Source organism: Hyaena hyaena, unplaced genomic scaffold (assembly GCF_003009895.1).
Source record: "Hyaena hyaena isolate Hyena2069 unplaced genomic scaffold, ASM300989v1 scaffold_315, whole genome shotgun sequence".
Lineage (NCBI taxonomy): Eukaryota > Metazoa > Chordata > Mammalia > Carnivora > Hyaenidae > Hyaena > Hyaena hyaena.
The window spans coordinates 1,209,546-1,353,724 of NW_024080948.1; the positions used below are offsets into that span (position 1 = coordinate 1,209,546).

General features: G+C 43.3%; 2 protein-coding genes and 1 long non-coding RNA gene across 7 annotated transcripts in view; 2 read left to right on the plus strand and 1 right to left on the minus strand.

Annotated features, from left to right (window-relative positions):
- Window positions 1-16,126, plus strand: part of EIF2S2 (eukaryotic translation initiation factor 2 subunit beta) — an 18,591-nt gene extending 2,465 nt beyond the window's left edge. Inside the window, exons 2-9 of the mRNA XM_039248707.1 lie at window positions 3,500-3,677; window positions 5,086-5,189; window positions 9,306-9,441; window positions 10,242-10,342; window positions 10,956-11,104; window positions 12,856-12,912; window positions 15,045-15,130; window positions 15,648-16,126. Of these exons, the coding sequence (XP_039104638.1) occupies window positions 3,500-3,677; window positions 5,086-5,189; window positions 9,306-9,441; window positions 10,242-10,342; window positions 10,956-11,104; window positions 12,856-12,912; window positions 15,045-15,130; window positions 15,648-15,823 (987 nt within the window). The 3' untranslated portion in view covers window positions 15,824-16,126. The remainder of the gene's footprint in view (window positions 1-3,499; window positions 3,678-5,085; window positions 5,190-9,305; window positions 9,442-10,241; window positions 10,343-10,955; window positions 11,105-12,855; window positions 12,913-15,044; window positions 15,131-15,647) is intronic.
- Window positions 16,127-26,276: 10,150 nt separating this feature from the next.
- On the minus strand, window positions 26,277-105,738 carry RALY (RALY heterogeneous nuclear ribonucleoprotein). Of its 5 annotated transcripts, none has more exons than XM_039248709.1 (10): window positions 105,545-105,738; window positions 104,055-104,154; window positions 34,598-34,862; window positions 32,704-32,776; window positions 32,463-32,510; window positions 30,240-30,406; window positions 29,440-29,553; window positions 29,048-29,232; window positions 27,813-27,861; window positions 26,277-26,616 (listed from the first exon to the last, which is right to left on the minus strand). In XM_039248709.1, the coding sequence occupies exons 3-9, from the start codon at window positions 34,851-34,853 to the stop codon at window positions 27,817-27,819; spliced, it is 888 nt and encodes a 295-aa protein (XP_039104640.1). In that variant the 5' UTR covers window positions 34,854-34,862; window positions 104,055-104,154; window positions 105,545-105,738; the 3' UTR covers window positions 26,277-26,616; window positions 27,813-27,816. The 5 variants fall into 5 exon arrangements, with proteins under 5 accessions (XP_039104640.1, XP_039104641.1, XP_039104639.1 ...); XM_039248710.1 differs by lacking the exon at window positions 105,545-105,738 and adding an exon at window positions 104,790-104,965; XM_039248708.1 differs by lacking the exon at window positions 104,055-104,154.
- Window positions 105,739-106,101: 363 nt separating this feature from the next.
- Window positions 106,102-110,557, plus strand: LOC120242780. Its single transcript, XR_005531165.1, has 3 exons — window positions 106,102-106,206; window positions 106,880-107,046; window positions 110,479-110,557. It is a non-coding gene; the product is annotated as an uncharacterized LOC120242780 (long non-coding RNA).
- Window positions 110,558-144,179: the final 33,622 nt, after the last annotated feature.

Genomic DNA, 144,179 nt, shown 5'->3' on the forward strand with positions numbered 1-144,179 from the left:
AATTATGGGGTGCTACCTAGTAAGGAAAAATTCCCTAATCAGGCATTTGTTAAAGACCTTTTTTAAAAAAAGTGCTGTCAGTAGCTAAGGTTACTTATTAGTAGGTCCCATTCACAGGTATCATAAACATTGGGTTTTCACACAACATGGATGTTTTACAAAAGGAGCTTTAAACTAAAAAAAATAAGATTTCTGACTAAAAATGGATGTGTGGTACAAGATTTACAAAACAGAAGAATACAAAATAAAATTTTTTTTAGGATCCTGTTACCCAGACATGACAATGCTTAGCATTTGTTCTCACCTTGTTTCTCTAGGTTCTTTGGTAACTAACACTTGCCTCCTGCGGGTGGTGTGGTCATAAAGGTAGCTTCTTGGGTAAATTCTGTTGCATGAGAGTAGGTTATTTCTTTCATAAAGCATTTTAGGCTGTCTTCAGGGTATTTTTTACTGGTATCCCTTTTCCTCACCTCCAGCCCAACCCAGTACAACCCAGGAAGTTGCAAGTGGGAAACTTTTTGAAAGCTTTGTTGTGGGCCTTAAAAACAAAAACAAAACAAAACACTCAAGAGATCCTGTGGTTTTCCATAAGTGCATTATCAGCAACTGCTGCTCAAAGCCAAGCAAGTCTCATAAAACATTTTGAATGCAATAATTTGTAAGTCAGACATGAAAATCTTAAAGAAAAAGAAAACGAAGACTTTTTTTTTTTTTTTTTTTTACTCAGGACTGACCTGGCTTTATATTTATATTATTTTTACTCAGGATTGACCTGAGTACTCCTGCTCTGGGCACTGCTGTGGGATCCCTAGTTTCCTTATTTTTAAAATCGACTTTGCTAGGTGGTGGGAGGCAATGAGTATGTGTCTTAAATATCCAGAGAGAGATGTTAATTATTTTGAGGGAGATATTTATTACTTTTTTTCTTAAATATCCAGAGAGAGATGTTAATTATTTTGAGAGATTTATTACATTTTTTTCCTAATGTTCTTTAATTTATTTTTGAGAGACAGAGACAGCATGAGCAGGAGAGGGACAGAAAGAGAGGGAGACACAGAATCCGAAGACAGGCTCTACGCTCTGAGCTAGCTATCAGCACAGAACCCAATGCGGGGCTCGAACCCACAAACTGAGATCATGACCTGAGCCAAAGCCAGGACGCTTAACCGACTGAGCCACCCAAGCACCCCTGTTTATTGCTTTTTAGAAGGCTACAACCAAACTGTTCCCCTGTAGACTTTAAGTACAAATGTTTATCATAGGATAAGATGACAACTGTAAGGCAGTACTCATTTGAGAATCCCTCAAATTTTCCATATATTTTGCTGAATAATAAAGGCTTAATTAATATTCCAGAGAACCTGATACTTGAAAAAAATGCAATAAATTGTAAGCCCTGCCAGACATCCAAATTTTTAGTGCCTAGAGTGCTGTCCTTTTGCCAAATCTCCATATTTCAGGAATGAGGATAAACTAGATAACCTCCCTGGAATAGACTGCAACACTCCATGTAAGGTGACCCAAGGCCAGGTGGATCAGCAGTGGAGAACTTCCTCCTGTACTATCATCATCATCTTTTTTTTTTTTTTTTAAATTTAATCAGCAATGTCCTTCAGACTGCATTTCAGAATTATTCATTTGCTATACTATTAAATCTTTGTGAAAATAAAAGAGGAAGTCTTTGAAATGAGGCTGTTATCAATTTCCAGAATGTCTTGATCCTTCTCTGTTGGGTGAAGACAGTGACTACCCTACTTTATTAAAGACCCTAGTTTAGTTTCAATGTAGCTCAGTTTCTCTAATGTACTTGGGTATGTTAGAATCCGTTTTTGGAATTTTGAGTTTCATGATGTCTTAGAAATTTGTTCACCCTTGATGAAATTTGAGGGATAGGAATCAAGAGACAGCATGATTTGTGAACCATGAAGCATTATATAAATTCTAATAATTGCTAACATTTATTGAGTACTTTTGTGTCAGGCACTGTGCCAAGTGTTTTTAATATATATGAACTTATATTTACATAAATTTGTGAGGTTTGGTTTTGCTTCTGCTACTGATCTCCATTTTATAACTGAAGCATGGAGAGGCCAAGAACTTACCTGGAATAACACAAGTAAGATTGAGAGTCAATATTTTCATTCAATCAGTTGGACTCCAGACCTGTGTGTTTGTTTGTTTGTTTGTTTGTTTAGGGGGGTGGGGAAGAGACAGAAAAAGCAGGCTCCACACTGTCAGCACAGAGCCTGATGCAGGGCTCATATCCACAAACAGTGAGATCATGACCTGAGCCCAAAATCAAGAGTCAGACATGCAACTGGCTGAGCCACCCAGGCACCCCCACACCTATACTTTTAAATACTTCACTGTTTCAGTGGTTCATTGGGCAAAATGCTAAATTTAAGCATGGTAGAATTTGGACAAAGATGTAAGTAACTTAGAGAAAAAATATTTGGGATTTGAATTCAATTCTACTTCAGAGACCTTTTTCCTCTCTACCAGGCATCTGCCCTATATGTTCTTAAACTTTTGGGGCTGAAATAATGATCTGTGTTTTTTTTTATTTTTATTTTTTTCCCAAGTGATCTGTGTACGCAAATAGTCTAACACCAGTTATAAATTAGTTTTTCACTTATTCTCTAGTGGACATTAGATTTAAAATAACCTAAGAAAACTTTCAGTGTTTTAGAAACAATGTTCTAGAAACAAAAAGGAAAGTAAAAGGTCGTATGGAAGTTTCTCTTACTCAGAGATTAGCTATAGGAAAGGTTGCTGATGAGTTTCATAAAGGTTCATCTGAACTTGGAGGGGGAAAGAATTTTTTTTTTTATTTAGATCAAGTCTAGTATAGCAACCCCAGGTTACCAGCGTTAAATAAAACATGTATAACCTGCCTAGGCATTCGTTTTCTCCTCTAAAAAATGGGGGGCATAGTATAGGTTATTTCTATGGTCCCTTCTCTAAGTTCCATGATGCATTTGTAGTCTCCAGTTTGCTCATGATTTTAAAAGTGAAGTTGCTGGGGGCGCCTGGGTGACTCGGTCGGTTGAGCATCTGACTTCGGCTCAGGTCATGATCTTGAGGTTCGTGTGTTCAAGCCCCGCGTCGGGCTCTGTGCTGACAGCTAGCTCAGAGCCTGGATCCTGCTTCAGATTCTGTGTCTCCCTCGCTCTCTGACCCTCCCCTGCTCGTGCTCACTCGCGCGCTCTCTCTCTCTCTCTCAAATAAAAACATTTAAAAAAAAAAAGTGAAGTTGCTGTATCTTGTGACAGTTTACATATTTAAAGGCACATGCACATGTTTCAAAATCCCACCTCCACCCCTATTTAATAATAAAGGTTGAATGGAGTGTGGGTGTGTGTAAAATCCTTTTTGGTACTTTAATGCACTGCATACTGTTTAACTTTTAAGCGTATACCCTTTAAGAGTACAACATGTTTGGAATGTGAGTATTATTAAACAATCACTTCCTTTTTCTTTCTTACTGTCCTTTAAACAGATGATTTTTGATCCTACTATGAGCAAGAAGAAAAAGAAGAAGAAGAAGCCTTTTATGTTAGATGAGGAAGGGGATGCCCAGACAGAAGAAACTCAGCCCTCAGAAACAAAAGAAATAGAACCAGAGCCAACTGAGGACAAAGATGTAGAAGCCGATGAAGAGGACAGTAGGAAAAAAGGTAAGTGGTAGATATGAGAGAGTCACTGTTGTGCTGTGAGAACTGGTTCTCTTCCATGAATGTTTTGGATTTTGTACATACAGTGACCTCTCAGCCTGATAAGGTTGTTCCAGTGAAGTTGAGGCTATCAACAGACCATGTCCACTGGATCTTGCCAGATTTCTGATAAACTTGTTCCAGAGAAATTCTTACTGAATCCACAAGTTGCAGAGATGACAAAACCCCATCATTCCAGGCCTGGTTTTACCAGTCTAACCTGTCAGGTCTCTTTTCCAATTTTAATTGTGGTTGTATTTGAGTATAGGCAGAAAGATACAGGGCCACATAGGTAGTTTTGTGTCTTAGCAAGTCTGAAAATGTATAGAAGATATTAAAATTACATCCTAAAATGTTTGGATTCAGATATCAACACTAGTTATTCCCTCTTGTGTACTAACATAGACACTATTTGACTACTAGAAATAAATGATTCTGTAAACATAATTGACATCTGCTGAACAAAAGACACTGCTGGCGATGGGGAGAACTGACATTTATTGAGCACCTTCTATGTGCTAAGTAAGCATCTTGTACGTGTTTAAAACAAACTTGAAAAGTAAATAATTCTTGTAACAAGACAAAACGAATTCATTCATAGCTCCATGGAAAACTTGGTAGTAGAGGAATCCTAAAATAGTCCTAGTCTGGGGCACCTGGGTGGCTCAGTTGGTTGAGCGTCCAACTTCAGCTCAGGTCATGATCTCATGGTTCGTGGGTTCAAGTCCTGGATCAGGCTGTGCTGACAGCTCACAGCCTGGAGCCTGCTTCAGCTTCTGTGTCTCCTTCTCTCTCTGCTCCTTCCCTGCTCACATTCTGTCTCTCTGTCTCTCTCAAAAATAAGTAAACATTTAAAAAAATCTTTTTAATAATAAAATTTAAAATAAAGTATTCCTAGTGTACAAGAGGGCAGGGCAAATGGAAAACTGATTGAATAAACCCATTATTACTCACTAATAATGGATAAAGTTTACTAAGAAGTGGAAGTAATTAGTTAGTCTGGCTGGCACCAGGGTTTAAGATAAGGGAGATGAGAGGGTAGGCAGAAATAGAGAAAACTAGAGAGCCTTGGAAATTGTGTTAGAACCCTGACTTTGTCTTGGGAACAGTGAGGTATGATATGGTCAGATTACTAAATAAATGTTCCCAACATGGCCCCCTAACCAGGTTTTTCCTATAAAACTTTGACTTGACATGCCATTGTTTTTTTCAGAACCATTATCTTTTTGGTTGTAGAGAGACCACTGTACTAATTGATACTCGATCTCTATTCTGATAACTTGACTAATTAATATCTAAAATGTTGGTTTAACTCTTGATACTGTGTCTTCTGGTAGTTATTAATAATTTTTAATCTCAATTGTCTTTTTAGATGCTTCTGATGATTTAGATGATTTGAACTTCTTTAATCAGAAGAAAAAGAAGAAAAAAACAAAAAAGATATTTGATATTGATGAAGCTGAAGAAGGTGTAAAGGTAGTATTGCTTTCTTATTGAAGGTAAAATTTGACCTCTCGAAAGGTTGCTAAATGACTGATTTTTCCCTCTCCTTGTCTTGTCTCTTAACTAGCTTTGCTTTGGTTAGTAAGTACTTGATCACTTTTGAGGTCATTTTCTTGGGATTTGGTCTGATTAGGTGTCTTAAAGGGATTATGACTTAAAGGAATATAAATTTAGGTTTTAAACATTGTATTGTGTGCCATCAAGATGATTACAAAATGCCCCTTGTCCTTAACCACACTGCAATTAGCTGAGGAGAGCTATTTCTATAAGAGAGAAATCCTGTGGAGCATATATTCCTATAGTTTTTTCAGTTAAACTTGTGGTAGCATGTTGAAGATACACAAACTTACATGTGTGCCTCTGAGCAGCAAAAAATGAACCCCAGCTTGAGATGGTTGGTGGCTGATCATCTGTGGCCTATAGGAGAACAGGAGCACTGCGGCTCCTTTTGTAGGGTTCTCTGATCTTGCAGGGACATGAGGCCCTATGATTGACTTGTTACTGGATCAGTTTCCAATGTAAATACCTGAGAACTCTTGGAATAAGAATAGATAATTGTGTGGGTAGGTAGGTAAATAAGAGGGTGGATCAGGAAGGAGATAAAAGTCTATTATTCCTTTACCTAGAGCTACTATTTTATTTATTCCTCCCTCCCTCCCTCCCTCCCTGAGAGAGAGAGAGAGAGAGAGAGAGAGAGAGAGAATCTTAGGTAAGCTCCACACGCTGCATTGAGCCCAGTGCAGGGCTCTGTCTCACATCTCTTGAGATCATGACCTGAGCCGAGAGAGAGAGAGTCTTAGGTAAGCTCCACACGCTGCATGGAGCCCAGTGCAGGGCTCTGTCTCACATCTCTTGAGATCATGACCTGAGCCAAAATCAAGAAGCACCCGTGGAGCTACTGTTTTAAAGACTCTGTCCAGGAATCTTGAGCAGAGCCCACACATCTATTTAAAAAAAAATTCAGGATAATAGCAATTTTATGTATATACAAGTGAGAAGGAGCAAGCATGAGAACACAAATGCACATGTACTAAATGTCCCATTTTATGCCTTCTACCCCAATTTTTCTTTGGTTTGCTCGAACTGAAGTAAATAAGGTATATCCCACATGTAACAGGAAATGTGTACAGTAATTCATTTAGTTTTAGAAACAGTGTTGTAATTTTGATAACTTGGTTAATTCACCAGATATGTATTGGTAATTACAATGAGTCAGGCTAATTCCTAGAGTACTGAAATGAATAAGATATTCTTCTGTTTTCAGAGATTATTTTAGTTCAGGGATAATTGAGAGTCCTTTAGAGCAAGGTGATTTTACCTGGATTCATCTTACTTTCTTCCTGTCTGGAGATTCTCTTCTCTACCTACTGTTGTAAGGAAATTGAGAAAGAAGGGTTCAGATTATACTGAATGAATGAGGTTTTAATTTCCTGAGTATCAAGGTGACATCAGAGATGTGCTGCAGAAGGTCTTGATTAACAAGGTTTTTGGGGGGGCATTTCCTCTAGTAGCTTTTGTCCTGAAGAGTTGCTTGTGAGCTCTATTCTTACTAAGTGCTTGAATACGTTTTTCTCTGCTATTGACAAGTCATAAACATAAAAGCTTGTTAAAAGTGTCCTCATCAGCCCATCAAACACTAAAGTGTTTTTAAGATATTGCGTTTTTTTAGACCATCACATGGCTTTTTAAAAATCTTGAGAAACACTGCCATTTTCTGTGTTTCACTGGGTCTTAGCCTCAGTTTGGAAGTAGATCTTACTGGGATGAAATAAATAATAGTATAGGACTAGAAATTGGCTATTGTTTGTTAGTTTATGTTAGCATATCTTAAGTTTCTCATTTATTGACTGTCAACTCAGACTAAGTTAATATCTGCTGTCTTGTTTATGTGTTATCCAGCTAATACACATGGGCTAACTTGGTCTTTGATGGCCAAATGTGGCATTGAAAAAAACTACACAGCTGGATTTGGAATCTCAAGGCTGAGCTTCATTTACTTCCAGCTCTTCCAGCTTTTCTGTGAAGATTTATGAAATTATAGTGGCTAATGTCAGTAATTCAGGATGCAGGCACAATAGATGATGATAGGTAATACAGCATACTTCAGGGTAGGAAGCAGGATAAGCTGGTGAAAGGATGGAGGAGATTAGAAGGCTGGAGACTGAGACTGGCCCTTTCTGATTTCCTGGGGTATGTATGACTCATTTCTAGTGACGTATTTACATCCATGACTATAGCAGCCAATCTTGGGATCAGACTTTACCATGTCTTCATCCACTCATCAGGGGACCCTAATTCTCTGGGTTCTGTCTTTTCTCTCTTTCCTGATGTCATCTATTGAAATGATGCCAAAAGACCTCTTCACGGTTTGGTGCCAGGCTGATTATGGTATAATAAAAAATAAATATTTGGTCTTTGTCCCCAGTTCCTGGCACACAGTTCCTAAAACCCTTGTCATTTCTGCAGTGACAAAAGTCTTTTGAGATGACTAGTGACTAGGAGCTCATGGATGCTTCAGGGTGGGGGCTCATCGTCAGAAAGATGAAGCCATGATTAAAGGATTGGAAATTTCACACACACATACTCCTCCAGGAAAAAGGGGCTGGAGATGATGAGTCAGTCACCAGTGGACAATGATTTAATTAATCCTGCCTATATAATAAAACCTCCATAAAAACCCTTCAGCAATGGAGGTTGGAGAGCTTTAGAGTTAGTGGACACATGGGGCTGTTGGAAGAATGGTATAACCAGGTAAGTTCTGCACCTGCCTGCCTCCCCCCTTTTCTTACTCTGTGCATCTTTTCCATTTGACTGTTACTGAATTGTATCCTTTATAATAAACTGGTAATGGTTATGTGAAGTGCTTTTCCAGATTCTGTGAGTCATTCTAGCAGATTATTAAATGGGGTGGAGGCGTGTTCTAAATTTGTAGTCTTGTCCAAGTGTGGGTAAAACATTGGGGACCCTATCCTTGCATTGGCCTCTGAAATAAGGACAGTCTTGGACTGAGCCATTAAACCTATGGAGTCTATCACTGAGCCTGTACAGTGTCAGAATTGAATTGAATCATTGGCCACCTAGTTAATGTCAGAGAGTTGGAGAATTACTGTGGAAAACACCACGTGCTTGGTGTCAGGAGGAAAAAACCCTCCCAGTGATTGCATCAAAATACTTAGAAACTCCTGAATACTCCTGTTCCTGCTAAAGATTGTTAATCAGAAGATTTAGGAGCCTTTTAAAGATTCCCAGGTGTTTATGACAGTGACCTGGTTTGGAAATATGGGCAATAATTATAAGATCTCCAGGCTGATGGATAAAGGAAAAAGTCCCACAAAAGTGTCTTAAAGACACTGGCTGGGGGGCGCCTGGGTGGCTTAGTCGGTTAAGCGTCTGACTTTCGCTCAGGTCATGATCTCGCGGTTCGTGGGTTCAAGCCCCGCGTCGGGCTCTTTGCTGACTGCCAGCTCGGAGCCTGGAGCCTGTTTCAGTCTGTGGTTCCCTCTCTCTCTGACCCTCCCCTGCTCATGCTGTCTCTCTCTCTCTCTCTCTCTCTCTCCTAGAAAGAAATAAAAAATATAAAAACAAAAAAACAAAAAAAAAGACACTGGCTGGTTCAGTGAGAAAAACATGTGACTCTTAAACTCGGGGTCGTGAATTCAGGCCCCACATGGGCATGGAGTCTGCTTTTAAAAAAGTGTATTAAAGAATTTCCAGTTTAAATGACAAAGACTGTCTGACCTAGTTTGGTCTACCTGTGAGGACATTTCTTACCTATCACTTCAGTTGTGAATATTTTATTTTTGTTTCCCTCCAAAATGATATCAGCCCATGTCATTTAAAAAATAGTCCTAGGGGTGCCTGGGTGACTCGGTTGGGCGTCTGACTTTGGCTTAGGTCATGATCTCACAGTTCCTGGGTTGGAGCCCTGCGTCAGGCTCTGTACTGACAGCTCAGAGCCAGGAGCCTGTTTTAGATTCTTTGTCTGCCTCTCCCCTGCTCACACACTGTTCTGTCTCACTCTCAAAAATAAAGATTAAAAAAAAAATAGTCCTAGTATCAAAATACTGAAACTCTTATTCAATTTCTTAGGACCTTAAGATTGAAAGTGATATCCAAGAAGCAGCTGAACCAGAGGATGACCTTGATATTATGCTTGGCAATAAAAAGAAGAAAAAGAAGAATGTTAAGTTCCCAGAGGAGGATGAAATACTAGAGAAAGACGAAGGTAATATTGGGGCTCAGTAGCTCATTTCTAGGATACTCAAGACTTTAACTTAGTCTCTTGGTCCTTTCTTATTATTTCCTGCTCCTTATTTCCACTGCCTGATAATGGAAGCTAAAAGGAAAGAGTATCAGACTCTTAAATATGGAGAACAAACAGAGGGTTGCTGAGGGCTAAATGGGTAAGGGGCATTAAGGAATCTACTCCTGAAATCATTGTTGCACTGTATGCTAACTTGAATGTAAATTTAAAAATAAATTTATAAAAAGGAAAGAATATCTAACTTGATAAAGACAGATTTCATGGGGGAAGAATTTGGCAGTTACATTGGAAGCCTGCTGATTAAGGCTGTGGGGAAAATCACTGTAACTGATTTTAAATAATATTTAAAGATTTTTTTTTGGTTAAAAGTGCTGTTTTATTCTAAGTACTAAAGTTCTTTAGAGAACTTTAGGATAGTCAGCAGATGGGTTTTTATGGATGTGGATGTTTCTTAAGTGCTTTAGAACAGCTGGACTTCTTTCTTCTCATTATCCATTATTTTCTCATTTGTTAAATCAAGAAATAATTTGGTATGCCTCTTATCACAAATGCCTAATTAGAGAGGTCTCTATTAAGAGTTTTTATGAAAAGTTGTAACATCCCTGTCTTTAAGAAATGACAGGTTGTTTATAATCCTTAATGCTTTTATGCTTTATGTGGGAGGGAAGACACATGTCTTTGAAGCTTTCATTTCTCTAGATCTGCCCCCCCTCACTTTGTTCCTGCCTACCCCTCATTCTTACAGTCTTTGTTATCTATAGCTTTAGAAGATGAAGATAGCAAAAAAGATGATGGTATCTCCTTCAGTAACCAGACAGGCCCTGCTTGGGCAGGCTCAGAAAGAGACTACACATATGAGGAGGTAAGACAAATTCTGTTAAGAAAAAGAGCTAAGTGTTACTAGAACTCAAAGAAGAGCAAGATATTTATACTTAATTGGCAGGGCCATTGAAGAACAGATAGTGAAACAGATCCAGAGAGGTCATGCAAAGAGTGCAGTGTTGGCCTGATGCCCTCATATGGGGCAGCCTACCCAGAGTTCTGCAGTCATTATGGTATTCATTGTTGCATCTGAATCCATGAACTTCTGACGTCATGGAGGCCCCTTAGAATTGTGGGAGCAGTAGAGGAAGGAATTTGGGCCCAGAGTAAGTCTGGAATTTGCTTGTTTCAGCTTTCCTGAATCTTACTTTTCCGTGTATTGTACACTCTCCCATAAAAACTGCAGAATTATTAGGGTCTCATTTGTTCATTTAACTTTGAACAGGCTGTCACTGAGCATCCGTAATGGAGAAACAGGTCCTGGTTAAGGATTGAGTCTTGCTCTCATGGCACTGCCAGAACATGTAGTGATATGTGTGTGTTTAGTAAAAAGTGATGTTTGCTTTGCTTGAAGTAAAACAGTGACTCAAGTGGGAGCTTTATATTCCTGCTATTTGTAAGAATGTACCTGAATACCAATTGTTTCTCTATAGCTACTGAATCGAGTGTTCAACATTATGAGGGAAAAGAATCCAGATATGGTTGCTGGAGAGAAAAGGAAATTTGTCATGAAACCTCCACAGGTTGTCCGAGTAGGAACAAAGAAAACTTCTTTTGTCAACTTTACAGATATCTGTAAACTGTAAGTTGGTTAATGGAGTCTCCACTCCAAATAACAGAGTCTCAGAGGAGTTTATGTTAAATGTCTTTATTGTGCACTTTGTTGCAGGTAGAATGTTGGGTTAGTTTGAGGGAGGTCACAGTTCAAGTCTGTTCTCTTCATAGGTATTTCTATTCATAGGTCTCAGGGTTTGTTTTATTAGGCATCCAGAGGTGAGAGACCCATGAGTGTGGATCCTAACTATATAGTGAAAAGGGAGGAGGCTGAATGTTGTCCTTAGACAGGAGCCTGGGGAGCCCAGGGAGGTGGAAAGGCTTATCAGGCTGGGGTGGGCCTGCCAAACAAGTACAAGGGTGAGCTCCAGGAAAGCAGTTGAATTTGGTGTGCCTCTTCTTGGATGGTCATTGTCAAGACACAGTGAGATTTCAGCTTTCTTAATTACCATCACATTCTCTGTATCACCCTCAGGTCACTATCTGGGTTTTTCACTTCCGACAGCTCCCCTGCATTTCTACTGACCGGCTTCTTAGGGCAACTGACCGTATCTGTCTACTCTTTGTTATTCAGTTTCATAAATGATACATGCTTATTGTGGATAAAAGGCAAAAACAAGGATGAACAGAAAAGAGAATAATCTCTAAAAATTTACCACCCAGAGATAATCACTGGTTTTCATTATATGTATTACTTTAAAGATTTTGGACATTTTTGGTGATGACAACAGTAGTATAGAAAACATAGACATGCAAGAAAATGAAAAATCATCTGTAATATATTTTGAAACATTTGCTTCAGATCTTTTTCTTCTTTAAAGAGTGTTTTACAGTTAAAATTATAGACATCATAAAGAGATAGGTAATCATAGTTTAATACTGTTTTATTTAGTTTTGTGCATGTAGTTATTTTAAAATAAATTGGTGTCATACTGGTTTTTAACCTATTTTTCTCTTAGCATATTACAGAACATTTACCCACGTGATTAAACCGTTTTCACAAATGTTTTTAGTAGCTACACAACATACTCTAATAGCTCTTAGGTGGATACAGTTTCTTCCATGTTTCATGATCAGCAGCAAAGCTTCAGGAAACATCCTGATACATGTATCTTGACAATAACTGAGAATAGAGCCTTAGGGCAAAAGTTCTCAAAATGGAGTTGCTGAGTTAAAAGGAATGGATATTTTTATGGCAAACATTGGCAAACTGCTTTCCAATAAGCTTGTACAAATTTGTACTCCCACTAGCAATGTGGGAGCTTACTTATTTTATTTTCGCCAATCCTCACTACACTTTGGGAAAAAATAACCTTAAAATCGCAATAGTAGTACTTGTTGGGAACATGTTCAAACAGTCCCAAGTGAAGAGAATTAAAAAGTGAAAATATTGAATGGCATTGCTCTGTACTTGCTTTTTTCCTATGTGTACTTTTTGTTGTCATATAGATAGAATGGATGTACCATTAACTTATTTAACTGCTCTCCAGTTGGTGAATATTTAAGCTGTTACCAATTTTTCTGTTGTCGTGCTACCATGTCTACCATTTCTAGACATTTATTCATATATCTGTATTTATAAATAACATATTGCTTTGTGGGCTTTAAGATGTAAATAAATGGTATTCTATATATCTTTATTTCAAGATTTGATGAACCATGCACTAAAATTCACTGAATAATTGGGTAATCAGATTAAAACAGTGAACAGGATGGTGTTTTAGACATTTCATCATTTCGTTCCACAGATAAGGTTTATGTGTTCTGTTTTCTTTTTAGATTACATCGTCAGCCCAAACATCTCCTTGCATTTTTATTGGCTGAATTGGGTACAAGGTAAGAAACTATATTCACATTTATATAGTTATATATAGTAGTACTGGATGTTTTAGAGGAACTTTTCACTTGAAAAGGATACAACACAACACCCTTAGAAAGAACATTCACCTGACTAATCAGAGAAATTTTTAGGCCAGTGAGGGAGGGAAATCATTTTTGAGAGCTTGGCTGGTCAGGAATAGAGAAGAGAATTATCAGTGGCTCATCTATACAGGCCTGTTAGTATCTTGTCATTAACTGGAATTCTTAGGTCTTTTTATGGAACAAATATTAGATTTCAGAGGAAACCCATTTTCTTAGGTCAGAATTTATTTTCTAAATTGTTAATATGCTATTGAAGAAAAAGAGCTTATAAGTTGATGAGTGGCACAGGAGAAACCCTAAAACAGAGATCCATAATTAGTTATTTCCGTGTCTTCAAGGCTTATCTGTTGAAGGCACCAAGCCAGCTTCTCTCCATTCAGGGAGACCAGAATCCCTTGGAGCCCATCCCAATGAGTATGACTATAAATACTAGGAGTCCCTTAAAGATAACTGATGTAGACTTAAGAGCAGCATGATAATAGTGACTCACCCATGCTGATTACCTACTGTATGTCAGGCACTGTGCCAAGCACGGTACTGTCTCAGTCTTTACAGCACTCCTATGAACTGTAAGTAGAAGGTAATACTATACAGATTTGGAAACCATTTCATTGAAGTTGTAGTTGGTCACATAGCTAGTTAACGTCATAGTCAAGATGGCAGACTCAGTTCTGCCTATCTCTGGAGTTTGAGTTCTTAAAAGGCTTACAGAGATAACTAAGGTGTTCTGCTCTCTTCCTCCTTAAAACTCTTCTTAAAACTCAGTTTGATGGAATTGGCTACATTTGCTCTGAGGATAAGGAGTGGTTTACTTGACTACTGGTAGATAGGTAGGCTCTACTGCAGAAGAATTGTGTTTTAAGTGTAAATTTGTTATAAACATGCAATAAAAACTAGCAGTGGTTTTCCTACCTCTCTGAATAATTTAGTTTTTGTAGAAGTGGGGTATTGTAACAAGTTGTGACCAGTGAACTTATGGTCAGTGGGCTAAATATTATGGGGTTGTTGAGAAAATTCAGTGTCTTTTGACAGTGAATGGAAAAAATGTCTTACATCAAGCAGTGGAATCACCGTAGCCTGGAGATTAAGGGTTACTTACAGTCCATGGAAGATGATAATAAACTCTTATAGTTAAAGGAGAATCACAGGAGGGGTTCTTAAAAAGTCACTTTTATAATGAGATACAAAACATATAAATTTAATGCTACCTGGCTGAATTCTGTTGTTTCACTTTGTTCAAAATTACAAATCACAAATGATAGTGTCTAGCCCAGAGCTTTACCATTAAGTTCTTGTCAGCAGCTTTTCAAAAAGTTCATCTTAAAGAACCAGGGACAATATGTGGCCTGTGATTTCACCTTTATTGGTAACAGCTTTATAGAGATATAGTTCACACATTTAATGTACAAATGGCTTTTAATATGGTGACATAGTTGAACAGGCCTTACCATGACCCATTTTAGAATATTTTCAACTATATGACGATTTCAAAATATTTAGTGCTTAGAATTTTTAGACACAACTCCCTTCCTATTTTAATATATATAGACCCCCTCACTGCCTTGTACATGGCTTACTCACAGAATCAACTTGTTTTATTAGACTTAAAAGTCATTAGAGACTTAATTGGTTGAAGTTGGACTTAATGTTGGGAAATATGGGTAGTCCATCAGGCACCAACTGCTTTAAAAACAAATTTTGGAAACCAGGTGGTATCGGACTGCTCCTATGCCAGTGAACATATTTCATTATTATTTTTAAAATGTTTTTTATTTCTGATAAAGAGACAGTGTGAGCGGGAAGGGTCAGAGAGGGAGATACAGAATCCGAAGCAGGCTCCAGGCTCTGAGCTAGCCGGCAACACAGAGCCCAACATGAGACTCGAACCTATGAACTGTGAGATCATGACCTGAGCTGAAGTCGGACGCTTAACCAGCTGAGCCACCCAGGCGCCCCCACTGAATGTATTTTAAATTAAGTGTATAAAGGTCCTGAAATTTGGTTACTTACAGGAAACAATAATGGAGGTATTTGTTTTCTCATAGTGGTTCTATAGATGGAAATAATCAACTTGTAATCAAAGGAAGATTTCAACAGAAACAGATAGAAAATGTTTTGAGAAGATATATCAGTAAGTGCATAGTTTAATTACATTATCTCACTCTGAAATGTTCCGATCAGGCTGCAGTATTTTGGGGATGAGGGAAAATGACAATGATGGGAAGGTGGGACAGTGAGGGGACTCTGGGCATCTGCATAGTGGGAGAAGGGTTTGGATTTCTTCTTAAGGCCCAGTAGATTAAGGCTACTGTTGGCTATAGGCTGAAAGCCAAGACAGAGAAATCTGTTTGCATTCAGGCCTAGCCTGCCTTTATCATCTTCCTAATGAATTAAAATTGGCAGGTCTGTTCCCACCCAAGTTAGTTCTGAGTGGCTCTCCTGTAGACAGAACCAGGCATCTGGCAAGCATCCCTGCCTCCTTGGACATTTGGAGTCTTTTACCCCATGATTTTAGTACCTGAACCTTCTTTTTACCCCTAGAATGTCTAAGTTAAGCTAAAGCTCTCCTTAGTCTGGGTACTGTCTCGACTTACGGAGTTCTGTGTAGAATATGTTTCAGAGAAATAATTATGTTGCTTTTTCTGCAGAGGAATACGTCACCTGTCACACATGCCGATCACCGGACACAATCCTGCAAAAGGATACCCGACTCTATTTCTTACAGTGCGAAACTTGTCATTCTCGATGCTCTGTTGCCAGCATCAAGACCGGCTTCCAGGCTGTCACAGGCAAGCGAGCACAGCTCCGTGCCAAAGCTAACTAATTGGCTAACCACCACTGATTTTCAGAGTGTGTTGTGGAGATTTGGCTGGACAGGTTTATCATCAGAGTGGATATACCATTGTATTAAATACAAGATAGAAAAGCTGCCAAGTTCTTTGGCTTGTGGCTGGTTGGTCTGAAATCTTTGCAAGATGCCGATGCTCAAGCTGTTGATCTACTCATTGCCTACTTTAACAACTGTCAGAAAAACGTGATGGGGTAAGGCGGTGCTTTTTTAAAATCGTTCATAGACTTATGTAAAATGCAAGATAAATTAAAGTTATTATAACAGTGATTCTTCCAATTTGGTTTGTCCTTCAGTTTTCTATAAAAATTGTGCTTAATGAATTTAGCAGAAATAGTTTGTGCCTCGGCTCTGGCGAGGGCTCTATAGTCTCATCCTGTGAAACTGGAGATTGGCAGTTGCTTCAGCTGGGCAGCCATTTTTCTTCTCAACGTCTCTGGAGACAAAGCTTCACATGAGAGGGTGGCTGGAGCATGAGCTCTGGAAGGACAGCCTGTTTTCAGTGTCAGGGAATGATTACACAGATTTGAATTCTTTTCATTATGTGAGGGTTATAGTCACTACCTCACTGCCAAGTCCTCCCACTGTTAACCATATGAGGGAATGAAAGGTGCTAGGTACCCTCCCCCTCAGAATTTCCTTTCTTATTGACCCCTAAGAAAAATCTTAGAAACTTGGCTTGTAAGTATCTCTTATAACTGGCACGTGGAGAAAAACCCTAGTTGGGAATCTACTGGTTAGGAAGCACTGTGGCATGTACTGTACAGAGAACTTGCGTTCAAACTATGATCCTAGGGAAAGCTTTTCTTTTTCCTCCCTAACTTGTGTTCTGGGTTTGAAAAAGGCCCACTACAAATGCTTTTTCTATTTTCTATATTAACAGTAGCTTTTCATTGTGACTGTGAGAAACCAAGAGGTGATGCTACCTACCTGTGTGGTGCTTTTGGTGCCTCCAGTTCTGCCTTCTAAGCATTTGGGCAAGTGGTTATTTATTTCTCCATTCTACACAGGGTGAAAGATCACTTCATTTGTCTGCTGTGATCTGCCTTGCACATAAGACAATAAGGGCATATTGCTGCTCCTCATGCTCTTGTTGCCAGACTCCTAAGTGGCCCCAGGAGCACTCAGCCCTGCATGTCTTAACCACGTTGTTTTTAATCACTGTGACCTTTAAAGTACAGGCCAAATGTTCTAAAACATCTTGGCCATGAAGTGGTGATGGGAGGAAAGTAGGTCCCAGGGAAACCACACACTGGCTGAGCTGCCACCACTGCCCTGATGAACTTAACTGTTTATGATGCCATCTTACGTATTTTGTATCTATGCCCACATAGTTCCCAATGTCAGATGTTACTGCGTGAATAAAGCAAGGATGAGTGCCTCATGTGTAATGAGCGCTCCACTGCTTTTGTATGTATGTATATGTTTCATTCATTTACTTTAGTGGGATCCCTTAGGGAAGATAGGATTTTACAATTTTACCTGTGGGACACAGTTATATTTGCAGTTTCAACCCAATTTTAACTTCATTCTCAAAACAGTTTCAGGATTGATACTACCCTTCTAAGACTGTTGAATTAAAGTGGGATTAACTCCGTATTAACGCATTCAAAAATCTGGGCTGCCCTAAGTTACCATTCACAGTAGTATCAACTTCATCTCTCCCCCCTACCTCACACTAACCAGCTCAGGGGCAAGGAACCTTCTGTAGGGGGACAAAGCAAAAGGCAACTGAGGAGTTTTGATTGTGAGAGGGGAACCAGACCACAATCTCCAAAGTGAGTCTAATTATGCAATAAAAAGGGGTTCCGTTGGTGGTTAAAATTTGAGAGTAGATTAACGGGTTCCATGATTATCTAAGGAAAGTCTTTAGTATGCTGATAGGCATTTTCATTAACTACATAAATGTGCAGTTATATCTTTAGTCTTCAGAAAAACTTTTCTGACTCCATCTTGGCTCACTCCCACCTGCCCACTACATGTAAAAATACGGTTTCTCCTCCCAACCCACCATAATGTAGGCATTGAGAACAAGGGTTTTTGTTCACTCACGCACCCCTCCCCCAAGTACTCAGAACAAGTAGTAGGTGTTCCAATACTTGAATGAATTTGCTAAAAGCATAGAATATGCAGACTTTTATAGCCCCCTCCCCCCAAACATCTTGCAATGTAAGTGTTCTGCAGAAAAAACTGCTGGGCTCACCATCTAGAAAGTAATGTTGCACAACAGCATGTGAGGCCCAGTCTGACCTGGTTTCCCCCACCCCAATCCTTTGTGCTAGCAACTCTAGGGTTTCACATTTGAACAGAACATTAAGATTTTGCAATGTGTTTTTAAAAGTTGGGCTTTGTAGCACGTGGTATAGTTTTTAGTTGAAAAGATGGATTTATAATTAAAAACTTAATCCCTATAATCCTACCAATGTAGAACCTTTTAGTATCAACATTTTTCCAAGTTAGTACAGTCTTCATAATTTTTTAAAACTGCAAAGTTTTAAAATGTTCTACCATAGTTTATTAAATCAGTGCTCAAATGATGGGTGTTTGTTGATTCTTAGTAATAGTAGGAGTCTGGGCTCTGACCAGTCTGGAGGGACAGTCCTCTGCCACTGATTATATCCTATATTCTCATCTATAAAGTATGGAAATGCCTACCTCAAAGATGGTGAGACAATACATGCAAAGTGCTTAACCGTGGAACTGTTTTCCTTCTGTTGAATACTTCTCTTAAGATTGAATTTCTAGAGTCAATGGGCAGACTTAGGGTAGCCAAGTGTACAAATCCTGAGAACTGTGGGTATTGATTCTATTTTTACAGTGATGGTGAGTTTACAGGGTTCCTATTATAGACGGCTCTCGGGATGGTTGCCTGCCTCACAGTGATACTGATAATAAATCCTTGGCCATAGGGGTATCAAACTCTCAACACTGTGCAACAGAGGCATAGTCCGTGCAGCTTTGTCACATTAATGGTGCTTCTGAAAATAAAGAACCAAACACCTAATGGGTCCCCTGTGTCTGTCGTCGCTCCTGTCCTTTCAAACCTTCCCTGATTAACAAAATATTCCCAAACTCTTCTGACCACTGCCCCTTGATTTAAGCTTGGCTTCTGTTTTATTAATACAACACTGGAAGCCACTGGAAGCCCAGCTGTTATAAAGGGTAAGTACTGATGGATATTCAACCTTTTTTAAAAGTAGGCTCCATGTCCCAATATGTGACTTGAACTCATCACATGCTCTATTGACTGAGCCAGCCAGGCACCCCTGTTCTTTTAATTTACTAACCAAATATTCTTAAATAACTCTAAGCTATTCCTAAATACTCTTAAATAATCCTTTATGTAAGTGGCTAGCACTACCAAAGTCCCAACTTTGTACCAGTCCCTGTTCCAGTGCTTTCTTAATCAGCACAGTGACCCTTTGAGGAAGGTATACCATTCTCCCCATTTTATAGATGAGGAACAGAGACTCAGAATAAAAAAAAAATTGCCCAAGAGACACATAGCTGTTAAGTGGGGAGCTAGGTTGCAGTCCCAGGCATTCAGGCTCCAGAGCCTGTGCTCTGCCTCTGCAGTACTGCCTCTCTACTGCAATGTCCTATTTTCAAAAGTCTTTCCCTGAATGCCTGCAGCAGAGGCAGTCCCTGGCCCTCCAGGAGCTTATAGTTTAATGACAATGACAGGTTGAGGTAACCAGCTGTAAATATAGTCTGGTAAGAAAGGTGACAGAAGTAGCATCTGTAAGTAAATACAGTCTGGTGATAGAAGAAAGGTGATAGAAGTAGGGACGGCCAGAGCTAACTCAGGCCAGGAAGGTGTATAAGCTACAAATAATGAGCCAGATGGAGAAGACAAAGAACATACCAGGTAGAGGCAGCTGTAGCTGTAAAGACAAAGAACCCAGACAGTTCTTTCCACAATTAGTTCTATGTGCCTTGACAACAGGGGTCAGATAGGGAGTTGGAAGACATGGAGTTAGAAAGGAAAGGGGCCTGGAATTTACCTACTGGGCAATGAATAACTAACTGATGGTGTAAAGGAGATAGATGTGGGAGGTAAGCACCAGGGAGACTAGTTGGGAGGTGATTTCTACAAAGTCCAAGAAAGAGATAAAGGGCCTAACCTAAGGTAATGGGATATAATAGGTTAGAGCCAAGACATACCATGGAAAAATTAACATGACTTGATGACTAGAGAGAAGATGCTAACATGGGTGACAGGTGGACAATGGTGCCATTCCCCAAGATGAGGACTCCTGGAGTAAAAGACTGGTGGCTGGGCAGAGCTTGACTGTGGTGCCCTTGGGGAACACTAAGTTAGAGATGGAGATAGGGAGGCATTACTGTGGAATCTGAAGCCATTGGTTTGGTTAGCCAGGAAGCTGTATAGAAAAATTGAAGAGGGTAGAGAGGTACTGGCATAAGAGGAAGAATCCGCAAAATACAGAGGAGGAGAAAGCCAGAAGAGACTGTCATCACCAAGAATCAGAAGAGGAATTTCAGAGGTTGTGACAGAGGCATGTGGGAAGGACTGCCCAGGTTTGTATCTTGCCTCCCCCTCTTCCAAGGGGACATGATACTGGGCAAACTGGTCAACCAAAGATCGTGATTTCCCAAACCTGTAACCATGGGATGAGGATCTCCAACTTGGGGATTATTGTGAGAGTGAAGATAACGTAATCCATTTTACTCCCAAGAACTAGAGTGTCCCAGAAATGCAAATGTATACACATTTATATGTTATATCCCTCCTTCTATAGTCCAATGTTGGGTGGGGGGTAAGGGGCATATAATCAAGAACACGAAGGTAGGGGCTCAGTGACTCCTGATCTCAGGGTTGTAGGTTCAACCCCCAAGTTGGGTGTGGAAATTACTTTAAAAAATAAATAGGGGCGCCTGGGTGGCTCAGTTAAGTGATTGGCTTGAGTTCAAGCTCTGTGATGGGCTCTGTGCTGACAGCTCAGAGCCTAGAGCCTGCTTCAGATTCTGTGTCTCCCTCTCTCTGCTCCTCCCCTGCTCATGCTCTCTCTCAAAAACATTCTAAACATTTTTTTAAAATAAATAAACTAGAAAAAACCCCTGCAAAGGTAGACGCTGGACTGAATTGTCTGCATATGCTCCATAGTTATTTGACTAAGTTACACATCCCATTTTAAAACCATTATGGGGAAGAATGAATGAGACAGTCTCTGGCCTTAAGACAGCTCTCTGTGTGGTCAGGGAGCTGAATGCTGGGGTGGGCAGGGGGTAGAGGAGAAACGGCAGGTAGGTTTTAGAGATAAAAGGGACCTTATAGTTCGAAGGCACTAGGGTGTAGGCAAGAAATGGGGTCCATGTCAGAAAGTGGGAATGGGTGACCCTGTCAATTTTTGTTCTGTGCACCTGGAAAAGCCAAACCCGTGTATTTGCCCAAACAAGCCCTGGCTGCTGCACCTTTGTAGAAGGACAGCCTGATCATCTGGGTTCCCTCAGGAGGTAGACTGAGGCAGGGATTCAGGGAGGGGTATGTGTGCTACAGGGGCCCACTCACCAGTCAGAGGAGGCAGGTGTCATGTCCATCCATTCATACGTGCAGGAGGGCCAGCTGGGATTGCCCCACAGGCTTAGTGACCAGGTGGACACACTGCTCTTGACTGCAGTAACTCTTAGATGTAGGGGAAAAAGCCTCCTTGTTATTATCTTCCGTTGTCTCCTTTTCGTAATCTAATAGCCTATTAACTTTCTTTTTCTAAGCTATCTGAAATACATTTTGGAAAAGGGTGACTATAAAAATAACTAGAAAAAAGGAAAGAAAATTATGCTGTGTTGTTTTTTTAAGAGAAAAATCATGTAAATCTGGATTAGGCAATAAGTGAACTCATTAGGTATGGTCATAATACCAGTGTGCTCTTGTCCACTTTTCAGCGGAGGAAGATGAAGCTCAGGTTAACTGGCATGTCTAAGGTCACACAGCAAATAACCTGGATTGAAACTCAATTCAATACAGTCTGTATTCTTAACCCAGTCCCCCAAAAGTAGAGCAAACTACTTACCCTTTTTGAGCCTCAGTTTATCTTCTGCTTATCTACTGATACATAACAAATCAACACTTAGTAGCTTAAAGTGACAAACACTGGTTATGATCCCTCATGGTGCTAGACTTTGACAGGGCTCAGCTAGGCAGTTCTGTCTTGGTTCTCAGTCATTGGCTAGGCTGGCGTCATCCTGAATGCTTCCTCACTCATGTCCGACAGCTGATACTGGTTATCAGCTGGAACATGGGGCTGTCAGGCCTCTCCATGTGGCCTGGGCTTCATCAGAAAATGGTGGCTGGGTCTCAAGACACAGAAGTGAAAACTACTAGTTCCTAACACAACTGTGAGACTGGCCTAGCATCACCTGAGCAAACAGAGTCCAGATAGGACAGAGATACCAGCTATCACTGAGGCTAAGTTTTAGAACCTCCACATCTATAAAATCTATAAAATGCATATAACTGCACAATGAAGACCTGTTGTTTTTGTTATGCCAAACTTGCCTTCATCTAGCAACAGAACTCTTATTTTCCTTTTGGGGATTCTTCCCTCTTCCCGTCCATACTCACAGGCTCTGTGGCCACGCTCTGCCACCACTTAGAACCTGAGAATGATGCCAAAAGAGGAGACCAAGCTGAAGAACAGAGAAATATTCGTGATGACAACTCAAACCCCTGCATCCACAGGGTGTGCAGAACTGTATTTGGAACTTTAGATTGGTGGAACCAGAAACTTCCCCCTGCTTAAGCACATTTGAGTCCAGTTTATATAACTCGTAACTAAAAGTTCATACTGCATCCACCTAAAATGTGGTTATAGAGATTAAATAAATGTAAAATGTACCTTTTACACACATATTCAGGAAGTTATTTTATTTATTATGGAATAATTTTATTACGAAGAATGTGGCCATGGCTGTAGGGATTTTTATTTGCCCAAAGTTAATGAATGGCCCAACTGGAATTCAAACCCAGGATGCCTAGATCAGAATCTTGCCCAGCTTTACGCTCCATATTTCTGTGGCCTTGTCAGATAGATGGTCCACTGTAGAGTATATATAATGTCCTTATAGGATAAGAGATGACCTGGCCAGGCTTGGCTAATACTGAATGGACACTCACGTTCCAAATCCTCAAAAAGCATTTCAACAGCTGCTACTAAAACATTCTGAATCATCACATGAAACGAGGCCTAAGAGGGATTAGAACCAAATTGTGGCCATATTTTGACGCTCCTCAAATTAAGAATTTGGACTAAGCCATGTGACTTGCTTTGACCAAAAAACCTGGCAAACATGACACGAGCAAGAACTTCAAGAACACTTGCACCCTGACGCTTACCTGGTCTGCCTGTGAGATTCTGAGAACATGTGGCCCACTTGCCCTGCTGCCCAGCCAACCCCTTAACAAGTAGGTGAGGTTATCTGGGATCCACGCCCCCCCCCCCCCCCCCCCCAATCTGGCAGTTCACTTCAGCCATATCAGAGCCCAGCTGAGTGCAGCCCAAATTGCCAACCTACTGAATCAGAAGGTAATAAATGTTTATTAAAGGTACTACCTTTTGGGCTTGTTCTACAAGTGAACTGATGATAAAAGGCGCATTTACTATCCCTGATCTAGGCCAACCCCTCACACAGATGAGGAAACAGAGACCTAGCAAGGAGTAAGACTTGCCTGGCATCACAAACCTTGCTGGCAGCAGTACAGGGAGGAAAGCCATGGCTTACAATCCAGTAAATCCACTGATTGTGTTAATTCCTTTAAGACAGCTGCCAGGATCACAAATGAGGCTTCAGATCTTCAAAACATCTAGGAAATTGTAGCCTTTTGGGCAGAATCTGGTATCCTATGTCTTCATCATCTCCTTTTGGTTTTCAGAGGTTGAACAGATAAATGAAAACTGAGGAGCAAAGGAATGGGAAAGGATTTTCCTGCTCCAGACACAGGGAGGGTGGGCAGGTGTATACAACATGGTTTTGTGGATGTGAATCTCCCACTCAAACTTTCCCAGGGGCTAAGTAGTTCAGGGCCTTTTGTGTGGTGCCAGGATGGAAATCTTGCTCTGTCCAGGATGTTCTGGTGCCAGGGTGATTAGGCAGGACCTCTGGGTAGGGCAGATGCTTCCTGCCCTGGAAGGGAGGTCTTCCCTCCTCTTCTGCCTAGCATATTACAGAAGCTCATGGCCCCTCCTGTTCTACCTGACCCCAAACACTGAAAAGTGCGTGCTTCAGTCCCTATTGAGCAGGGCCCTGTAGAGTCTGAGAATGTTATTACAGCACAATGGGCACAGAGCACTAGGCTCTGGAGACACAGGAACATAGTGTCAGCCCTCAATGTTAAGCCCACCAAGGTCTAAAACCCCTCCTTTGGATTTGGCCCAAGTTCCAGTCTAGGACAGTATACAAGGTAAGGACATAAAAACCTGCCCAGGTATGCAAGTGGGTTTGCTAGAACTGGGCTCTGACCTTCTGGGCAGCAAGGATACATTGTGACTTCAGGAACTGCAGGGGTAATGTCCCACTGCGGGTGATTTTGGGAGGGATGGGACAATCCCTGTGGACCCAGCCCTTTCTTCTGGACACCTTCTTTACCTATTCAGGCTGAAGCCTTTTGTTACAAGTAAGCTGGGCCAGAACCCAGCCCAGTTCCAAGGGGCTATTTTTCATCCCAGGTCTGAATCTCTCAGACATAAGGCCTCAGCCTCTACCCTCTCTCCCCCTGCTGCCCAGGGTCCCTGAGAGGCACACATATGGGGACTGTGATCCCACTTGTGGAGGTAAAGCTCCAAAAAGGCAGAAACTTTGCTCCACATCACCCTATGAGGCAATGGCTAAGCAAGGATGGGGGCATTTGCCTCAGGTGTGGGTCCAGGACTCGGGCTGCCTCAAGGGCTGGTTAATCAGGCCCCTGGCACAGCTTGGGAATGCAGAGCCACACTAGGGCTTTAGACTGCTAGCCAGACAATGACAGGCAGGAAGGGAAGCCCAGGGAAGGAGACACAAGACAAAAGCACCCCTGGGTGATTCCATACCCAGGGTAGCCTAGCTTGTGCAGTCTCAAGCCCAGCCTCTAGCCTCCACCAAAACCGGGGGCCAAAGCCTGGGGGAAGTTTGATGGAGGCTGTTGTAGAACTGTTGGTCTGAAATAAGATTTTCAATAAGAATTCCAGCAGGCCTGAGACTTTGCAGAACATGTAAAGATGAAGAGCCCAAACCCCTTTCTGATGATGGGACCAAATTCCCTGCGTTGGGGAAGGCTGTCTAGAAGAGAGAATGAACAATTTTTGAAGAGCAGTAAGCTGGTAAGAAAGACTTCTCAGAGGTGCCCACACTGGAACAGCAGCTTAATAATGAGTGGGTATTTCTCAGAAGGGGAAAGGAGCAAGAAGAGTACGTGCCAGACTAGGAGCAAAGCACATTTCTCGGTGTCTGCCCACCAAAGCCCTACGCCAGGGACACCAGACTAACCACACCTTTGTCACCAGGTTCACAGGACTGGGTAGGGTACTTATGTATAACCTATGAGTGACTCAAAAAGATCTGCTGTGGCAGGTGATCCTCTCCTTGGAATCTGAACACAGAGAAATTGGTCAACTTGTGGGGTGAAGTTAGGACAAAAGTGGAAATTTGAAGGAACACTGCCAGTTGTCAGGGAACAGAGCAAAACATCTAGACAGGCGGCCCAGGATAGGTACAGGGAGGCCACAGGTATCCTGATGCCAACTTCCTACTGCTTGAGGTTAACTGGAATTGGGCTCTATTACTTGCTGCCTATGAGACTGAAAGACTTGTGTGGGGCAGGTGACAAAAGACGGAAGAGGCCAGGGTATACAGGATCGTGTACAGGAGTTGGGAGTTTTGTCCCAGTGGTGAGCAGTCAGGTAAGGGTTTTACAGGAAGGGACAGGACTCAGAAAAAGCACCATGGTGGCTAGTGGGAAATGAGGCAGGGAGAAGACTGGGAAGCTGGTGAGAGGACAGAGCCCAAGTGAAAAAAATGTAGCATCCTAAAGTAGGACAGCCAAGAGAGGACAAGGCGGTTCCAGAATCATCTTAGAGCTGGGAAAGACCAGACTAAACAAGAAGCTGAGATCTGAACCTACCACTGACTAACCAAGTAGGTCACAACTGCTTGCACTTTAGCCACCAAAATATTCTCTTGGGCACTGGGATATCTGACCATCCCCCAACAGCCCTCCTGGCCATTTCTATTCCCATTTTAGCTGTGGAAACTGAGGCCTAGACAGCCTAGCAGTATGCACCCGAGACAATGCTCCCTAGTCGGGAGAAATGAAGGAGGAGAAAGAACAGGGGAGGCAGACCAGACCAGACCAGACTCTTGGCATTAAGCAGACCAGGCCAGACTCTGGGTGGCCAGGAGGACTAGGGTACCTTAAGAAAATACAAACCATCCCATCTCAGAGCAAGTTGGGATCCAATCTCTTTATTGTTAGGGTGCCCTCCCCGTGACCCTCCCCTCTCCAAACCTATAGAAAAACCCCAAGCCTGGGAGTGTCCTGGAAGGGGAGGTAGAGTGTGGGGAAACCTCTGTCCTCTGGCCTGGGCAGTGCCAACAAGGAGGGTATGTGGGGAGGGGAGGCCGATAACTGCACCTGCAGATGATGTGGCAGTGGCTGGGACGTGTGGGGGAGGAGGTGCCTGCTCTCCTGGGACCCGCTGGGGGTGGTATCCAGGGGTGGGTGCCCAGCATGAGGCCTGATACAGTGTACGCCCTTCTCCTGCCGCTGGCCGTCGCTCCTGTCAGGCGGAGAGAGAGAGAGACAAAGCAAAGACTGAGGCTCAAAGGAAGAGCCCCTGGGACCCTTGATTATTACGACTGGGAAGACAAAAGGGCAGAGTGGTGTTTACTATTTACAGACAGAGATGTGCCTGCACTCTGGCTCTGGCCTCCTTATTTTCTGGCCGTGCAATCTTGGGTGAGTCTTTCCCCCTCCCTGAGCCTCCATTTCCTCACTTAAGCCCTGTACCTCATCTGAGAATTGGCTTCACAAGGTAAAACTTAGCCTCCTTGGTAAAACCAACCATGAAGCTCCAAGAGGATGGACCGATATACAGAATCTCCTAAACTGTTTGGGAAGCTCTTGCTGGTGGGGCATCTCACAGAATGAATGTGTCATGTGTAAAGACACCTCTGCAGTCAAGGCCTTCCTCCACCCAAGCCTGTCTTACCCTGAACACAGCCCACAAAGAAATGGGGCAGAGCAGGGTGGTGGGCACTGGCCAGAGAGTAGGCTAGGAGGCCATACACCACTGGATTCAAATCTAGGCTCCACCAATTACCACTTTGGGATCTAGTGAGATATAGGCTACCTCCCTGCCCCCTTCAGTGCCTCAGTTCCCACGTTACACTGATACAATCACAACCCTATGGGGTTGGGACAGTTCCTGGCACACAGGGCATTTCCTCCCGGCAGGATCAAGTCCCAGCCCCTAAGCCTGTCACAGCCATCACTCGGATAATGAACTGTTCCCTCTACCTTACCAGGCAGAGCCAGGACTACAGCCACAGGAGGCTCCTGACCCATCTCCCACATATCAAGGACCATCAGAACCCTGTGCTTTGCTAAAGCGGTTCCCTCAGATGCCTCTCCTTCAATCCTGAACAGGCTCAGCTAAATATCAACTCTTCCACAATACCCCTTTGGACCCCCTGCCTCTCCAGCCCATCATCCTGCTCGCACTGAGTGGTAATGGTTTGTGTCTTCCTCCACCAGACTCTGAGTGCACTGAGGGAACCCATGCGGCCGGGCTGGTCTGGCTAGCTCGTCCACGGCTCCTACTCCCACAGCCTACCAAGTTCCTGCCACAGAGGAACATGGCAGAATGGCTGCGGATTGAGGGGCCGTCCTTGCTGGGTACAGCGAGACCCTACCAGGTCTGCTTCACGGCATGCCTGCCGCCGCTCTTCACCCCGTCCACTGGGAGCCCCATACCTGCTTACTGCAAGGCCCCATCCTCCGCGTCTGTGTCCTGGCTGTGCTCCTGATAGGGAGGGGGCAACAAGAGACCACACATCACTCACTACCAACTCAGACTCATGCTATGGGGCCCACAGCACTTCGTGAGACCAAACTCTGAAAAAAGAATGATTACAGGACCAGTTTCAACACAGCTGGCTTGGGTTCCTGACAGGATGGTCTGAGGCCGTCCCCCCAGAAGAGAAACAGGACCAGTTAAGGGCATTCTAGGTGTGGGAGGGGAGCACATTTCTGAGTAGAAGGACCTTCTCAGACTGCAGCAGGCTGAATGCCCAGTGGACTGGTGAGCTCCCGATCCTTGGGACACCTAAGCTTTCATTAGGGCCTTTATGGAGACTACTATGCCTGAGAGAATAATTGGGTCAAAAAAGGAGAGACGAACTAGGGGCATGAGGAGGATCTCTGAACTGTAGTGGCCATGGGCCCATGTGTCCTCGTGCCAGAACCCAATACTGACGAAAAGGAGAAAGTTCCAGACCTGGTGAAGAAGTCTCAGCTCTAATTCTGGCTCACTCCTTATCAGTTAATAAGGCCCTGAGCAAGTTACTCTAATCCTCAGTCTCAGTCTCCTCACTGGGTAAAACGTGGGAATAGTAATAACTTTGCACAGTGCAACACTGTTAAGGTTAAATAAAGTTAGAAACTACAGGGCCTGGTGCTCAGAGTGTCTGTTAGGTAAATGAGTAGTAAGCACACCCAGTTATCATACAGACTCAGAGTCTGGTCTATCTTCCTACTTCACATAAGCTCCTTGCCAATGACTTCCCAGCCTCACTCTGACGGGTTCCAATAACAAAGAATTCCCTCTATGCCTCTCTCATGAGACAGCCTGCTTCGTGCTTAGGCAGTAATGGCTTTTAGAAAATCCGCTGGTAGAGTGGCTACCCAACCTCCCTGAGACTTCCCCAGGCAATCCTAGTCCTGCCTGCCCCCTGAAACTTTGCAGACTGTGCACCTTTAGGCCCCTGACTCTTCCCTTGTCCAACCTGTATGGAAACCAAGTCTAGAATAGGCCCTGGACTCCAGAGAAGTCTGCCTCAGTCCTCAGTGGGACTTCTGACTGGCAGGTGAAACAGGCAAGCCTTCTTCACAGGAAGAGGAAGGAGGAAGCTCACAGTGACACTCACCAGCTCAGAGGTCCCCCTTCCCGTGCTCCCCTCCTGCGCACCCCTCCCCAGCTGTGCCCTCACCAGCTCTTCCTCGCTGTGTGTCAGCAGCCCCTCCTCATCACCGTCGTCTCGAGCCTGTGCTTCTCCCTGGGGTGTGCCTGCCTCAGAAGCCGTGTCCTCTTGGGGGGCTGGTGGCCGGCTGCCGCCACCACTACTGCCCCCGCCACTGCCACCGCCACTGCTGCTGTCACCCTTCTTCTTGCCATCTTGAGGGGAAAGGGGTGGGAAGAGGGGAAAAGAACTCAGCCTGGGGCAGTTGCCCAAGGCAGTATCTTAGCGGCAGCTAGGCCTCGGCATGGTTGGATCCATGTGGCATTGGAGGCCAAAGCCCCTCTATGCCCTGTGTGCTGTCCTCCCCGCACTCTGCCCTTGCCCCTGGTACCCAAGCTGGGCAAGGACCCATGGAAGCTGACCTGGGTTGGCCTTCTGTTCCTCGGCAATCTGCTCCAAGCGGCCCAGCAGAGCATCGATGTTGGACTTGATCTGCGTCAGCTCTGTCTTGATGGTCTGCAGCTCACTGCTCTTTACTGGGAGCACAGGGAGTACAGGCTGTCACCCAGATGCTGGGAGCTTGACACTAACATTAAGACTCTCCTTAGCCCCATTCTGTCAACCAGGAAGGCAGGCCAGCGGGAGGAATGTCCTCATCCATGGCTCTTCGGCCAGCAAAAAGGCTGGAGCTGCCCGCGGCTTCTCCCTGAGACTTTTGAGGCCCGGCCTATAGTAACCAGATCTTTTCCTGTGACCTCTCAACAATGAAAGGGACTGGAGATGGAGGAGAATGCAGATGTGGTGTGCACTTGAGCGATCATACATGTTTTTCCGGTGCCTAGATTTCAAGGTGTGTGGATGTGGGTGTTTTACCATCGGCTTTCCTGGGTACCTGGCTGCAGCGTTGTGGACACCAGAGTGAATGTGAAGCAGTGGGCCTGTGCAAACTGGTCCTTACTACAGAAAAGATGATGACACCTTCTCCTCACTGGGCTCCATGTCACCACACTGGACATTTCTGTGCCCAAACCAAGCCCCTCTTCCTCAAAGGTCAGCCTTTTCCTCTTAGAAATGCAATAAAAATACTCACTTGGTTTTGCTAGAGCTGCAGAACTGTGGGAGATTTGTTCCTTCATCTATTTCCCAATGTAATAATATGCGATTCTATTATTTTGCTATCGAGAAAAAACAAAGAATCTAGGAAGAAGATACAGTCACTCACACTTGATCTTGGCTGAGCTGGTGGTAATGGCTGTGGAGCGGGCAAAGAGCTTGACAGGGATGGTGGTTTTGACACGCCGGACCAAGGGCACTGTGACCCGGGGTCGCTTCACAGGGACTGCCCTGGGCACTGGCACAGGTGACAGGCGGCCCCGATAGTCGAAGAGCCTGTAGGGGCAAATGGGCCAGAGGCTGCAGCATGGCCTGTGGCCACCAGAAGGCACTGCAACTCTAGACCAACAAGTGCTGGTGAAGGGCTGGGCAGTCTGCACTACACCCTCTGCGGAGGGTGAAGAGGAAGGGCTTCCAGCACCTTAAAAACTGCTGGGACACTCATTACATCCACCTTTCCTACCAGTCAGGTCAGGTGAGGGCAGGTGAGGTGGCAAGTGGCAATGGTTTCGGCCCCGGTTTAAAAAAAAAAAAAAAAAAGAAGCAAACAGAGACCAGTCCCAGAAAGGAGCCTGGAGCCTTCCCCAGGTCCCTCTAACACCCAGGCTTGCTGGCTTCTGCTCAGTCAACTGCCACCCCAACCTCTGGTCAGAGTTTGCAAATATCCCTAAAGCAAAATTCCAGTTGGGAACAAAAAGATGTAGGAATGGAGAATCCCCTAAGCCTGCCTGAGCTTCAGTCTTCCTATCTGCTCAGTAAGGATGATGACTCCCTCAAATTCTGTGCCAGGCCCTGCCCCCACCCCATCCTACCCCAAGGCTACTGTGAGAGCGAGGCATGAGAAAACTTGGTTATAAAAGCACACATGTTAAAAGCTGTCATGGTGAAAGGCCAGGGTACTGAGACTCTCAAACCAGGAGCCTATGACCTCAGAGGCATGAGGCTGGAGTCCCAAACACCTGTCCTCATTCTGGGCCCTCTTAATCACCCCCTCCCTCTTATTCCACCTTAGAGATGGAGGGGGGAGATACTACAGAGTATCAAGGCTGGACAACCAATCAGACCCCTGGGCTCCCAGACTATATACTGTCCCCAGTGTCATCACCCCGCCCTCTCCAAGAGGGCTTCTTTTCCTGCTCATCAGGCAGAAGCTCAGTAGGCTGAGTAAGGGTATCTCACACCACATCTGCTATTACCTTTCCACAGGGACACACAGCCTCAGGGCTACACTATGGGATCACTTTGCTGACAGCCAGGAAACGTGCCATCACTGGCCAATGCAATGCCCCATGGCTTGGCATTCCTTTGTTCAGGGACCCCCTGCCCAGGGTGGTGATGGCTGGAGATGGAGAGTCTCTGGGAATGGATCTAGTCCCAGACCCTGCATTTCTGCCCCTAAGGGGAGGGGGCGGCTCTGGCCTTGGTCAGAATCACTAACCACAGAATCCCAGAGCTGGAGGAGCCCTGAGGGATCACCTGGTGCAAGCCCATTTTACAGATTAGGAGGGGATTGGCCCAAAGTCACACAATCCATTCAGTGGCAGAGCTGAGATTAGCACCTAGTCTTCTGAATGAATCTCAGGCCAGGGCATATTCCACTACACTGTCTCCTGAAACCATTCAGTGGTAAGAAAACCAAGCCTCAGGGAGGTTCTCTTCTTCCTGGACAGACTGAGGCAGGCAGAACAGGAAGGACGAAGGAAGGAAGAAGTCTGGAACAGTCCCCATCATGATTTTCACTCAGGAATGTGGCTAGTGCCATGGAATGGAGCCCACAGACCAAGGCTGGAGTCTGGGAAGGCTTGAGGGTGAAGGGATGGGCCACATAGCCGACCAAGGACTCATTTAAACCTCCAAAGGACTGCTGGCCTCCTGGCTATAAATGAAAGGCCAAGAGGCTCTCAATGAACTTTTGAGGCTCCTTCCACCTGGCTGAGCACCTCAAATAGGTAAGGAGACTGAACAGCAGGAGCATGAATGCTCAAACTCCCTGTAGCTACTCTAGTAACCTGTAGTAATCTGTAATCCAACTTGCTATGGTTATATATCCCTTGCTATCCAGTCCCACTGAGTTTCAACCTAGGTTTAGGAAGAGGAAGGGCAGTCAGAGTGGGAGACAGTATGGGGTGGAGAAGCTCTGATCTGGCCACCTGCAGAACTAGACCCTAGTTGCAGCTCTGCCACCAACTTGTGGAACAGCCTTAGGCAGAAGCCCGTCCACAACTCTGGACTCCGGTTCCCACCTGGAGGACGGAGTGGGCTACACCAGCAATCTCTCAGGACCCTTCCAGCTTGGCTGTTTCATGCCTGGGCACGCCCCTCCCCTGCTCACCTGTCGTAGAAGTCGTCCCGGTAGTAATCATAGTCAAAGCTGTAGCCACTGAGGAAACAAAGGGGAGAGGGCCAGGGCTTAGGGACAGCCACTCAGCCCACTCTCCATAGGCCCTCATCTCCAAACACCTCCCCAAATTCTAGGCGTGGCACACTGTCACCAACCAATGTTCACTCCCTCTGTGGAAAGAGGGACCAATCCCACCCAGATGGAGAGAAAGAGAAGAGACAGAGCGCCCCACCTGTATATGGCGGATGCTGCTCTCTTTAGTCCCTTGGGTCTGTTGGGCTTGGGCTCTCCAGCCATGTTGATATCTGTGTGGAGAAAGGCACAGTCAGATGCTGGCAACACAGCAGGAAATCCAAACACTTATCACCTTCATGTACAGGAGGAGCAATTTCTATAGGTTTGTGAGGGACAATGGACTCTCCTAATTAGCACCAACAGAGGTCTTCACACATTAGACTCCTACCCACACATCACAAGAGATATGCCTATTTACAAATGCATGTACATTCAGATGTATGCATGCCCGCACACGTCACACACAAACATACCATGAACATCACATATATATGCATTCTCAAGCACATTCCTGTAACTAAGTACTTCAGATACATATCTTCACACACTTGTTCATATATCCAGATAATCAAGTCACACACAAAAATAATATATGTACTCAAGTACACTGAGACTTGGGTCCAATGTCATGTACATAACTGCTCATCTACAAGTGAGCCACATTCAAGCAAATGTTCTACTGAACATCTTTCTAACTAGAATGATGCTTAGCATACGACAGGATCTCAGTATCTGACAAGTATGCATATCTGCTTATACACATTAGTATATTCTGACACATACACTTTATATATTATATATAGTAATGATGTGTCCACATATTCTCCATATGTTTAGTAACATCCACATATCACACATTCAGGAATACATCTATTGATATCCTTTCTTGAACATACATATACACAGAAGTAGGTGCACTGTACACACTCCAAAGTAGACTACATGGCCACATCATATATATATATAACACCAAGGCCAAAGGCACCTGCTTCACCTTGTGCTCATAGCCCCTCCTCCTGGCTCTCATAAATTATGAGTTCCAACCTGGGGGCACCTAGGTGGCTCAGGTGGTTAAGCGTCTGACTCTTAATTATGGCTCAGATCATGAGCTCATCTCACAGTTCATGAGTTCAAGCCCCATGTTGGACTCTGTGCTGACAGTGTGGAGCCTATTTGGGATTCTCTCTCTCCCTCTCTCTCTGTCCCTCTAGAGAGCTCACCTGCTCTCTCAAAATAAATAAACTTAAGTGGGGGGCAGTTCTAACTTAAGACATCTGTAGCCTAATGTTATAAGCTATGCTAGTCCACTGTTCAGTTTCTCTTAGGAATCTGCATTTTAACCGGAACCATAAAGTTTGTCATTAGAGTCACTATGAAGGCAAAGACATGACAGAACCATTTTTTCAAAAAAATTTTTGAATGTTTTATTTCTGAGAGACAGAGTGAGCAGGGGAGGGTCAGAGAGAAAGGGAAACACAGAATCTGAAGCAGGCTCCAGGCTCTGAGCTAGCTGTCAGCACAGAGCCCGACACAGGGCTTGAACCCACAAGCTGTGAGATCACGACCTGAGCCAAAGTCGGACTCTTAACTGACTGAGCCACCCAGATGCCCCATGACAGAACCTTTTTTTTTTTTCCAAATTTATTTCTAAGAGAGAGAGACAGAGACAGAGACACCGTGAGCAGAGGGGGGGTCAGAGAGGGAGATACAGAATCTGAAACAGGCTCCAGGCTCTGAGCTAGCCATCAGCACAGAGCCCAACGTGAGGCTCAAACCCAAGAATCATGAGATCATGACGTGAACCGAAGTTAGATGCTTAACTGACTGAGTCACCGAGGCACCCTAATTTTTGAGGAGCTTCTAAAATTCACCCTTGCGTATAACTACTTAATTCATACCTTAAACGTAATTTACAACTATTTAGTTATAACATTTCAGATAAGGATAGTAGAGTGAGAGAAACAGAAAAAGGTCTAAGAGGGGAGCTAAAAAGTGAAGGCCAGCACCTGCTCAGGAGAATACCAGGAGCAGGGCCAATGAGAGATGCTTACCCAGTGTCTGCCCGGCCAGCACACGCCCATTCTCTCCCAGCACAGCTGCGCGGGCATGACGCTCGTTGGCATACTGGACAAAGGCATAACCTTTGTGCACAGAACAGCCGGCTACACGGCCATACTTGGAGAAGATGGTCTCCACATCTGACTTTTTCACCACAGCTGTGTTGAGGTTTCCGATGAAGACTCGAGAATTGATAGACTTGGGGTCGTTCTTGTTGGTTACGTTGCTTGTCTGGATCTTCAAGGACATGATGGCCACCTGAAGAGAGAGAGCAACTGTGAGGCTGCGTCCTCCAGTTGGGCTCAAGGTCTACCCATGGCCCAAATCCTAACTAAACTGGATTGCTCTGTGCCCTGCTACATACACACAACCCTACCCTACAGCATTCAGCCTCTCAGCCTCCCCTTTTTACATCTCACCAGGATGCTGGCCTCATTTAGTACTGACATGATAAGCAGAACCAGGACGTTTCATAAGGGAGAAAATGCACATTTAGAGGTCACAATGCTAGTGAGTGGCAGGGCTGGGATTTGAACCCTGGTCTGCTGGACTCTAAACCCATTCTTTCTTAATGCTTATCTCAAATGTTACATCATGCAGGATCTAAATTTGAAGACCTTCCATAGTTTTTCTTCTGTTCTTTCAATGTAGAACCATGGTGAAGAAGTCACATGGTAACTGCAGGTAATACCTGCTCTAGAATAGTATCACATTATGAAAATTACTCAGTCTGATCCAGACACTGACCTAGTTATGGCTATCTTTATTGGCATCAGCCATTTTTAAAAAGGTAGGCTAAATAAGCCTCACTGAGCACTCATGGCAGGCTAGGGTGGCATGCCACTACGGATTATTACTATTGTTCGTATTTTACAGAAAGAGACTCCAATGAGTTCTCTACTTGCCAGGAATAGGCCAGGTGGTCCCACAGCCCTTTTTTTTCCATCTTTATCACTCTCCTTTCCAGAGCTAAAGCCAATTTAAATACTACAGTTAAGTCAGCATATTACCCATTTTTATACTAACTCATTCAAATTTTATTGTTTGCTTAGAGATAATATTGTACCTACTTTTTGCTCTCTAAATTCTGGCAATGTCTTTTACCCCAAGGAACCTCACCAATCTCTCCTACCCCTGACCCTGGACATGCTACATTAGAGCACAGGCTCCAGAAGGAAAGGAAAAGGAGGCTTGATGTCAGTAAGAAAAATCTACCAGTAAGTACTGGCATTTGTACTTACTGCCCCAGACTTCTGCTCATTGGCATGGGTTTGTACAACTCCCTTTTGGAACCCTCATATCTCAATACCCCATTGTAGAGCTATTACAGAAGGTGCTGAAGACCCTAAGCGGAAAGGAAAGGAGAAAGGAGAAAGGAGAAAGGAGAAAGGAGAAAGGAGAAAGGAGAAAGGAAAGGAAAAAGAAAAAAACCTCTCATCAGCCTAGGCTAACTGTAAACACCTGCCTATGAACCTAGTATTTTGGGGTAGAAGGAGCTTCTTTTCAGGGAATTAGAGCAGAGCTGAGTATAGGCAGGGAAAGCCTTATCTTTTGTTCTATAAGAGATCCTTTTCTCTTCGCTCCTCCCAGCCTGGAAGCTGGCATGTTCTGACCAGCAGATGGCACTCACTGCAAGGAAACCATAGGCTAGACATGAGAATAAGTAATTCCGAGGAAGAACCTATTCCTACCTAGTGTAGGCTTGCAGTAGCTTGATGGATATACTGGGGTCAAGTGTGTACCATCCTAGATAAAGGACAGGGGCTAAGAGAGCACGGGTATTGATGAAGGAGCTACTGCCGCCTTTGGAAAGGGCCTGGAAAGGACAGACTCTTTTATTACTGTTTACTTTTACATCCAATCATCATTTATTAAGCAGTGAGGAACATAAAAGATATTATCCATGAAAACACAACATACTGTTCATGTGCAGCACAAAATGCTCAATGTATGTGGGTTCCCTTTGCCCCCCGCCCCCATTCCTCACATTCCTGTCTGATAATCCCTTGCCTACCTGGATGACAAGCCATTCAAAAGTTAATTCTTTATCCGTGGATATAACAAGAAGTTTGTGGGGCTCCTCCATGGGCATCGGAAAACTCTCCAGGTTGGTTCAGCTCAGAGCCATGAAGTTTTGGCTCAGGGAGAAGCCATCTACTGTGGCAAAAGGGAACCAACCACTGACCTGGGGGTGTAGACCAAGACAGAAAGAGAAGGGGGGCGATGGTTCAGACCTGTTGATGACTACTCTCTCTGCCACTGACCTGGCAGGGACATGACAGGTGCCGGGCTCCCTCAGACCTCTGGCAGGAGCCTCTGATACCAACCACTGAGCGGGAAGCATTTGCTGAGCACCTATGTTTAGTTCTACAACAGGACCAGCACTCACTCCTTGGCTGGTGAGTGAAGTTCGTCAGGTTTGGCCATACTTAGTCTTATCTCTTCTCACCTGGGGTTTGGGACAATTGTACATAAAAAGGTCTTTTGCAAACAGTGAAACTCTTTATAGGACCTAATAATTACCCTCTGACTAGTTGAACTCCTCTGTTCTAACAACACTGCCCAATATTGGTGAAACCCATTCTAGATGAGGGTGAAGGTCAGACTGGAGCACATTCTGAACAATGCCAAGAAAGGGCTGCCAAAAGCTGTTTCACACAAAGATTACTAAAGAGACCGGGGACATTTATGCTTGTGGCCATGGTGGGTGAGGAACCTGCAGGGCCATGAAGAAATGTCCACCTGAAGCATGCTCCAGGCACCAACTCCTATACTCCCCCCCTCCCCTCCGCCACCTAATCAGTCCTCAATCCACTTTCAAGGCCTGTACACTCTCCCAAGGGCAGGCTGTGTTGCTACTATGCATATTCCCTAAGCCCAAAGGGATAGCTAACTATGGGAATGTGCAAAAGCTTTAGTGTCTAAACACATGTTTATGAGGCTCCTCAAAGTGAGAGATCAAGTTGGGCTTAAGAAATGAAAAGCATGCCCAAACTACCTCTTCCAGAACTGCTAGGTTCAGGTACAGAATCCCAAAGAGTCAAGAATTCTAAATTCAGACATGGTCTTCCAGGTTGTTATGAACCTAACAATTCGTTAGCTTCACTCATAACCTCCCAATATTAGACATACGGCACGTAAGTCTCCACCTGCACTCTTGTCCTGCCCTGCAAATGGTAAAGGCAGGCCTGATGAAGGCTGGGGCACAGTCAGTTCCCAATAAACATTAGGGAGGAAGCAATAGTAATAATGTCCCAGGAGGTGTTGAGAAGGGCTAGTGTAGCCCTACCTGGGGGGGGGGGCGGGGGCACACAGGTACCTCATTAAAACACTAGAGTATCTGACCCAAACACCCCCCCTGCCCCCTGCAGACCAACCATCCCCAAGTCAGTCCTCCCCTAAATTCTTTTTTGGTTCTTCCAGGCTTCCCCCTAGCTTAGAGTATGAGCCTTAGTAAATACTGACATCCTATTCAGCAGAAGCTGCTTGATTTGATAAGCTATTTCCCCCAGCCAAGCTCTCCCTCACAGATTAGCTGTGTAATTGAGAGCAAGGTGTCTGCAGCCCCCAAGAGGCCCCATGCTTACCAATGAGTCAAGGAGAAGTGGGTAGAGGGATGATTCTTGGTGGTGGGAAAAGGAAGAAAGAACCAGACTTCTTCCCAGAGACGTATGCAAATGTCAGATTAGCGGGGACTTCAGTGAACATGGGGTTTATACACCCTCACCCTGAGGAACAGAGGGGAATGGACTTGGCCACAATGCCCCAGCCCATGAGTGGCAGGGCCAAGAACCCTACGAGTCCTCCAAGTTCTTATATTCCATCTTTCCATAGGGCTGGTGAGAGACTACCCCTCAGGACAGTGAGAGGCTGGGAGGGAGCAGTCCAGAGATGTTATCTGAGGAAAACTGGGGACTGGCTCCCAAGTAAGTGTCTTGACCTGGACCTTTACCTGCTGGAGAAACAACTGCTAAATAAAAGCCAGGCCCATAAGCTAATTAAAACCCACCAGAGACATAGGCTTTGAAATGCAATTTACAGCTCAAAAGGATGGGCTCACTTCCCCAGGCAAGTAAGAACAGAGGAAATTTGGCAAAAACAAATCACTTTTCCCAGCTGAAACATTTCAGATGGAAGCTATGTTTTAGAAGCCACGAGCCAAGCTTGAACATGTGGTAAAGTGACAGGGCTTTGTTAAGGTAGAAAAACCCTAAAACGTATGACCACCCCTGAATTCTGGGTAAATGAGACCCCCCAGAGAACCATCAAGATAGAAAGAGCTCTGATTCTACATGTGCCACTTTATTTAATCCTCACAACAGCCCTGTGAAGAGGTATTTTAAGTAGGGGATGAAGACTCAGGCCAGGTTATTGGTTAATAGAGAAAGTCGGGACTGGAACCCAGGTCTGTTTGACTCCAAAAGCCTATTCAAAGAGATGCCTTGGTTACTGATTGCCAAGGTAAGATGGTGTCGCCCTGACCAATGATCCCCTCTCCTTGCTCCTCACCTATTCCCTTTCTCCTCATGTTTGCAAAGGATTTTAATGAACAAAACCAGTTTATGTCCTTGACCCTGATGTTGTTAGTCCCATTTTTATAGATGAAAAGCTGAGGCTCAGCAAAAGTAAGTGGCTTACTGAAGGTCATCCAGCTAGTAAAGGGAGCAGCTAGGGGGCTTGAATCCAGGCTTCTCCATACCACTGTTTCAGCAACTGTCCCAAGGCTCTGACTCTGCCATGTTAGCCCTCATAATCTTGGCTATCAGGACCAAATTTAGTCTCTGCCTAACCTCTGAGGCACTCAGCCATTAGAATGCCCAATGCCTTAACTGTAAATCCTACCTGGCACTGGATCTCTTCTTGAAGCACTAATTTCAAAAGAGGAGCTGCTGCTCTTGGTCCTGATGACTCCCAGTGCCACTTAGAGCCTCTGCCAAGGCCAGCCCTGCTGGACATCTCTGGCCTCATTCTCCAAAGTGCAGATGAGGGTCACACCAGCCTGTGGCCAGACCTTTGCCCTTAGGTAACACTGGGGATGTGAGAATGATTTTGAAGAAAAATAGCTATCAGTAACAGTGAGGCTATTTCTGGAGAAAGTCAAGCAATTAGACTGATCAGTGCCCAGGGCCTCCTTGGTCCAGAGGCTCCTGGTTAACAGGCGGCCAAGGATGACAGAACATCTATTAATCTCATTAAACTCACCAGGCCCCAGCTCATTAGCATTGCCCAAATGATCATTACTGGCCAGACAGGACTAATTTCCGAAGGAATGCTCTTTAGTTCCTGACAATTCCCACTCCCATGAGAAACCCCAGTTCCCAGGATATGAATACTGAGGGCTCCTTGAATGTGTGAGAGTATAAGGAGTACAGGCGACAGGTTCAGGAGGCTTGGCCCTGGCTTTGTTGTTCTTAGTCATGTTACCTGCAGCAAGTCATCTATTGTTCCTGAGCCTTATCATCCTTATTCTGAAAACAGAAATAATCTTTGTCCTGATTACCTTTCAGATCTGATATAAAATCAAATAGGCTAATCAGTGTGAAAATGCTGTTGCATCTGTAACATACTATAAAAGGATAGAGAATTATAGCTATTATTACCCAACTCCTATCCCCTTCACTCATTCAACAAACATTTCTTAAGCATTCCCCTCTGTGCAGGCACTATGGAGATCCTGGGGAAGGATGCTCAAGGGTCTTGTCTTCTACTAGCTTTTCAACAAAGCCCTCTCTCCAGGAACCTGTTTCTTAACTGTTTCCTAATAACAAAGGAAAGAATGCACTTGAAATCGTAGAAACTGCACAGGCCCTGGAGTCAGACAGGAATGGGTTCCAATTCCAGCCCTTTATAATTCACGAGATGTAAACTTGAACATGTTCCTTAAAGTCACTAAACCTCAGATTCCTCAAATGCAAAATGGGAATTATACCAGATTCCAGGATTATTAGGATTAAAGTGTACAGAGTGCCTAGTATAATGGCTGAGACCAGGGGGTATTTACATAAGAAACTCAAAAATGCCCTAGGCCCTATGCAAACAGATGAATCTAGACCAGTAGTCTAGATCACCCACATTCCAGCCCTATGTTCTTTACCTTTGTCATCTCCCAGTGTTCCATACTCTGCCAGAGAATAAGCAAGTCAGGGGTAGAGGACCTACGCATACTCTCTCCCTTGTCCCAATGTCTGGAACCAAATTAGAAATTTCATAAAGGAGCTTCCCACCCATGCCTATCAAATCACTACTATAAGGGTCTGGGAAAGGAAAGAACACTAGCTGGGAGGGGTTTAGGGTTTAGGCCTTGCTGAGCCAGTGACTCACTCCTCAGCTATACCATGAGGTCTCTATTCCTAAACTGTAACATTGGTAACAGCATCTGATAGGCCCTGAGGGGAGACCCAAAAGCAGAGGCAGGGCTGGGGCCTCAGTCACCTTTCCCCACAGTGTTATCTGGGTATCTGGTACCCTAACTCTACCCCTGACTGTGGCCTTAGGCTAAGGCTTAGCATCTGTGACAAGCAGCCCTTATAGCTACAGGGGAGAAAGGCAACAAGGAGTGGGTAGGTATAACCCTGGCCCTACAATCCCCAATACTAAGTTACAGTCAGGAATCTAAAATTAATTGTCAACCTCTTTATTATTTTTGCCCAAGCAGTCCTCCAAACACTTACCTATGCATTCAATAATAATTTTAGCTATCCAAATACTCATTCATAAGTGAATAAGACCAACTCATTCACCCAGGAATTGATCTCAAAGTACTCCCAGTCCATCAGGGGACAGGCACCATGACCATAAAGCACATGTGCCCTGGGCTGAAGTTCGCTGCCCAAACAAAGTAGTCTGGGATATCAGAGAATGGGAAGGAGCATCACAGAAGTCTCCACAACAAGAAGTATGTTTAAGGCTAAATATGGGGAGAGGCTCTGCCTGGCAGGAGAAATTGTGCTAACAATGTACAAAACATGCCACTTTTTCCTCTTTGCTCCCCCTTTAAGTATATGCAGGGCTGGAAATAAATGTCTCAAATAGGAGAATTTCTTCAGTGCTGCCTCTTCTTCCCTTGACAGCAGCATACCAATTCTTATCTTGGGGGAGAACAAAACAGAAACACACAACTTAATATGCAGCAGATTTATACCAGGCACTGTGTTGGAAACTTTACAGGCATAATCGCTCATAATCTTGACTACAACCCAGTGAGATTAAGTTATCATCTCCACTCTTCAGATGAAGAAACTAAGGCTCAGAGAACTTAAATAATTTGTCCACAGTTACATTTTACGTGGCATGATTAGGATAAAAAGACCCTAATCTTACCCGGTTCTAAAGCCGTGCTCTTCCTACTCCATTAGATTGCTCCCACTGACTTCCCCCCTTCCCACAGAAGCTTTGCTGCTGATGTGCCACGTGACGTTGTGTTCTGGAATATGTGACCACAAAGGGCCCCTTCAGGGCTAACCATGATAATCATTACCAACACTTCCTGAGCACTTACTATTGCACTCAGTATTCTGCTATAGGGTAGGGGATGGTATACATTCTGCTCATTTCACAGATAAGGAGACTAAGGGCTGAAGCTTAGTCTTAGACTAGCCAGGAAATGGCAGAGCTGCAATCAATCAGTCTGAGACCAGAGCTGCGGTGCTCTTAACCTTGGCCCAAAATGGCTTCATGCCAGGTGTGCCCTGTACCAGCCAGGAGGTCAGCTTCTAACACTCTTTGGTCCTTTGAGCATGAATGCATGGGGTCTTACTAAGGGCATACTCTCAAGTCCAAGAGCCAATAAGCACTTGCTGAAAGCCCGGGGCATGGTCCCCCTCCCACTTCCTACACCTTAAGGGGCTGGCTCCTCACCGTGATAATGTGGCAAGATTAGTCACTGCTTGCTGTTGGTTGATTAGAGCTATTCTTTTCTGTAAATGAAGTTTAAAAGTCATCAAAGGGTCTGTCAGCTGTGACTTATGAGCCTCATTCCCGCAAGGAAGTCAGGCAGTGACAAATGCCCCTCTCATTCTACCATCCATTAAAAATCGGAAGGTGCCATGTTCCAATTACTGGAGACCCCGATGGAGCTCATGGAAAACCCTGTTCCAGGCTGTGGCCATTATTCAGACCTGGCAGGCTGCCAGCAGGGTAGGGCCCCATTGGGTAAGAATGGAGTAAGAGCAGGTTTCTGACTTTGTGAGCCAGCTCTTACTATCCCTTGTGTTAACTCTGGCGGGTTTATCCTAGACACATTTCATAAACGAGTCAAAACATGGACACCATGTGGGCTGTCTCAAAGTACTCAGGACCAAGACTGCCTAGGCAAACAAACATGAGGAAACAGAGTCATGCTGCCACGTGGAGAAGGTGGGGAATCGGATGCTCAGAAGGGAGAGACGATGTCGTACATAAGATGTTCAAAGAAAGTACAAACTGAGAGGACCCTTACAGATCATCTAGTGTCATCACTGCCTCCGTACTCAATATTCATTACATGCCACGCCCTGTCCAGCTAAATGTGGAGGAACCAGATGAATAAAACATAATCCCTGCTACTGAAGGTAGATGAGGTGCTTAAGGTCTAAAGATGTGACTTGCTGAAGGTCACAAAAATATACCAGGGTCAGTGATAGAATGAGAAAGCAGGTCTCTAGATATCTTGTGAAACAGAAAAAGTGGAGTGACAGGGAGCCCTCCTATGTGTCAGGCTCTTCAGGCAGAACATGCCATACTGGTTAGAGTGCCAGCTCCTGGGGTGCCTGGCTATCTCAGTCTGGAGGAACATACAACTTTTGATCCTGGGGTCGTGAGTTCGAGTCCTTTGTGGGGTATAGAGATTACTTAAGTACCTTTTTTTTTTTTTTTTAAACTTAAAAAAAAAGAAAGAAAAGAATGACAGCTCCTATTCAAATTCCACTTGCACAGTACTACAGTCTGACTTCTGTTAAGTCCCTCAAATTATCCAAGTCTCAGAAAAATGGGGATTCAGAGTTGTGGTGAAGATTAAATTAGAGAATACAAGTGACAACACACAAAGGCAGGCACATATTAAGTATCCCAAAATATTATTTATCATCAAGTAATTCCTGAAACAAGTCTTTGAGGTAGGTATTATCAATCTCATTTTACAGACAAGAAGATTGAAGTTTTTTCACTGTCACACTAAGTAAGCTGGTACTTCTCAAAACTCTGTGGTGAAGAACTACTTTTTTGTTTTGCTTTTTAAACTTCCAATCAATCCATTACAAATACATTTGTCTAATACAATAAAAATGCCAAATTATTAGTTTCTGGGCACTTACTCTCCATTTCTAGACTTCTCACGACCCTGCAATAGTTGTGGACTGACATCCACTAGCAGGCTACCCTCAAAGCGACTCTCACTCGCCCCTGTCAACCTCCATGGAAACTAAAGCAAAGAAAGAAAAGTTTATTTCATTTCTTTCAAGTCCTTTAGCCCAATTCTTTTAGACTTCAGTATTAGACCAATTTACAAAAACTATCTTAACCTTTTTGCTTTCATCAAGAAAGAGAACGGGGTAAGCAGGCCAAGAGTAAGTTCAAGGGCTTGCCACCAAATACTTCAGGTGATTTATCTTGGTCATCTACTCTAGGTCATGTTATATCCTTCAAGGGAAAATAATCTAGGCTGTCTGGAACTGCAACAGTCTTCCTGAGGCCTGGGGATCTAAGAGGAGGGTATATTCCTGAAGAGCCTGGTACTTCTGGACCCTTTGTCCCTAGACACTAGAAGACATTAAGAAACTAGGCAGGAAGGGGAGGCATGTTGTAACTTTCAGTCTTGTATCATGGCTGCTTACACAGTAGTCTTCCCTCAACTAGGAGTATTTTAAAAGAAAGATTGACAAATTCATTCCCAAGTTCCACAATATATCGAAGAGTTGACTAGCTGAAGCAGACTATACACAATAGTATACCTTGAATCTTCCATGTCCATGGCCAAATTATCATCACTGTACAAAACTTTGTTCTAACTGAGCCTATGTGCTTAGACTATCTTTTGGCACAACCGAAAGTAGAGTGGGTCATATGATACGGTATAGAGATGAAAATAACCTGCTGCTGTGAAGAGGGGCCTGTCCTCAAGCAGGAGCCGAAGCCTGCATGTTTATTCCCACATAAGAGGCCATGTAATCTGATCAGGAGAGGAAACTTCTGAAGCCAAAATACCTCCACTCTACCACTGAACTAGCTGTGTGACATGATCTTTGGGTAGTGTCTTAAGTTCTTTATGCTTCAGTTAGCTCACCTGTAAAATAGGGACAAGCAATATATTTCTGTGGGGCTCCTAGAGGATAAAATTTAATTTATGTGTTTACAACAGTATCTGGTACATTACAAAATTAGCCACTGCTGCCACTATTGTTACTGTGGAAACGTAAGTACTTTTCCTTGTAAGTATCAAAGGGAAAGTGGTGAATTCTGTGACAATGTCACTCAGAACTGAACTTTGATGAAGGAAGGATTACTATCACTGTGGATGCAAAAGTCTCTTCAAACATGTCACAAAAATTCCAGTATTTGGAAACGTGTCTTGAACATAAAAGGAATCATAGGAGTAGGGACTCATTAAGTGTTGAATGAATAAATGAGTATCTACAGTAAAGCAGCCCCCACCCCCAAGAAAATACAACTGGAGAAGGGCATCAGGAAAAGGTCCCTCCCTAAGTAAAGGTTCCAAAAGGCCTCTTTGTATCTTAAAGACCCAGAATGCAGGTTGGGCTCCTCTTCTGGGCAACAGGGCCCCAGGGGCTGATCCTGTAAGAAACCTCTACTTGCTCACTGTTCTGTGTCTCCAATATAACCTGCACATTATGTGGCTATTCTATTCTGAATAAGGCTGCAGAAAGGTGGGCAATGGTAGTGCACATAGCCCCATTTTCCAGTCTATCTTAGAAGAAGTAAGGGAGGAGCACCTGGGTGGCTCAGTCAGTTAAGTATCTCTCTTCAACTCAGGTCATGATCTCACTGTTTGGGAGTTTGAGCCCCACATTGGGCTCTCAGCTGTCAGCGAGGAGCCACTTCAGAACCTCTGTCTCCCTCTCTCTGCCCACCCCCTCCCCCAATTCACATGTGCTCTCTCTCCCTCTCAAAAAATAAGCATTTTTTAAAAAAAGGGATTCTGAGGAAAACAGAAAGGGAGGCCTAACCCTTCCCAAGCCAGGCCTTGCCCTAAGTTAAAATAGCAATACGGGATTGCTAGCTTTGGATTTCTGCTTGCCTGTGGAGCTCTAGGTCCTGAATCCCACCTCTACTAGTTGTGTGAACTTGGGAAGGCAATTTATTTCTCTGAGGTTCAAGGTTTCTCATCTGTAAAATGGGATAAAAATCCCTGTTCTGCCCAATGGCAATGCAGGTTGTTATGAAGGTCAAAGGAGATAACATATGGGAAAGTACTCTTTTACAGGAGATATGCTTCATAAATATGGACAGGAATATTGCCTGGATGGACTGCTGCTGCAGGTCTTCCTAGACAGAGGTACCTGGGCAGGAAGCCAGTCGGCTGGAAGCAGGGGGTGGATGGTGCACAAATTGGCACTGCTGCCAAGCACTGTGCCCCCCTCAGGTGCAAGGGCAGTTGATTAAAATCCTTTCACGTGCAATCAATATTTTGCTCATTACAACAATCTTTCTCCTTGAAAATATTGAATGCCATCCCTCACAGCCCCTCAAAAGCTTGATCTTGCAGACAGCATATGCATTGGCATATATATTTTTTTCTAATTTCCCACATTCAGAAAAGGGAAGAAAGCTGACCTCTCTCCAGGGTGCTGATCTAAATGTAAGAGCTCACTCTAAGCAAGATCCCACAGTGCCATGTGTTTGGCCCAAAAGGACCACTAAGAAGGATGTCAGTCATAGTCACTCTACCCTTGTCCCTCTGATAACAAATTAACTCCACCAACATTACTAAGCATCTACCTTAAGAGATAAAGCAACTGCGTCCCTGCCACCTCCTGTTTAAAAATCTTCAGTGGCTTCGAACCACCAAAAATCAAGTTCAACTCCTTTAATGTGGCTTAGAAGCCCCTTCATGAGTTAAGGCTATCAAATCTATATACAAAAATACTCTAGGGGTTATTGAGTCATACTCACATTACAGATAAGTAAACTCAAGTTCAGACAGGCAAACTCAATTGCCCATGGTCACACAGTAATCAAGTCAACATGAACTGGGTTCTTCTAATGGCCTGGGGATCAGACTCCAAAATACAGACTAAAGTTTGGAACCACCTTTTCTTGGACAAAGCTATATGAGACAGGTGTGGGGAGAGGGCATCAAATGGCTAAGGCAAACCCTTCCTTTCAGGTAGCTGCTTAGACACTGTCCCTTGTTGGAGGCTGCCAATCTGACCTCTTCCACCCTCACAGCTACAGCATCATTAATAAACTTGGCATATGACCAAAATATTCATTTGCATGTAATATGGAACACATTTGCATACCTAAGCTCAAGAGGCACTGATGCCACAAGCATCAAATAAAAGCCAACCAATGAACCACAACAGTTGGGGGGCGAGGGGGAGGGAAACCCCCAAGGCAACAAGCATACCAATACCTAATGAACTTCTAAACTAGTTAATTCAACTGATCATGACAGAAGCAGCTTTATGGTCTTTCCCCTAGTCATCATCTCAGAAAGAATTAACTAACCCTTTCTGGTTCCCTTTCCCCTCAAAAATGAAACACTACACTAAACAAGTTTCTACACTATAATAGCTGTTATTTCCCCAGAACTCTGAGGTCTCAACTGTGGGAGCAGGAGCATGTGCTATGGAACAGAGAGACCAGGATTTAAATCCAGGATCAACCACTTACTTACTAGCCACGTAACCTTGAACAAGTCATCAACTTCCTGAACCAGTGTTCTCTACTAGGCATATACGTCTCCCACATACTGAAACATCCATCCCCTCATTGACATAGTGAGCCAAGGTCTGATCTGGCCTCCTAAAACTTTTAGAATGTAGCCCTGCCTCTCCATTCTTACTGTCACTCTTCAAATTCATCCTCCATGCAGTTACTTGAATACTATCACCATATCACTCCTTTGCTTAAAACTGAAATTTAAGTTTTGCTTTATTATTTCAAAATTCTTAGCCAATAATTTGGGTATTTAGTGTTTATTTTTTGAAATTATCTTAAGAAATCATCTAAACCCCTACTCCTCTCTAGGATGGAACTACTGTCAGTATCTTGGTATATATCATTTGTTCCAGTTTTTCCTTTTGCATTATATTTGGGTTACATTGTTAAATCATTCATCCAATTCTGTAACCTAATTTTTTCAATTAACATTTATAACATATATATGTTATAACATATTTGTCCTTATTGTTGCAGTTTTCAATAAGCCCCATTTTTTGTAACTACTGTTTTTAATAACTGATAGTTTTCCCAAGTGACTTTATCATAGTTTATAGTGGTTGTAGCCAAGTGATCATTTATGCTTTTCCCAATTTCTCATGATTATAAATAACATCTACAGTAAAGTTTATTCTATACATTTGATTATTTCCTGAGGACAGATTCCCAGAAGTGGAATTATTATGTCAAAATGTATAAACATTTTTGTGTCTCTTAAGATACACTAATTTCTTTCTAAAAATGCTGTACCTACCAATTTACCCGATCACCAATGAATGCCACTTTCATGGCAACCTCACCAGAATCACGTATTATCATGGGGCAGAGTGAGGGGGAAAGGGGGAATCAATTAGGAGAAAAAAGGCAAATCTTCATTGATTTTTTTTCATGTGTATGTGAAATTAATAGTGTCCTGTGTTTATTAGTTTTTCCGGCTACAGAGGTTTTTTTAATGTTTTATTTATTCCTGAGAGAGAGAGAGAGAGAGAGAGGCAGCGTGAACAGGGGAGAGTCAGAGAGAGGGAGACACAGAATCCGAAACAGGCTCCAGGCTCTGAGCTAGCTGTCAGCACAGAGCCTGATGCGGGGCTCGAACCCACCAACCGTGAGTGAGATCATGACTGGAGCCGAAGTCGGACACTCAACCGACTGAGCCACCCAGGCGCCCCCCATCTACAGAGTTTTGAATGCCACAAAGAAGTTATTATAGGCTCCTAGGCAGAGGAATAATATGCTGACAATATCATGTACCTACTCATTTAAAAATCATTTATTGAGCACCTATTACTGTCAGACACTGTACAAAATATGAACAAGCCCTGGAGGAATTCACAGTCCAGTGGTGATCTCAGAAAAACCAGAACTTATATTTCATCTTGATAAGGGCTATGACAGGAAGAACTCAAAAGCATGTCACTAACCAAAAGGACAGGAGAGAAGAGAAAGGAGGAAGTCTGAAAGGAGTCATCAATAAATCCTGATCTTGTCCAGAGGGATGAAATGATGTTAAGCCCAAACACAAATGAGAGAGAGAACATTTTGGAAAGAAGGAAGAGCATGAGCAAGGCTGTGGAAGCTTAAAGAAGCTTTACTTCTCATTCTTTAAAGTCTCTGAGGTAAGAAACTGTGGTTTGGCTGGAGTACAAGGAAAGCAGAGGACCTGGCAGAGGCCAGATCAGAAAGGGCCTTGTAAGCCACAGAAGAGCCTGACTTCATGGAACCCATGACCCTCTCCTATGTCACAGGCAGGACAGTGCTCAGTAAGGAGGCATTCCTAAGTCCCTATAGCTCTTTAGAGTCTAAACCCCACAAGTCAACCTCTGATCATCCCATCTCTGTGGACTCCTTTTTGTCTTATGTGTTAGTCTTCTCTCACCAAGCACCATAAAACTTTTGGGGCATTTTTCATGTCACCTCACATATTATTAGGTACAAAGTGCTCGTGGACCAATTAATTAGAGGTACCTCATGCAATAATACACACAACTCACAATGCCCTTGCTGCCCTGTCACAGCCTCTGCCAATCCCAGCAGATGCTCAGTCACTGCCTCTCTTGGCAGATGTCCTGCCTCAGAAAGCTACCTCCCCCATCTTGCTCATTCTGCCAAATAAAAAATATGCTTGGGTACAAGAAGCTATAAAGTAAGTGATAACTAAGGAGCATATCAGGTGGCCAGGGGGAAACCTGAGGGACATAAATCTTTCCCCAGGGTCCACTCCTCAAGTCAAGGACTCCCTCAGCTCTACTGGCAGTTTTGGAATACCACCACCCCCCTCATAAAAATAAAATGAGTTTTTCCAATTCAGCATGTTAAAAGTCTCCTTTGAGTAGCTGCTAACCTTCTCTACAGAATTACCTACTTTCTACATTAATAACAGTGGCTGGCTTTAATGATGACAAGGATATTAATAGGATGATTATTTCATCATTTAATATAACAGTAAGTGATTCCTACCCTGCTAGTTGTGGTATGAGGCATGGGCAGGCAGTGGGGTCTGATGTGCTGCCTAACATCCATCTGAGGAGACTGTATTAAAATAATGTTTCTGTGCCACCTCCTTTCCTACACTGGCTGTGAATTCCTGATGGCAGGAACAAATCTTTCAGCATCCCCTGTGCCTTTCAGGATAGGCCCTGGCCAAGAGTGGGAACTCAGACATACTTGCTAAACTGAACACACACCACTGCCCCTGCGACCTCCACCATCCATTCCTCTTAAAGAAGCAGGCTGTACAGACAACAGCCAGAGAAGACTTGAGAGAGACGGAAAAGAGGCATCTTTGCAAGGGCTTAATCCACCCAGCCTTTAGGAAAGTCTGTTTTAGAACATAATACATGATTGTCAGGGCTTATTATGTGATAAATGAGGTGCTAAGTATTTCACTTCTCATTCTTTAAAGTCTTTGAGGTAAGAATTGTATCAAGATCATGACAGCCTTTTCTGAGGTCCTTTTAGGAGAATGATTCTGGCATCAGACAACCTGGGTTCAAATCCCAGCTCTGCCATATACCATTGGCTATATGATCCTTGGTAAATGACTTAACCTCTCTGAGACTTAGTTTTCTTATTTGTCAAATGGGAATAACACTGCATTATCTTCCCCATGAGGTTGATGGGAGAATTCAATGAGATAATGTACCATCAACTTAAGCATTCAGGAATTTTCTAAATGAAAAATCTATTACTAGTGATCCCATTGTTCCAAATATCACACTCTCATCATTAAGTAAGATTAAGAGAGAGTTTGCTTCTTCAGTAAAGCAGAACCAGAGCCTATTTGATTTGGTGATGGAGGCTAGGGCAAGAAGGAGTTATCATGAGCATAAATCCACTCATGTGATGCCCCTGAGGAAAACACTTCAGAAAAGCCCTGGTTTCTCATCCCCCAGGCAGATGCAGTCACTCCCTCTTCTGGAACCCGATATCCTCCACAGGCCTCTGCTACAGCAACATTTGCTGCACTTGTTTTCACCACACCTGTCTCTTTCCAGTGTACTCTGAACTCCTTGAAGGCAGAGATTCTTTCATTAATCTTTGTAATCCCAGGCTCCCAGGCTCTGGCACTGCCTTGACAATCAGTAGATAGATGTTCAGTGAATTTCTGTTAATGAACAGGTGAAAGAATCCTAGGTGGATGCTGTTTCAGTAAATGGTTTCCCAACGTTCCTGACATGGCTCCTCAAAAGTTGTACAACTCCTGTACAGTTGGTGTTCATGAGATGAGGCCAAGTTCCTTACCCATCATTATGGCAAAAAGAACAGAGAAGACAGTGATGGGAGAGAAAACAAAGGAGGGACAGGGCAACAAGCTGGGGACCACTGGTGTCTTTGTTCAGTAGACAAAGGGAGCAGAGGCTCAAAAGAGAGATTGAGGGGTGCCTGGCTGGCTCAGTCAGTAAAACATCCAATTCTTAATCCTGAGGTCACAAGTTCGAGCCCTATGTTGGATGTAGAAATTAATTTTTTTTTAAATTGACAGAGAAAAAGGCTGAAACTAAAGCCCAGAGACTGCTGAATCTGGGCTTTCTGTGGGGAAAGATGTACGAGGTCGTCACCAAGCAAAGGCTACCATCCTGGTCAGTAATCAACATAGCAAGGGAGACCCTGAAGTATCTGGTGACCCTCAGTAAGCCCAACCACTGGACCCCACCATGCTGGTTTGCTGGAAAGAACACTGGTCAAAGAGTTTGAAAACGTGAAGATTATTCCTAAGAATGTACAAATTTTTCATCTAGTATTTCTTAAGGATCTACTATATGTCAGGCTGGAACTAGGCACCTGCAATACAACCATAAATATATCACTAATTTGCTATCTAGACCTTGAACAAGTCACTATTCCTTCTCTGAGCCTTAGTGCCCTCATATACAGATGGAAAATAATGTCACTGGACTGTTTTGAGGATCAGATGTGGTCTGAAAAATCTACTGTACAACTCTGCAAATGCAAAGGTGATACACTTACTAGATCTGAACTAGAAGACTTAGCAAAATGCAAAGATGGCTGCTATTAAATGTCAAGAACAACTCCTTCTACCAGAGGCTAGATAGAAAACCAGCAGCACATTTTTTTAAGTAGGCTTCACACCCAGCACAGAGCCCAATGCAGGGCCTGAACTCAGGACCCTGAGATCATGACCTGAGCTGGTATCAAAAGTCGAACAGACCCTTAACCAACTGAGCCACCCTGGTGCCCACCCACCAGCAGCATATTTCTACCCACTGAATTCTGTGGTGGAAATGGCAATGGAGGAACAGAAATTTGACACATTCTCTTCTAACCTCTCTTAGGATCTTCCCCATAGTTACTGGTGTCAGAGTGTTCACCATTAAGAACTGCACTGTAAGCCCCTTGGATGAGTCCCTGGATGCAAAGGAAACTTCTTAAACCAAAAACAGACTTAAAACTTTTTGGGTTAGAGGCACTTTTCCAAACACTGAGCTAATTACCCAATCCCGGGTCCTTCCACTGCTTAGAAACATTTGGTGTCCATTTAGCCTGTTGTTTCCTAATCTTTCTGTTTACTGGGATAAACACATCAAAAGTGAAAACTTTACGCTCTAACAATACTGATTAGTGGTTTGCAGAATCCTCCATAATTTCATCATTTGTTGGCTAGAAGAAGAATGGTAGAGTGCAAATAGTGTGGCCCAAATGGAAGTCAGGCATCTTGAACTTCAGACTTGATTCCACTGTGGACTGGCTCTGTAAACTTGGGTTATAGACCTCTATTTCCTACGTCATCCAGAAAATAGAGGAACTGGATCAGCTCAGTGTTGTATGAACTCTTCCATGGATGACCAGTGTTTCTCAAGATGTTAATGAGAGTTCCTCACAAAAGGGGCTCCAAGGTCAAATACAAACAGGAAATTTGGCATATTCCACCTCCCCATAACACATCACTCCACCCAGAGTCACATGCACGCTATGGCTCTGACAAGTCAGCAGGAAAGAAATATTCTTCACATTATTCAGTCTGACTTTTCCCAGTTTATTAACATCTCTTCTGAGGAAGACACACCAGAACACACCTCTGGGGTCCCTTTCACATCCAGCCCACTGTAGTTTGTATCAGAAGTACTTAGCCGGTGTGCCCCAGCACCCTTGCTCCCCACTAATTCAAGTCTCTTAAACTAATGAGGCACTTAAACAATACTCTGGTTAACAGAAAATTACTACTTGTAGCTCATTTTATTGTAATGAGTACTAATTTTCAAAGACTCAGAATATAAGAATTTAAAAATACTTGAGATGGAAAACCTGCACCTACTGAGCATCTAATACTTGTTCTATACCATTTTTTTATTCATTAAACCATTTAATCCTTAGAGAACCATGAGAGGTAAATGTTGTTATCCTCCTGTTACAGAGAAAGAAACTGAGGCTTGGAGAGGTTACATAACTTGCCCAGTTATACAACCACCAAATGGTGAGCACCAGACTTCAAACCCAGGACTACTTGTCTCTTGGGTCGTGATTTTGTTTAGGGCTCTGCCACCATGACTATCAGATAGTCGCTAACCTTCCCTGGTCACAACTGTCAAGTGGGAATTATAATCCTTGCACTGCTCCCCTCACAGAGTTTCTCTAAGACTCAAAGGCAGTGATGTGCTTAAAGAGCTCTGTGATATATAAACCTATGAATATGAGTGGCATTTGAAACATTATGAACAAATGTTGATATTTCCTTCCATGATTTATATGGTGCCTGAGGTTATTACTGACTTCCCAACATGGAAGTCAACTTCCTTATCCCAGTTACTCCCCACCCCAGAAAATCCTTAAAATTTTTTGGTTAAGATTTTGGATAAATAAGAAACATGTTAACTTCTCAGTATTGATTACTACTCAGTCTCTTTGTCATACTAAGTCACACTAAGCAGCCAATCTGCTTAAGGAGTCCTTAACAGGACTCTGACTCCCATTAGAGTGAGTCGGAGCCTGGTAGGAATCCTATAGCTAGAGGAAATGTCAGAATGGCTGTGGGACGAGGCTCCTTAACCTCATTTTGGGACATCCCTGGGAAATAAGTGAAAAGGGTCATTTGGGACAGCAAGGCCTAAAGCATCTGTATGAAATACATCCAGGAGAGCAACAAGTATGGGTGGGTATGGGGGTTGGGTGACAGGAGATGGGAGCTTCACTTTGGCGGCCAGCTTCACTTTGTTCTGGGACAGAAAAATACCTTGGCAGGGGCCTACACACAGAAACAGGACTATATGGGTGTAGGGCTCTCAACTCATCTTCTGTCGCTGTGTGGGATCACACCCTCATAATCCACACTGCTATGGCCATCTGCTCCGTCCAGCTTCTGGGAGACTAAGGCCAAAAACAACAGCAAAGCATTCTTGGAACCAGGCCCTGGCTGGGGACAGAGAAGAAAATAACAAAAGGTCCCTGCTCTTAAAGAAAGAGCTGCACCATGATGGTCTGAGCCTAACCAGAAGGTCTCTTGTATGGCAAAGTCTCTGGTTCACAGAGTATATTCAAGAATTGTGTAACCTGAACAGACTCAAAGGAGCCTACGTTCTATAATTTAAGAGTACCTGTTTGGTATCATAAGCCCTCCATTCCAGGGGCACCAGGGTGGCTCAGTCGGTTAACCATCCGACTTCAGCTCAGGTCATGATCTCGCAATTCATGGGTTTGAGCCCCATGTCGGGCTCTGTGTTGACAGAGCCTGAAGCCTGCTTTGGATTCTGTGTGTGTGTCTCTCTCTGCCCCTCCTTCACTTGCACTCTGTCTCTCTCTCTCTCAAGAAGTTAAAATAAACATTAAAAAAACATTTTTTTTTAAATGAAGAAGCCTTGATTTCCAGTCCTTAGTCTGGCATAAATAATTCAGTGAACTCTGGGCAAATTACTTAATTTCTCTGAACCTCAGTTTCCCCATCTGTACAGCAGGCTCTGTCTGTCTACCCCCATAAGGTGGTCTACGTAGCTAATTAGATAATGGTTGAGACAGCACTTTACGTGGCACGAGATGGAACAGCCATAAGTGAAGGAACACTGGGACATACAGTCTTAAAAATTCAGAGCCTAGGGGCACCTGGTAGCTCAACTGGTTAAGTGTCCAACTTTGGCTCAGATCATGATCTCGCAGTACATGGGTCTCGACCCCATGATGGCCTCTGTGCTGACAGCTCTGGGCTGGGAGCCTGCTTCGGATTTTGTGTCTCCCTCTCTCTGTCTCTCAAAAATAATAAACATTAAAAAATTTTTTTTTAATTCAGAGCCCAGTCTGGGAAGACTGAAATTAAGCTCCCTTTCTTCCTCCCTAGCCAACTTAGGTCTGCCTTTCTCACACTGGAGATGTCTTTGTATTTCTAGTGATGGGAGAAGGAAATGGGCCACACAAGCAAGGGACAGGAAGGCTGTCATCTTTATACTTTCAAAAGTCTATTTGGATCTACTGTATTTGGATTTATAATCCTAGCTTTTGTTAAACAAAAACTGTGAAACCATGAACAAGCCTCAATCTTTCTGTTTTAGTTTCCTCATCTGTAAATAGGGGGGAGTTTCCTAAGTGATGACATTGTAGCTGAGATTAATTAATTAATGATGGGGAAATGTTCATAAACCACAAAACGCCACACAAATACCAGTTATTACAAAGCTGTCTTCCCATCAGCTCATGAGCTAACACAGAACAGTGCTTATCACCACTTGACAGGTAAGATAATCAAAGCCCAGTGAAAATACTGACAGTACCATACAACTCCACTGTGACTTCCTCCAGCAAAGGTAATTATTCCTTTGATTTATTATAGGAATTGTTTGTTGGTTTGTTTGCCTCATTAAACTGACGTATCTCAGAGGAAGGGGACTACATACATCTTAAGCATTTTTGTACCTCAATGCCCAGCATGGCACACCTAAAGAAATGCAGGTGTAGGGGCGCCTGGGTGGCTTAGTCGGTTAAGCATCCGACTTTCGCTTGGGTCATGATCTTGTGGTTCGTGGGTTCGAGCCCCGCGTCGGGCTCTGTGCTGACTGCCAGCTCAGAGCCTGGAGCCTGTTTCATTCTGTGACTCCCTCTCTCTCTAATCCTCCCCTGCTCACGCTGTCTCTCTCTCTTTCTTAGAAATAAATAAAAAACATTTAAAAAAAAAAAAAAAAAAAGAAATGCAGGTGTAGACCTAAATGACTAACACTGGTAGCAGGAACACATCTAGAACCTAGGACTGACCCCTCCAAAGAAGAAGTGGCCTGAACCTCATAGATTTGACTCGTCTTAACTTCTCTCTTCCTCAAGTCCTCCACTCCAGCAGGACTCAATTTCCTGTTCCTGTAAAGTCTTTGGGCCTTTGTACATGCTTGTCTGCCAACTTTAAACACTCTTCATCTGCTTCTTTGCCTAGCTAATTCCTATTCACCCCTCAGATTTGGAGGCCTTTCTAATCTAATACTAGGGTTAGGTATTAGTCCTCCCATGACTGTTTTTTCTTTATCACAGAATCCTGGCACACAGATATGTCACAAGTGTCGGCTGAAGGTTGAACAAATGAAAAAATGGATCTAGAGGGGCACCTGGGTGGCTTAGTCAGTTAAGCATCCGACTTTCGCTTGGGTCATGATCTCACGGTTCGTGGGTTCGAGCCCCACGTCGGGCTCTGTGCTGACTGCCAGCTCAGAGCCTGGAGCCTGTTTCGGAGTCTGTGACTCCTTCTCTCTCTGACCCTCTCCTGCTCACGCTGTCTCTCTCTCTCTCTCTCTCTCCTAGAAATAAATAAAAAACATTAAAGAAATTTAAAAAAAAAAAAAAAAAGAAAAGAAAAAAGAAAAAATGGATCTAGAAATCCAAAAGTGATTGATGCCGGGAGAGGTTCCTGGCCTGGAAGTCAAGAGGCCTGGCAGACTCTAATTCTAGCTCTACAACTATGGTGCTCAGTGATCTTGGGCAAACACCAGCCGTTCTTTGAATGATCCATAAATGAGCGACTGTCTATGAATAACTCTAGAAGGTCCTTTCGGCACAAACAGTACACAAGTCTTAAACTCATGCTAAGTCCTAGGGAGGAGGAACTTCAGAGGCCAACTGTGTGTTCCATAATATGGGAAGCTCAATATCCCTACTCCACAAGCAGACTCTTCTGTCAGCAGCTCCCAACCCGTTGGTTTACTTAATTCCTCCTGATGAATTGCCAAGAATAAATCGTAGGTGAGCAGCAGAGCATTTTAATGAGTCCAAAGCCTAATGAATCTTTTCCTTCCTGTGTCAATTAGAATTTCAAAGCTAGCATCCCCAAGGACCAATTTATTGGGAACAGAGAGAAGCCTTTTGTTCATCAGCTGCTGCCTGAGCTACCTGCCCTGGCCGTCTATGTCTGCTATGTAACAATCCTGCTTACTCAGATATACCACCTGGAGCGAAAGACTAGCCTCAGAGGCTCCCACTTGCCCAATATTTCTGGGGCTGAAAACTGAGGAGGGAATGGAGGGATCCAGGGCATGTGCGGGGGGGGAGTGGGGGTGGAGACTGTCAGAGAATCAGAGCAGCCCTGACTTTAATGCCACCTTCTAAAGATACTAGTCTTCACAAAGCTAATCACAACTGAGCAACTTGCCATTCACTCAACTAAGTATCAGGTATTGTGAGACACTTATTTACCTAAGGCATTCTGAATCCTCACAACAAACTTCAAAATGGTATCAACAGCACTGTTTTACAGACAGGAGGCTCTGAGAGGTCAAGTAAGAATTACACACACAAAAAAAAAACACAATTAGTAACTGGTAGACAGGAATCTGAACTCAATCTATGTGACTGCAGAGACTGGACTCTTTCTATCACACCACAGTAGCCTTCTCCAGGGGCTGACACAAGGTCAGCGGCTGATGTCATGAATGGCAGAAATAGTCTATGGGCAGCCACAGCCATGTTGGGACACTTGCCAACATACTGTCTTTTGCCCAGGCACAAGCAAGGGTGGCTATACATTGCTGCTCCTCTTATTCAATAGAGTTGGCAATCCCCTCATCCTCAGAACACAATCCAAGCAGAGTCACCATCACACTACCCTGAGGCTCCTACCCTAGATATCTTTTGATTTATTTGATTTGAGAGGAGTTGCCAATCCCTGATCTAATGACTCCCAGCCACCCAGTTCTGTGCCTCCCTGTCCTGTGCTCTTCAAATCACACAGAGCCAGCCCATTACTGATGTTCAGTCATTAACAGAATAACATTTCCCAATGGGAGCAGGTAAGCATGTCAGGTTTCCAAATTGTTATGGGATGAAATTTTAGGGCTCTGGTGGGAAAAACATTTAAGAGTGAGGTCAAGAGTCTTGTCCAAGTTTACATAGCTAGAAAATAGCAACACTAGAACACAGGGATGCACTGAATCCTAACCTGACATCTATCACATTAAAAAAACAAAAACAGGGTGTTGGGGGGGGGACAGAAAAAATTAAATGAATGCTTTGAAAATTTTTTTAGCTTTGAGAGAACTATAGATTTGCATGCTGTAACTATTTTTTAAAAGCACTTAGCACAATGCCTGGCACACAGAAAACCCCTAAGTGGTAGCTATTAGATAAACAAAAAAAAGGGAGGGCATCCAGGATGGACCAGAGAGGAAGAAGTGTCTCTTTATAAAATGCTTGAGGTCTACATTGAGGTAATACTATAAATAATCTTTCCAATGACTCCATTAAGCAGGTATTAAGATCTCCATTTCACAGATAAGAAAACTGCTCTCAGGGCGCCTGGGTGGCTTAGTCAGTTAAGCATCCAACTCTAGGTCTTGGCTCAGGTTCGTGATCTTGCGGTTCGGGAGTTCAAGACCCATGTCGAGCTCTGCAAAGACAGCATGGAGCCTGCTTGGACTCTCTCTCCCTCTTTCTCTGCCCCTCTCCTACTTGTATTCTTTCTCTCTCTCAAAATAAATAAATATTTTAAAAAAAAGAAAGAAAATTGCTCTCAAGGGTCAAGTAACTTGTCCAAGATTACTTTGTCCCAGTATGTGCCAAAGCTGGGATTCAAATCCAGATACATCCAACTCCAAACCCTGTTCTTTCCACATTGCTTCTCTGAAGGTAAGACTGAGGCTGGACTTGAAAGACAAGCCTGAATATAGACTAGAGGATAAGGGCAGGCTGCTTGTTCAAATGTGAGGATATCATGAACACGGGTGCAGAATTTAGCAACATCCTGTCTTTGCAAAGACACTGGCCAGAATAAAACAGTAAAATCACAGGGCAAAGACCAAATAAAAAACTAAGGTAAGAGCACACGGCAGAGAGCCATTACATGCTAGCTGCTCGTCAACTGCGTGAGTCACAACTTGATTCCCTTTTGTTGGGCACTAAAAAAGGGAGGTAGCCTGCAGAAAATAAAAAGCCAGAGACTCGGTGGCAAAGGAAATCAAGTTCTGCCACTCACTAGATAGGTGGCTTTGGGCAAATCACTTGTCCTCTCTGGGTTTCTAATATCAGGGGGTTGAAATAAAAAGATGTCCAAAGAATGTCCAAGAACCTCTCTAGCTCTGACTTTCCAGGAATCACTATTATCAGATCATATGTGCAAAGGTGGGTCTGGGAAATGCTAATTCTGTGATATAGAAAAGTAGCCTGAAATGAAACACCACAATGGTGTGACAGGAGCACAGAGAACAGGAAGAGAGAAAGAGAGCTGAGTGAGGGAGAGGAGAAGGAAGGGATTAAATGAGATTCAAGTTAATCTTGGGTCAAAGCCAAAAGACAACAGGGAGGCAAAGGAAGGGAAGTTGAACCAGGATGGCACCAATCCTGGCCGTGCGGATAACTTGCGGTATGGCCCTGGCTATTTATTAGTCAGCCTCATTTTCTCATGGGCCAACTGGATCTCAGGGCCCTATATATTCTGGCCTCAGCTGTTCCCTCACCAATCTCATCTCCTGCTTTTTTCCCTCCAGGGTGCTGCTCTATCTAGCCACACTGTCTGCCTTCTAGTTTTTCTACAAACGTGTTCTTGCCTTGGTAACTTTTCACTTCCTCTTCTATCAGCTGAAAATTATCTTCTTCCTCAGAAAAGGCTTCCCCAGCCATTTTTTAACCCTTTACTTCTGCTTATCTTTCTTCAGAATACATACAAAATGATAGAATAACTAATGATTTACTCATTTTCTGCCTCCCTCACTGCAAGTTCCACAAAGGTAGTCTGTTTTATTCACTACCATATCCCACCTCCAAGAGTATTATCAGGCATTTGCTGAAAACCAAGTACAGATTTGAGACCTATTAGAACAATCTTATTCCTAAATCTCTTACACGTATATCTGCTCTCCTGCCAGGTCCCTGAGGGAGGCGTATCAAACTTGAGATGTACAGGCTCTCTCTCTCTTCCTTCCGTGCATTTCAGAGCTACTGTTATAAGTAGAGGTTTACTGCTTGAAATAGTCCCCTCATTCAACTCTGAAAATGATTAAGTACACTCTTTACCAGGGATTTAGTGTTCCATATTAAAGATGGAAACCTGGCCTCTTGCTTTGTGCTTGGATCTTTGGGCCACACACCTGGGTCCTAAAGAAGTTGGTTTGAGGCAGGCAGAGAAAAAGGCACTGAAGGCATGGAGGATATTCCCATTATACTAAAGCCACTAAATGCCCCTTCCTGGGTACTCCTGAATACTCTACCCTCCGGGAGGCCAGAGAGGCAGTATGGTACTCAGAGAAGATTGATATGGGATCTGTGAGGTTATGAGGATCTGAGTTCAAACCCCAGCTCTTTCAGAGACTAGATATATGACCTCAAGCAAATTCATTTACTTCTTTGAGCCTCAGCTTTTCCCTCTAGAGCTATTAATAATTTAATGAATTACAAAGATTAAAGGAAATAATAAATTTAAAGTAACTATCACAGGATCTGGCACATAGTAGACACAATAAATGCTACCTCCATCAAGAAGAAAAGGGTAAACAGCAAAAAACAACTGAACATGATTCACATGACAGGTAGGGAGGACTTGGGGACAAACCCCAGCCAGCAGCAGATCAGAGCTGCTGATCAGAGTTGCTCAGAATGGGAATGGGCTGATTTGGAGAGTCTGATGTGCTATTCTAAGAGCATCTGGATCTTGTAGCAGCCAAAGCAAATCAAAGAGAAGTGCTTATAGAGCGCTTGTTTCTAAAACAAGTGCAGGCTGTTATTGACACACGCCACAGGGGAATTGAGAAGGCTGTTGGCGAATATGTTAAGAAAGCTGACATGCTTTCAGCTCTAATCTCTGCTACTACACACACATCTCATCTCTGCTACTACAACTGACCTTGGCTCTAGAGAGAAGAAAACTGGACAGAGATACAAAAGACCTAGGTTCTGGCCTGAGTTCAACCCTGAGCAGGTGACTTAATCTCTTTCCTCAATTTTTTCCTTCCTCCTCCAAATAATGGTAATTCTCTATCTGCCTCCTACTTTATTATCGCTCTATCTCATCATTTTCAGATGATGATACCATAGCTCAGAAAGATCAAGCAAGTACTAGAAGGAATTTGAATTCAAAGTCTGCTGTCAAAGCTGCATTATCTCCCAATGTTAAACGAGGGGTTGAACCAGGTGGACCAAAGCATTCCTCAGCTTGAAAATTTATGATTGCCAGTGGCCTGAAATTGTGGTTTCAAAAGCATTCTAAATACTCTAGGGCTAGACAAAGCCTGGCTTGTTAAGCCTTCGCATATAAATGAAATCCTCAACACCAAGGATATCCAAAAGAAAGTGAGCAGTGAAATTTTAGAAAGACCTAAAGAGGTCCTTGGAGAATACATCACCTAATTCATTTTATAGATACGGATAGGAAGGCTGCAGAAAGAGAAACAGCTTGACTGGGAACACCCAGAAAGAGGTAAGGAGAACAAATTGGGTCCTATGTCTCACAGTCTCTCTCTCATACTTGGTATCTACTCAGTCTCCAACCTTCTGAGCCATTCTGATCCACTCTTTGATATTTCTTTTCCAAATGCTGGGTGACATGCAGGTCCCTGCCCCTGCAGCTGGCTCTCAGACACTTCCAACACCTGCTCATTGTAGATAATGGCTCTTTCATTTTAACTGTCCTTGCTGCAGCCTTGAGCAGGACTGAAACTGAGGCTTCTTTGACCCCACCTGACTTTGTTTCCTCTTGACTCTGATGCCTTTGAACCACAGACCAACTTTCTGTCTCACTCCTTCTTTTCAGAACACATGAAACTGAGGCTCAGACATATTAAATGCTTTTCCAAGGCTGAGTTAGTAAAACAGTTAAGAACCTGGGTCGCAATATTAACCTTCTATTATAAACTGACACTAAACACACGGTATTGTAATTTATTCCAATCACTAGTGTCTGAACACCTATCCAAACCAGGCAATTTTTTTCATCATCTCCTATTAGCATCTCAAATAACCATATGGGCATTTTTGTACCCATTTTGCAGATGAGGAAACTACAGCTCAGAGGTACACAGGCAAGGTGTAATTAAACTTCCAAAGACCAGTTATACTGCAGGTAACTTTGGTCTCTTGCCCTATGCACTTAGTGCAGTAACTCTTGACAGATTATCCTAATGGGGCAGGGGGAGGCTCGGAGGCTGGGGAAGAGTAGAAATTCAGACAATACAAAATGACAGATAATTCAAAAGAAGCAATTTATGCTTTTTTAGGATAGTTTAATTATTTTTCTGTGTTTGTCCCATTAAATCCTAAGTCCCCTCACTTTCTGTCCTACTCATCTCAGCGTTCTAGCACCAGAGCTGCTGATAGACCTTGGTTTCCTGATCCACTGTTTCCTAGTTCCACAGCTTAGATTATTGAGGTCTTGGACTTATTCTTAGGCTCAGGACCTTGCCTCTCTGCCACAGCCAACATCCTTAGAACTGCCCTCTAGCTGATCTGACCTAAAAGGACCTATCAGTCCCTCTTCTGTCTGGTCTGGTGCTCCAGTGGGACAGAAAGACACTCTGGTTTTTATGAAAACTGGAGAAGGAAGGAGGGAGACACGGGGCCCAATATAGCCCCAAGCCCTTTACATACTATTCCTTCCCCCCAAGTGAGCTGGACCTTACTGCTTTCCTGTGACAGCAACCCTCAAGAAAGCCGGCTGTTTCTAGAACCAAAGTAATAAAATATGGGCAAAATTCCTGGGTGGAGAAAGAACAGGACAGCTGCTTCTTATATGAGCTGCTCTGACAGCCTCCCTCAGATCTTCTCCACAGAATTCTCTAGGAGCCATCTGATGATCACCCTGGAAGACAAGGAACCTTCCACCTTACTAAGCCAAAAGCCCACTTTGTCAGACATTCATCCCACACTTTGAAGGACAATAATGTATGGCTATCGCCCATGGACCTTCTGTCCCTGGTCCCTATCACCATAATTATAAACATTAATAGTCTCATATTTTGCACAGTATCTAACAGTTTTATACAGCACTTACTTGACATGTGTCGTACATAGTTTGATGGGTAGAAGCTGTTATTCCTTGTTCACAGATTTGGGAACTAAAGGCCACAAATAAGTAACCAACAAGCCCAGGTATTCCTCAGAGCTCTTCCACCTCAATGTTACCTAAGAGATCTACATTTAAGACATATTCTTTAATAGAATTAAATTTCTGCTTAGAATCTCAGTCATTATCAGGGATTCTGCAAGGTCTCAAAAGGGATCTTGAAGCCCCTAAAATCTGTGAAGTGGGCAGCTATCTCCTCCAGCTTGTATCAGGCAAAATCTCCTCAGAAGCCTGGGGAGCTCTGGCTTTCCATGTGTCACCTGACTTGCTGCTGCACCACCCTGATATCCTACCTGATATCCTGAACCTCAGGCCTCACCCAAATCCTGACCTGAGACAGGCAGGATCAAGGCTGTCCAGCACTATGGGTCTAGCCCTGCCCTCTCCCAGCTCGTAAAACATACAATGCAGACAACTTGTCTACTCTACTTTTTCTGAGTTAGGCCCTCTGTGAAGCTCCAGATACTTCTGCAGAGACTACCACATCAGGAGCACACTGACAGCCCACACATCAGTCAAGCCTGAAAACGATTCATATAGACTGCAAAGTGCCTTTAAAAGACAACCTAAGTCAGGGGTGCCTGGGTGTCTCAGTTGGTTAAGCATCCAATTATTGGTTTTGGCTCTGGTCATGATCACACAGTTCATGGGTTCAAGCCCTAAATCAGGCTCCATGCTGACAGTGCAAAGCCTGCTTGGGACTTCTCTCTCTGCTTCTCCTCTACTCGCATGTGCTTGTTAGTGTGCTTTCTCAAAATAAATAAACTTAAAAAATTTTGTTTTAAATAACTTAAGTCTTAAGAACTAGAAAAAGAAAAACAAACTAGCCCCTAAGAAAGCTCGTTAGGAAGTAATAAAGAGTATAGGAAGAAATCAATGGAATAGAAAAACAATGCAGCCAAAAGTTGGTTCTTTGAAAAGATTGGCAAACCTTTAACAAGACTGACCAAGAAGAGTAAAGATACAAATTGCCAAAACCAGAAATTTAAAAAGGGTTATCACTACTGATCTTACAGAAGTTAAAAGAATTATAAAGGAATACTATGAACAATTTTAAACCAAGAAATTAGTCAATTTAGAAGAAATAAAAACATTCCAACAAAGGCACAAATTATCAAAAGTGACTCAGAAACAGAAAATCTGGATCAGCCTACAAGAAAAAAAAAACCCACAAACAAAAATTCAAATAGTAATTAAAAATCTTCCAACAGAGAAAAGCCCAGGCCCACATTGGCCTCCCTGGCAAAGTCTTTAACATATTCAAAAAGGAAATAATCCTTACTCTTCACAAACTCTTCCAAAGAACTGACAAGGAAGAAACACTCTCCAATCTCCCACTCAATCTATTAGACCAGGATTAATAGGTTACAAAAACAAAAGACATCATAAGGAAAAAAATAAAATAACAATACCCCTCATGAATATAGATGTAAAAATCTTCAATAAAATAGCAATGCAGGGGCACCAGGGTGGCTCAGTCAGTGAAGCGTCCAACCTCGGCTCAGATTATGATCTCACAGTTCATTAACTTGAGCCCCCCATGAATCTCTATGCTGACAGTGCAAAGCCAGCTTGGTATTCTCCTCTCCTCTCACTCTCTCCTCCCACACAGCACTCCCCCCCACCCGGCTTGCTCTCTCTCAAAATAAATAAACTTTAAAAAACACCACAATACAGGGGCGCCTGGGTGGCTTAGTCGGTTAAGCGTCCGACTTTCGCTTGGGTCATGATCTCGCAGTTCGTGGGTTCGAGCCCCGCGTCGGGCTCTGTGCTGACTGCCAGCTCAGAGCCTGGAGCCTGTTTCAGCCTGTGACTCCCTCTCTCTCTGACCCTCCCCAGCTCACGCTGTCTCTCTCTCCCCTAAAAATAAAAATAAAAACATTTAAAAAAAACCAAAAAAACACCACAATACAAATCCAACACCATTTAAATAGGATCATACACTCTGAGGATGAGGAAAAAAATAAAATAATAAAATAAATTAAAAAAGGATCATACACTCTGACCAAGTGGGATTTACTCTGGAATACAAGGTTAGTTTGACAGCCAAAAATCAATTAATGTCATGTGAAAGAACAAAAAACACACAATCTGTAAAATCCAACATCCATCCATAGTAAAAAAATCCCTCAATTAGGAATAGAAGGAAGCTTACTCAGCCTGATGAAAGTCACCTACAAAAAATTCTACACCTAATACCACACTTAATAGTGAAAGACTGAACAACTTCTCTAAAATTGGGAACAAGGCATGAGTGTCTGCTCTCACCAATCTATTCAACATTGTGCTGGAGGTCTTAACTGGAGCAATCAGGTTTTTAACTGAATGTCAGATTATATCTTTCCTCTACTCAAAACACTCCAATGTCTTCCTATTTCACTCAGAATAAAGCCCTACATGATCTGGGTCCCTGTCTACCCTTAGGACTTCTCCATACTCCACTCTCCCTCTTGCTCACTTTATCTCTAGTCAGTAGGTTCCCTTTTGCTCCTCAAACATAGTAAGCATGCTCCCTGTTTTAGGGTCTCTGAACTTGGTGACCTCTATGCCTGGAATGTTATTCCCCAAGATACTACACATAGCTAGCACTACTACAGTTCCTCCATATTTCTGCACAGATTTTATTTTCTGAGATAGGCCTTTTTTCACCGCAAAGTCCTTCTCTGTTCCCTTATCCTATTTGTCTTCATACATATTCATTTGTTTATCTATTTTCCTCCACTAAAATGTAAACTACAAGAGAGAAAACTATTTTCTTCACTGCTATATTTTAAAACTGTGCCTGCCACATGGTTGACACTCAATACTCACTGAATGAAGAATATCTTTAAAAATAAAGCTTTAGATAGGAAAGTGAATTAAAAGGGGAGCAGGAGGAAACCACTGGCTCAAGAGCCTGAGAGAAACCAGGGTTTTAGGTCACAGAGGAAGACCCAATATAGAATAGAAAAAAATTTGGTTGTCTGGAGCTGGGTTCTTCTGGGTTCTAAGCTTAGCTCTTCCAATCACTGTCTGTCTCTAGGCCTCAGTAATTTCTAAAATGAGAATATCACCACCTACCTCCCAAGCTGCTATGAAAATGAAATCAACTTATGTAGAGGATTCAGTATAGCATCTGATAATATAAGTAGACATTATAATTTAACATTTTTTGATATCCCTAGCCTTCAAGAGGACCTAGAACTACCTTAAACATTACCTGGCTCCACTTCACTGAAGTACATAGATGTCTGTAGGACTGCTGCCCCTAAACTAAATGGCCTCCATACTCATTTTAACTTCTCTTTCTTATCATTCTTATTTCATCCTTCCCTTACTGTTAGCTTTCAGCTCTCTCCTCTAGCCGTTAATATAGCAGCTCCTCTCCCCTTTTTGATATGCTGCTTTGAATCTTATGGGAGTTTAGAAACCAGATTACTAAGCCTGTTACAGTAACACGTAGGAATAAATTAGTGCCGTACAAGGCTTAAGGATGACAATGCTTTTTTTTTTTTTAGTTGAAACTTGTTTTTATCAGAAACTTGGGTATATTAGATAAATAAGCTAGACACTTTATCACATGGAATCATTCATAGTTTGAAACAATCAATAATGGAATTCTTTACAGGGCAGTTGGTATAATTACAGTAAGGTCCAAGCTTAGCACCCAGGCCATGGGAAAGCCAGAAGCTACAGAGCTTAAGTTAACCAGACAAAAAGAGGTGGCAGCAAGAGCCTGGAGATTTAAGAGTAGGAGGAAAGGTTAGCTAATAGGGATTCCAAGAGCATCAGGCTGGGGACAGACCTCTCTGTGCACTCTCCAGCAAACAGACCAAAGAACAAAATGTCCATTGTTACACAATGTGAAGAGAGTGGCTTAAATCACTGACCATGGGCAAGAGAGAGACGGTGGGAAAAACTGGATGATCATAGCCTCTGATAAGATTATGAGGCTCTAGCATAAGTTCCTTTTTCACTAGTAGTTGGAGGGTGAGAGGTAGGGATAGACAAAGATCTTAGGGCCAAACTAGGAATAGCCCTCCTCTTCTAAGAGGACAGTAGGAAACAAGGCAACATCTAAGTGGAATTAGTCAGTGAGTGCAGACACATGCTGGGCATGGGCTCTTGAAAAGTGCTTTAATATCAGTGCTAGCAGTGGCCTTGGAGCCAGGCTGTGTGAGTGCATTTAAACCTGCACTCTGTAGCCCCCATGCTGCAAATTATGCTGCCGATGCTGCCTGGCTTTGTCTCTGTGCCTTGGAATCCCTTCCTTTGTGGAAAGATTGAACTTCGGATAGAACCTGCAGGAGAAGGAAAGGAAAGGAAGGGTATGGGAGAAGATTTACAGCACAAATCTCCAAAGGAAAACCTTCTCTTTTCTCTTTGGGGAATGGGGTGGCAAAAAGGTCAGGGACTGAGGTGCCAGAAATACTTATAGTGCTTTATTCTTTCATTTCAGTCATGCTGCTTTACAATTTACAAAGCTTTCCAACTTGCATTTCTCATTTGATTCTCTATGACATCCTGCAGGGTTGGTGTACACACAAGAGACATATGGGGGTGTGAAGAAGCATTCCAATTTTACAAATAGGGATGTAGAGATTGTCTAAGGGCAAGTGTTGAGACAGAAGAGATAAAAACCCAGGTTTCTCCCAACTCTAACCCGCTCTTCAGGTCCCTATCTGTGCTGGCCCAAGTGTCTACAGTTATATGTTACAGGTGGACCCTGGGCCTCTAAATGCATGAAGATTCTTTCCAACTTTTACTCTCCTGGCCCCCTCACTAGAAATGCCATTGCCTCAGAAGGAACCTCCATTTCCTGCCTTCTGTGCTGGGCCCCTCAAATAACTGGATCTCCTTCTTGAATCTCTAAGGAGGTCTGTCTTTTTTAACTTTTTAAGGGAAATCAGGATTCCAGGGTGATTAACAGCCCAAGAAAAGTCTGCCAAGTCAGGGAGAACAATGGTGTTTACAATGTGACTGATCAGGTTCTAACATCAGCTTTATGGATTCCCAAATGTGATCCCCAGGCAATTTATTTCAGCTTCAGAGCTTCAATTCCCTCTTCCATAAATTTTGTCTAGATTAAATGAGACCCATAACACAACTGGTTCTTAATGTGTTAATATCCCTTCCTGTCTCACCATCTTTGGTTTTCCCTTTAAGTTTCCCCTGATTTCCCCTTCACACAGCCCTCTTTCATTCCATCCTCACTACTTATATATAATCATATTTTCTAGGACTGATAAAACTAGTTTCAGAAGCTGACCTATGGGCTTGTTAGGCCACAGTCAAGATTGAATTCAGGAATGTTTCTAAGGGCCATAACATCATGTTAAGAGAGTTTATAGGAGAATGAATTATCTGCCAGGTCCAGGATAACCCCTAACACAAAGCAGCTGGCAGAAGTCAAAAAGAATTGAGCCTGCTTTGCCTTATTCATGCTACATGATCTCAAGCCATCTCATGGCAATTCCAAGAGAGCCAAGTTCAATTGTCCTCCCAGTACAGGAAGCTGCCTATGCCAATATCTCAGACATGGAGTAGGAGAGTAATCAATCGCCTATAAGTTACCTGTACTAAAGTAAAAATAAGCCCCAAATCAGTTACCCTGTATCTTGGCCCAAGTTTGCCCATAGTTTGCCCAAGACCCTCACTCACCAGCCCGCAATTTCTTCTTTTGGGTTACAGGGTCAGCACCAGCTGCCTTTGGGAATAGAGCTCAGCTAAAAAATAGAGAAGTCAGTCAAGGTCCTGCTCAGAACAGGCATGAACTTAGGTCAATGAAGGGATTCCAAGTTCCTGCTCTCACAAATCTTGCATCTTTGCAAAAGATAGGTTGATAATACATTATTTTAGGTCATGCTAAGTGCTATAAGGAAAAATAAAGCAGAGTAAGGGAGGAAAAAAATGACAAGGAGTGAGAAACCTTCAAAGGGTGACCACCAAAAAGACCTGAATGAAGTGAGGGAGTAAGATCTGTAAGATCTGAAGGAAGACTGTTTCAGAGAGGAAGAATAGCAAGTGCAAAGACCCCTGCAGCAATAATAGGCAAGAACATGCTTGTTATGCTTAAAGGAACAAGAAAGTCAATATAGCTAGAATGTAGTGATGGAAAGAATGAGATATTAAATATATATGGAGGAGTTAATTATGTTCCCTATTTTATATATGAGAAAACTGCGACACAGAGGTTAAGTGACTTGCCCAAGGCCAAATAAATCAGTGGCAGAACTGGGAATGGAGGGGTGCCTAGCTGGTTCAGTCAGTAGAGCATGCAACTCTTGATCTCAGGGTTGTGAGCTCAAGCCCCACACTGGGAGTATAATAGAGATTACATAATAAAATCTTTAAAAAAACATATAGGAACACCTGGGTAGTTCAGTCAGTTAAGCATCCAACTCTTGATTTTGGGTCAGGTCATGGTCTCATGGTTTGGTTCAGGAGATCAAGCCCTGAGTCAGGCTCTACACCGACAGTGTGGAGCCTCCTTGGGATTTTTCTTTCTCCTTCTTTCTGACCTTCCCCAGCTTATGCTCAAATAAATAAATAAATAAATAAATAAATAAAATCTTAAAAAAAAAAAAAAAGAACTTAAGTGAATTCGGGTCATCTGGACAACTCTGTCTCCATCTTGGGCCAGGTTACTCCAGGCTTAGATAACCTGGATCCCAGCTGGGACAAACTTTCAAGCACTCTAAAACTGGTTTCAGATTTCTCTACTCATCCCCTCCTCTGATGGGCGAAGAGAAAGAGTATTATTTACCTGGAATGTGGAATAGAGAGAATTCTAGGGTTATGGAGAACAGCAGCACATGCCAAGCACTGTTGTAAATCCTCAGGTCATGATCTCACAGTTTGTGGGTCCAAGCCTCATGTCAGGCTCCTCACTGACAGTGGACAGCCTGCTTGGGACTCTTTCTCTTTCTGCCCTTCTTCCACTCACTCTCTCTTTCAAAATAAATAAACACTAAAAAAGAAAAAAAAGAAGGAGGTAGAGCTGAGACTTGAACTCAGAAAGTCCAACCTCTCTCTGGGGCTTGCCCTGCCCTCTTAACCACATTATACCAACTTCTCAAAAACAGAAGAAAAAGACTGGAAACATACTCTAGTCCTAGCTAATATGGCTCAGAGTCCCCATTTACACCCAGCCTGAAATCCTCTCCATTAACTTGGGAGTCTAGACTTCTTACTGAAAACCAGCTAAAGGACTATCCTTTAGCCAGGTCGTTCCAGACACCTCTCTAATCTCTAGCTACTGTGATCACAAAGCTATGATGACAACCACAACAGCCATGCCATTTAATAGTCGCTAACATTTAATGCACACTTTAAATACAGCAGATACCAGGCTAAGCATCTTACACGCACTATCTTGTTTCAGACACGGAGAAACAGTTGCTCCAAGACATGGGTAGAGGGATCTCTGGGGGGCTCCAGACCTGGAAACAAAGCAGGAAATACATGGAACCAAAGGATCTCTATAAGCCTGGGTCAAAGGACAAAGGCAGAGGCACTGGGAGATGGGCAGTAAGGGGAATAAACTAATAGCACCTCCAATTCAACTGTCGATAAACTGAACTCATCTCCTAGTTCCCAGCTTCCACAGTTCGGCAAATGATACAACCCTTCTTCCAAGTACTGAGACTCCAAATATTAATGCTCTCCAACCTCTCCTTTCTTCATGCTCCATCCCCACAACTGCCAAGTCCTCATAGTTTTTTTGTTGTTATTCTAAGAGCTCTACATCTAAACTGTTCTTTATTCCCTACTGTGTCAACCTCCTCTTGGTTCAGGATGTCATTATCTTTTGCTCACACTGCTGGGATATTTCTTAAAATTTATTGACATTACAAAGACTGTTACAATAGCCTCTTCCCCGGTCTCTCTTTCACTAGTCACAGTCCCTGCTCTAACCACAGGCCCACACTGCCAGACTAATGTTCCCAGTGCCACTCTCCTGGTCAAAAAAAGTTAAGAAAAAAAAAGGAGGAAAAAAATATAGCTCCCAATCACCTCAGCTTTGCTCTCTAGGTATGCCTTCATCTGGTCATCATCTGTCTTCCCTCTATTATGGGCTTTCCAGCTCCTATCCTTTTGTCCATGCTGTCACCTCACCTGGAATGTCAGTCTGCATTTGTACATATTCATATCCTTCTGAATCTTTAAGGCCTAGCAAATCTATGAAGTTATCCTTAACCCTTTCTCACCACTCTGTTATATTCTCAACTCATCTCTAACTGTGACTACACCTGGCTCTGGCCTCATCATCAAGTAAGGCCTCAAAACGAACTCCTATGTTCCTTCTTCCTTGTAAAGATTCCTGGTGGTTCCAGAGAATGAAAACCTAGTCCATTAAGATTTCTGTTCTCATTCCTCCTACTCTTACCTTACTCTGGATCTATCACCTAACAAAGGATCAGAGCCTCAAGATTTCTAAAATATGGAGATACAATCCCCATTCCTGATTACAGGACAGGGATTTTGTGAGAATCAATGGGGTAACAGAAGGGGAGTGGAAGAAGGGTTAGGATGGGAGACTTCGGGCCAGGTCTTCAATAGCTTTTTGCACTGCAAAACACTGGGAGTGTATTTATAGAAGACTTCTTAATCAATCAATCAATCAAAAAGTACTTCCTGGGCCTGGTTGGTCATGGTCATAGCTCTAAGTAAGGGTTATAGAAGACACAGAGATGGATGAGAACATTTTTTTTTTAAACGTTTTTATTTATTTCTGAGACAGAGAGAGACATCGTGAGCAGGGGAGGGTTAGAGAGAGGGGGAGGCACAGAATCCAAAACAGGCTCCAGGCTCTGAGCTGGCTGTCAGCACAGAGCCCGATGCAGGGCTTGAACCCATGAACCGTGAGATCATGACCTGAGCCGAAGTCAGATGCTTAACCAACTGAGCCACCCAGGAGCCCTGAGAACAGTTCTTATCCTTAGGCTCCTTACATCCTTAGGCTCCTGTTATCCTCTGTGAACTTCCTGTAAAGGACTACTAATAATATTAGGCAGGATTCAACAGTTCAAAGAGTGTTCCATGTGTTATAAAAATGGAGAAAGAAATTAGGCTGGCAGGAGATGGCCTTAGACGTTTCACAGGAGCAAGGACTTAAGCCAGGCCTTGATACAGAATGACAGAAAGACACATGCTACTACTATGAACCAGGCACTGAGCTAGATGTTGTGCAGTTAACCCTTATAATACCCTGTGAAGAGGTGGTGGCAGGTCCATTTTATATCCAAGGTAACCGAACATGAGCAAGGCTAAGTGTGCCATTCAAGGTCAAACAGCTAGTAAGTAGCTGAGCTAGGATTTGAATCCAGGTCTGCTTTACTTTACTCCAAATCCTATGTATGTTTACTTACTTCATGGTCTGAAATACCAAATAAACTCTAAAGTTCTTCCTACTTTAAAATTCAATGATTTGAATGAGGAAGTAAGGGAGGAGGTTTACTGCTGCTAAGTCTTATTTGTAAGACTGTAATTTTTTGGCAGGTTTAGGGTCTTATTAACTGAAATAGACCAAGCATCTGACACAGAGCCTGGCGGGTTATACTTAGAAGTCACTGTATATGAGCAAATAAATGAATAAGCATCTGTCCCATCAACCGTTGTTCTGAGGTTTAGAAGTAATGTCCAAAATTTCAAGCTCCACGTTACAACTTGTAGCCCCAGTGTCTATATTACCACCTATCTACTAATTTGTTGTCTGAAGGTACCCTTTTCCCATTCTTGTTTTCAGGAGTTAAAGGACAGGTGAGGAAAGAAAAGTGAAGCTGGCTGGTAAGAGAAAAGGGAGGGAGAAGAAAGGGGTGAAAGGAGAGAAGGAAGAAGACAAAAAGGAAGGTAATGTCTGGGCCATGACTGAAATGTCTGAGGCCTAGACTTTGGGAAAGGTTTCTGGTGCCAAAACCAAGGGGTTTTTTTTTGTTTTTGTTTTTAAGAGCAGCAGTAGGAATTCCTCTTTATAAATTTCAAATTGCTTGTCCAAAACCCCAGACTAAATCTATCAGCAGGAGGCAAAATGAAACTCCTCAGGGCTCCCATCCTCAGTTCTTGCCACTATCTTGCTCCTACCCAACCCTCACCTGGCTTAGGCTAAAGCCTGCAGAGGTCAGAACACATAGGTTCTTCTGATATTCCTCTGCTCCTTCTACAAGGGTTATTCAAGGCTAGTAAGCCCTGGGAATCTAACCTTCCTATGGATGAGGAGACACTGCAGCCTCTGGATGCTTACCCACAGCAACTCGTCATGAAAGCTTTGTAGAACCCTAAAGGGAAAGTGTTTCTCCCTTTCTGCTTGTGTTCCTCAAAGGTGTGTGAAAGAACTGGGGTGAATATGTGGATGGAGGCAAGGTCTCTTCAGAACTCATTTGATCCTGGGTCCTAATAAAGCTTAACCTTCCTTAGGTCTGATCTGCAAATTGTACATACCACCTCTCCTTCCTACTAAGTTTATTTTTAGTAGAGAAAGTCAAAAAACCTAACAGCTAGTTCCAGCTCTACCTCTAATTCACTGTGTGACTCTGGACAAGTCATTTCACCTTCTTGGAGCTTAGTTTCCATATTTGTAATGAGGGAGACAGCATCTGCTCTTTTGAAGGATCTTCCGAGGGATCAGAAAGATTGGCAAGAACAGTTTAACCGTAAATTTACTTGGTTTTATGTGAATGGTAAAGAAGGAATGAGGGGATGGTCTCTTAGGAAGAAAAGAGGGCTGTACTACCCTTTGGTTGAAGGGATCTGCTGAGTGGAACAATTAGGAAGAACTGTAGCAAACAGGGTCATTGTCTATACCTCCATCAAAAGAGGCACCAACCAAGACTAAGAAAAGCTGGGGCGCCTGGGAGGCTCAGCCAGTTAGGCGTCCAACTTCAACTCAGGTCATGATCTCACAGTTAATGAGTTCGAGCCCCACATCAGGCTCTGTGCTGACAGCCTCTTAGAGCCTGCTTCAGATTCTGTGTCTCCCTCTCTCTCTGCTCCTCCCCTGCTTGCACTGTCTCTCAAAAATGAATAAACGTTTAAAAAATATATTTTAAAAAAGACTAAGAAAAGCCCATACACGCAAATCCCCATAGGTCCAAGTAGAGAGAAAATAAGAACCACCTAGAAGTCACATATTACTCAGGAAAAGTAACAGTAGTAATGATCAATAATGATCAGTGATGAAGAGCTCAGGCTCTAGAATCAGACGGCTGGGTGTCAATCCTAGCTCTATTACTAGCTTTGTGACCTGAGGCAAGGTACTGATCTTCTGTGCCTCAGTTTCCTACATTTGTTAAAAATAATTCCTGCTTCATAAATGTGTTATTGGGAGAAATAAGTGAGAGCATGGTAAAGCCCACAGCTCAGAGCCTGGCAAAAAACTGACTCAAGGACAGGTGTTATTATTCCACTTACATACCACAAAAGGATGAATCAGAAGCAATAAAAAGACCGAGAAAAAAATGTACATTTGCCATTACCTATTATATATGTATCATGTCCTATGCCCAAAACCTTAATTATTTTCATTTATTCCTAATAACTTTTGAGGTTAGTAGAATTACCCCTATCTTAAAGGAGGAAACTGATCCTCAGAGAAATAACTTGTCTAATACCACACAGCTAGAAAACAGAACTTACTGAAACCAAGGTCTGACTCCAAAGACTGTGTTCTTCCTACCATATACCTTGCACTTTCTCGTGCTCAAAAATAAGGAGCCCCCCACCCGTCCCAACATAGGTACCAACAATAAAGTTTTAGGAAATGGACCAAATTCTCCCCATTTTGTACTTGATGAAGCAACTACTGGTTTTGGATGCCTGGAAAAGATAGGCAGGGGTGGAATGCAAGCATACCATCACGTTCCAGACTTGGCAGGATTTGGCTTACCAGGACTTCCCATAGGGCTCTTAGCCAGTTGTTTAAGGGAGAAGAGAGGGACAATATCCAAACTGGATACCACACCCTAAAGGACAAGATGTTCTAAGACTGTATCAAACAGTCAAGAAGCCATGACAGGTCCAGCCTGGGCTGAACTCAAACACCTGATCAAAACACCTAATAATGGAGTACCTGCCTGGCTCAGTCAGTAGAGCACACAACTCTTTTGATTTCAGGGTTAAGTTTGAGCCCCAAGTATACAGATTACTTAAAATAAAACCTTAAAGGGGGCCTGGGTGGCTCAGTTGGTTTAGAGTCCAACTTCAGCTCAGATCATGATCTCACAGTTCATGAGTTCGAGTCCCACATCCTGCTCTGGGCTAACAGCTCAGAGCCTGGGGCCTGCTTCAGATTCTGTGTCTCCCTCTCTCTCTCTCTCAAAAATAAACATCAAAAAAATAGTTTTTTAATAAATAAAAATCTTTAAAAATGACTAAAACACCTAATACCAGGAGGGAATACAATGCTACGAACACCTTTGCAAGACTCAGCATGTACTATGTCCTGGATATGCAATATTGTCTCTATTTCTGGGAGGTACTTTATAATGGCACAGATGACTACAAGTTGGTCTGAGGAGAAGCACTCCTTCCCTTGGGTCAGGCCATTATTTTAAATAAAGAATAGAGAGCACATTCTACAGGAGTACACAGAAACCAGGAACTACACCTGGCAACTAGAGGAAAGGAGCCAGGAAGTGAATTAAGAGAAAAGTAGGGAAAGAACTGAGTCCTGGACAAAGACTTTTAGGAGGATGGCGAACCAAGCAAAAGACCTGAAACAAGAAAAGGGAATGCCTCGAGTGGCTAAGGAAAGATTGTGACAGAAGAAATCATCTCCTACATTTGTAAAACAAACAAAAATTTTTAAATAGCATGTTTCTATCAAAACTTTAATGTTTAGAGAAGAGCAATCTCCAGGGCCTACAGGAAGACTGACTGAAAGAGGTATTGCTGAAGTGATATTTTCCTCTGGAGAAGGGAAGGCAAACAGAAGCTGGGTTCTCTAGGCCTCTAGGGTAGCAACCAAGGCAAGAATGAGCAGCCGCAGGAAATCGTCATAGCATAACAGCTCCAAGCTCAATCAGACAGGGCTCACCTGCAGGTGGCCTCAGACCCACTTCTGCTATGATCAGCACTTGAGGGTGCACAACTGCCCACATCCAATGGAGAATGTTAAGACCAGCCACTGAACAAACAGCCTTTGTCCCGGGAGCCATGCTTACCAATCTATTTGTTACTTCTGTTCCAACTGCCCCTCTAATCTCTTGCCCTCAAAACTCTAACTGCCCCAAATGAGAAAGAATGAAATCTGGCCATGTGTAGCAACATGGATGGACCTTGAGGGTGTTATGCTGAGCGAAATAAGTCAGACAGAGAAGGACAAATACCATATGTTTGCACGTATAGGAGGATTAGGAGGAACTTAACGGAGGACCATGGGGGAGAAGAAGGGGGGAAATAGTGGGGGAGAGGGAGAGAGGCAAAACATGAGAGACTCTTGAATGCTGAGAACAAACTGAGGACTGATGGGTGTGGGGGGGAGGGGGGAGATGGACATGGAGGAGGGCACTTGTGGGGATGAGCACTGGGTGTTATATGGAAACCAAGTTGACAATAAACTATTTGTAAATAAATAAATAAATAAAAATAAAATAGCAAAAAACAAAACAAAACTCTAACTGCCCCAATCTTTGTGAGCCTGCTTTTCCTAGCCTTGAAGAAACTCCATGGTCCTGAAATTCTAGACTCTTCTCACTCACAAGAATACCTGACCTTGACTCTTGTGACTGACTCTACTGTGTAGCTGCCTATGCCCAGGCATAATAAACCAACTGGCTGTGATTTGCCATAGGGGCTAAAAAGATGACTCACAACATAATAAAAATGCAGCCAGGTCACAAAATAGCTCAGTAAAACCCTCCTCTACTCCCCAACAAAGATAGGTTGTCAGGATGCCCAGCATATCACAAAAGGTCCTCGAGGGCAGCTGGTTTCTTACTGACAGGTGACATTAGGGCTCTTGAGCCTAACCCATGTCCGTGTATGCGAACATTATTTATGCCATAAATAGATGAAACTCAATCCAGGCAGTCTCTAGGCTGCCTGGAGGAATGTCCAGAGAATACAACAGATGTACAAGACAATCAATCTTGCCTCTGCATTTTCTGAACAGCTAACAGCCCTTCTCCTTCTTCAGCTGGAACTGTCTCCAGTTTCCCCCTCCTCCTTCCCTAGAAGAACCAACACCACAGGAATCATCAAGGGAGGCACAAGTAATTACTGTTTTCTTTTCTCCATGCTAATGAGACAGTTGGATGGTTCCCCTTCCCCTTCCTGAGTTGGAAGGGAAAATCTAAGGCTTTATAATCTGTAACCCACACACCAAAGCTTGGGCCAGACAGAGCTCTGCAACTGAACTGTATAGAAGATGGCTTTCTGTCCCTGATGAGATCAGAGCTGGAAGACACCCCACCATTTTAGAAAGGGCAGTAAGACCAGAGTGGCAAGAGAATCTGTCCAAAGTCACAGAAGGAAGTCAGAGGCAGGGCCAAATTCCTACTTACTCCTTTCTTCTTCCTACAGTACAAAATGACTTTGGAGGTGTCCTCAATGTGGAACTAGGAACTGCAAGTTTCAAATTCACATACTGGTTTTGAATAGGTATTTAAAAAGCAATGTTCTGTAGAGATGGCCTCAGCCCAAGAATCTCAGTTCTGGGGTAGAAAGCCAGGATCCAAGAGACTGCCGATTTTACCACCAAATTAAAATGACAAGTAGATGGGGGCGCCTGGGTGGCTCTGTCAGTTGAGCGTCCGACTTCAGATCAGGTCATGATCTCACAGTTCATGGGTCTGTGCCCGTCAGGCTCTATGTTGACACCGCAGAGCCTGGAGCCTGCTTCAGATTCTGTGTCTTTCCCTCTCTCCCTCAAGCCCCTCCCCTGCTTGTGCTCGGTCTCTCTCAAAAATAAATGAACATTAAAAAAAATTTTTTTTTAAATCACAAGTAGATGGTCACCAAAAAAAGAACCTGTGCCATTTTATTATTTTTATTTTTTTATAGTTATTTATTTTTGAGAGGCAGAATGAGACAGAATGCGAACAGAGGAGGGGCAGAGAGAAGAGACACAGAATCGGAAGTAGGCTCCAGACTCCGAGCAAACATTCAGCACAGAGCCCAATGCGGGACTCAAACCCACAAACCATGAGATCATGACCTGAACCAAAGTCGGACACTTCACCGACCGAGCCATACAGGCACCCCGAATCTGTGCCATTTTAGCTGGTATTCAGTTCAGTTACGTGAAGACTATAGATATCAAGGGTGAAATCCAAAGTTAGCCTTAAAAAAGAACTTCAGATCTGGTGGCTGGCTAAAGGAGGTGCTGAGGACACTAGGCCTAAACCTCAGTTTGCTAGGGGTGCCTGAGTGCCTCAGTCGGTTAAGTGCCTGACTCGACCTCAGCTTAAGTCATGATCTCATGGCTTATAATGGGCTCTGCACTGATGGTGTGGAGCCTGCTTGGGATTCTGTTCTCCTTCTCTCTGCTCCTCCCCCACTTGTTCTCTCTCAAAATAAACATTTTTAAAAAGTTAAAAAAAAAAAAAAGCCCTCAGTCTGCTAGTCCAGTCCCCATATGTCACAGATGAAGAATCTGAATCTAGAACTACTGAGAGCTTCAGAGGAGAGGATCCAAGGTGAAGCAGCAGGACTGAAGGATAGTACAGCCTAGAGCTAGCAATGGCCTGGTCTGTGGGAAAAGGAGGCAGTATTTGCAAAGGCTGTACTGAAAAGAAAATGGCTCAAGTTTTTAAGCTGTAATAATGTTAGAATCTAATAAGGCTTACTTACTTTATTAGTCTGAAGACCAGCTCCTGTCAGCCTCTAAAATCTCTTCCCTTCCCTCTCAGTGTCTATCCTACTCTATCTTTTCAGGTGGGATTCAGCAACTCCAATCCAGTCCTCGAACGAATTCTGACTCCAGGCAGGAAATATTTAAATCGGTCTTAGCTGCAATCTCCATCCCCTACCCACAGGGCCTGACATCAGTGTCGTCCCCCCCATTCTTCTATCAGAGATGACTGTGGGCTCTCTGTGGTATTCCAGGATACTGCCAGTGCTGATCACCAGACTTCACCCTCTAGAGGTTACAAAATTATGTGCTCTATACTATAAAAAGGCCCAAGTCCATGTGATAACCCCTGGCCTAGTCACCTGCCAAAAATTCAGGTCCTTCTAGGACTAAAACCCAGCTCTGAATCCAAGGCCAAGCCTCCCCATCAGTGCCCATTCTCTGGAGATTACCTACAAATAAATCTGGACTTGTACTCGAGTTTGCCCTTCCCACTAGGGAAGGCAGCATGGTACATGCAGACCTACCAGGGTTTGAGCCCAGGCTCTGCCACCTAAACTAGGTATCCTTAGACACAGTTACTTTTAACCACTCTCGAGTATCCTTAGAGCTCTGATCAATATTTACTTGTTTACGTCCTCTACCACTCCCACTTACTTGGGAACGTAGAATATTTGTTTCCCTGTATCCTCAATGAGTCAGTCATGTTTACTGAATGATTCTCTAAAACTAAGTTTCCATGTCTGTAAAATAGGAATATCACCTATCTCAAAGTTGTGAGATTTTAAATCGGGGGATGGGGGGAAGGAAAACGTCTATAAACTGCCTGGATCAACACTTTCCTCTACTGTATCATGGACACCCAGAGCCAAATGTTTGCCTGTACTGAACTAGCCTGTCCATCCTAGAGACACCATGTCTTCCTTGCTGAACCTCTAGGATCACATGGACCTGACCTCCAGGGCCTGTTCATGCCAGTTATTAGACTGAGTGACAGTTCCTGGAACCTGCCAATAAAAACAGCTAGAGATAAGACTACTCTCCTCACAGTCAAAGGCTGTGAATTTTAAGCAAATGAGGTGTGGGAATATACTAAAATTCTAGATTGAAAGAAGGGAGGGAAAGTGGGAGGTAGGGGAAGGCAGTGCTCTGAAGTTAGGGTCTTAGGGGAAGAAATCTAAAATTCCCAAGGGTGGCTCAAGTCATTTGTAGTGAAGCCTACTGAAGGACCAGAGACATCAAACAAACTGGCTGAAGTCACAGAGTAAGCTAAAGGGAAATGTGTTTGGACCACCACTGTGGTCTCCCTATCTAGTGTTTTTTTCTATCCTATAGAGCAGACGCACAATGTTCTAGGAAAAGAGGAGTACGGACAGGGGATTCAGTGTAGTGGCAGGGAGAAACTCATAAGGGATGTCAAATGGTACTTAGGCAGTTTATGGCTGGGAGAAGTGACTGAGAAATAAACTCAGCCTTTAGGTTTAGAGAGGCCTAAAACACTCTTGATGCTGAAGGGTAGAAGTTCAATCTGGCTAGAACAGTGTCATGAGTTAAGGAAGAATAGTACACAGTGTCCTCAAAGACTCATGAGCCCCTCTCCCACAACAGCAGCTGCTGTTTTGATCTGGGTGATCAAAACCCTCTGCCCACAGATCCCCAACCTTTCAACTTAAACTAGGTTTCAGATTTGAGGATACCTATTCTTTCCATTAGATGGCGCTCATACTTACAAACTGGACATGAAGTACAGAGAAGTGGCAAGAGCCCTGCACCATGTGGAGAATCTGAGTCTTTTCTTTGTTCTATTCACCATAATCACTTGAACTTCTGAGAAGTTAAGTGATTTGTCCAAGGTCACAAAACTAGTAAGGGCAAATCAAGACTTGTTGGCATCTCAAATTCTTTTGACTTTGGTGACTGTCAGCAAATTTGACCTTCATAAAGTTTTTAAAGAAAGGCAAGGCTCTGTGAAATCATTCAGAGTTGTTCCTTCTGAGAAGTCTCATTTGATAATTCCAATCTGTTTCAGGTCTAGTCCTGACATTTATCTTCTTACAGAACTTTCATAATTACCTTCTAATTCATAAGTCAGCAAACTTATAGGGCCAGATATTAAGTATTTTAGGTTTTGTGGGCTACAGCAGTTTCTGTAGTGTTCAACTTTGCCACTGTCGTATAAAAACAATTCTACAGGAACAAATAAGTGTGTCTATAGCCCAGTACAATTTTATGAAAAGATGCAGCAGACTGGATTCAGCCCCAGGCCACAGTTTGCTGATACCTATTCTAACTAATCTACTGTCTCCAATCACCCTCGTGCCCAATCCGTCTATACACCCATAAGACAAGCCCTGCACCCTCATGGATCCCCTCTGCCCACATGATAAAGTTTAAACTCTACCCCACCCTCTACCATAGCTTTCCCCTGCACAGTATAGTCCAATCACAGCAAACTGTCACCTGGCAACTTCCAACCTTTTCTCCCTGACATCTGCAATGCCCTCCATTCCTTTGCCAATATACCTATTCAGGGACAAGTTCAAATGTCAAAACCTGTGAAAAGTCTTTGTTTGCCTTACGTACCAATCATCTATATGGCTGTCCCTCACCCACCACTGCCTCCCCCACTTCCCTACAATTGTCAGCTTCTCGGGGGCAAGCATTATGTCACATTCACCTCTGTATCCCTTGCAGTACCTCACATAGCACTCAGTGTCCACTGACTGAACAGGCTTCTACGCTGAAAGGAGGTCAGTAGAACACAGGGACCTTTGTTTCTAACAGAATCATGAGATGACTCACAGCATCAAAGCCTTCAGTCTACTTCAAGATATCCCATATCTCCCTCCCCATTGTGTGCCCTGGAACTGACCGGGTAACTAATTAAGACCAAGCATTTCAGGGGCGCCTGTGTGGCTCGGTTGGTTAAGTGTCCAACTTCAGCTTAGGTCATGATCTCACAGTCCTTGGGTTCAAGCCCCGCGTCGGGCTCTGTGCTGACAGCTCGGAGCTTGGAGCCTGCTTCAGATTCTGTGTCTCCCTCTCTCTGCCCCTCCCCAGCTAGTGCTCTCTTCTCTCTCTCTCTCAAAAATAAAATAAAAACATTAAAAAAATTAAAAAAAAAAAAAAAAGACCAAGCATTTTACTAGGTTCTAGCCTATGTGAGATGTGTGAAGAGAAGAGATCTTACTTACAGAACTCCCTGTCCCTGACCTCAAACTGTATCCTCAATACCAGCCATAAACTGATCCAGACCCATACTTAGCCCTACATCAGTAGACAGCCTTCTAATAAGCACAGTTCTCTGGTCTCTGAAGACAGGGGATTTCACGAGGGAGAGGGTCACAGCATGCAGTCCAACCTCAACTAAAGAGGAAACTCAAAGGTATGTGCTAAGAATCATCAGGAGTATCACCTCTGAATACAAAGATGTCTACCTAAATTAAAGGTCCTGGGCAAGCCTACAGCTTTCCTAGCTTGGGGAAGCTGTGAGGACAAAGACTAAATTGCTGATGGGAAAAAAACAAACAAACACTCAAAAGAATGTTTCTCCTAAGCCCAGAACAAAGCAACATTCCATCTGGGTAAGTGAGCTTGTCACAGGCATGGGGTACTTAGCATATCTGCCATTCCAGGATTAAGGCTGTCAAGTTTTAATTAGGGTAATTAGAGTTAAAAATGTAATTTCATTTCAGGGATATTTTGAACAGATTCCATTAATTTCTTTTTTTAAAGAACACAGAAAGGAGGGGCAGGCTGAGTGGAGCAGAGGATTCTGCCATGGGAGAAGCAAAGACATGTGTCTAGCCAGATGAGCTTTCAAACCACTGCCTAGAAGCCCCAGCACCTCTGTAGGCTTGGCTCAGAAGACAGAGGGCTGCTGCTCTTAAGCTTCCTCCATTTCCTCCCCTAAAGTTCCAGTCAGCACCTGCTAATAAATCTACCTCCTCCTTCCTGCCTGCTGCTCCTGTGTTACTGTCATTCAATAGCTAAATTAACAGCCCCAAGTTTGGCAAGGGGCAAGAGCTAAGGGCTGTCAACCTGATTTGCTACATGTTAGGGACTGCATTAATGTCCAGCCCTTTGTCAGGAGTTCCTGGTCACATTTTTATGCTTTTCTTTGTGCTAATTCCCTAGTATGGAGTGGCCCTCTTTGCTCTGCCTGCCTCAACTCTTCCTCTTCCTTCAAAGTTATCTTCCCCAGAAAAGCCCATCTTCATGCCTCTGCAATCCCAGAATCCCTTGCACACACCTCCATTAAGGCATACACAAAATACTATGGTTTCTTTGACTCTGATGCTAGATTATGAGGTCTTTCAGGGCAGAGACTGGGTCTTCGTTTGGGAATCCTCAGCATTAGCACAAGCCCTGAGACACTGGAAATACTCAACAAATTGAATGACCACACTGGTAGCTGAACATGTTAAGCCCTCAGGTTCTAGAACACCTAGAAATATCCAGTCATGAGTCCCTACCCCCTCCTTGCACACAGCCAGTTCAGAAACCCGACTCTGCACTCCATGCAGGAGGAAGTCCTCCCATTGATCCCAAATGATGATTGATCTTTCCCATTAGAGTCTGCTCATTCCTTAGGGACCTTGGAAAGAAAATGAGAAAGCAAAAGAAAGCAGAGCATCTCCCCCCATCCTCCTCATCAATGATTTTAAAGAATTTCCTCCAGTCTTTGAAGGGCTCCAGGGAGAAGGCCTGAGCTCCAGTTTAATCTATAGAAAGGTAAGGGATGGCTCCAGTAGAAGACAGTTCATCAGCTTGGAATCAGTGTTGCAAATGCTCAGGAATGTAATGTAGTTCAATAAAGAACATGCTATGTAACACAGGGCAGTCGAGTCATTTCACTGCTCTTGAGCTTCAGTTTCCCTTTTTAACCAATGTAGGCTATTAGGAGAAATAAACACATAAAGGAGCTTTAAACCAGTATTGAACACTTAGTATTCAATAAGTGATTTTTCCATCTGAGGAGGGCACCTGTCCTATGTACCTAGCATCATACTGTAAGTTGACAGAAGTGAGGAAAACATATCAAAGGGGGATACAAGTTAACCACTTCCCAGTTTGCTCAGGGCAGCCCTGTCCACTGGTCCCAGGGGAAGAGGGCTATTATCAGCAGAACTGTAGTGTTGACAAGTGTAACCAAAGCCACTTCATGGTAATCAGATTCTCCCTAGCTAGGAGCACTGCTCAAGCCTTCTCCCAGGCTCCCCAGGCCTGGCTGCAGGCCCATATTGATCCATTTCTAATTAGGACCTGTGTCAGTGCTTCTGACAGAAGGTCAGGGCCTAGGCTGCCTCTGCTGGCCTCTGGCCAAAGCCTGAAATGATCTTGCCCAGGGTAGACTCAGAGAACCAACTCTTTTGTGGTAGAAAAGGATCCCAGACTGAACTCATCATAAAGCAGCATAAAATTTTAGAGCTGAAAGGGTTCTTTATGAGCATGAGCTTTGTTTATATTACAAGTGAGAAAGCTGAGGTCCAGAAAAGATAATTTGTCGATGGTGGTAAAAAAGACAATGCAGATTTTACTTCTATTTCTTTCCTCTTGATAACTGCCTCCCAACCTGGCTACACAACAGAAGCGCTCCAGAAACTTGTTATTATATAATTTTCTAGGCCCTACCCCAGAGAACCTGATTTAGAACATAGGCTGTGGCTCTCTTTTACCAGATATATGATCATCTTCCAACAGAAGTGAACCCTGAAATCACAGGACCAGTTTGCACCTAGGTTCAAATGCACCTTGGGTCATTACAGTGCCTTTTAGAAGAAACCAGCTATCTGAAGTCTGATCCAGACTTCCCCATTCAAAACATAACAAGGTTATTCAAGGGGCCTCACAAGGGTCTGTCATAAATATTTCAGACTTCCTAATGGTCCATTAGTTTGGCAAACTAGTCTGAAAGTAAAATGTCTCTTATGAAGATTAGAAATACTTAAGAGATGTAGGCAATCATGAGCAATGGTGTGGTATGGAGTGTGTGAGACCCAAGGTATAGGGAGATGTGTCTGTGACCAGGGGAAGACCTGTGTGGATATGTAAAGGAGTAGACAGTGTGGTGTCTGTGAGACAGGCTTGCAGATACCTTTGCAACACATACTATTCTGAGCAGTGTTAGAAAACAGTAGAACGAGGGTACAGGAGGATAAATGTGTGGGTACATGGCAGGAGGGGGAGTATATAATTTGAAGGTGTTTAAGGGAGATAGTACGGATGTGTATGGAAGACAAGCAATGTGTGCACCTCTGTAACTCAATTTTGTGTCTATGTGTTGCAAAGCATATGAACTTGTAGGGACAGGAAGGAGTGTGTATAGCCTAGACACTCGTATGCATGAGAAAACAGATCCCTGAGCGTATCTGACTCATCCAGCCCTAGCTTTGCCTGTAGGCTAATACTACTCAAGGGCAACACTGTCTGCAGAAATTTCTCATTAAAATTGACATTATGACAAATACTAAAAAAAAAGAAAAATGATAACGACACCCCCAGCATCATGGGAGGTTAAAAAAAAGTCAACGCCAATAAAACACAACAGACACATAAGAAGTAATTATCCCACAATTACTTCTTCACAAGGAGGTGTTTATTTGGAGTTAAATATTGTATAGCTGATTCACATTTCAACCCAAAGGACTGCATTTCCTGGGTAACTTGGGGAAGAGGGCAAGAAAGAAGAAAGGTAGAGAAAGATCAACAATAAAGTTAAAGAAAAGGGGGGCGGGGGGCTGGAGAAATGGGAAGATAAAAGAAAGGGAAAGGGTTGAGGGGGGAAAAAGTCAAGTAGGTTACAAGAGCTAGGGAGGGGGCACCTAGGTGATTAAGTGGATTGAGCACCCAACTTCAGCTCAGGTCATGATCTCACAGCTCGTGAGTTTCAGCCACACAACAGGCTCACTGCTGTCAGCGTGGAGCCTGCTTTGGGTCCTCTGTCCCCCTCTCTCAAAAATAAACATTAAAAAAAAAAAAAGGACATTAAAAAAAGAGATAAGGAGAAGAGAAGGAAAGAAGAAAACAAAGAAGAAAAAAGGTAGGAAAGACAGGAGAGAGAATTTCCTTTAGGCTGGCCTAGAAACTTAGCACACACTCTAACAGGAACTCTGGCTAAGGGGATGGGCACAGTAGGTGGTGAGGCCTGACCTCTGTATTTCCTCACTGCTTTTACTCCAAACATTTCCTCCATCTGAAATGTTCTTCCCACCATCTTTGCCAAGTTGAGTTTCTTCTGAATCTTCAAGGATATATTCAAATGCTACCAGTTTTTAGAAACTTCCAAGATTTCTCCCAATTAGAAGTTAGCTCTCAAGAACTCCCATGGAGGGGTGCCTGGGTGGCTCAGTTCGTTAAGCATCTGACTTCGGCTCAGGTCATGATCTCACGGTTCATGGGTTTGAGCCCCACATCAGGCTCTGTGCTGACAGCCAGCTCAGAGCCTGGAGCCTGTTTCAGATTCTGTGTCTCCCTCTCTCTCTGACCCTCCCCTGCTCATGCTGTTTCTATTTCTCTCAGAAATTAAAAAAAAAAAATTTTTTTTTAAATTTTTAAAGGGGGGGTGCCTGGGTGGTTCAGTCAGTTAAGTGTCTAACTTTTGATTTCAGCTCAGGTCATGACCTCATAGGTTTGTGAGTTCAAGCCCCACATCAGGCTCCCACACTGACAGTGCAAAGCCTGCTTGGGATTCTGTCCCTCTCCCTCTCTCTCCCCTCCTCCCCCAGTTGATCTCTCTAGGAAATAAACTTAAAATAAAAATCTTTAAAAAAAAAAAAATCCCATAAAGTTCCAGAGCACGGTCACATTTTACCTGTAGTGTTTAATATTCAACTTTATACCATGGGTATCAGTACACATACATTTCTGTTACTCATTCTGCAAGTGCTATTTGTCCCAGGCCTGTTACAGAGACACAGAGGAAACAGAGTTAAGTAGTACACTGTCCCCTGGCCCATAAGATCTCAATTTCATGAATGAGAGGAGATTTGAGTGTGATACAACAGCAGAGTACAACCACAGAAGTAGAAGCAAAGTGCAAAGAAGACCAAAATTAATTCTGCTTATGGAGTGATCAGGGAAAGCTTCACTGAGAAAATGGCATTTGAAATGCTTTGAAAAAATGAACAGAAGCTTATCTGGTAAAGGGGGCAGGGAGCTGAGAGCTTTCTACTCAGAGGAACACTCAAATAACAAAGTCATTTTGAACTGAGCAGGAACACAGGGAAACAGTGGGTGTTACCATGCTGCAGACAGAAGGCAGCAAAGTGAGGTGGCACCAGGCTGTATGAGCCTCGCAGCCAAGCCCAGAGTTGAGATTTTATCCTTTCCAACCTGGGATGAGGTGGATAAGACGGTGCAGTTCAAAAATGTCTAATCTCCTTTACTTAGTTGCCCTACTTGAGAGCCAGTCCCCTCAAACACCCTGGAAACAGGTCCAATCCCAGACTCTGCCTACTGCAGAGGATTACAAGAATTTTCCCATGGAGGAGAAGGCAACAGTGAGAGAGATATAAAGAATAAAAGAGTGGGGATGGGGAGTAGGAAAAGGTAGGTGATGCTCAAGGAGGAAGGAGCTGGAGGGGAGGAAACAAAAGAGGCAGGAAAGCATAAGGAGGGACAAATCTATCTTGGCACTGAGGCTCCTTGTTGCTGAGTTGTCCTCTACATCTTTCTATGTAGAAAAAATAAGGTCAATCTGATGCTACTGACAGAAATAGTCCCTTTGTGCTAAGATGAGACTGAGCATATTACTAACTGCCACCTCAACTCTCCCTTTTCTCACGATGATAGGGTTATGCCAAAAAATGGAGTTTGCCTAGCTCTACCAACAATCCCAAAGTATGCCAAAACACCTTGTCTCGCGCCCTAAGAGCATGTGAGGCAGGAGCGCCCAACAAAGATCTGGAGTTTGAAGTGGGGACTGCCCAGGACCTATGGCTGCTGCTTAGGTTCTTAGAGAAAAGCTCTGCTTCCTTCCTTCCCTGGACCTGAGTTTAAACTGCAAAACAAGGGGAGTAAAGGTGAAGCTGTCTTAAGGGCTGAGATAGCCTATGAGTTTATAGAAGCTACTTCCCACAGAGGATCATATTTAAAATATTTTTTAATGTTTATTTATTTTTGAGAGACAGAACGCAAGTGGGGGAGGGCAGAGAGAGAGAGAGATACAGAATCTTAAGTAAACTCCAGGCTCTGTGCTGTTTGCACAGAGCCCAACATAGGGCTTGAATTCACCAGACCATGAGATCATGACCTGAACTGAAGTCAGATGCTCAACCCACAGAGCTACCCAGATGCGCCCAGATGCCCCAGATATTTAATGTGGGAATGTTCCTAACCTATCAAGTTGTAACTTCATTCTTTCCACTCCAAACCATGGCCAGTTTGAAGCCAAGAAGCCAAACTCAGAATGACAACTGTCCCTGACACCATGATCTACTTGACTCTGTCCAAAGTCTAGTTCCCACCCAGACCTGTTTATCTACTAGGTCACAAACAAATGCTCAAGCCAGAGATGTGTTTTGTTTTACCCACACCAATTTGTTTAAAAACCACTAAATTAACTGCTAACATTCCAGATCAGATCTCATGCTTTTAAAAAATTAGTTTTCTAGGGGCTCAGTTGGTTAAGCATTCAATTCTGGACTTCAGCTCAGGTCATGATCTCATGGTTGTGAGATCTTGCAAGACTGAGCCCCAGTAGTGCAGAGCCTACTCGGGATTCACTCTTCCCCGCTCTCTGCCCCTCCCCGCCACTTGCCCTCATGCTCTGTCTTAAAATGAATAAACTTTAAAAAATATATCTATCTAATGGGGCAACTGGGTGGCTCAGTTGTTTAAGCATCCAACTTTGGCTCAGGTCATGATCTCACAGTTTGTGAGTTTGAGCCCTGCATCAAGCTCTGTGCTGACAGCTTGGAGCCTGAAGCCTGCTTCAAATTCTATGTCTCCCTCTCTCTCTCACTGACCCTCCCCAGCTTGCCCTCTGTCTCTCTAAAAAAAAAAAAAAATATATATATATATATATATATACACGCACATTATACACACACACACACACACACACGTATATATAGAATTAGTTTTCTAGCTTTTCAAAAAAAGAGTTCATTCACAACTCTAAACCCTCTGAGGTAAAGGTCAAAGGGCCTACTGTAATTTATTTGATGCCTTCTCAAGTTATCTAGAAGAAATTCAGACTAACATGATTTAACGTTAAGAGTAAACTTTTCAATTAATAGTTATGATATTTAAACTAATCCAACTCTAGAAAATCAGAGTACACTGACACCTCAGAAAGGTATGTTTTTTCCTATGATTTCACAGATCATCCAATACTCAAGCGATGTGTTTCAAGATGAGAAATTTCAACATAATTTATCCACTCAGAAAGTACTTATGTCCTGCGGTAAGCACTGGGAAAATAGTAATTAACAAGGCAGACATGGTTCCTGCCTTTGTGGAGCTCATGGTCCAGTGAGATATAATGGCAAAAATCCATACAGAATAGAGAACACGAAGAAACACTAAGCTAAGGATGTCAAATAGGGACTGGTCTATAAAAGGAAAACATTTAATTAGGCTTTTGCTGCTGAAAAGTCCTTTCCAGCTCAAAATTCTACTAACATTAAAAGAACTTAGCCCAATATCCTTTTTGAGTTCCAAACATTTATTAGCTTCCTCCCTTTATCTGGGATATCACAATCAGTTGTCACAGAAATTGCCATGATGTGCCACATACTAGATGATGATCTTACATTACAAAAAGCCAAAGCGAACAGGCAGCAAGAAGTCACTTACTCAGAAAAAGTCACCTACTTCCAACACACAGGAGCTGCTGCTCATTGCAGCTTGGTGGGACAAAAACCGGGGACTAACTCCTAAATAAAACAGTTTTGTATTAGATGTCATGGTTTCTTTCACAAGGCATCAGGACCCTCTTCCCCTCTAGCTTGTAAGTGTTAGAGACTGCAAAAAAAATGCTAATTTTACAAGGACAAGTTTCACTGAGCCGTGACTTTGTTGTCCTGGTGAAGACCTAAGACAAGCAAAGAGACAAACTTACTAGCCAACAGGGACACCAAAAGTTTCTAATAAAATGAAAATAGTTCATCTAGTCCCAGCAGACTAAGAGCACCGTAACTGGGCAAAGTCCCTTCAATATTAAAGAGTTCCATCTAGAGTGGGGTTGGCCCAAAAGGACCAAGCAGTAAGTATAGGTAACCAAGTGTTTCAGAGAAAAAAGTACTAGTTTGATGATAAATGGCAACTGGCACTAGGCTTGGGGATTACAGAGACAGTAGGAAATGGTGAGGGCTTTGACAAACTTGAGAACAAATAAGCTCCGAATAAAGAAGCCAGCCAATGAGGAAACACTATGTGAGATGGACAGAAATGAAGGTGATTCTTTAAACACAAGCATTTTACCGAACTGGGCTGGTGTTCAAAGATCAAAGCCATATCCCTTTGCCTCAAAGACCAAAAAAAAGCCAAGCTACAAGCTTCTTAAACAGGCAATGCACAAGGAATCACAATACAGGGAGTCCCTGGTAGAGGGCTCAGGGACTGAAGCCATCTAAAGAACAGCTGAAGTCTATTCCGACTTCTGTGAAAAGGAAAATTGTTCCAGTCCCTGCTACTTCATCAAAAAACCCTCCTCCCTCTTCAGGAGAAATCAGTTACCCTCATAGCCCACTTGCCAGGACCAATGATCTCAAATAAGATATCTCCACTGAAAGGTAGCCCCAATCTCCCCAGACTAGGGTCCAACTCAAAACAATACAGAAAAACACTGCAGGTCAAGTCAAACAAAATATGTATGCAGGCCAGACTCAACCCAAGGGGCTGCCAGTTTGCAAACCCTGATCTAAAGGTAAGATCCTCTGAATACTTCTGAACAGAAAGGATTCAGGAGTCTGGTAAGGACTCCTAAATTTGTCAATGGAACTGCTTTTCCAAGGAGCTATCCAGAGTTCTGGACCACTGGGCTCCTGAGCTTTAGAACCCAGGATTCCAGGGGCACCTGGGCGGTTCAGTTAGGCGTCCAACTCTTGGCTCAGGTCATGATCTCATGGTTCATGAGTTCAAGCCCTACATCAGGATCTACGCTGAGAGTGTAGGGCCTGCTTGGGATTCTCTCTCTCTGCCCTCCCCCACTTGCACGCTCATGCTCCCTCAAAATAAATAAAAATGAACTTAAATAAATAGAACCCATGATTCCACAGCCTTCTTTGGTTTACTCCACTTTCAAAAAAAATTTTTTTAACAAAGATTTAAAGATATTAGGTACTTATTACATACAAGGCACTCTAGGGATACAAATGCCCTGAGGCTTACTACTCTGGACTTTGGACTTTACTACATGTAGTTTTATGTTGGCCTGGACCCCAGTCCTGACTGTCTGCCACCCAAATCACTATAGACCCAAGCCACTGTTCTACATGACTTCAATTCTATATACTGCATATTTTTTAATAGTTTTTTGTTTTTTATTTTTGAAACAGAGAGAGACAGAGCATGAGTGGGGGAGGGGCAGAAACAGGCTCCAAGCTCTGAGCTGCCTGCACAGAACCCAATGCGGGGCTTGAACCCACAAACTGCAAGATCATGACCTGAGCCAAAGCTGGACGCTCAACCAACTGAGCCACCCAGGTGCCCCTATACTGCATCCATTTTAATGGATTGGCTAGCCAGTAAAATTAAAGTTCAGCAGCTTGGTTCCCCTTAAAGAGGTATCTTTAAAACTTTTATCCCTAAACTTCATAACTAAAAGTTCCTTTTCTTTGCAAAAGAGCACAACTGCTCCATCATAGTCAGATGTCCTTGGAGTGAACAGTTCAATGATAAATGCATGGTCTCCCCTGAATCAAGATGGCATTCCCATGCTTTATTCCATAATTTTTCTATCATCTCCAGATTCCCTCAGCATTTCCATAAAAGCAATAACACTTTTGCCAAACAAAAGGAAAAAAAGACCAGCTGCCCTTGAAATAGTAACTCAATCCAAGGACGGAAGGTTTATTGCTGGAAAAACTTTGTTTCTTCTTATTTACCAAGCCCCTCAAATTAGATTTATGAGCAGGGGAGTACATATAAAAAATGGTTTTTAGAAAAAGGCGCCTGGCAGCAGGGAGGACGAGTATGGCATGAAAGAGGACAAGACAGAAAGGCTAGTTAGGAAGGTCCTAGAGTCCCATCATGTCCAAAACAGGCTCCGTGACTGAAACAGGGTATGGTCCTAAAGTCCCTGGCTGACTACCTGCTCACTGAAGACCTATTCATCTGAGTATCACTCACAACATCTAGTACCATGCCATCACATGGTAGGCACTCAAATGGTAATAGACACATAAGCTACTACTCCTATAAAATTTATCAGTGTACATATCAAAGAAACTTAAGGCCCAGAGAATTTAAAATGATTTGCCCAAGCTTGGAGAATGGATGAGTGGAAAAAAGCAAAGAACAAAGGCTTTGAAGGCAAGAAGGTCTGTGTTTAAATCCAAGGTTGCTGGGAAGCCCTAGGCAAGTCACTCAACCTTTCTTAGTCGGTTTTCTGATCTGCAAAACAAGAATACCTATTTTTTTTTGTAGAGTCGCCATGAGGATTAAGACATATTTGCCCCTGAGATATAACCACCAATTTATAGGAAGTTCAGAACATGGAAAACTCTACAAGGAAAACAATCTAGTTACTTCAACAAATAAAAGTAACAACAACAAAAACCACACAGAAGTGAACTTACAAATTAAGAGACTTAGGGAGCACCTGAGTGGCTCAGTCAGTTGAATGACAGACTCTTGATTTCAGCTCAGGTCATGATCTCATGGTTGGTGGGATGGAACCTTATATCAGGCTCTGGGCTGACAGTGTGCAGCCTGCTTGGGATTCTCTCTCCTTCCCTCTCTCTCTCTCTGTCCCTCTCCAGCTTGCTCACACACACTCTCAAAACAAATAAATAAACTTAAAAAAAAAAAAAAGAGAGGGAGACTTAAAAGATGTAACAACCAATTAAAATATGTGGATCTTATCCTAAGTTAAACTGTAAAAATAAGACTGTGACATTTATGAGGTAACTGGTAATTTGAACATAATCTTGATTGTGATATTAAGGAATTGTTAAATCTTATAAGATATGAAAATGGCACTGTAGTTGTGCTTTGTATTTTGTTTTGTTTTTTAAGTAAACTCTACCCCCAACATGGAGCTGGAATTCACAATCCTGAGATCAAGTCACGTGCCCTACCAACTGAGCCAATCGGGTACACTGTGGTTTTATTCTTTAAAGTCATCCTTTAGAAATATGTTGTGAAATATTTATGATAGCTGAGGTTTTCTTCAAAGCACACAATGAGAAGTAGGCAGGGGTATAAACGAAATATGACTGACCATGAATTGAAGCTGAGTGATAGGTACATCAGGCTTCATTAATCTATTCTATTTTGTAAATAGTTAAATTTTTCCATATTAAGAATAAATTGGTTACTGGGGCGCCTGGGTGGCTCAGTCAATTAAGCGTCCGACTTCGGCTCAGGTCATGATCTCGCGGTTCGAGGGTTCGAGCCCCGTGTCGGGCTCTGTGCTGATAGCTCAGAGCCTGGAGCTTGCTTCTGATTCTGTATCTCCCTCTCTCTCTGACCCTCCCCTGCTCGCTCACTCTCTCTCTCTCTCTCAGAAATAAATAAAAATTTAAAAAAACAATATGGTCTTTGCTAATAAATAAATAAATTGGTTAGGTTTAAATCCTGGCAACTTCATTTACTGGCAGTGTGGCGATATATTTCTTAACCTCCTGGTGTCTCAGTTTCCTATCGATATAATGAGGACCAACAGAACTTACTTCTTAAGTCTGAAAGGAGAATAAATGATTTTCATATATAGACAGACTTATACATGATATACAAAATTTACATATGTAAATGATACATAAATTTACGCATATAGGTCTTATAGGATTTATGAAGATTTCTATACATACACAAAAAGCTTAGCATATAGTAACTTTAAATAAACATCAGCTCCATTAGTATGAACACAAGGTACCAAGCATGGTATCTCAACACAGTGGGCACCCGATACATGGCAGCAACAATTAATAGGAAACACAGAGTTAGGTTTAGAACCTAGATCAGATTTTTAATCAAGTACTCAACTAGTCTCCTTGACAGAAGGCCTAAATACCCTCTGGTATATGTCCCCAGTGGCAGCTCTAACATCTCCAGGCTCTCCTGACAAATACCCCAGAGCCTGACACAGGATCAAGACCTAACTAATGTTTAACATGGAAGTGCTGCTCTCTGAGAGCAGGCAGGGCCACCTCATTTCCCCCAACCAGGTAATTTACGGTACATTTTCTAATATTTGCTGACAGAACAAAGAGGAAAGGCTCTAAGAAATGATCAATGTTCACACCAGCCTTCAAAGTGATTTGGTAAAACTACAGAAAATAAACACCCAGCTAGGGTCCACCCAGCAGGATAAAAGCTGACAAAGAAATGGCAATTTTTCCCTGGGCAAATATACAAGTAATAGATGAGCTCTGAGAGACTAAGCTCTTTAGATTTTGGTATTCCCCTCTCACCACCTCCCCCCTAAGAAAAGACAAACTCTCTTTTGACATACTTCAGGTATGACTGTTTGCTGGATTAATTTATTTCCAGAAATGATGTAATTATAGGCAAAGAGGTCATTCTCATCCTATCCAGTTTAAACACAAATTGGCTTGGGAACAGACCTTTTCCACCTGCTCCAGAAGGCTATGAGAAGGCATCACCACCCACCCCTTAAAGTATGGACACATCCTCCCCTCTCAGCTCATTAGCAGGAATAGGGATGCCATTCAATTTAGTCATTCATGTGTTTCTGTTCAAGTTGTTCCTATCATACACAATGTCCTCTCTCCATCTCTACAGCCTAAAAATTCCTCTGTGACCAAACTTTCTGGGAAAATGGGGTAGGGGAAGGGAGAGGGGCAAAGCAACTGAGAAGAGATTTCAGGGTATCTAGCAGATAGAGTCCAGACACAGAAATACTGGTGTTTCATAATTTATTAAGCACAACCAGCCAGAATGTTAGAAACTGAAGTGGTCCAAAAAAAAAAAAAAAAAAAAAAAAGAAAGAAACGAAACTGAAGTGGTCTCAGATAATATATGGTCACTATCTTTATCCTACAAAGTCCAGTGAAATACTCAATCCACCTTAAATGTTCCCTGGGCACCACACACCCAGAAATGAAGCAATCTCTCCCTTCTCTGAAATCCCAATCTTATCTCTTCATAGTACTGCTATCTGAGAGTTCATACTATGGTTTATAAAGCACAATTCTGTAACTACACACCAACCAGCAGGACTTAAAATGAAAAAGATAGAGAATGCTTCTGGACGTGGAACAACAGAAATCTCTCCTATACTACTAAGAGTGTAGTGTGGTATGCCTTTGAAAACTGGTAATAATTACTAACACTGAACACACACCTACCCTATGACTTGAGGCTAGAGAACACTAACTGCTCTCCCTTAACAGGTTTTCCAGGACTTTTGCCTCATCAATGCCCCCCTGTCTAAGTAAATGCTTCTATCATTCTTTCTCCAGCCCTAGAGGCTGATTTAGACCACTCTTCCTGATCACTCCAGCCCAAAGAGATCTCTCCTTCTATGGAGGGCACTGCCATTTACCCATTAACTCTGACAAATAGCTCATGTATTCTTCACATTTTATATATATCTCCACATATAAATTGCATCATCTGATTTTATAAGGTACTATTTTTACTTTTAATAAAATTATCTAACTTGCATTAGACATTATTGTGAGGAAGTTAAGATACAGAATATTAACCCCATTTTATACCTGGCCAAAATAGTGCCAAAAAACATGAGTAGACCTTAGTCGTCCAAATCAAGCTATCTACACCAAATTGCCTTATTGTCAGATACATACCTTATCTCCCTAAAGAGACCATAGGTTCCCTTTAGTCAAGAATATGCTATACATACATGTTTACATCCCTCACAGCACCAAGAAGGTATTCAATGGGCTCCATACAGTCTGGATGACTGATTTCAGTATTATCTCCAACCTTCGAGGACAAGCACAGGCCTATTTCCTCTTCTTCTAGACCTCACAGGCAATGCTAAATTGTTGGAACACAACACAACATCCAAAAAACGTTTCTTTTTTGAGTGTAGGAACAAGAAAAGAGGAAGAGCCCTTAGAGATCAGGGTAAGTTCAACGTTCCCTCCATTTCCTTAGGGCTCCGTGCTGCAAAGTGTTCAAAGAAGACTGGAAGAGAGTGGTGGTGGGCTTCAAAAACCACAATTTAATCACAATTAATAAGTCACAAATTGAGCAAATGGCAGAAACCACACCTCAAATAATTCACTTGCAAGCAAAATAAAGAAGTTTTTTATTTGAAAACTGAGTATAATAAAACTTAAAATAACTTAATATGAAACTTCATTTTCTTCCTTCCTAAATAAGAAGCTAGACAATCTCAAATATTTCTGGAAGCCGGCCAGAGAACTGATGTGAGGAGAATGGGGAAAGCACTAGACAAATGTCTGGACACCCAAACCTGAAGGACAATGCTGTCCCCTACCCTAACGTTCTTGACTTCACATACTGCGTGTGGGATACCTCAGCAATAGAGGATAAAGGGGGGCAAAAAGAAATGTAAACAGTGGAGGTCAGACACTCAAAAAGGTCTCCTTGCCTAGTGACACATCCATCAATTTTGTTATTTCTAGTCTGAATCCTCAACCCAAATATTTGGGCCAGGGCAGCAGGAGTAAGCAACAGCTAGGACCTACTGTACTTCTCTCAAAACTGAAAGTAGTTTGAGGGCAAGAATCAGGTCTTGCTTCGTTTTCATGTTCTCCATAAAGAGAACACATAGCAGGTACTCCAAATTCCTGGAAAAGAATGGTTGAACTTTGGGATGAAAAGCAGTTACATATGCATAATCATGCTATCACATCTAGGTAGCCTACTCAGTATGATAGCTCTACCAAGACCCTAATTTTAGCAATAGTTCATTTTAATTTATGTGAAAACCAACTTAGAGTGAGTCTTTAAGGCCTGAAGAAAAGTTATTCTTGTGTTCAACTGATTCTCATTCAGGCATAGCTATTATTACTATATTGACAACACCATTCCTCAGTGCCAGCTTACAGCTATCTGGAAGAACAAAGTCCCAATGGTTCGTGTAAGGAGGCAACATTTGACTTCTTAGTATAGGATGATCCTGCTTCCAGAAAGGAAACCCAGACCTAGAGAAATAATGAGTTACGGAAATGATTCTTTTAAATCTACTGCTGAGCGCTTTCACTAGCACAAAGAATTAAAAGGAAACTAGACAAACAGATAAACAGACAACATGCACAGTAACTTTAACTAGGTTTAGTAAAATCCTTAATAAAACAAACAGGAGAAGGCTAAATACCAGATAAATGCCTCTGGAATGAAGAAAACCTGGCCAATAATATTAACCTTATAAACCTGGCCTTCTAAAAGAGAATGCAATCATTTCACCCTAACAAACAAACGGAATCATTCAGTCTACAGATGGCATTTCAAGGGCCAGGTAACCTCAATAGAGGCATCTACCACATAGAGCAAAAGCTCTAAGGAAATGCAAATTTCTGGTAGAGTGTTTTTCCAGTCTAGTACTGTTTGGGAATCTTATATAGAGTTTTTATTTTTCTCTTTATTCTATGATTTTAAACAGTCTGCCAAACATTTAAATATATAGTCCTTAGACTCCAAGTTTGTCCATGGGACAACAGCTCCAAGTTTATAATGAAGCTCAGCAGACAATCTGATAAATTCATCTCAAGAGCAATTTTTCAGCAATCTGTCCATTCTAAAACGCAATATCCATCTATTTATATACTGAAGGTACCCGTGAACCCAGAATTTAACCCTCTGGCATATTCTCAATGCTCTAATAAAACCCTTTCTCCTTCAAGAGAGGAATTCTTAAGTCACTTCCATAAAACCAGAAATTCATACTATTAAGAGTTAAAATATCATCCAAGATTATCTAGTCCAACCCCCTAGTTTTAGACAGGAAGACAGATCCCAGAGAATATCAGGTAATTACAATTTACATGACTTTGGCAAGCATCAAAAGCTTGACTTCTATTTCCCCCAGTGGAGCAACACTGGGCATGTCGGAATAGCCAGATGTGCACTTCAGGTCAGTGGAGCACTTCAAATACATATTCTGAGCCTCAGAAACTCTTTAAGTATTCAGGGCAACCGAGTGGCTCAGTCAGCTGAGCATTCAACTCTTGGTTTTAGCTTAGGTCATGATCTTGCAGTTCATGGGTTCAAGCCCTGCATTGAGTTCTGCTGCTTGGGACTCTCTCTTTCTGTCCCCTCCGCAGTCACGTGTTCTCTGTCTCTCAAAGATAAATGAATAAACATGGAGGGACACAGGGAGGGGAGAGAAACTCTTAAGTATTCAACCGCAATCTCCCAACCCCTAACCCTGTATGGAGTGCAGTGGACAGCCTGAATGACCTTTTGGAGATACAGAACCTAGTGATATATTCCATACTTTCTCCCCTCCTCCAATGAGATATAGCCATTTATTCACAGGAAGGCCATTATGAAGAGAGAGAAAGATACTAAAACTAAAAAAGGGAGGGAGTTATAGAAATGGAAAAGATAACTAATGATATTTGGACAGATGCCTATCTCTAGTCATTCATTTAAGCAGGGAAGAGAAGGTGACTAGAGAAGAACCTCAAAATCAATTTTCGTCCCAGCTCCTGAACCCTTTGGGCCTTTACAGAATTTCAGGGAGCTCTTAAGATTATTTTACCACTGGGGCGCCTGGGTGGCTTAGTCGGTTAAGCGTCCGACTTTCACTTAGGTCATGATCTCGCGGTTCGTGGGTTCGAGCCCCGCGTTGGGCTCTGTGCTGACTGCCAGCTCAGAGCCTGGAGCCTGTTTCAGAGTCTGTGACTCCCTCTCTCTGACCCTCCCCTGCTCACACTGTCTCTCTCTCTCCTAGAAATAAAGCATTAAAAAAATTTAAAAAAAAAAAAAAATTATTTTACCATGAAATGGTGCCAGAAAAGGGGCTTGGCCAAACCCACAAACCGAAATAACAGCAGGGACCAGACTAAATGATCTTAAGGCTCATGAGTAGGTTCCCAGTTTATCCCACTGTCCCCTCTAATCCTGAGTCTATGAGCAGTACCTCATCTCAGGTCTGAAACTTTCCTTACAGTACCTAATGGGCAGTTAAGTCAGCAGGTTAACATCACTGCTGTCATCTTCCCGGCTCAAGTTGTACATTTTATACATGAAGCTAAAACTGAAAAAAGAAAAAAAAAACAACCTAGGTTTTTATAGACATTCATATGAAAACCCCCCTTACCACCCCCCCCCCAACCACTGCGTAAGAATGGGGAGGAGAGAAAGGAAGAAAGAAAATACCTCTCCAAGAGATATATTGTCTAAATCACCATCTAGAATCATAATAAAACTCCTCCTTGGTCCCTCCCCATCTGGTCCCACCCTGACCTGCCCCGCCCTACTCTCCACCCTGTGCCTCCACCTCTGTTAGCTAACCTACTGAGATCTGCTGCCTTTCTGGATGCAAGCTCCTGTTTTTACTCAACTTTGTTTTCCCAGTGCCTAGCAGGTAGTAAACACAAGTGACTTAGAAAGGCCACAGGAGCACATGGAGAGAGCAATATCAAAGGACAATGTCTAAAGAGAATGTAAGCTGTTCTTGGCTTAACATAAGCAATCGTCAGGACTACACAGGGCCTGCATGTCTGGGATCTACTATTTCCTCCTTTTTTAAACTAGTATTGGGGCACCCAGGTGGCTCAGTTGGTCAAGCATCTGACTCTTGATCTCTGCTCAGGTAACGATCTCATGGTTTATGAGTTCAGGCCCTGAGTCTGGCTCCACGCGAAGAGCACTAAGGCTGCTTGGGATTCTCTCCCCCTTTCTATCTGCCTCTCCCCTCTCACTCAAAATATTTTTTTAAGGGGGGGGAGGGGAAGAAACTAGTGTTTACATCACCCAGTTTAGTCAGGAATAGTTACCAGATATGTTGTGTAATGCCTCTAATGCCTCTCGCTCACCCATACCCCCACCCCCTGACCCTCCCCATGGAGAACCAGGATCAGTAACTAGAAAGTAAATGAAAGCAGATATAAGAAGACCCTGTATGAGAAACCCACGACTCTCTTGTGTCCTCACCTCAATAATCAGCATCTTCACCTATACAACTGCACTAGGTAAAAATCTAGAAGTCATCCCTGATTTCTTGCTACTCTCAACACCAATAATCTTTGATTGTGTCTCACTGCTCAATTCCTTCTACATACATACTCTCTCTCTTCACTGGAAACATCATCATTTCCTACCTATATAACCACAATAAGTCTCTTCCTAACTGGTCATTTTTGCCTATGGTACTCTAGCCCTCCAATCCACTCCCCAAACAGGTAGCCTTCTAAAATGCCCATAGGAGCATCACTTTGATATGAAGTTAAAATTCCTCAACCTGGGCAACAAACCTCTTTCAATGACTTGGTTTCTGCTCTACCTACCTTACCAGTCTCCTCTCATCTCAGGCCACATTCCCCCGTCTTTTGTTTTATGATCCATTCAAGAATCTTGAGAAATCTGGGGCGCCTGGGTGGCTTAGTCAGTTAAGCGTCCGACTTTCACTTAGGTCATGATCTCGCGGTTCGTGGGTTCAAGCCCCGCGTCGGGCTCTGTGCTGACTGCCAGCTCAGAGCCTGGAGCCTGTTTCAGTCTGTGACTCCCTCTCTCTCTGACCCTCCCCTGCTCACGCTGTCGCTGTCTCTCTCTCTCTCTCTCTCCTAGAAATAAATAAAACATTAAAAAAAAAAAGAATCTTGAGAAATCTGAGAGATGTAGTTAACCTCTTTGGGTCTGTTCCTCACCTACAGAATGGGAACAATAGTATATACTTCTCAGGGTGGTTATAAGAAGAAAAGAGTAAACATGTTAAATACTTGAGAGTAGTACGTGATAAATACAGTAAATGGCCAAAAACCTTACCTATTACCACCACCATCTCTAGACTTGCTATTCCTTCGGCCTAGTCTTATCTTTGTCTCCTCCTCAACTCTCCAAATCTCTTTTCCTCCTGCCTTATGTCTGTTTTTATTGAGATCTAGGCTTAGCCAACCTCTCTGAAGAAGCCTCCAAGGCTGGGTTCGTAACCATTTCTCTATGCTCTCATAGTGCTTACCCCGATTCACATACTTCTCACATGGCCTGTTTCCTTGCCTGCCTTCCCCACGACACTATATAGACCCCAATCCCCAAGCTTAGGACTGTGCATGTCATATGCTTACTAATTTCCCTGTAAATGGAAAACTTTCAAATAATGAAATGTCCAATGAAACCGTATCTCAACAGGTAGCCAAAATGGGACTTTAAAGTTTCTCAACTACAAGATCCTACCAATAAACAATTCAACACATTCTGACATTATCACATTCAGGGGTTTGGACTTAACACATAGGCAATGCTAAGCCATCAGATCTTTAAGGAAAGTGCAATATGCCCCGATCTGTTTGTTGCCCTATTACTCATCTCTGGAATACTTGCCACTCCCACCCTCTGTAGGTATCAGGACAAAATTCCATCTATCCTTCACAAAAACCACATTCCACCACCCCACCACCTCCTGAACACATAGAAAGGGAAAAAGTCAAACCAAAGGGAATTCTGAAAGTCTAAATGCATTTAACTTCATCTTAACCACCTGCAAACAATGAGTATCCATAAACACCCTCTAGGAACCCCAAACTAATCCCACTTGTGTGATTTTATAGAAAGAGGGCATAGAAAGAACATTTCATGAAGGTAATCCATTTAATCATCCTCTAAGTAGTTTTGATCCGAGCTGTCATAGCATTGCTATTCTTGATCACTGCGGCCTGATATGCCCAAACACTGGACAGTCAGAAAGGCAGGTGCAAACAAGACAAGGGTGGAGAGTCCTCTGGGTTCTATTTCAAGGGTAAAAGGTCACTTTGGAAGATACAGAAGGGGTGAGCACAGATCTCCAAAACGGGCTTCAGTGATAAGGAACTTCAATCCACAAAGGAGAGGAAAGGGGGGCAAGGAGCTTAACCAAAGGTATAACCAGGCCTCTGTTCCTGCTCTGGGAATGCATACCATACCCTACAGCAGATCAGGGCTAATCATTTTGCATTTACAAAGCACCCTGAGGTCAAGGGAGGTGCAAAGAGTGCCAGCTTTGCCAGTCACAAAAGGACAAAATATGTATAATCCTACTTATATAAGGTACCCAGAGTAGTCAAATTCAGAGACAGAAAATAGAATGGTGGTTGCCAGCGGCTGGCGGGAGAAAGGAATAGGGAGTTCGTGTTTAATGGGTACAGAGTTTCAGTTGGAGAAGGCAAAAAAGTTTAGGTAAGGATAGTGGTGATGGCTGCAAAACAGTGTGAATGCACTTAATGCCGGAGAACTGTCCATACAAAAGTGGTTAAAATGGTAAATTTTAGGTTACATATATTCTTACAAAAACAAACAAAAACACCCACACCGGCTTTAAAGTTATACTGTCTGCAGTTATCAATTACATGATCCTGATCAAGTCCTACAACCTCTCTAAGCCTATTTCTTCCTCCGTAAATCAGGGATAATACCTAATTCATACAGTTGCTCTGAGGAATGAGATACCCCACAGAAAGTCCTCAGCCCAGGAACTGGTATATGGTAAGTACTTAATATTAGCTATTATTTCTACTACTGCAATAGACTTTCAACGTCATTTCTCACAGTTCCCACACAAGCCTGTTGAGTTTACAGAAAAGTAAACAGGTTCACAGGGCCACAATAAGTGGCTCAATTTATGACGCCACATCAAATCCTCTGCCCATGAAAGGTGTCCTGCCTTTACAACTTGTTAATTTGGTGATCTAAGAAAGGCAGATTCCCCAAGGCAGACTGCTGTGTCTCCATTCTCAATTACAGCTGTAAAAAGGAGATGTAAAGCAAACTCTAAAAACTCCCTCCCAGAACTAATTAGAAATGAAATCATGATTCCTGAAGAGTACTATAAACCATAAATAATCATACAATAAAAATGAGAACTAGTACACCTGTACACAAAACCTGACTTCCTTTTAATTCAAAACCTAAAGCATGGAGAGTGGCTGGACCTAAACAACGTCTTCGTGATTTAAATATACTCAGGATTCCTGGTCTTAAGGCCTGAATATGTAATTTATTGCCCTTTCAAAAGGTGGCAAGGAATGGTAGAAATGTAACTATTACTGGACTGCAAAGCAGAAGACTGGGAATCCTAGTTCTGATTTGTCACTAAGGCAGTCTGTAAATTCAGACAACTTACTTCCCCTTTCCAGTGTTCAATTAACAGGGAAAAGGGACAAGGCAAACAAAAAAGTTAGACCAGACCGTTAAGACCCCTTCCAGCTCCTACAAACCACAACTTCTAAATCCAGAATTTTGTGGGGCGCGTGGGTGGCTCGGTCAGTTAAGCGTCCGACTTCAGCTCAGGTCATGATGTCACTGTCGGTGGGTTTTGGGTTCGAGCCCCGCATCGAGCTTTGTGCTGATAGCTAGCTCAGAGCCTGGAGCCTGTCTTCAGATTCTGTGATGCCCTCTCTCTCTCTCTCTGACCCTCCCCTGCTCACGATGTCTCTCTCTCAGAAATAAATAAAACGCTTTAAGAAAATTTTTTAAAAATAAATAAACCCAGAATTTTGTAAAGAGGTGAGCACAACAAACCTCCAGAATCCCAAGAATTAATGCCAATATCAGGAGACTACTTCAAGATGTGGCCTACCTGACTTTTAGACACTTCCCACACCAGGATCAAACACACTGGAAAACCAGAACACTTGCCAAAGTTATTTTTAGTTCACTTTTATCCCTCTTCGTCTTACCTGAAAATAAGGAAAATAAAACCCTATTTGAAGGCAGGAGTTGAAGCACTTGACTTGAGCCACTTCCTGCTTCCCCTCCCCCACCCAGGAGCTATAAATCTAAACACTGTGGAGAACAGGCAAGGTTTGGGGGGAAGAATATGCTATAAACAAAATGAAGGATAGTCCTGTTATAATGACTTAAGCCTTCCATGAGCCAAAACCCCAGAGAATTTCAGTAGTGCATGAGATCTGGAGTCCTCTACTTTCATCAAATTCTAACGGGCAATACTAGCAAGAAATCCATAGTAATTTCCTTTCCCTCGGACCCCTCACATCCCCAGAACGGGATTTCGTCCATAGCATAGTGGACACCAGCCTAGGAGTCAGGGAAAACGGAGTTACGTCTCTAACGGTGTGACCCAAGGGTAAGTCAAAATCCTCTCTGCACTGAGAGATTACACACAAGCTCACACTTAAGAAATAAATAACAGGTACTAGTACCAGGGCGTTACACCATGATTTGAAGCACATTAGTTCATCTCCCTGAGCCTTGATTTCTGCTTTTGTAAAGGGGGATAACCCCAGAAAGGCCGTCGTGAGCATTAAGTGAAATAAGGCTTAGGAAGTTCCTTGTCAAGTCCATTAAATGTTACCTGTTGGCATTAAGCGCTTGTCTCACATATTAGTTCCCTAAATCCACAAACATCCTGCGAGGCGACTTTCTTTCCCCCATCTCACAGAGGGACAAACTAAAGCTGGACTGCACAGAGGGCTGCGTGAATTGCAGAATATCGCCCCAGCTCGAGGACCAGTTGTTGAACCTCTCCGAGCCCCGAGGTGTGCAAGGAGCGCGGCAACGGCAGCGGCGGGAGCTGCGGCGGCGCTCGGGCCCGTGGGGAGCGAGGCACCGCCAGTCCTGCGCGCCTCGGGGAGCCAGCGGACCCAGCCGGATCCGGCGCGAGAGCCGGAAGAAGCCCGGGCCGGAGCCGGGACCGAGCCCGAGCCCGCCCAGGCCTCCCCAGCGCGGCCTCCGCTCCCTCCCCTCCTCCCCTCGCCCGGTGGGGCGGGGCGCGAGCACAAAGACTCCAACTTCCGAGCGGGCGCGGGCCCACGCCGCCAACTCCTGGCCCAGGCCCGGCCCGCGGGGAGGAATCGGCTAAGGAACGCCAGGTGGCTGGGGGGCAGGCGAGGATGGGCCGAGCCAGCGACCCAGGGCGGCGGGCCCGGGGGTGGAGAGGAGGTGCGGGCGGAGGGGGCCGGGAGTTACTCCCGCTCCCGGGACGCCCAGAATGGCCGAAGAAAGAGTTTCTAAAAATAGGCAGGAACTCGAGCGAAGAGGTGGGCAGCCGAAAAGGAACGAGGAACACTCCCCCGCACCTTTAAGGAGACGCCCGCGGTCCCCACTCACCCGCGCCAAGAGGTCTGGAGGAAGCCGCGCGGCGCGGAAGGAGGCGGTGCCGCCGCACTCGGGGGCGGAAGGGAGGGAGCGGAGGAGGAAGAAGGCGGCTCCGGCCGCTGCGTGAGGAGCAGAGCACACACGCGGGAGTCGCCCCCGCCGCTACCGCCCCCTCAGGTTATCCCAGCTCTGCCTGCCCTGCGCCCGCGCCGTTCGCGCGCCCCGCCGCACTGACAGCCGCGCGAGCCCCGCAGCCGCGAGTCCTTCCCTCGGCCGGCACCACTGAAGGGCGCGGGGGTGGGGGTGCCCTGAACAGCTTCCCTCAGCTTGGCCCCACCCGCCGCTCCTGCTCCGGTCCCGGGCCCTCCCTCCACGGCCCTGCCTCTTTCTCAAGAGAAGGACACGAGAACACAGCGCTAGGAGTCCGCAGCCCCACCCTGACACAGCCCGGCTTCCCGGGTGCAGGGGCTTTCCCCACCCGCTCAGCCTCGCTTTGGAAAGGTCCAGAGCTTCGGCGGGGAGAAGAGGAAGGCGGGGCCGGGGCGGGGCCTGACTGGGAGGAGGGACCGAGGTGGCAGCCAGGAGAGGCGGGGCTAAGGGCTGGAAGAGAGAGACTCTCCTACACCAATCAGCGAGCCGAAGACGGGGCAGGGCTGAGAAGAAGCGCAAGGCAGGTATGAAGACCACGGAGGCCGCGCCGAGCCAGGAGCCAGGGCCGTGCTTGAAAGCACGGGGATGTGGGTGGAGCTAAACGGAGGCCGTGCCCGTAGGAGGAGTCAAAGGTGGAGGGAGACCGAGGCTAGGCTGGGCGAAACGACACCCTTAGCGGAGGGGGCCGGAGGCGGGGCTGAAGAGAAACCCAGGAGGGAGGAAAAATTGAAGCGGGACAGAAGGAGGCGTGCCCGGAAGCCGAGCAGGAAGGAGGGGGCCCAAAGGTGGCCACTCTGGGGAAGAGCCGGAAGGAGGCGTGGCCCATAGCAAGAGCGCCTGGCTGGTGCTGAAGGTGGGCGGGGTCTGGAGACGGGGCCCAAACACGTTGGCGGGGGCTGTGCCGAAGAGTGCCGAAGAGGTGGCGTAGGGAGGAGCGTAGGTCCTTTCCCATTCAGCGAGCCAGGTGCGTGGACTGGGCGAGGTTAGCTCCTCGCAGCCTAGGCTAGGACTGGGCGGAGAGGCAGCAGTTGGGTCGGGTTTGGAGAGGAGGCGCCACTCCCACCTACAAAGGAGGTTAAATTGAAGTATGTTTCCCCTTCTGGGATGCGGGAAACGTTTGGTAACTTGATCTGGGTGGCGGTCTTCGCTTCTGAATATTTCTCCTGTCGGAAACTCTCACCCAAATCAGTGTTCCAGCCTCCCCGGAACAGGCGGAAGGGCCTTCAAACAGCACACGCAGCAGGTTGCCCTTCTGCCCTCAGCTACAGACTTCCTTGAAGGCTGGGAATTGTCCGAAATCTTGTGGCCGACCTGTGATTTCATGATCGTGTTTTTCACATCGCTTCCCCCAGAACCCGCCTAAGGTAACGGGAGTCCTAAGAACAGGGCACAGTTTGAATGGAATCCTGGCCCCGCGAGACCAGCAATTATAGCTTCGCTTGTATTGTTTGATGACGTCCGTGTCTGCTCTCAAAGGAAGAGAAATCAAATTGGAGAAATAGTGATACTGAGACCAAGGCCAGGAACGTTCTTCCTCCCTCTTCTAACTTCTGGTTCCGTCTTCTGCCTCAAATCTGTTTAAATATCACCTCCCTCAGAGAGGCCTTTCCCACCCCACCTAAAGATGTTCTCTAGTTTAGTCTCTTATTATTTTTCCTTCATGGTATTTCTTAGTCTTGTCATTTATTAGTCCGTTGGTGTGTTTTTGTCTGTCTCCCCACTAGAAGGTAAGTTCTTTGGTTGGGTACACCAAGCATCTTTGGTTGGGTACATCACGGATACCAGACCTAGTGCAATGTCTGGCATAGACTTGGTGTTTAATAAATTACACTTGTATGAATGAATCAGTCAATCAACCAGTTAAGGAATTGTTCCCTGCCAATCTCCTTGGCTCTGTTACTGACCATTCCTGACCCCTCACCTCCCTCCCTTTGTACTGGCCTTACCATGCACACTTGAATACACCACAGTCTCGCAGCACCCTCAGCTATAGCACATTCTCTACTTGGACTGCTCCTCCCCTTCTGCCTAGATGCCTCCTGTTCATCCTTCAAAACTCAACTGAGAAACCACCTCTTCTGAAAAGCTTTCTCTGCCCTCCCATCCGTTCCACCACCAGGTGCTCACCCCTCCCTGGGCAAGTGATAATCCTCTTTCTACTGGCACTCAGGATTATATTCATGGCTTCAAAGGTCCTACGTGATCTACTCTCTGCTACCTTTCTGCTTATCCTCTCTTGTACTGCTTGCACCTCCTCTCACTCTGCTCCAGCCATACTGGGCTCCTGGCTGTCCTTCTGACACCCCAAGCATCCTGCTAACCGCAGGACCTCTGCACTTGCTGTTGTGTCTGCCTCAAACACTCTCCTCTCAGATGTGAGCATGGCTCACTCCTTCAGATTTCCACTCAAATGTCACTTGCTCAGAGAAGTCTTCCCTGGCCCACATTTAAAGTAGCAACACCTACTTCTCTGTGCCTTTTCCTGCTGGATTTTTCTTCATAGCACTTATTACCGCCTTAAACACTGTTTGTTTGTTGTCTCTCTCCCATCCCCACCTTCTACTATAGTTTTTATGATCTTCACAAAGACAGGATTTTGTCTGTTTTGCTCATTCCTCAGTCCCTAGAACTAATATTTGTTGAATGAATGACTATGAATTAAACAGAGAAGTGTTAGGAATACTCTGTGTTGGGGCGCCTGGGTGGCTCAGTCGGTTGGGTGTCCGACTTCGGCTCTGGTCATGATCTCACAGTTCGTGTGTTCGAGCCCCGCATCGAGCTCTGTGCTGACAGCTAGCTCAGAGCCTGGAGCCTGTTTCGGATTCTGCATCTCCTTCTCTCTCTGACCCTCCCCTGCTCATGCTGTCTCTCAGAAGTAAATAAAATATTTTAAAAATTAAAAAAAAAAAAAGGAATACTCTATGTTGTCCAGAAGAATTCTTGAAGATCACGGTATGAAGGGAGATGTTTCTGAAGAATATGCTGGCAATACGAGCTGAGGTGGTACATTTACTAGTTGCCAGGCAATGTGCTAAACACTTTTCAAATATATTTAATTCCCATAACAGCCCTAAAGGTAGGTCCTATTATAATCCCTACTGTACAGATGAGTAGACTGTGGCACAGAGGTTACCTTTCCCAAGGTCACATAGCTACTAAGTGCTAGAGTCAAGTTCTAGAGGCTGCATGCTGAACACTGTACTAACCTGCCTCCTAATTATCAAGGACCTACTATTGTTGGTCCAATAAAGGAGAGGAATGAAGCAGAAACATTCTTTTGCCTTCAGGACACATGGTATAGGCTATGATGCCTGGAGTTGTGGCAGAATTTTTTCTTAGCCACTGTATTAGGGTTCTCCAGAGAAACAACCAATAGGATATATAGGTATAGATGGAAATAGGTGATAGGAATTGACTCACATGGTTATAGAGGCCAGGAATTCCCATGATCTGCCATCTGTAAGCTAGAGAACCAGTAAAGCCAGTGGTGTAATTCAGTCAAAGTACAAAAGCCCATGAATTAGCAATGGTGATGTCCAATGTCCTGAGCAAGAGAAGATGGATGTCTCATTTCAAGCTAAAAGCAAGTTTGCCCTCCTCTGCCTTTTACTCTATTCAGCCTTCAACAGATTGGATGATACCCACCTGCATTGTTGAGGGTGATCTTAGTGTACCAATTCAAATGCTAGTCTCTTCCAGAAACACCATCACAGACACACTCAGAAATGTTTTTACCAGCTCTGTGGACATACCTTAGCTCAGTAAAGTTGACACATAAAATTGACCATCAGATCCACCTAGAGGGAAAACCAGCTAAAGAAGTAAAGCCATCACGTGGAGGAAGACAGGAGTAAGAAAATTCTAGAAGAAATGGGCCAGAGACCTGCTAAAAACATACCTGAAACCTGACCTACCTCTAGACTTTTCCATGAACCAATACGTCTTTAAGTTTGAATAGTTTTAGTTGGTGATTTTGTAACTTGCAATGAAAACATTTCCTGGGAACCTGGGTGGCTCAGTCAGTTAAGTGTCTGACTCTTGATTTTGGCTTAGGTCATGATCTCATGGTCATGAGATCTAGCTCCTCACTGGGTGTGGAGCCTGCCTAAGATTCTCCCTCTCTCTCTGTCCCTCCCCTGCTCATGCACACTCTCCCTCTCCCTCTCTCTTTCCCTCTCTCTCAAAAAGGAAAAAAAGAGAAAAAAGAAGAAAAGAAAACAGGTTTCCTAACAGATGAGTAGGGTTCAATAGTTGGAGGTATAATGCCTCACATTTTTATGGGGCATTTGTTTACAGAATGCTGGGAGGTATTCCTGACAGGGAATAGCAAACATAAAGGCAGGAATGAATGTAAGAGCTTGGGGTTTCTGCAGCACAGAGTATGAGCTGAGATGGAAAAGATGAGATATAAAAGGTAGACTAGAACTAGTATCTGGAGGAATTGCTATCTACATTCAACTAAGTAGATGGTGGTAACCACTAAAAAGTTTCAAGCAGAGGTTGCTTTAAAATGATAAAGTGTCAGGGCATATGGGTGGCTTAGTCGGTTGAGAGTCCAACTTCAGCTTAGATCCTGATCTCCCAGTTCATGAATTTAAGCCCTGCATCAGGCTTGCTGCTGTCAGCACAGAGCCCACTTCAAATCGATCCTCTGCCCCACTCTCTCTCTGCCCCTCCCCAACTTGTGTTCTCTCTTTCAAAAATAAACATTTAAAAATGATAAAGTGTCAAGCTTGGAAGAAACTTTAGAAGTAATCTGATTCAACTTTGGGATCTGTTCTGTCTTCATTTCACAGATGAGAAAATGTGACCTGCCCAGTGTCTCACAGATGGTAGACAAAGGAATCAGGATTTGAACCAAAGGCCTTCTGAGTCTTTACATTCAACCACTTCCTCTCCCCACGATTAGAATTATTTCTGCCCTGTGAGCTCACCCTGAATGGGTGAATCCCTCTTCAAAATTTGGCAGTAATGTCTATAAAGCTACCCCAGCTAGGATTAGGAAGATGGATGTAGAAGGGGAGAACAGAAGGACCTAACAGGTGTCTTCATTGGAGGCACAGAACGAAGGCAGGTGAATGAAGTGGAAGGAGCAGATGAGGGAGAGGTGATAGGGAGAGAATCAGCAGGAGCTGTAGGAGCAGATAGAAATGGAGGGATGTAAGAAGTCATTGAGGAAGACTTGTTGTTAGAACAGGAGTTGAGAAATCAGATGCCTCAGGGCCAGGCAGGTACCATAAATGAGCAAAGTGAGTTAGGTGTAAGATAATAAAGAGTAGGGGCGTCTGGGTGGCTTAGTCGGTTAAGCGTCCGACTTTGGCTTAGGTCATGATCTCGCGGTTCGTGGGTTCGGGCCCCGCGTCGGGCTCTGTGCTGACTGCCAGCTCAGAGCCTGGAGCCTGTTTCAGTCTGTGACTCCCTCTCTCTCTGACCCTCCCCTGCTCACGCTGTCTCTCTCTCTCCTAGAAATAAATAAAACATTAAAAAAAAAAGATAATAAAGAGTAATAGGGCCTGTAGCAAGCTGGGAGTTCAGGCTCCTAGAGGAGGCAGCTATAGGATGGAGGTGCCCAGTATTGCCAGGTGCCAGGTTTTAAAAGAAAAAAGAAAGAAAGAAAGAAAAGCTCTAAGTCCAAAGTTTTATACGAAATCATCTGGTTTTTAAGTGCTGGCAACTATTTCAAATTGTTTAAAACAAGAGCACTGCCCTGGACAAAAGACACACCTCTTAGGGCTGAGTTTGGCCTATGAGCTGCTAGTTCATGCCTTCTAATCAATTTGGGTCCAAACCTCCCATCACTACCTACCAGCTGTGTGCTCTTAAGCAATTTACTCCACCTCTCAAGACTCAGGTTCTTATCTGCAAAATAGGGACAATTAATTCCCCACATTATAGAGTTGCTGTAAGGATTTTTTAAAAAATAAATGCACGTAGGAGCACCTGGGTGGCTCAGCCTGTTAAGCATACAACTCTTGATTTCGGCTCAGGGCATGATCTCAGGGTTTGTGAGATCAAGTCACTCATGGGGCTCCAAGCTGTCAGTGCTGAGCCTGCATAAGATTCCCTCTCTCCCAATAAAAGGCATCAGAATTGGTAAAGAGGAAGTAAAACTTTCACTTTTTGCAGACATGATATTCTCCATAGAAAACCCAACAGACTCCACCAGAAGCCTACTAGAACTGATCCATGAATTCAGCAAAGTTGCAGGATATAAAATCAATGCACAGAACTCGGTTGCATTTTATACACCAATAATGAAGCAACAGAGAAATCAAGAAACTGATCCCATTCACAACTGCACAAAAAAACCATAAAATACCTAGGAATAAACCTAATGAAAGATATAGGAGATCTGTATGATGAAAACTATAGAAAACTTATGAAGGAAATTGAAGAAGACACAAAGAAATGGAAAAACATTCCATGCTCATGGATCAAAAGAATAAATATTGTTAAAATGTCATTACTACCCAAAGCAATTTACACATTCAGTGCAATCAATCAAAATTGCACCAGCATTCTTCTCAAAACTAGAACAAACTATCCTAAAATTTGTATGGAACCACAAAAGAGCCCAAATAGCCAAAGTAATATTGAAGAGAACGAAAGCGGAAGGCATCACCATCCCAGACTTTAGCCTCTACTACAAAGCTGTAATCATCAAGACAGTATGGTAATGGCACAAAAACAGACAGAAAGACCAATGGAATAAATTCCTAAATTCCTGCCTCCCACACTAATGCACTTTCCAGTGGGAATGATGTTCACCCCTTCCTGTCCACCAGTTTGAGAATAAACTCTTTCTTGGTGCTTCCCTAATTGGGGTGAGGAGTAGCCCCACCCCCAGCTTTGACCCAAATCTCCCTCCCCACACTGGCATATAGACAGGATTCTCAGTAGCCAATAAGGGGGGGAGGGGTGGGGGGTGGAGGTTGAACTTAGAGAAGTAGAAAAGGAATCTATCTGGAAGATATTAGGAGGTCAGAGAGCTGAAGTGACAGGGTCAGAGACTTAGATGTTGCTAGGACTCCTCCCTAGTCCTTGTCTCTCCTTCTCTCTGCATATAAGCTTTTCTCAAGGCTGAACACTCCACTGCTGCAGCTCACCACTCAACTCTTAGCTGCTCCACCAGAGAGCCTGAAGCTTTCTGTTTCCAGTCTTAATGACAGAATTTCAGTCCTTAAGAAGGACTTCGATTGACCCAACATGAGTGGGTGCTCATCCTTAGACCAATTATCCACTGCTGCTGAGATCAGGTTACTGTGACTGGCCCAGCTGAAGCCAAGTGCCCACTCTGTAACCAATCATTGTCAATAGGGATGTGGGATGGATACAAGGATGGCATTGGAGAGGCACCTCGGTGGCTCAGTCGGTTAAGCGTCTGACTTTGGCTCAGGTCATGATCTCACAGTCCGTGGGTTCTCACGGTCCATGGGTTTGAGCCCCACATCAGGCTCTGTGCTGACAGCTAGCTCAGAGCCTGGAGCCTGCTTCAGATTCTGTGTCTCCCTCTCTGACCCTCCCCCGCTCACCCAGCCTTCTCTCTCTCTCTCTCTCTCAGAAATAAATAAAGCATTAAAAAACAACAACAAAAAAGATGGCATTGGAACCACAGGGTCAGAAAAGGGGAGGAGCATTTCCTCATGAAGCTTATCTCATTTCCCCTGCCACACACACTTCCCCCTAGCACACTTGCCCCTGGCTGTGTTTAAATGAAAGGCTCCACTCTCCAAGCTATTAGAGAACACACATCCAGCTTACCTAGAGAATGGAGGCATGTCTTGTCAATCTTTGTATCCCTCCAACATAGCCAAACAAGAAGCCCCCATAAGTGCTGTCCAATTGGATTGGACTGATCTGATCCTTGTAGGTATTTAGTCCAACTCACCCGTTTTACAAACAAATGAGACCCAGAGAGGGTAACTCCTGTGTCATGAATTCTGAAAACTGCCCATCAGAAAGAAAAGTTGCAAAACCAGGGTGGGGAGACCTCTCGTGTTGACTTCTACAGTCCAGGGCAGGTTAAACTCTGTGTTTAATCCTTGTCACTATGGACATCTGAGACTAAAAGAAGACATTTCTCATTTGGATGCACTCATTGGCAAATCTTAGTCAGGAGCCCAAATCTCCCAAGTGTTCAGTAATTATGACATCAGAGCCAGAAATCGAATGAACACACCTCAGTTCCAACCCAACCCTGCCTCTTCCTGGACAAGTTCCTCAAACTCTCTAAGGCCCAATTTTCTCCTCTGTAAAATGGACATAAATTACATTTATCTTGAAAGTTGGGAAGACTAACAATAATGTGTATAGTGTCCGTGACACATAGAAGGTCCTCAAAAAATAGTAAGCTCTTCTAATGATTGTTGTTAATGATAAAGAGGATAAAAAAAAAAAAAAACAAGAGCTCTGACTTCTCAAAGGAAAGAGAATTAATTGTTCCTGAGGCTCTTCTCCTGGAGAAAATAAATCCATCTTTCCTGAACAAAAGAATTCCCTTTGTTAAGGAGGAAGAAATGAAGGGAGAAAAGGAGGGAGGGGGGCAAGCTGTCACTGTCTCTACCTTCCCCTGAACTTTGCTCTTCCTCTACCTCAAACTCTGCTCCATCCCACTGCAATGCTGAGCTCACGTCACATACATGCTATTGTGAGACCACCAGCTTTGAGCTATCCTAGCTGGGAGAGGGGAAGTACATGTAGCAGAATCAAGAGGCACCCCGCCCCCCATGACAGCAGAAAGCTCTCATAGGTCAATGGAAGGGTGTTTGTCTCACTCCTCACTGGCTCAGCCCTGGAGCCCTATCTCTCCTCTCTTCCTTACTACTAGGTCTCCAAATTTATCTATAGTAGACAGGCTGGCATCTTTAAAGTATGATCTTCATCAAGTAGGAAGCAAATCATTCCATACCTTCCCTCCCAATGCCTCCTTCACCAGGTACTATCAGCCTCCTAATAAGAGGGGATACCTCCTCCCACTTCCCAGTGACCGTCTCCACCACCACCACCCCCAGCTCCACCCTCACCACTGCATCCATGAGTTGCAACACCAAGATCAGATGCAGTGACATTAATTGAAATTGACATTAGGGGCTCACTTGGTCAAGCAGAAGCACATTAGAAGAAATATAAACAAAGATTTTGTGTCTGTGGCATTTGTTCTAACAAGAAAAGCCATCTCTAGAGCATCTTATTCAAAAAAGATTGAATGTCCAGGAAATGACAGATACATGTCACCCCCTTCCCAACCCCAATATTCAGAAGATTCACACACACTTCCCAAGACTTTCCTATCAACTTTACTTCAGCCCTTGCCTCCCAGGTGCATTTCTGTAAGAGCCATCCACCACATTCCCCTTTATGTTCTCTATCTATTTCTCCCAAGCCACTTCTCCGTATCAGATGTTTTTATTTGCTGCTGTACCTCAGGAATTCTTGACCAAATGGCCCAAAAATTTAGGTGGGATCCAACCAGGCGACCTGAGACTTAAAGAATCACAACTGGAAAAGACAGGAAGATCCTCAAGTACTCGGGTATCTGCGTAAAGAACATAAAATGTTCTTTAAATTGTGCTCTAAATGGCACATTATCTTTTTATGGGTATTAATGGGTGGTGTAGATTATAGATACTATTTTTGTCTGTATAGTATCATTTTCCCTTTTCTTGATATCAGCACCTGTCTTTCCTATGAACCTCCACTCCTGTTCTTGATCCAGGTCATAGAGAGTGTTGTTTCTAAAGTCAGACTGCCTGGGTTTGAATCCTGGCTCTGCCCTTTATTAGCTGTGTGAACCTGGGCAAGTTTCTTAACCTCTCTGTGCCTCGTACAAGAAATACAGAGAATAATATCTACTTAATAGAGTTGTTGGGGGGATTACATGAGTCCTCCACATATGGACAGCCACATCAATCATTTGGATTAGTACCACAGTTTGAAACCTAATCTGGTTTCTGAAAGCCTAGTCTTGCCAGGCCAAAGCTGCAAAGCAAAGGTAACATCAGATTCTGGGCTACTTCATCAGGAGAGAGAATTCTGAGTGGGGAGACTCAAGGACCGTCAAATTTCATGCTGCAGGTAAAGGCGCACTTGCGTTACTCTAGCAATTGGTCAGACACGATGAAATAATTGTGCTAGGTCATTACTTTAAGGCCCCCAATGAGCCACACTTCCCAAGAGTCATTCTTATATAGTCTTTTCCCACATTGACACTGGGCTTGGCCATGTGACCAACTTTAGCCAATGGGACATTAGCAAGCATGATGCAAGCAGAGACTTAATTGATGCTTGTACATTGGTTTATCCTCTTGGAATGCTCATTCCTGGGGAACCTGAACAAACATGTAAGAAGAATGGCTAGAGAGACCAAATGGGAAGAGTCAGAATCCTAGCCATCCACCAACCTGCCAGCTGAATACAACTGCCAGAATGATCACCAGCAAGATCTGTAGAAAAACCACCCACTTGAGCCCAGCCTAAAGTGCACAATCATGAACAAATAAAATGGTTGTTTTCAACTGTTAGGTTTTGGGGTGCTTTTTTACATAGTGATAGGTAATCAAAACAGCAATAATGTTCAATAACCTTTCCTAGCTCCATAAAACTTCCAAAGCCTTCCCACACACCTCAGAGAATTGGATTGTTATTATCCTTATTTTACAGATGAGAAAGCAGAGGCCTAAAAAAGGGAAACAGTATCCTCAGCCAAGCAGAAGCCGAGCGGCCCCCACTCTTACACTTCTGAATCAGCTCCTTCCACTGCATCTCCCATCCATCCAGGTGAATAAATTTGTAAACATCAGCAGAAGGAGGTGTCATATAGAAGGCCCACTGGACTGGGAGTCACAGTGGCCCAGTTTGAAATTGGCCATTTCTTGACTAAATGAGTTTAGACAACTCAAACCACTTCCCTCTCCAAGTCTCAGTCTTTCCAATCTTTCAGTGAAGGGGAAACAAACGCAGAAGCTCATGAGAACCAGGGAAATAACTGACAAGGGAAGCAGGCCAGGTGGGGGGAGGCTGTGGTGATGGGTGAGCACACACCCATCTAATGGGGTGTTACTGTGTGGAATCTGGGCCCAGTATGGCTGGATTGCCTAATTTTTCCTTTCCCTTGGAGAGACAGGAAATATAGGTTAAATGTAAAGTTTCCCAGAATTAAAATGTGATGAATTCATTTGGATATTTAAAAAAATACTGTGTGGGACAAAAAAATTACATCCATTTAGTCTACAGACTGCTGTTTTGAAATGTTTTGGCCACATTACTTCAAAATGCTCTGATAGAGCATGCATGGTCATCAAATAAGAATGCCTATCTGTCCTACCTCTGTCCTACACACATATAACATGTCCATCTATCTCACTCGGGCCCTAGAGCCTGAATAGCAAGGAAGCGTTGGGTGTGGCCACCATGTTTTTCCATGGAATCCAGCCTCCCCACACTTCTGCTTCAGGGAAAGGGGTACAAAGGCCTAGCCTCAAATGCCTAAAGTTGGTGGAACCTCATCAGAGGGCCAGGAGTAAAAGGAAATAATATCTCAGTACCTACTAAGTAGATGCTTTGTGGCATCACATAGTGGTGAAAGGCCCAGACCTTCCAGACAGACAGACCTGGGTTTGACTCCTGACTCTGCCACTTATGAATTACATATTCTTGGGCTCGTCTGTTGCCTCTCCTGGCCTCAGTTTACTCATCTTTTTAAAACAAAAATCTTAATATTTCCAGTCTCTCAGTGGGAATTGAACAGAAAAAATGTATATGTGACAGATACTATGAATTGGCTACCCCTAAATTGTTTACAGCCTCCCTTGCCATGAAGGCTGGCTTGATTTCCTTGGCTTCCTAACAGGTACCATACAACCTAGGTGACAGAGTTCTGACCAGTGATATGTAAGTGAAAGTTGCTGGGTGTAGGGATGCCTGGGTGGCTCAGTTGTCTAAGTGTCTGATTCCTGATTTTGGCTCAGGTCATGATCTCACCATTTGTGAGATCAAGCCCTGAGCTGGGCTCTGCCCTGACAGCACAGAGCCCTGCTTGGGGTTCTCTCTCTCCCTCTCTCTTTGCCCCTCCCCCACTTGCTCACCAGCTTTCTCATTAAAAATAAAAATTTTTAAGTTTACTTATTTATCTTGAGAGAGAGAAGGAGAGAAAGAGAGCATGCATGGGGGAGGGGCAGAGAGAGAATGAGAATTCCAAGCAGGCTCTGCACTGTCAGCATGGAGACTGATGTGGGACTTGAACTCATGAACTGTGAGATCATGACCTGAGCTGAAATCAAGAGGCAGGCACCCAAACCACTGAACCACCCAGGAACCCCAATAAATAAACATTAAAAATGGGTGTTGCTTACCAGCTAAGTATTTTTTAGTTTAAGTGTAATTAACATAGAGTTAACTAATTATATTAGTTTCAAGTGTACAATATAAGATTCACAGTTCTATACATTACTCATCATGATAAATGTACCTCCAGAAATTTTTTTTGTATTTTTGGTAGGTTTTTTTTTTTCTTTTCTTTTAAAGGCAGACAACTGGTCTTCTTTAGCCTTTTATACTTCCTCCTGTATTTGCCTGGAACACAGATGTGATGCACAGAGGCACAGCAGCCATGTTGAAATCTTGAGAACCAAAATTGACTTGATAAGAATGGTAAAGCAGAAAGACAGAAAGAGCCTGGATTCTTCCAGACTTCTTATGTGAGATAAATGAAGCTCTATATATTTGTGCCACTGTTACTTTCAATTCCTGCTTCTTGCTGCCAAGCACATTTCTGACTCATACAGCATAATATCTGGTTCATCATAGTACTCAGTAAATATGACCTAGTGTTAATTTGCCTATATTACTTTTCATAATTATAACCATCTATGCTGTGAGTATTATTACCCTCAATTTATAGTGGGGAAAGTCATACCTCTTCCCAGAGTGGGTTATAAAGTTTCAATGAGATGGGTAGCCACAATAACAGCAAACATTTGTCAGTATTTGCTATGTTCCTGGCACAGTTCTAAGTGCTTCACACGTATTAACTCTCTTACTCCTTACAGCATCCTTGGATGAAAATGTTATTATTATTATTCCCACCTATCAGATACGAAAACTGAGAGCAAAGAAGTTAAGTGACTTGCCCAAGGTCATATAGCTACCAAGTAGCAGATCCAGGATTTGACCTCAGCAGTCTTAGGATAGTGCCTGGCATCTGAGGATGCATGCGTGTGTGTGTGTGTGTGTGTGTGTGTGTGTGTGTGTGTGTGTGTGAGAACTGGAAAAAAAGAATGTAGCTCATAGAAGTTGTGACTTGTCTAAAGCCACACAGCTAGGAAAAGGTGGTAAATATGAAACCAGGATTTGGACTCCTATCTGGCTGACTGCAGACCCACATCATTAAGGGGATCCCTGTGGGTGAAGAGGTGTGTGGCCTCAATGTTGAAGAGTCACATATATCTGCATCATGATGAAAGGCTATGTAAAGAGAAAAGGCTAGAACCATCCTCAAGGCTGCTGCCCATCCAGATAAAGAACCCACAGCTCAAAGAGGAAACACTACTTGCCCAAGTTCACTCAACTATAAAGGGGCAGTGCTGGGCCCAGGATCCATGGAGCTCTAATCCATGACTATGGGGACATAGAGGCTGGAGGAGGGCTGTTCATCCCTGATCATTATGATCAGGAAACGCCTTGGAAAAAGAAACATAGTGGCAGCAAGTGACAACCCAGCCATTATTTATATTAATTAAGAGGATACTAAATTGAAGGGACACAAAATAGTTACCAGCCAGTGCTCTGACAGCTTCACTATTCTCTAGAAGTCCAACTATGTTTGCATGGGGTACAGAGAGCAGCTTCTCACATCCTGGCTCTCTACTAAAGAGCTTAGTTATCCAAAAGAAAATACTAGCACTCCTGCCCAGCTCTGGGTGAAGCTGTGATAAACTAACTGAAATTCAATGGCTTGGATTTCATAAGGAAAAGGATACTGGTAGGGAAATATAGAGTGTATATTCACTCAACAAATATTTCACCAGCATTTTTATGTGCCAGGCACAATGCCATGATCTATGAATATGGTGAAAACCAAAGCAGGTAAAGGCCCTACCTTCATGGGGACTATATTTGTGGAAGGATTGAAATCTACCCTCTACAACTCATAGGCGCACACACACAAAAATGTATAGGTTACTTTTTATAAGTAACTTAATATCTATTATTATTATTCTATTATTGAGAGACAAAAATATAAACCTGATTAGTAACAGTGACTTAGTATCTGCCAATTGAAAATAATTTCATGTAGGTATCTGGCATCTTTTGAGTTAAAAGTTCATCTTTCTTTGGCCCCCATCCCTTCCTCAACTCAAGATTATATCTAGGTGTTAGCTAGTCCACACATGGATCCTTGTGCTGTCCTCTAGGAAAGCTACTTAAGAAGTCAGGGGCAGCATGTGGACCACCCTCCCCTCCCCACATGGTATCCTGAGAAACCCCAGGATATCATGGCTTAGGAGAAGGAAGACCCATCTGTAGCCAAAAGCCAGAGCCCTCCCATATCTCCTCAGCACTCACCTCCATGCTCCAAGATGATTACTACAGCTATGACCCAAAAGACTCAGCCACAGGAACACACTTGGCCCATGCACTGGACAGTGTAGAATTACTAGCAATAATGCCCACAGAAATATCCTTCAACCAATTACAGATGAGAAGTTGATGGCTACCGCAGCGTCCTCACCCATCATATAACTCAGAAGGGTGTTCTTTTCTCCCAGAGTTCCCCAGTGGAATTAGCTCCAGTTACCCACAGTGGCAAATTACATGGTCACACATAATTTATTGGCAGCCTCTCCTTTGCTGCTTTGCTCCCACCCTATCAGCAGTGTTTCTTGGGATCACCCTCCAAATTAACTATTTGGTCTCAAATTCTTGTCCCAAGGTCTGCAACTGAGCAAACCCTAAGACACCATCCGTTTAACATAGTTTTTAAATGTCATATTGTGTGATGCTAGACAATAAGCAAATATGGCAAAAGCCCCTTAATCTCATGCTGTTTAGATAGATATTTGATCTGTGTATCAAAAATATTAGTCTAGGGGTGCCCATGTGGTTCAGTCGGTTAAGCGTCTGACTTCAGCTCAGGTCCTGATCTCGCAGTTAGTGAGTTCTCAGGCTATCTGCTGTCAGCACAGAGCCTGCTCCAGATCCTCTGTCCCCCTCTCACTCTGCCCCTCCCCTGCTCATGCTTTATCTCTCAAAAATAAGTAAATACTAAAAAAGTTTTAATATATACATTAGTCCAAATATGGATTAATTAATTATCTTTACTTATATGACACATATATTAATGTGTCTTTAATATATGACACATACATACCTCAAACATTTTCATTTAGTCTAAAATAAATAAATATACAGTTAGATGCCAATCTTTTGACAGAGGACTGATCTTCAGAAAATTCAACATTACTCACAAAGGCTACTAGGTGAGTAGAGATATACCTGGAGAGAACTTGAAGAGGCAAGGGGATGATGGAAAGGAATTAATTGGTGGAATGGCAGAGCCAGTGCTAGAATTCAAGGTTGTGAGTTCCAACCCTCATGTTAAGGTCAAACTGCCCCAAGCTTCAAGCAGTCATGACTGCGGGTCCCAGGGGCCCAGGGACAGTGGGCAACCATGTTTCCCAGCACTACTGCCCCAAATAGGTGGGCAACTGCTGTCCAGTCCAGTTTCATGTAGTAGTCTGATGTAGCTACCCCAGTGGCACTGAACCTGCTTCACCCATTAACCCACCGAGACCAAATACAGAGGGACACCTAAGAGAGTGTGAGAGGGAACTCCCTCCCAGAATATTGTTTTAATTTATTATGGGATCATAGGAAATACATATGGGAAGTCTCCCATATCGCCCCCCACCCCCCCCCCCACACACACACCAGTGTATAGATGGGCCTCCTAAGGTACAGACTGGGAAAAGGGCCTCGTACCAAATTCTTCATTCTCATGAGGAGCACTTTAGTTCAAGAAAACTAAAGAGGTTTCATGGTTCCCAATGGTTTCCCCAGTGACCATGCGAATGCTTCCCACCTTTATTCTGGAAATGAAGTCCTAGTGGTTGGTCCAGGCCATGAGCATGTGACTCAAATTAGATCAGTTAGAGACATCTCCTGGAATTTCATACACCAGAACTAAGGGAGAGTTTTCCTCTATCCTCCAGGAGTTGCTGAAGCTGAAAGGCTACGATTCTAGAGTTGCTAGAGGCCACATTCCCTTCCCTGGGGAAAAAGACTATCTGTGATAAGCAAGAATGGTCCCAACAAGCAAAGAGTGGCAGAGAAAAGTGAGACAGAGAAGAGCCTGACAGCATTTGGAAATCTGAATCCACTAGGATCAGTTCTACCCTGTGCTGTCCTTAGTTTGGTTATGTAAGCCAATAAATCCCCCTTTGTGCTCAAACTAGTTAGAGCTGGGTTTCTATCACTTCCAACAAAGAATCTTTGACTAATACAGATATCCCTAGCAATGGAAAAGAGTCAGGAGCTTTCAAATAGCCTCCCAGGCACAAATGTTCATAGTCACGGTCTGGGACAACAGAGGTGTGGCCACACAGAGATGACTGCCAATAGCTAGGTCTTAAGCATATAGGAAATAACCTTCCAGCTAATACACTTAATTCTTTACACACACACACACACACACCAGGGATAAAGGGGGGAAGTGCTTTAAGGAAAAGGTATTGCCATAACAGAACACTGAGTCAGGAACTTATTATTTAATCTCTTTATAAAGCCCAGATCCTAGGTATGTTCTAACTACATAAGGCAGCAAAGAAACTAGACACATTAGCACTGTTCTGACTCTTATTCTCTCTCTTTTCTGAATTATTTCTAAATTAATGCATTACCTTTTATAACTTTAGCCATAAAAATTAGAACAGATCCATTATTTATGAAGAATTGCACAATGTGTATCTCCTCTCAAACAGAAGGACTTGTGTACATGTAAAAAAAAGCTTCAGCATAAAGCACTGGGGTTATTTGTCAATTCCTCCAAGAGACCCAGCCTGGTGGGCAGAGGAGGGAGCTTAGAAACATAAACTTCACACCAATGTTTTATTACTTTTTTATTATTGGGAAGAAATGTTGGTTAATTGAGAAAAGTGAATTTAAGTTTTCTTAAAGCCCTGTTCTGGAAGGGGCAGGAGTGGGGGTGGGGGAGGAACCCACTGTGTGAATGTTTATCATTTGAGACTTCATTGTGTTTTGATGCTTTGAGGTTGGAGGGAAAATCTGGGGAAGGCTTTGCAAAGAGGGCTTGAGGTTCCATGTGAGTAAAAAATGGCAAGAGGAACCATGGGCTTTTGATAGATGATAGATTAGATTGCTGTCAGGAATATCTCCTCCCTTTCTCTCCCCCTCCATGGGTGGAGTTTATTTCCTCACCCCTTTGACTTTGGACTTGGCCATTAGACTCTCTCTGGCTAATGGGCTTAAAATATACTTGTGTAGATGGGCATGCTCTCTTGCAATTAAGTCATCACCAAGGGAGAAATATGTTCTGGTTAGCCCCCTGGTTCTAGGATAAGAGTCAAACAGATTTAGAGCCACCCCAGCCAACTTGAGTGAAAGAGAGTTGTCCAGCTGACTAGGAAACTAAAAACTAAAAACCAAATATCATATGCCACTAGGTGTTTGAGGTTGATGTTGTGTGACATTACTATAGCAATAGCTGATTGATTCAAGCCATTAGTGTGATTTCCCTGGAATACACAAACTGACAAACCCAGGTAGCATTTGAGTTATTTTACTAATAAAAGTCAAACTCCTAAATAGAGTGAATATTTAAACTTTTATCATAACTGATTTTATTATTACTAATTAGGAATCAAGCTGAACACTATAACATAATTACCCTCCCTTACCCCCACAACTTGCTGACTTTATGCTATGGTTTCAGGAAGTGGAGAAAGAATGGTGGAGTTTCAGCTCCAGGACCTAATATTAACTCCTAACCTATCTGATTGGGGCCATGGGGCTTGTAACTGGGATATCCATAGGTGTGATTTGTTGGAAAAGGGAATTTACCATGAGCTCTAAACACTCATGCATGTTCTTACTGGATATGCCAAGAATGCAGGCCCTGATTGCCCTTCATCCAGGCCATTTTCAGGGTTGAGTAGAAGGCAAGCAACCTTAAAGGATGAAGTGATGTCTTTCCCCCCAACAAAGTGCAGGCCTGTTACTGCTCACTGTAAAATCAGTACATTCTCCAAGCTCAGTGTTCTTCTCCTATAAATACAACTCACTGTTTGTGCAGACCCATCTGTATAACCTCCTTGGGACTTAGGAGACATGGGGAATCCATGGAAGCCTGACATTCTCGCTATACCCTCTCTGTTCCTGTCTCTGCCCCAGGCGTCTGTCTTCTGCCAGCACCTATGAAGCAGTCTAACGTCTCAGCTTGTAAGTAGGGTAAAATCTCAGTCCCTTCCCAGCTCCTGACATGGGTCATCTCCCATGAATGTTACATGACCCTGCACTGCACAGGAATGAAGAGTGTGAACTCCTCCAGAGAGCAGGGACCCTTGCGGCAACATGAGGCACCAACCTGGGAAAGCTTAGTGCAGGGACTCCTAGAAAGTGGATCGTATCACTGGTGGATCTCAAGATGATTTCAGATGATATGTGGAAGAGCATAATTTTAAGTTTTAGTGGCAATTATTTCTAATGTGTGTTAGAAAAAAAGGTTTTCCTCTTTAAAGACATATCTAAAGAGAAAGAATAGGCTAACTTAAAAATATTCTTAAATAAGACTACAAGTGTATATAAGTTAGATGTGATTAACTGGAACTAAGAAAAAAAATCTTTACAGTCACTTCAACGCTAAGAACCAAATGTAATGATCTCACATAATGGAAGGTCTGGATGTTCTAGTTTTCTACTGCTGTATAACAAAGCTTCCCACTTAATGACATATGCTCACAGATTTTTGAGGAACAGGAATTCAGACAGGGCAGAGTGGGGATGATTTCTCTCTGTGCCACAATGTTTAGAGACTTACTTATCAAGGAAGATTCTAAATGCTGGAGGTGACTCAACTGGCAGAGGCTGAAATCGTCTGAAAGCTTCTCTCCTTACATGTCTGGCACCTAGGCTGGCACATCTCAAAGACTGAACTCAGTACAGGTTGTTGACCACAGCACCTACATGTGGCTCCTCTACGTGGTTTGGGCTTCCTTATAGCATGGCAGACTCAGTGTAGTCACCTTCTTACACAGTGGCTCACGGTGCCAAGAGCAAGTGTTTTAGGCAATAAGGCAGCAGCTATAGGCTCTTTTGTGACCCAGCCTCTGAAATCACCTTGAATCACTTCTGCTGTACTCAAGCCCATCCAGGCTCAAAAAGAAAGGATGTAGACATGACCTCTTAATGGACAGTATGTCAAAGAATTTATAGAGCTAGTAAATACTTAAATTCCAAAAGACCTACAGCTGGTGGCTTTAAATATATCATTAAAAAAAAAGAAACTAGAGGTGTCTATACTTAAGATGCTGCTGACATACTCTCAAGTGTTCAGTATATTTGCTTGTTATTATTGCTTGAGTCTTCCAGATTTTCCCCCACATATACCAACTCATATAAATATATGAATATCATGGCACAGAGATAAAACATTATACACACAATTCTGTAAGTTTAAAAAAACTACAATGAGGATATCTCTTTACATCTGTGTCTGTAAAATGATCTCTTTTAAAAAACTTTTTATTGTGAAAAATTTGAGACATATACAAAAGTAGAGGAATCATTCAATAAAGTCCCACATGCCCATCACCCAACTCCAAAGATTACCAACTTATGGACAGTCTAGTTTCATCTCTGCCAACATCCACCATCTTTCCTCCCATTTTATTTATTTATTTACTTACTTACTTATTAAGTAGGCCCTATGCCCAAATGGGGCTTGAACTCATGAGTTCTTGAACTCAGGGAAACAACCCTGAGATCAAGAGTTGCATGCTCTACTGACTGAGCCAGCCATACACCCTGCTCCCAAATTATTTTGAAGCAAAACTGAGACATCAGATGATTTCATTAGTAAATAATTTAGTATGTATAATAGTTATCTCTTTTTTAATTTTTAATTTTCTTAATTTTTTAAAAAATTTATTTCTGAGAGAGAAAGAGAGAGAGAGAGACAGCATGAGCAGGGGAGGGCCAGGGAGAGAGGGAGACACAGAATCCAAAACAGGCTCCAGGCTCTGAGCTAGCTGTCAGCACAGAGCCTGACATGGGGCTCAAACCCATGAATCGTGAGATCACGACCTGAGCCAAAGTCAGATGCTTAACCGACTGAGCCACCCAGGTGCCCTTTAATGTTTTATTAAAATTTTTTTTAATGTTTATTTATTTTTGAGAGAGAACATCAGCAGGGAAGGGACAGAGAGAAAGGGGGACAGAGGACCCAAAGCAGCCTCTGTGCTGACAGCAGAGAGCCCAACACAGGGCATGAACTCACGAACCGTGAGATCATGACCTGAGACAAAGTCGGATGCTTAACTGACTGAGCCAACCAGGTACCCCTAGTCCTTTTGTTAAATGACAAAATCAATACCTGGTTGCTATAAAGAAGCCTGACATTACACACAAATAACTTGGAAAATAAATATTCCTTATAGTGTCAACTCCTAGAAATAACTGCTGTTAACATACTCTTAGTGACTATTCCCCTAGATCTCTTGATCTATGCACATACTTAAAAAAAATCAAAATAGGCACATTTGGTACATTGTTTTGTTTGTTTTGTTTTGTTTTGATCTTAGAGAGACAGCACAAGCAAGCAGGGGAGAGGGACAGAGGGAGAAAGAAAGAGAATCTAGAGCAGGCTCCATGTTCAGCACAAAGCCTGATACCAGGCTGGATCCCACAACCTTGGTTGGGATCATGACCTGAGCCAAAATCAAGAGTTGTACACTCAACAGACTGAGCCACTCAGGTACCCCAGGTATATTGTTTTGTAACAAAAACATTTTATTTAGCAATATACCTTGGCCATATACTCATTCAGCAAAGGTTCTGGATCTTTCTGTTGGATTTTCCCAGCTCCTGATACGCTCGAAGGTGGGACAAGTTCTAGTGTAAAGATTCAGGCAGAGGGTGCCTGCTGTGGCTCAGTCAGTTAAGCATCCAACTTTGGTTCAGGTCATGATTCCAAGATTTGTGAGTTCGAGCCCCATGTCAGGCTCTGTGCTGACAGCTCAGAGCCTAGAGCCTGCTTTGTGGGTTTTTTGTCTCTCTCTCTCTCTCTCTCTCAAAATTAAAACATTTAAAAAATTGTTTTCAATATTTTAAAATGTTTTATTTTTTTCTGAGAGAGGGAGAGAGACAGCATAAGCAGGGGAGGGGCAGAGAGAGAGGGAGACACAGAATCCAGAACAGGCTCCTGGCTCTAAGCTGGCAGTCAGCACAGAGCCTGAAGCGGGGCTCTAACCCATGAACTGCAAGATCATGACCTGAGCCGAAGTCAGACGCCCAATCGACTGAGCCACCCAGGTGCCCCCCCCAAAATGTTTTAATTAATAAAAAAAAAAATTCACTCAGAAGCCACAATGCAAAAGCAAGAAAGCCAGCATATCAACCCTTCCTCTCATCCCCTCCCCACTAAGTTAGAGTTTTAATTAATTCAGTTCAGCCCAATCTGGACAAATCTTAGCTGGGTTTTAAGAGGCAGTTCTGATCTGGATATTTGAGAAGCAACACATAATGAGGAGGGGACAGAGAGGACCTTTTCTTGAGAGGCTGAACAGTAAACTGTAAATAACTTTGACTCGGATTCCAGACACCTGAGCTTCTTATCTTGACTCTGCATTTTGTATGCTTTATTACTGTTAAATTTTTGAGATATCTCTTTCCTAGCTGAATTACAAAGGTGGAGAACAGAGGTATCTTTTTATTAGGCCATCTTACGAGGCATAAATTGGGAAAAGAGGCAATAAACCTATCACTATTTGGAGAAAAGGAGTATATAGCTGGAAACACCAAGAGAATGAACTGAGAAAATATTGCAAACAATAAAAGAATCCTGTAGAATAATATGGTAAAGAATTAATAAACATCAATTGCTTTTATACATGTAAACATCAACCAGGTAGAAGACCTAATGGAAGAAAATATCCCACTTATAAAAGCAACAAAAAAGATGCAAAAGGATTCATTTTGTAAAGATATTTAATCATTTCTTTACAAAATACCTAGGAATCATCTAATCATTTCTTTTTTTATTTAAAAAAATTTTTAAATGTTTTATTCATTTTTGAGACAGAGAGAGACAGAGCATGAGCAGAGGAGGGGCAGAGAGAATAGGAGACACAGAATCCGACGCAGGCTCCAGGCTCTGAGTTGTCAGCACAGAGCCCGATACGGGCCTCGAACCCACAAACTGTGAGATCATGATCTGAGCTGAAGTTGCATGCTTAACCACTGAGCCCCCCAGGCACCCCAATCATTTTTTTATAAAAGGCCTATATGCAGAAAACTTTAAAATATTACCAAAGAGGAACGAACACCAGGGTGGCTTAGTCGGGTAAGTGTCCAACTCTTGATTTCAACTCAGGTCATGATCTCACAGTTGATAAAATCAAGCCCCACATCCGGTTCTGCACTGACAACACAGAGCCTACTTGGAATTCTCTCTCTCCCCCTCTCTCTACTCTTCCCCTGCTCATGTGAACTCTCTTTCTCTCTCTCTCTAAATAAATAAACATTTAAAAAATCATATTAGCAAAGAACATCAAAGATTTGAACAAATAGGAAAATGTGTACTTGTATAAAATGACTCAATAACACAAAGATGTCATTTTTACTATATTTATATTTACATTTATCCTAATGCCAACAGAAATACTAACAAAGTTATTTTTTAAACTAAACAAGGTGATTCTAAATTCCATAAAGAAAAATAAACAAACAGGAGGGGCACTTGGGTGGCTCAGTTGGTTGAGCATCCAACTCTTGATTTTGGCTCAGGTCATGATCCCAGGGTCATAGGATCAAGCCCCATATTGGGCTCTGTGCTAGGCATGAAGCCTGCTTAAGATTCTCTCTCTCTCTCTCTCTCTCTCTCTCTTTCCCTCTGCCCCTCTCCTACTCATGGTCTCTCTCTCTAAAATAAAAAAGATAAAGAAGGAGGAGGAGGAGGAAGAGGAGAAGGAGGAGAAGAAGAAGAGAAAAGAAAAAATAAATAAAACAGACAGGAATACCTGGGAAGACTCTGAAAAAGAGAATGAGAGAAACCAGCTGCATCAGACATTCAAAGTTATTACATAACCACAACAAAACAGTGTGGCCATTCACATGAATAGATAGGGAGTAACTACTTGGACAGAAGAGAAAGTACAGAATACACCCAATATGATCAGGGTGGTATCTTACACCAGAAGATAAAAAAGAGAATATTTCACAAGAGTTGATGGGACAGCTGAGTAGCCTACATGGGAAGAAAAAAAGTTAGATCCATTCCTCACTCTCTTCACCAAGGTAATTTCTATACGAATCAAAGATTTAAGTTAAAAATATACTAGTTGAGGGGCGCCTGGGTGGCTCAGTTGATTAAGCGTCCGACTTCGGCTCAGGTCATGATCTCACAGTTTGTGGGTTTGAGCCCCGCATCGGGCTCTGTGCTGACAGCCAGCTCAGAGCCTGGAGCCTGTTTCTGATTCTGTATCTCCCTCTCTTTCTGACCCTCCCCTGCTCACGCTGTATATCTCTCTCTCAAAAAAAAATAAAAAATTTAAAAATTTTTTAAAAATATATATACTTCTTGAAAACATGGAAAGTTTATTTTGTTGGCATGAAAAAGTCTTGTCTAATCATTACTTAAATTACAAATAAATCTGACAGAGAAAGGAAAGAAAGAAAGAAAGAAAGAAAGAAAGAAAGAAAGAAAGAAAGAAAGAGGGAGGGAGGGAGGAAGAGGGTGGGGTGGAAAAAAAGGGAAAAAACTTCTATGGCAAAAATACCAGAATCACATTTATTTTTTAAAATTTTTTAATGCTTATTTATTTTTGAGAGAGAGAAAAAGAGAGAGGACAGGCACAAGTAGGGGAGGGTCAGAGAGAGAGAAAGAGACAGAATCTGAAACAGGTTGCAGGCTCTGAGCTGTGAGCACAGAGGCCGATGTGGGGCTCGAAATCTGAATGGGGAGATCATGATCTGAGCCGAAGCTGGACACTCAACCGACTGAGCCACCCACACAACCCCAAAATCAAATTTAAAAAGCAAACAATATATTGGGGAAAATATTTTCTGTAACTCATATCACAGACAAAAGGCTAATGTCCTGATATGTAAAGAGTTCTGGGAATCAAAAAGAAAAACAACCCAATATTAAAATAGGCAAGGATAAAAATGGATAATTCATCAACAAAGCAAGTGCATGAAGAGATGTTCAAATTAACTCAGTCAGAAACATACAAAACACATAGATCTGCTGTTTTTCACCTACAGATTGGCAAAAATCTTAACATAACACTCTGTTAGTGAGCCCACAGCAGTCTCATTCATCTGTGGCAAAGTTAATGAACAACATAAATTGGTACAACTCCTATTGAGGGCAATTTGGAAATGCCAAAATTTACAATACATATGCCCTTTGACCCCAAAACTCCATTTCTGAGAACTTATAACAGTAATATTTACCAGTAAGTATGAAATGATGAATGCACAAGGTTATTTGCTGCAGTATTGTTCATAATAGCAAATGATTAGAAAGAATCTAAATGTTCATTAGGAAACTGGTTAAATAATTTGCAGTATATAAACAATGGTACACAAGTATAAAAAGGAATGACTGGGACTTCTGATTCCACCAAAATGAAATAGCCCCATTTCTCCTAGGTCCTCTTGCTTAACTAAAAACCTCTGGACGTAACACAACAACAAGCATAAGAAGACTCTGAAGGATGGAAAGGAGAAGGTACATTACAAACCAATAGCTGTCATGAATTTAGATGCAAAAATCTTCTTCAAAATATTAGGAAATCGGGGCGCCCGGGTGGCTTAGTCGGTTAAGCGTCCGACTTTCGCTCAGGTCATGATCTCGCGGTTCGTGGGTTCGAGCCCCGCGTCGGGCTCTGTGCTGACTGCCAGCTCGGAGCCTGGAGCCTGTTTCAGAGTCTGTCACTCCCTCTCTCTCTGACCCTCCCCTGCTCATGCTGTCTCTCTCTCTCTCTCTCTCCTCGAAATAAATAAATAAAACATTTAAAAAAAAATATTAGGAAATCAAATCCAGCATTCCTTAAAAATAATTACATACCATACCCAACTGTGATTTATTTCAGGCATATATAGGGGAGGAAAAATTTTTATTCTATCCTAGTTTCTTTTGGTTAGTCTCCTAATTAAATCAACACAAGGTAGATTCACAGGAGAAAAACAAATTTAATTACATACATACAGAAAGAAATATGAGACCCAGGACAAGTTGATCAGTTGAGGCTTATATGCCATCCCGAGCTAGGGAATGGAATAGGGGTCTGGGGCTTCAAAAGGAAGGAGGATAATTTACAGGACAATAAGAAGAGTAGATGTTTGATAAATGTTTGTCCTGACGAACAGATAGGTCTTTCAGATAAAAATTCTGTCCCATAATAGCTCTTTCTTGACCAGGCCCCCTGTCTAAATACTTTTAGGTAGTTAAGGGAGAGGTAAGAGTTTGTCTTGAGTTTGCTGGGTCTTGATTGCCTTCAGCTCAAAATAATCCACATGCCAAAGTGTCATATTTTGGAGTATTTTGCTCCTCACAGGTATGCAATTGTGGTATCATAATTTATAGTAAGAAATATATATTGGACCTTCCTCTCAGTTTCTGGCACAGAGCTCCTAAAACCCTTGTAATTTCCTGTGAGGAGAGTCATAAATGTAACTTTTGTTATCTTAATGAGGTAACTTTTGGAAAGCACCTAAGGTGTGGAGCTAGCTATCAGGAAAACTAACCATGTGCTTAGAGGATTGGGACACTCAGTACTACCTCCCTGACCTCTGGGGAAGGTAGAGGGGCTGGAGACTGAATTCAAGCACCAAAGGCCAATGATTTAACCTATAATGCCTTTGTAATGAAGTCTCCATAAAAACCCAAAAGGAAGAGGTTCAGAGAGCTTCTGGGTTGGTGAACCAAAAGGCTTCCAAGTACCACCAGTGCAGATTCCAAACTCCACAAGTCTCTTCTGGCTGTTGGTTTGTATCGTTTAATATCATTTGCAATAAGTCAGTAATCCATTGCATAAATGGGTTTCCTGAGTTCTGTAAGCCACTGTAGCAAATTAATCAACCCTGTGGAGGGGGGTCATAGGAACCACTGATTTACAGCCAGTTGGTCAGAAGCAGAAACACAGGTTAACAACCTGGGTTTGTGGCTGGATCTGAAGTGGAGGGCAATCTTGTGGGACTGAATGCTTAATCTGTGGAATCTGATGTGATCTCCAGATAGTGTTAGAATTGAGTTGAGGGGTACCTGGGTGGTTCAGTTGGTTAAGCATCCAACTCTTGATTTAGGCTCAGGTCATCATCTCATAGCTTGTAAGTTCAAGCCCCCTGTCAAGCTCTGCACTGATAGTGGGGAGTCTGCTTGGGATTTTCTGTTTCCCTCTCTTTCTGCCTCTCCCCCACTGGCATGCACATGTACACACACTCTCTCTCATAAATAAATAAATACACATTAATAAAAAAGAATAGAGATGAATTGTATGACACTCAGCTGGTGTGGGAGAATTGCTTGTTGGTGTGGGGACAACTCCCTCCTATTACACATACACACACGCACACACATGCACACACACAATGGAACAACAAGCCAGTTAAACATATCAACAGGCTAAAGAGAAGTGATATGATCATATCAATTGATGTGGACAAAGCATTGCCAAAATACACTGATTCATGATAATAAAAAAAAAATACTCTCAGCAAACTGGGAATAGAGGGAAACTACTTCAACCTGATAAAGAACATCTATCAAAAAACCTATAGCTAATATCATACTTAACAACGAAAGACCCAATATTTCTCTCTATGACTGGAAACAAGTCAAGGATGTCTGTTCTCACTACTAGAAGTTATAGCCAGTGCAATAAGGCAAGAAAAAAAAAACACATAAAAGCTAGGAAGAAAAAAATCACCTCTCTTTGCAGATGACATGGTCCCTTATATAGAAAACCCCAAGGAATCTAAAAATAAAACAAACAAAAGGCAACAAAACTTCCTAGAACCAATAAACAAGTTCAACAATGGTCATAGGATGTAAAATCAACACACAAGTATCAATGTTTCTTTAAACTAATAACAAACATGTAGAAACTGAAATTAAAAACATAATACCATTTAGAATAACTCCAAATATAATTAAAGAATTAGGTTAAAACTTAACAAAACATATGCAGGATCTGTATGTTAAAAATTACAAATTGCTGATGAAAGAAATCAAAGACTTAAATAACTGCAAGGACATGGATTGGAAGAAAGATGTCAGTTCTCTTTAAATTGCTCTATAGGTTTTATCTAATTTCTATCAAAATCCCAGCAAGTTTTTAAAAATTTTTTTTATAGATATGAACAAGTTTAGGTTAGTTAAGCCAATATTGAAAAAGAAAAATAAAGTGGATGATAAAGCCTATTATATAAGTACAATAATCAAAGCAATTCAATATTGGGAGAAGGAAAAACACATAGATCAAACAGAAGATCCATAAATAGACTCATACATATATGCCCAATACAAAAACAATTTGGGGCTCCTGCGTGGCATAGCTGCTTGAGCATCTGACTTTTTTTTTTAATTTTTTTTTAATGTTTTATTTATTTCTAGGAGAGAGAGAGAGAGACAGTGTGAGCAGGGGAGGGTCAGAGAGAGAGGGAGTCACAGACTGAAACAGGCTCCAGGCTCTGAGCTGGCAGTCAGCACAGAGCCCGACGCGGGGCCCGAACCCACGAACCGCGAGATCATGACCTAAGCGAAAGTCGGACGCTTAACCGACTAAGCCACCCAGGCGCCCCGAGCATCTGACTTTTGATTTCAGCTCAGGTCATGATCTCATGGTTCATGAGATCGAGCACTGCATCAGGCTCTGCACTGACACTGTGGAGCCTGCTTGGGATTCTTGTCTCCCTCTCTCTCTGCCCCTTTCCCACTTGCTCACTCAAAATAATATGCAAAATGAGAGGACCCGGGTAACCCCCCTTCCACCCCAAGCTGGATGCTCGGTACTCGGTTGGGCCCGGGCACCCTCTTCACATCGCCCAGGTCTCCAGAGCGTCACCCTGAAGAATGGGAGCGAAGGGGAGCCGGCTTAGGGCCTCCCTCCTCTGCTGTCAGGCGGCTCCGCCATCAGGCTCCTCTGCCGTCAGGCAGGGGTCCTCTGCCATCTGGCAGACCCTATCTCGCCCCGTCCCCTCCCCCGCGGCCTCCGGCCTCTCTCTGGGTGTCCGGCGGTGGTTCGGGCTGTGGCTGTGGTCGCTGTGGCGATGCAAAATTCTCAAAATAAATAAACTTTGAAAAATTAAAAACAAAACAAAACAAAACAAAACAAAAACCAATTCAATGGGGGAGGATAGCCTTCTCCATAAATAGGGATGGAGCAATTGGACACCTATAAACAAAACAAAATAGAAAAACACAAAACCTTGACATAAACCTCACACTTTACACAAAAATGAACTTAAGACATTACAGACTCATATGTAAGATGGAAAACTATGAAACTTTCAGAAAAAAATTTGGAAAAAATTCTTTGGGATGGGTATGGGCTTTGTGTCCCCCTTAAAATTCATGCTGAAGTCCTAACCTTCAGTAACTCACAGTGTGATGTTTTGGAGATAGGGTCTTTAAAGAGATAATTGAAGTTAAATGGGATCATTAGGATGGGTCCTTATCCAATAGGACTGGCGTCCTTATAAGAGGAAATTAGGACATAGACACACATAGGAGAAATCCTGTGAAGAAGCCACACCTTCTTCACAGAAGAAGGTTCCTGACACCTTGATCTTGACCTTCTAGCCTCTAAAATTGTGTGTAAATCAATCAATCAATCAATCAATCTCTGTTGTTTAGACCACCCAGTCCATGGTACTTTGTTATGGCAGTACTAGCAAAGTAATGAAGGAATGTAGAGCTGGGCAATAAGTTCTTACACTTGACACTAAAAGCATTATCCATAAAAGGTAAAATTGATAAGGCAGATCTCATTAAAATTAAAAACTTTTTCTCTGTGAAAAGACTCTGTTAAGAAGATAAAAGGACAAGTTATAGACTAGGAGAAAATTATTGCAATCCACATATCTGACAAGGGACTAGTATCTAGAAAATACAAATAACTCTCTCAAAACTCAACAGTAAAGAATTCAAAAACAATCCAATTAGAAAATGGACAAGAGGCATGAATAGACATTTCACCAAAAAAGATAGAAGGCAAACGAGCATATGAAAATATGCTCAACATCATTAGCCATTAAGGAACTGTAAATCAAAATTATAATGAGATATCATTACATGCCTATCTGAATGGCTAAAATGAAAAATAGTGACAATGCCAAATGCTGGTTCAGATGCAGAGAAACTGGAAATAACCCAGCAATCGCACTCTGGGGCAATTATCCTGGAGAATGAAAATGAATCTTCACACTAAAATTTGTATTCAAATGTTCAGAGCGGTTTAATTTGTAACAGCCCCAAACTGGTAACAACCCAGATGTCTTTCAATGGGTGAATGGTCACGTAAGCTGTGACGTGTCCATATCACGATATGCTGGTCAGCAGTGAAAAGGAACAGGCCTACAATACATGCAACAACCTGAATGAATCTCCAGGAAATTATGCTAAGTTAAAAAATCAATCCCAGAAGGTTACAAGCTATATGATTCATTTGTATATCAGTCTTCAAATGACAGAATTATAGACATGCAGAACAGATTGATGGTTACCAGGGGTAAGAAAAGATGAGGAGGAAGTGTTGGGGAGGAAGCAGGTGTGGCAATAAGAGGCCAAGACATGAGATCCTTGTGGTGATGGAACTATTCTGTATGTTGACTATTATCAGTGTTAATATGCTGGTGATATTACATAATATACTGGTTTTGGCAAAAGGTCATCACTGAGGGAAACTGGATAAATGGTACACAAGATCTCTCAGAATTATTCTTATAACTGCATGTGAACCTACAAAAGTTTTATGTTAAAAAAGAGAGAAAATGAGAATGCTCTCTATAATGATGTGGGAAGTTCTCACTATTGAGGAGTGAAAAAAAAGTATCAGAGGAGTTTGAGTATTTGTGTGCACAGATAAATCTGGAAGGATACATGTGAAACCAGGTTATTCACTGAGGAACCCCTGAGGGTGTCAAGAGGTGGATGGGGAAGGGAGTGTGTGGGAGAGGCACACATGTTTTGATAATGTTGGCTTTTTAACCACTGGAAAAATTTTTCAAAAGATTCTTCTGAATTCCTCTGTAAGGAGAATGGATTGGAGGGGCCAAAGGTAGAAATGGGGAGACCAGAAAGGACACTTTACCCAGCAAGAGAGAACAATAGAGCTCCACATTCTTCAATGCAGCCTAATCTACCTTTTAAAACAAATTAACTGGGGTGTCTGGGTGGCTCAGTCAGTTAACCGCCTGACTTTGGCTCAGGTCACAATCTCACGGTTCATGGGTTCGAGGCCTGCGTAGGGCTCTGTGCTGACAGCTAGCTCAGAGCCTGGAGCCTGTTTTGGATTCTGTGTCTCCCTATCTCTCTGCCCCTCCCCTGCTCATGCTGTCTCTCTCTCTCTCTCAGAAATAAGTAAAACATTAAAAAATTAAAAGGGGTGCCTGGGTGGCTTAGTCGGCTAAGTGTCCAACTTTCACTTAGGTCATGATCTCGCGGTTCGTGGGTTCAAGCCCCGCGTCGGGCTCTGTGCTGACTGCCAGCTCAGAGCCTGGAGCCTATTTCGGAGTCCGTGTCTCCCTCTCTCTCTGACCCTCCCCTGCTCATGCTGTCTCTCTCTCTCCTAGAAATAAAACAAAAATATTAAAAAAAAAAAAAAAAGAATGTGGCAGGTATATTTAAAAAAAACAGCAACAATAAATTAACTGCTGGGGCATCTGGATTGCTCAGCCAGTTGAGCATCCACTCAAGTCGGGCTATCCACTGAGAGTGCAGAGCCTGCTTGGGATTCTCTGTCTCTTCTCTCTCTGTCCCTCCCCTGCTCCCATGCATGCACTCTCTCTCTCAAAAATAAATAAGTATACATTTAAAAATAAGACAAATTAACTGCTCTCTGCTGGGAAAACTTTCTCACCCCTAGGTAGGAAAAGGGCAGCCATTCAAGACATTTCACAACCTGGTCTACAGCTTTTAGACCAGAATTAGACCAGAATTCATGGTGATTCACTGCCCCTTGAATCACAATGTTGTTTTACCTGAACACATGAAGTATTGTCACACCATTGTGCCTTTGCCCATGTTCTTCCTTCTGCCTGGAATGCCCTTCCTGCACATTTCACACTTACCATCTCCAACTCTTTAAGTTCAAACTTTGGGTTCTCCTTTTTTCTAGATGCTTTCCTAACCAATCCATCTCCTAAAACCCCATATCCAATTAACTGCTCTCTGTTGAGGGTTCCCAAGGCACTTTCTCTAACTGCCATTTTATCACTTGTGACATTGGCATACACTCACGTGTGACTTTAATTACTTGTTAGTAAATAATTAATTGAGTGGTCATTTGTTTAATATCCTTTCCCCCACTAGACTGCCAGTTTCAGGAAGGTTTCAGCTCATGCAACCCTATTATTTGAGCCCTACCTGGCAGGCCTCTGGTCTCCCTGCGGTTCCAGCCCCCAGATGTAAGGGGTTAAACTCTGCCAGCAGCGGTTGGGGGCAGGGAGCCTAGAGCTGCCTGTCCAACACAGAGGTCACCAACCACAAGTGACTGTTTAAATTTAAATTAGTTTAAATTAAATTAAAAACTAAGATCCTTAGTCAAGCTAGCCACATTTCTTTTTTTTTTTTTTAATGCTTATTTATTTTTGAGAGAATGAGTGGAGGAGGGGCAGAGAGAGGGAACAGAGGATCTGAAGTGGGCTCCCCGCTGACAGCAGCAAGTGAGCCCACTATGGGGCTCAAATTCTTGACCATGAGATCATGATGTGAGCCTAAGCCACTCAACTGACTGAGCCACCTACGTGCCCCAAGCTAGCCTCATTTCAATGTCCAATAGCTATCTGTGGCTAGTGGCGACTATGTGAGACTGTGGAATTACAAAAGGTTTCCATGATTACAGGTAGTTCTAAAGAACATCACTGAGGGGCGCCTGGGTGGCTCAGTCGGTTAAGCGTCCGACTTTCACTTAGGTCATGATCTCATGGTTCGTGGGTTCGAGCCCCGCATCGGGCTCTGTGCTGACTGCCAGCTCGGAGCCTGGAGGCTGTTTCAGAGTCTGTGTCTCCCTCTCTCTCTGACCCTCCCCTGCTCACGCTGTGTCTCTCTCTCTCTCTCCTAGAAATAAATAAAAATATTTAAAAAAAATTAAAAAAAAAAAAAGAACATCACTGAGATGTAGAGAATTACCCTTTACTGAGTGCTTCCTAAAAAGGAGCACCCTGCCAAAGTATCTCAGAGAGTATGTTCTGGGGTGAGACTGTCTGGGTTTGAACACCAGCTGTGCAGTCACTTGCCATGTGACCTTGAGCAAGTTTCTTCACTTCTCTGTGCCTTATTCTCTTCTGCTGTAAATTAGGAGTGTGCCATAGTAGCATCTATCTCATGAGGTTGTTGTGATGACTCCATGAGCTAATACATGTAAAACACTTGGGAACACTACGTTGGACCATAGTAAATGCTCGGTACCTGGTTTGTTTGGTTTTGATTTTTTCTTTTTTTAATATATATTTTTAATATTTATTTCTGAGAGAGTGAGAGAGAGAGAAAGCATGAGCTAGGGTGGGGCAGAGAGAGAAAAAGAGAGAGAGAGGGAGACAAAGAGAGAGAGAGAGAGAGAGAGAGAGAGAGAGAATCCTAAGCAGGCTCCATGCTATCAGCACAGAGCCCCACTCAGGGCTCAATCCCATGAACTGCGAGATCATGACGTCAGCTGAAATTAAGAGTCAGATGCTTAACTGACTGAGCCACCCAGGTGCCTCCCTGCTAATTTTTTCTTTAAATCTCATAACAGTCCTTCTGGTGGGTGCTGTCATGATTCCCATTTACAGATGGGGAAATTGAGACTCAGAAAGCTGAAGGAACTTGTCCAAAGTCACATGGTGAGAAAGCAGCAGAACTGGCTTTGAACCCCAAAGCCCACGGTGTTCTAGACTTCTTCCTTTGAGGGATGGGGATGGTCATGTCCCTAGCCCCAGCTGTAACTCAGTTTAGCTCCACAGTCCTCTTTGCCAAGATGAGCCCCTGCCAACCCTACCAGGAACTCCAAGCACTTGACTAATGCCCCCATCCCCATCAGCAGGGGCCTCCTCCATCAGCTGGCATCTGTCAGAAAGCCTTCTCCCTCCTGCTGCCCCAGATGAGATGCTGGACCCAGAACGCTGTGCAAATAGAACATGAATTCTGCTGACAGGGTAATAATAAGTCTCCTAAATCAGCACTTGGACTCTTTGCTTTACATATATTACTCAAATTACATGTCAGGGATTAATATACATTATAAACCAGATGTGCCAGTTACATATTTCTCTCTGGAACATCTCTTGGGTGCCTCCTGAAACTGCTACTGGTGTTAATCACACATCCTTCGCACCATGTTTGGGCCATAGTGGGGCCACCCTGACAGCAGGAGGGCCAGGAAGGGGTCAGAAAGGATGGGAGGCCTAGTGGAGCTATAAGGAACCAGAAGCTGATTTTCTCAGTTTGGAACCAGGTCCAGCCACATTGGGTTTCTCAACCACTTCTGTATCTTTTGGCTGTAAAGTCCCCAGTGCTTAGCCAGAGTCTGGTACCTAGTACACATGCAGAGGAGGTGGCAGAGACTGCTGATTTCCTACCGAGGGTCTATTCTGTCCTTGTTTCCAGTGAAGAGACCCTAATATTGCTTGGATGTACTCACCTTCCCAATTTCCTTGTGGCTAGGTATAGGTATGTGAATCAGTTCCAGCCAATGAGACGGAAGGAGAAATATGCTGGGGATTTCTGGGAAATCCTTACAGAAGGACCATCCCTTACTTATTGATTCTTTTTCTCCTTGCCTGGGACATAGTCATGATGGTTACAGCTGCAGCAGCCATCCTGCAACTATGAGGTTACAAGCATGAAAACAAAAGCCTACATGCTTAGGTAGAGGTGTGAAAATAGAGTCTGGAATCATGTAGGTATATCTGAGCCTTTATACCAGCCCTGTTCTGCCTCCTCCAGACACATTTTTTTCAGACACATTTTTATGTAAGGTAAACAAACTGTATCTTAAGTTTGCAGTTACTGGAGCTTATCATATGCCTGATGTATTTGCCTTCAGTGCCCTGTCATCCACAGAGAAACAACTCTTGGGGAAGGGAACCTCCTAAGTCCCTGCCTCTCTTCTCTGACGTGTGGTCGACACATTCCTGCCCACACCCGCTTCTCAGTGTTTTCTCCATGTTCCCTGCTGAGTGGGCAGTGGATCATGGCCATAACTAACTGAGTCAGTGGAAGAAATCTGACCCAACTGGATTCTCTCCCTGAGAATTTCAACTGAACCCAGAGATTTGCATTCAGAACATGCATACTGGCATCTGCAGCCCATCATGGCCCTGGGAGGGTTTGTTTGGCCTATTCAGCATTTATTTAGATTACTGATATTAGAAAACATCATGCTTCCCATAAACATCTAGATTTCTGGCTTCCCTTGAAATAGTGGAAAGTCTGGCATCACTGGGCTCCCCATTCCATGGGGCAATAAAGGCTAGACAGAAGCACAGGCTAGTCTGGTGAGAACCCTTCTGCCCCCACCATAGAGTACCAGACCCTTTCAGCTCACTCTTCTGACCTGCTAAAGCTCCACTTTATGCCAGGGGACTGCCACGGGCCCTGCCTCCTGGGCGCCACAGAGACAGGACATTGTTGCTTCTCTGATCACCAGATCAGGCATCTCCACTCTCCACTCTCCCTGTGTCTTTGTATCATTTGCTCCTCATTCAAAGTCTAATGAGTACCTGATCGCCTGAGCTTAGTCTCCCAAACCCTAGTTGCAAAGAAGCCTGGGAATGCAAAGAGCTAGCACTTCCTCCACATTCTACATTGCAAAGTGAGTTCTACTGCCCATTAAGACTCACACGATGGGAAATTCTCCAGGCGCAAGTAGGGGTTTCTGAGTCTGGTCAGCCAAAAAAAGGCAACTATAAATGTAAAATTTAAACTAGATACCTCAATTCAGGGTTGCATTAGGAAAGAGATGCACACTCAAATTGCATAAGGAGAATAAAGAATTTATAAAGTACAAGAAGGGTCGAGGAAAACCAATGAGGGATGGGGAAACACCCCAGAGATTGCAACAGTTTAGGGGGCATTAGGACTCCAGGACTGAAGGGGCAACGAGAGGGGATACTTATGGGAATGTGAAAAGAGCTGGAGTTGTGGAAGGGATTTTTCTAGAATGGCTCCAGTCCATGGCCCTAGTGCACAGGGACCTGGGGGGAAGAAATACCCTCATTTCTCTTTCCTTGAATCCTCTCTAATCTCCTGCAGGTTCCTCCCATTGGGCAAACCCAACAGAAAGCCAAAGAGTAAAGGATCCCATTGACATATTCCATAGAGGTGAGCCTCTAGGGCAAAGCCCCCAGGAGGAGGAAGATGAAGGGAAGATCTGGAAAGCTAAACAGAATGGCCAATGACTGTGGTTTCTCCACTGTAAATAGAGGGCCCTGACATTTTATGGTTCATTCAGGCCTTCTTACTGACCACTTCTATAATTTCCTCCTTTCTGCTGCCCTGCCCTGTAAGTTCGTCCTTATGTCAACCTCTGTATAAAAGTCATTGCTTTTGTTTCCAAAAATCAGTCTTCTTTATGTGCTGACAGGGATTCTCCTTTGCTGCAGGTGGAAAGAGTTCCCCATCCAGCTCTCCAAATTCTGATTTGGTGACTCCCCTGGAATTTTGCCATAACAGCAACTTGCCTTTTCAAGGCATAAAATGTCTGTCCAGATCTCAAGAGCTGCCCTGATGGGGGGCTGTTTCTTTATCCTTTGGTGCTTCATTCATTCTCTTTTTCCTCTCACAGCTTGATCCTCCAGCCAAATTCCCATCCTGACCTCCCTCATTCCTCTCTGAATGATCATTGCTCCATGACCCAGACCTTAGCCTCTCCCTCCCCTCCTACTGCAAAGAACAACGTCACATCTCTACCTTAACAGCAGTTAGGTGACTCCATTGTCAGCATGGTTTGAAATTGTTCTAACCTACATTTCTGATTGAACAAAGCAAAGTGTCTCTTCATTCCCTAAGTTTTCAGTGGGTGACTTAGATGAAGGAGCAATGAAACCATGAAGATTGAGCTCAAAGGACCTTTAACAAGGGGTTCATATAAAATCTATGCATAGCTTATGAAACACATTCAGTAAGTGATTACAGATGTTTAACAGATACATATATAACAAGTGACAATTGTTGTAACTAAACCAAATGAGAGTGCATTCACAACGCGCAGCAAGCCAATAAAAACTGACACTGAGCTTTTGCCATGAACACAGATAGGCAATCTGTTGATGTGCCACCACCCAGGAGAACAGGGAGCATAAGTCCTGAACTCTCTGATGGCTTCCAAGTGAGGGTTTTCAAGGGCAAACTTTGGGGCAGGGGTCTCCTGAAAAGGTAGGAGCTGTCAATTGGAGGCCCATAAGGCCAATTAGCAGATTATTACCTAAAATTTCTGGTGCTGCTTTGTCTGGTGCCCCAGAAGTCTATTCCATCTCAAAAGACTTGGAATCTGAGAAAATCTTTGTTCTGTATGTTAGAGATTTCATTAGTGCTGATTAACTACTCGTCCTACGGCTTCCTTTGAATGAGCAAGCATTCCCATGCTTTGAGCGTAGGCCTATTTATTCCCTGGGCAGTCCTGTTGTGTCTGGGGGTGATATGACCTCCAGTGTTCATTTTTCCATCTGAACTGACAAGATAGACACCAGCTTCACTTTATCACAAAAATTAGCATTACAAGGGTGCCTGGCTGATTCAGTCTGTAGAGCATTGATTCTTGATCTTGGGGGTGAATTCACGCCCCACATTGGCCATAGAGCTTACTTAATAATAATGGGGAAAAAAGAGATTAGCATCAGAATTCTTAGGAAGATGTGGTAGTGTTGTGGACTCTGATATTCCACACAGACACCCCTGCTTTTAGGAATGAAGGACTTAATCCACCAGCTGCTGGAAGTCCTGTCAGCAGATGACTTCTAGTTGTAAGCCTTCTTTGGGAATTTCCTTAGCTGCTGTCTTTTTGAGGCAGCCTTGGGATCAGCTTGGGAGTAGAAGGGCCGGCCTGGTCCTCTTACCTCAACTCAGGACAACTTTGAAGAGTTTCCCATGAGGTCAGTTGAAGCCTTTGTTCTGACATTGGTAGCTCAGACTTCTCCCTTTGCTCTATCCTGGTTCTTCCTCTCTCTTCCACAGGTGTTGATCCCAAAAGTAATCCGTAAATAACTTCCTGCACGCTAATCTTGATCTCAGAGGCCATTTTCCAGAGAACCCAACTTGCCCCCACCCTCATTCATGCCCATTGGAATGTGACTTTGCAGCATCTCCAAACAAGACATTCTGTTTCTCCACTCCCTGAATCTCCACAAGACTGGCCTTGTGACTTACTTTGGTCAACAGAATGAGGCAGAGGTAATACTGTAGCAGTTGTGAACCTGAGCCTCTAGAGGTCTTGTGTGTTTTTATTCTCACTCTTGGAGCCCTGCCACCACCATGAATACAAGCCCAAGCTAGCCTGCTGTGTATGAAAAACAAGTGGCCAAGTCAGTGCTAGTCCCCAGCTGACAGTCAACCACCCACCAGAAGCAGAGCCACCACCTGACAACAATGCATGAATGAACATAGCCAAGTCCAAAATACTACCCAGCTGAACCCACCCCAAATTGCTGAGCAAGAATCATGACCTAAGAAATAGTGCTGTTTTGGGGCTCCTGGGTGGCTCATTCAGTTGAGTGTCCGACTTTGCCTCAGGTCAGATCTCACAGTTTGTGGGTTCGAGCCCTGTGTCGGGCTCTGTGCTGACAGCTCAGAGCCTGGAGCCTGTTTCAGATTCTGTGTCTCCCTCTTTCTCTGACCCTCCTCTGTTCATGCTCTCTCTCTCTCTCTCTCAGAAATAAATAAAACATTAAAAAAAAAGTTTAAAAAAAGTTTTAAAAAAAGAAAGAAATAGTACTGTTTTAAGTCAGTTAAGTTTAGGGAGGTTTGTTATGTAGGAATTCCTAAATGATACAAAAGAGAACTGTTTGAGAAACCACCTGTGATATTGTGATTTGTTGTAGAAGCAATATATATTTAATCTTTATT

Coding starts and splice junctions, on each gene's coding strand:
- RALY (XM_039248708.1), bottom strand. CDS start 34,853: ATGTCCTTGAAGATCCAGACAAGCAACGTAACCAACAAGAACGACCCC. Junction 32,777..34,597: donor GCTGGCCGGGCAGACACTGG/GTAAGCATCTCT, acceptor TTCTCCACACAG/ATATCAACATGGCTGGAGAG. Junction 29,554..30,239: donor CAGCTCAGCCAAGATCAAGT/GTGAGTGACTGT, acceptor CTGTGCTCCCAG/TAAAGAGCAGTGAGCTGCAG.